At 38.9% G+C, this 142,853-nt stretch overlaps 1 protein-coding gene and 1 pseudogene across 1 annotated transcript; both read left to right on the plus strand.

Moving 5' to 3' along the window:
* Positions 1–56,456: 56,456 nt before the first annotated feature.
* On the plus strand, positions 56,457–121,666 carry LOC133050527 (anion exchange transporter-like). The gene is made up of 12 exons (XM_061134777.1): positions 56,457–56,597; positions 58,886–58,999; positions 66,702–66,779; positions 67,749–67,844; positions 76,151–76,257; positions 79,352–79,418; positions 84,991–85,128; positions 94,860–94,905; positions 104,296–104,396; positions 119,937–119,991; positions 120,075–120,178; positions 121,631–121,666. The coding sequence occupies exons 1-12, from the start codon at positions 56,475–56,477 to the stop codon at positions 121,664–121,666; spliced, it is 1,065 nt and encodes a 354-aa protein (XP_060990760.1). The 5' UTR covers positions 56,457–56,474.
* Positions 81,750–83,706, plus strand: LOC133050364 (serine/threonine-protein phosphatase alpha-2 isoform-like; annotated as a pseudogene).
* Positions 121,667–142,853: the final 21,187 nt, after the last annotated feature.

Here is a 142,853-nt window from a genome sequence, read left to right on the forward strand (position 1 = left end):
TCTGCAGTTATTTTGGAGCCCAACAAAATAAAGTCTGACACCGTTTCCATTGTTTCCCCACCTATTTCCCATGAAGTGATGGGACCAGATGCCATGATCTCAGTTTTCTGAATGTTGAGCTTTAAGCCAACTTTTTCACTCTCCTCTTTCACTTTCATAAAGAGGCTTTTTAGTTCCTCTTCACTTTCTACCTTAAGGGTGGTGTCATCTGCATATCTTAGATTATTGATATTTCTCCCGGCAATCTTGCCATGGCATGTAGTAGGTCTTTATTAGTTATCTATTATATATATATATATATATATATAGTATCAGTCCCAACATTCCAAAATGTCCCTCCTCCACTTATTCTCAGTAACTATAAATTTGTTTTCTACATCTGTAATTCTATTTCTATTTTGTAGGTAAGTACATTTATACCCTTTTTTTTCCCTAAAGATTCCACATATAAGTGATATTACATGATATTTGTCTGACTTACTTCACTTAGTATGATAAGCTCTAGGTCAATCCATATTGCTTCAAATGACATGATTTCATTTTTTTCATAGTTGAGTAATATTCCATTGCATATATGCACCACAGCTTCTTTATCTATCCCTCTTTTGATGGACATTTTTGTTGCTTCCATGTCCTGGCTATTGCAAATAGTGCTCCAATGAACAGTGGGGTGCATGTATCTTTTTGATTTGATTTATCTCACCCTCTTATAAAATACCCCCTATCCCTGTATACTCAGCTGTCCCATAGTTGAAGTGGTTTTAAAATGACATTTACCATTACCAAATAAGCTCCCCTGGAGGTTCAAACGGTAAAGCGTCTGCGTACAATGTGGGAGACCCGGGTTTGGTCCCTGGGTCAGGAAGATCCTCTGGAGAAGGAAATGGCAACCCACTCCAGTATTCTTGCCTGGAAAATCTCATGGACGGAGGATCGTGGTAGGCTACAGTCCATGGGGTCACAAAGAGTCAGACACGATTGAGCGATTTCACTTTTACTTTCATTACCAAATAAATCTAAATTACATTTAAAATTTTCTGCTTTCTGACATTTTAAGATGTCAGAAATGTCCCTTCCTCTGCCCTCAGAAAACTTGAGCACGTGAGTCTGGATCCCTGACACTCTCAGGACTCTTCTGATGCTTACTCTGTGCTTGTAATCCTCTATCCTCTCTTTCTGAATTACTTTTCAGTTCTCTTCACACCACTTTTTCAGCTTTTATATAGAATAAACAGGGCAATTTTTTAAAATGTTCAAATGTAACATAATTCCAGATACTTGATATTTCAGGTTTCCTGCTCACTGTATAACAAAGTATTCCTATAAAAATGTTCATTTTCACTTTAGTCATAATTTATTCTCTCCCTACTCCAAAATAGAATTTGCTTGAGTTTATCTGTCACAGTATACATATGGGCTAGGTTAAAGGCACTATGATAATTAGTGTACTTTGACTTCTGTGATTCAGTTATAAAGTCAAGAAAGAGGATGGGGTACAAGGAAACAAAATATTTTTGTTGAAACATTTAAATTGGAAAAATTATATTAAATAATAATATATGAGTTTCCTTCTGGTATAATCAAAAGAACATTCGTGTATTTTTATTTGTGAGCTTATCTAAATATTCTAACTTACTACTAAATATTATGAAGTATTTTATTTTTCAATATCTACCTTCAATTCATTTTAAGCTAAGATACACTTGGAATTTAAATTACAATGGCTTACATAATTAGAAGCGATACGTGCACTCCAATGTTCGTTGCAGCACTATTTATAATAGCCAAGACAAGGAAGCAATGAAAATGTCCATCAACAGAGGAATGGATAAAGAAGATGTGGTGCATATATAAAATGGAATATTACTCAGCCATAAAAAGGAATGACAGAATGTTGTTTGCAGCAACATTGAATGACCTAGAGATGATCACAGTAGGTGAACTAAGTCAGACAAAGACAAATATCATATGATATCACTCATATATGGAATCTAGTTTTCATAAAATGAAACAAATGAACTTACTTACAAAATGGAAACAGGCTTACAGATATTAAAAATACATTTGTGGTTATCAAATGGGAAACATGATGAAGAGTGATAAATCAGGAGTTTCAGAATGACATACATATACTATTATACATAAGATAACCAACAAGGACCTACTGTATAGCACAGAATATATATATATATATACACATATATATATCTGAATCACTTTGTTGTATACCTGTTTACAACATTGTAAATCATTGTAAATCAACTGTACTCCTATAAAACTATTTTTAAAAAATTACAGTGGTTTAGTTGGACATAGCCACTCCACCTAAACCCACTGTGACTTTGTGAAAAGAGCTGACAGTCAGCAACTTTTTTATTTCCTTTTATCTTCTCTTCATTATGTCAGATTTGAAGTATTTAACATTATTATTTTAACAGAATTGATGTTAAGGTAAATCTTATCCCCAGCCCTAACTTTCCACCCCTCCCCGTGTCCATGCTCTGAGCCATGTGACTTTGCAATTTTTCTCACTCAAATAGTGAAGTATATTGCCACACCCTTTGGGTTTAGCCATAGCATTTTGACCAGTGTGTTAGTTTTCAGTTTAGACTTCAAGAGACCTCACACATTTTCACTTTTTATCTTTTGTTCCGACCATTGCTATAAGACACATGTGCCTTAAAAAATGCTGCTGACTCCAGGAGGAGGATGAGAAGTTCATGGAGCTGACTCACCCAGACAGCTACCCCAGCCATGGACCTCCAAGCATAGCCACCCCCGGGCACAGGAGCTAAATAAGTGCATTTTGTGGTCATTGGCCCTGTACTGCTTTTGTAACAGCAGCTAACTAATATTTATGTATTTATTTGAGTGAAATGTTCTCATATCTGCACTTATCAGACATAATGGATGTAAGTGTATTTACCATAAACCAATCACATACCTGTCAAAATTGAGATTTCTCCATTACTTCTTAAATGTACCATCTTAAGCAAAATTAGGGTTCAAAACATAGGTACAACAGGTACAGATACAATTAAGCCAGTAATTAAATTCACACAATCATTACAAATAACAAATGGTCCTTATTATATATAGAATTTTATTTCCTTTATTAAAAGAAGCCTTAAAATCATATGAAAATGTGACTAAAACGTACTGTGGTTGCATTTTTTTAAAAATTGACCTGAATTCTGCCTTTGAAAGGAATAACAACTTATTTCAAGTGACTCATGACTAGCATTATCATTTATCAGTTAATTTTGAATGATTTCTTTGATTTGTCTTTTGTCACTACAGGTTTTTCTGTTTTAACTCACTTGGGTCAATTCCAAAATTTAACCAATATAATAGCAAGCTTAATTTTATTTTTGCATTCGACAGACCTTGATAACAGCAAACTAATTTCTGTAGCTGCATTTGATGAAAATATGCTGATGAAACTCATATTTCACATCATTGACCATAATGAGCTATTTTATCAAACTGTCCTTATGACAGCATTATAGAGAAAATGATAAATTTACTAATTTATTCACTTGAGATTCCATTTGAAAACTTTAAAAGAAAGGAAAAGATCAATGAAGTCAGGTAAATTAGGCTCTCAACAAATGATACATCTGGGTCTACACGAAACAATAGCACTAACCTCCCCTGCTCTTAATGAAATGCTAACACTAAATAAGGATTGATTAATTATTATTTTTAATCAAATACAACAAAACAAAAAAGTAGCTGTGAAATGCCCTGTTGTGAACACATAAACACGATGTTACTCATAATCAGTATAGTTACTGCCATGTTTTTATATAGAATTGGTGGGGGGCGGGGTTTACTTTGTTGATTTTTTAAAAAATTTTTACTAGGCTTTTAATTTAGAAATTATCAAAAGTAGCTGTATCAACTGATAAGAGTTACAATTACTTTGTGAGACATGGTATCCCTTTCTGAGATTCTGAAGTGCACCTGGCGTAGATGGCTAACTCTGGTGCAAAAACAATCACATGTAACAGATGACCAAGAAGTTCATGAAAAGATGCTCAACATCACTGATTATTAGAGAAATGCAAACCAAAACTACAATGAGACATCATTCAATATCATGTATTGAATGGCCATCATCACAAAATCTACAAACAATAATCCTGAAGAGGGTGTGAAGAAAAGGGAATCCTCCTTCACTACTGCTGGGAATGTAAATTGGTGCAGCTGCTATGGAATACAGTAAGGAGGCTCCTTAAGAAACTAAAAATATAGCTACCAGATGACACAGCAATCCCACTCCTGGGCATATACCTCAGAAAAAATCATAATTCAGAAAGATATCTGCATTCCAATGTTCATTGCAGAGCTATTTACAATAGCCAAGGCATAGAATAACCTAAATGTCCATTAACAGAGGAATGGATAAAGAAGAAGTGATACATATATACAATGGAATACTATTTGGCCATAAAAGGAAATGAAATTGGACCATTTGTAGAGACGTGGATGGATCTAGACTGTCATACAGAGTGAGGTAAGTCAGAAAGAGAAAAGCAAATGTAGTATAAGATTGCTTATCTGTGGAATCTAGAAAAAAATACAGATGAAATGATTTGCAAAGCAGAAATAGAGACACAGCAGTAAACAACAAACATGGATACCAAGAGGGTGAGAGGGGAAATCCAAAAAAGAGAGGGTATATGAATATGTTTAATTGATTCACTTTTCTGTACAGCAGAAACTAATACAACGTTGCAAAGCAACTATACTTCAGTAAAGTTTTATAAAGACTCTTCTAATGATAATAAATATAATTTTGTAAATTTTGTAAACAGACTCTAAAAATCAATTGCATGTACAATACACCAGAATGTCTTTTGTCAATCATTGTGCTCTATAGAATTTATACTATCTGAACTCCAGAATCAAGGCTAACCTAGAGCAGGTCAGGGGCGTCGTGGTCTGTGAAGAACTGACTCATTGGGAAAGACCCTGATGCTGGGAAAGATTGAAGTCAGGAGGAGAAGGGGACGACAGAGGATGAGATGGTTGGATGGCATCACCGACTCCATGGACATGAGTTTGAGCAAGCTCCAGGAGATGGTGAAGGACAGGGAAGACTGGAGTGCTGCAGTCCATGGGGTCACAGAGAGTCGGACACAACTGAGCGACATCAGTTGTTGGTTCACAGTGCTGGGTTGGCTTCAGGCGTACAGCAGATCAACCAGTTATGCATCTACGCATATCCACTCTTTTTAGATTAGCTCCCCTGTTTCCATTACAGAATGTTGAGCAGAGTTCCCTGTGTTGTGCAATAGGTTCTTGTTATCTATTTTAAATACAGTGGTGTGTATGTGCTCATTCCAGTCTCCCAATTTATCCCCCAACTTCTTATTCTCTGGTAACCATAAGCTTATTTTCTACATCAGTGGCTTTGCTTCTATTTCATAAATAAGTTAATACCTTTTTTTTTTCTGGATTTTATGTGTCACAGCAAGGTTAATGACAATCGTGTTCTTGATAAACGTTCATGGAAAAATGCTCTGATGCCATAACAGACACTGTTTCCTCCTTCTTTCATTGTTCCCTCTATTTCTGATGTTTCCAACCTGCTACCCTAAAACTGCCCACCTGTTCTTCAATGCAATTAGTAAATCCTAAAATGATGTTGAATTCCAAATGCAGCTGTAAAGATTAGGAGAACACAATATTCTTACTCAAAGTCGACACACAAACAGCAAAACTATAACTCCTGAAAAACTCCAAATGTTTATAAAATAAATACTGGAATCACAGTTTGAACTTCAGAATGTTAGTGCTGAATGCCAATATCTTCTGGGGCTGTCCTTTGAAAATAAGTTGTTTGAGTATAGGTTTATCTCTGTCATTCCATATAATCAACTGTTCTTTAACAGTAGAAAGAGGAGAGTTGACCTTATCGTTCCTCACTTGGCTGCATCTGAATGGTCTTCTATTTATATACTTCTTATACACTTCTTCTGTTTATAGCACTTGAAAACAGGGCTGCAGAAGTCAATGAGTCTATGCTTCATTATTAAAATACCTGATTATCATCATCATAACACTGAAAAATTATTGAGTTATCCTGATGTGCAGTTTTCAGTAACTTGCTTGTTCATCTTATGTATTTCTCAGCACAATTTTATAAGTTGTGTACTAATATTTCCCATTATAGAGATAATGAAGCTGAGGTTCTGGGAGATTCAATAATTCCCTAATACCACACAACTATTAAAAGTAGATGGTGTGGGACTTCCCTGGTGGTCCAGTGGTTAAGAATCTGCCTGTCAATGCAGGGAATCCAGGTTCAATCCTTGGTCCGGGAAGATCCCACTTGCCACGGAGCAACTAAGCCCACAGATCGTGAGCCCATCTGTAGAGCCAGTGCGCCAGACTGCTGAGGCCCGCTTGCGGAGAACCTGCGCAGCAAGAAGAGGTCACTGCAATGAGAGAGTAGCCCCTGCTCTCTGCAACTAGAGAGAACACAGTGCACAGGCAAAAATAAAAATAAATAAATCTTTTTTATAAAGCAGATGGTGTAGCTGAAGTCAGATCCATCCAAATTGAACATCTCCTAATGTTGAAACTGTATTCTAACTTCAAAAGTTTTCATTTGAGCTTCTATGCTATAATATATAAAGTGATAAATGAGGAATTATTTATTTTTGTGGCATAGAGAAATATAGCATATAATTATCCTTCCACAATGTCATAAATAAACTACTGAATTAGCGATCAAGTCCAATGTCTGAAAAAATTAAGTTTGGTGAATCTTGTATTTAGAAAGCTGACAAGTTTCGTAAAGTGACCATTTTTTAAAAATACACTTGTCTATGGGAAAGTGGTCTAACTCCTACATCTTAGAAAAATAAAAACTGCATCAATATAGTGACTGGGTCAACAGTTTTATTTCAGGATTACTTTATAGATAAAACACAGATAATGTAAAAACTGCATATGAAAAAATAGACTACTGTAACTATCAAAAATTTTAAATGATGCCTTAAAAGACATACACAACATCCCTTTAAATAGATGAATAAGTGGATAAATAAAAGATGAAAGGATGTATGGATGGATGATAATATTTAGGTGGATAATAATATTTGTTTTTGATTTAGGTAACTTTATTTTCAAACTGACCCCTACACAGGGAAGGTGGTGGTCATATGAAAATTTCCAACAACTTCAGTGTATTTTTCTGACGTTCAGACTCTGCCTCATTCCTATCTGTTGCTCCACACTCGAGCAGTGTCACCAGACCTCCCCTCTGGTAACTGATGAAACTGCCTGGCAGAACCTACTCAGCTCTTCTCCTGTCACCTGCTCAAAGGTTATTAGAAAAGCTACAAAAAGAGATGCAGAGACCTCATGAGATCCAACTGAAACATATTTGCCGTAATCCAGCAGCAGTGTGTCAGCCCTCAAGGAAATGATCTATTCTTTTCTCTTTCCACACAGCATTATGTAGTAAACCATATTTCTCTTTCATTTTGACCTCTAGGAAGGTCAGAAGCAGATTTACCACTTAATAACATGAGGCTGAATAGGGAGAGGTTTTTTCTTTCCTCTCTGGTATAATTTACTCTATTTTGGCTTTTCCTGCTGTTAATTTTATTTATATTTAACTAATTAAGCATCTCTCCAACTGGGTTTCCTAGAACACTAGTTTTTATATATGTTAATAGATGCTTTATTAGGAAAAAACAGGTTGCTTTTAAAATGTGTTTGGGAAATGTTGCACCATAATTATAGCTCCATGCCATCCACAAGGGTCACTTTGTACTGAATTTTAAGAAAACCCACTGAAGTTCATTAAACCAAAATTTTGAACAAAGTTGAGCATGAAGCAGTTTTGTCATGATATCTATCAACATATCAAAATATAGCTTGAGAAACACTATGCATCTTCATTACATATATTTCCTGACATCCACTTTATGCCTTTGAGGAAATAAGAATTATGAATCAATGGATGGATAAATGATAAAACAAACTGAACATCTATTCCAAACTTATACAGTACATTATTATAATTTCCCAGTTGTATTCTAAAATGCAATTGGATGTGTAAAATTTCCTATTCCCATTACAACAAACCTATTTACAGAAAGAATTTGAAACAGCTTAAAGAAATACTTTTTAGATAATTTCTGAATAAGAGTAAAAGATAGGAACTTCTGAAAAAAAGTATAAAGTGAGACAGAGAAAGAAGGTTAAATCTAGAAAAATAAAATCAATGAAAGAGAAGATACTGGCTTCCGGTTTAAGAAGGTGGAGCAGGACAGCATGTGTGCATCTCCTACCAGATTACCAAAATCACAACTAGCTGGTGAACAACCATCGACAGAAGAACACTGGAACCCACCAGAAGAAGATACCCCACATCCAAACACAAAGAAAAAGCTACAATGAGATAGCAGGAGGGTCACAGTCATGATAAAATCAAATCCCATACCCGCCGGGTGGGTGACCCACAATCTGGAGAACAATAATGACAGAGAAGCCCCCCCACCGTTGGGGAGGTTTGGAACACCACGTCAGTCTTCCCAGCCTGGGGATCTGACAAAGCGACTGGGAATCCCCAGGGAATCTCACCTTGAAGGCCAGCGAGATTTGATTACAAGATTTCCACAGGAGTGGGAAGCCAGGGGTAAACAGAAACTTGTCTTGGGGGGTACAAACAAAACCTTGCGGGCACCAAGACTCAGAGGAAAAAAGCAGTAGCCCCACAGAGTTTGAACCAAGCTACCTGCTAATGTTGGAGGGTCTCCTGTGGAGGTGTGGGTCAGCAGGGCCTCACCGTGGGGACGGCTCTGGCAGCAGCAGTCTGGGAAGGTCCCCCTTGGCATGAGCCCTCCTGGAGGTCACCACTAACCTGACCAGACAGCCCCCAGACCTGAGGGCTGCGTCACTTGAGGCCAGAAAGTCACCAGAGAGGGAGTGCACCCCTGTCCATCAGCAGGCACTGCACTGAGACTTCACTGGGCAAGGCCCTGATCACCAGAGCAAGACCCAGTTTTCACCACCAGTGTCTTCCATCAGGAAGCTTACACAAGCCTCTTAGCTTCTTCCATCAGAGGGCAGACAGAAAGAAGCAAGAAGAACCACAGCCCCACAGCAACTAAAACAAAAGCAACATTAAAGAAAGTTGAAGAAAGCGAAAGTGATAGTCGCTCAGTCATGTCCGACTCTTTGCAACCCCCATGGACTGTATAGTCTGTGGAATTCTCCAGCCCAGAATACTGGAGTGGGTAGCCATTCTCTTCTCCAGGGGATCTTCCCAACCAGGAAACAAACCCAGGTCTCCCACACTGCAAGCAGATGCTTTACCAGCTGAGCCACAAGGGGAGCTTAATCAGCATGAAAAAGCAGGAAGTTATATCCCATATAAAGGAAAGACACAACTCCAGAAAAACAACTAAATGAAGTGGAGATAAGCAACCTTTCAGAAAAAGAATTACAAATAATGATAGTGAAAATGATCCAGGATCTCAGAAAAACAATGGAGCAAAGATTGAGAAGATGCAAAAAGTGTTTGCCAAAGACCTAGAAGAACTAAAGAACAAACAAATAGAGATGAATAATACACTAGAAAGAATCCGTAGCAGAATAACTGAGGCTGAAGAATGGATAACTGACCTGGAGGACAGAACGGTGGAGATCACTGCCACATAACAGAATACAGAAAAAAGAATGAAAAGAAGTGAAGACAGCCTAAGAGACCACTGGGACAGCACTGCATGCACCAACATTCGCATTATAGCGGTCCCAGCAGAAGAGAGAGAAAGGACCTGAGAAAGGATCCAAAGAGATAATAGGTGAACACTTTCCTAATATGGGAAAAGAAATAGTCAATCAAGTTTAGGAAGCACAGAAAGTCCCAGGCAGGATAAACGCAAGGAGGAACACACCAAACCATATAGTAATCAAACTGACAAAATTAAAGACAGAGACAAAATATTAATAGCAACAAGGGGAAAATGACAAATAACATACAAGGGAACTCATACCAGGTTATCAGCTGAATTCTCAACAGAAACTCTATAAGCCAGAGGGGAATGGCATGATAGATTTAAAATGATGGAAGGGAAGAATCTACAACCAAGAACACTCTACCCAGCAAGACTCTGCTTCAGATTTGATGGAGAAATATAAAACTTTCCAGATAAGCAAAAGTTAAAAGAATTCGGCACCACCAAACCAGCTTTAGAACAAATGCTAAAGGAGCTTCTCTAGGCAGAAGGCAGAAGAAAAAGACCTACCTAAAGGAAATCAATCTAGAGCAATTAAGAAGATGGTAACAGGATCATACATATCAACAATTACCTTAAAGGTAAATGGAGTAAATGCACCAACCAAAAGACATAGACTGGCAGGGCAGATGAAAGTACATGCATGTATGCATTTCCACATCACTCTGCTCGTCCCCCAAAACGCATGTAATTGTTTTACATTGCTAGATTAATCATGTTCCCATTATGGCTTGCAACTACAATTATCTCTTTTTTATTTTTTAATCTGGCTATTGATTCTGAAAACTGATAAACATCTCTTACTATTGTGATTATGTAACTATTACTGAATGCATACCATTATATCATGATTAGTCAATAGAAAAATAATAGAATTCTATATCACCAAAAGTATCATTTAATAGAAAAACCTGCAATTACTTTTTAAAATTCAGAGACATATCAGAATTATCTTGGAATTTTTTGAAAAATACAAATGCCCAGGTACTACTTTTTTTCACCAGTGTTTCTAATGAGAAACCATCTTTAAAAACAACTGAACTATATGAAAATCTCTTACTGTTTTCCTGTTCATTTCACCTTTTCTGTTTCATATTTGGTGCCCCATTTCATTTAGTTTATGTTTTCCAATTTCTCCATTTCTTCATGTTTTTTTTTTTTTGATGTTCTTTCTTAAACCTCTATCAAGCATGGTAGAAAAGTTTTTATATACATTTATATAAATAATATGCATAATATATATATTTTAGAAAACTTGTGAATTTTTACCTAACTAAAATATTTATGACATTCTTGATTCCACTTGTTTGACTTAGTATGAATAGAATGCTAGATTTCTAATTAAAAAAATAGATATGCAAGAAGCAACAAAGGTTTACTGTATAGCACAGGGAACTATAGTCAATATCTTATAATAACCTATAATGGAAAATAATTTCAAAATAAATATATGTGTATAAGTTTAACTGAATCACAAATAAAATAGAATTCTACTTTTTGAAATTTAGTAATGTTTATCTTTTCGCCAGTTTTTCTAAATTTCCTGTGGATATCTAATTACAACATATGAGATAAAAAATTTAAATATATTTGTGTAGGATATGATTAATATAAATTAATATAAATCTATATATTTAAATTCAATGACATCATTCAAAATGTTCCCTATTTTTTTGCACTTGATAAATATTCTCAGAGAAATGTTAATATATCTCACTATGATCATATTTTTTTCTTTTCCCCTACATTTCTTATGATTTTCGCCCTATGTACCTTTGTTTCTTTGTTGTTAGGTGTCTAATTGTTTATGATGTCTATCTACTTTGGGAATTGTACCTTTTATTGTTAAAAATATTCATCTTTGTTTCACTTTAAAAAATAAATTATAAAAACAAAAAAGGAAAGATACTGCAGTGGATCACAAAATTTAGCTCTGAAATTCTTATATCCAAGATAAGAAAAAGAGAAAGAAAACAGTCAAGTGGCTTTAAAATTAGTGCTCTGTAATGAAAGAAAGCTTTCATTTCATGAATGGAATTAAAAGATGCTTGCTCTTTGGAAAAGTTATGACCAACCCAGACAGCATATTAAAAAGTAGATATTACTTTGCCAACAAAGGTCCATCTAGTCAAAACTATGGTTTTTCCAGTAGTCATGCTTGGATGTGAGAGTTGGACTATAAAAAATGCTGAGTGCCAAAGAATTGATGCTTTTGAACTGTGGTGTTGGAGAAGACTCTTGAGAGTCCCTTGGACAGCAAGGAGATCCAACCAGTTCATCCTAAAGGAAATCAGTCCTGAATATTCATTGGAAAGACTGCTGCTGAAGCTGAGACTCCAATACTTTGGTCACCTGATGTGAAGAACTAACTCATCTGAAAAGTCCCTGTTGCTGGGAAAGATTGAAGGCAGGAGGAGAAGGGGACAACAGAGGGTGAGATGGTTGGGTGGCATCACCGACTCAATGGACATGAGTTTGAGCAAGCTCCAGGAGGGAGCTGGTGATGGACAAGGAAGCCTGATGTGCTGCAATCCATCGGGTGCAGAGTAGGACACGACTGAGTGGCTGAACTGAATTGAATTGAATGAAAGAAAGCAGACCAGTATAAAAGGTTTTAAGAAAACTTAATAATTCTGAGTTACAAAGGTTTATCAAGTAGAAACATATTTAAGAGTCATTAGCAGTTTTATTACAAATACCATATGATATCAGTTACATGTGAAATCTAAAATACATCACAAATGAACCTGTCTATGAAACAGAAACAGAATCATACATAGAGAACAGACTGGGGGTTGCCAGGATGGAGGGGGAAGGACAGAGTGGGAGACTGGAGTGATTATGTATAGACTGGATAAACAACACAGTCCTACTGTATAGCACAGAGAACTATATTCAATATTTTATGATAAACTACAATTGAAAAAATCTACAATTGGAAAGAACATTAAAAAGAATATACGCATATATACATATGTATAACAATTACTTTGCTGTGTAGCAGAAACTAATGAAACACTGTAAATCAACTCTGCTTCAATTAAAATGCAAACAGATAATAATAGCCTTGTTATAGACATCACTACGCAATGCCATTTTAAATGTATTTAATTGTAGATGTGTTAGATATAGTTGGGGAGGTCCTTTTGCACATATAACACTATTGCTTTCAGATGTACAGCATAATGGTTCAATATTTGTATATATTATGAAATGACCAACACAATAAGCCTAGTTAACTTCTATCACTACACGTAGTTACAAAAGGGAGGTTTTTAATAAATATCTTATAAATTGTAGGTGTGATGCAGTCAGTAAATAAAGCTATAATAAGACTCAGTCAGTTTTGTAGGATACCAAAATGAATGAGCCAAACTTACCCTCATCTATAGACTTTATAAAAGAAGCAAGAAAGCCTGTTAGATAACTCATAGGTCCCCAAGGATGATCAAGGCTGTAAAAAGAGGCCCGATAGTAGATTTCGCAGAGATTGGTGAAGAGACCTGTCTCACGAGGGCCAACATGGGATGATTTGGGTCTTTCAATAGGGCTCCCTGGAGGACCCTCAGCATAGAGGCAGCACAGGCCTCCAGGCTGGCCCCCTGGCCTATGAGCCCAGGGAGGGCAGGAACCACACGCGCCGCGGTGACCGCTGGGCCTTCTGTGCCCTGAGCCGTGTACTGCATTACTTGTTACCTTAATTTTAGCTTGCCTCTTGCATCCAAGTATAGGATACTAGCCCCCAAAGTTGTCACTATGCTTTATAATTGTCTAAAGTCCTTCATTCAACATTCTGTGATAATCTATATGGGAAAAGAATCCAAAAAAGAGTGGAATGTTTATGTATAGCCGAATCACTTTACTGACACTAATTACCTGACACTAATACAACATTGTAAATAAACTATACCCCAATAAAATGAATAAAACACATACACAAGTCCTTCACTCCAGTCTCCTTCCACAAGATCTCATTCCATACAAAGGAGTTCCTGTTTCAAATTTCTTCTCTGCTTTTCCTCCCTAATGTCCAAATCTCCCTTCAAACTTCTCATTTAATCAAAAGAATAATTTAACTATTATAATTAAGAAAAATGTGCTTAAATTTCCATATTTCCTCATTCTGAGGTATGCTGCTGCTGCTAAGTCGCTTCAGTCATGCCTGACTCTGTGTGACCCCATACATGGCAGCCCACCAGGTTCCTCTGTCCCTGGGATTCTCCAGGCAAGAGTACTGGAGTGGGTTGCCATTTCCTTCTCCCCCTTATGAGGTATAGTTTGCATTTGAAATATGGACTTACCTGAAAATAGAGACAAATGTTTAACACAAAACCTTTTTTTTCCTCCCCTTAATTATTATTAAATAAATGATATGTATTGCAATCACTGGTGTCTTAGAATGGAAGAAACATAGTAATTAATGTTGATAAATAAATGACTGGTTAAAGTGAAAGTTGCTCAGTTGTGTCTGACTCTTTGCCACCCCATGGACTGTAGCCCAACAGACTCCTGGCCATGGAATTCTCCAGGCCAGAAGCTATTCCCTTCTCCAAGGGATCTTCCCAACCCAGGAATCAAAACCAGGTATCTGGCATTACAGGCGGATCCCTTATCATCTGAGCCACCAGGGAAACCCAAATGGGTGGTATTCCACGCTATTTTCTCTTTTAATAATAGCTCTTTCGGGAGCAAATGCCAGAAAGCAATTCAATCTAGCTAATACTGAAAATATTAGGTCATATAACTGAAAATCCAGGAGTTCAGACATGGCTTGATCCATGGATTAACTAATGTCTCTAAGACTCTGCCTCTGTCATTATATCTCCTCTAGTTTAGCCGTGTGTGTGTGTGCGTGTGTGTGTGTGTGTGTGTGTGTGTGTATTTTTTTCCTAGCAGGTTATCTCCAAGTAGCAGGTGAATGGACCATCCAAAGACTACTTGGTCTTAAGTGTTTTTACCTGAAGGGCAAGAGCATATCTTTCCTGCTACATCTGGCAGAAGTCCTAGATGGTGATGGAATGGGGACCAGGGAAGTACCTGAAAGGGGATTAGGATTCCCACTGCACCGTTTTAGGTGACCCTGTGACCTAAGAAGGTGTAGATTTCCCCCTGCTATTTAGATTTCACACTCTTATTAAGGGAGAGCTGGGCCTCAGCACAAGTAGCTTGTGCTTTGCAGAAGATTCAGGCTATCTGTACATCTCACAGTAAAAGAGGTTGTTCCTAGTTCATTATGGGTGACAAAAAAGTTACCATCTTCAAATGTCTCCAATCAACTCATCCAAAGACTTTTTAATAACATTCCTCTTAGTTTTGTTTTGTTTTCTCATGACTATTTTACTGCCCTGGGTGTTATAAATTTATCCTCTGTGATTTTGCTTAGTCTACATTTCTTCTGAAAGAACAAGAGATCATTAGGTCTGAAAGGAAATATCATTGTCATTTCACACTGCTCTTTGCCTCATAGTGTGAACTGTACTTGGACTGAGATTTAACCAAGGTCACAAAGAATAGACGTAACACCCAGAGTTCTTTCCACCATACATGTGTGTACACTTGAAAGTGTGGTCTGATTATAAAATTATTTAAAGTACATATCATAAATTTCCCGTAGTTTCAAAGACACATAACTTATCTCTCAGAGATGACAACAGTGCTCAAGAAACTGGAAGTTGCTGAGTTTTTTTAAATTTTTATGGAATTATAGTTGACTTACATTGTTCCTTTTAGACATATACCAAAGTGACATAGTTTTATACACACACACACACACACACATACACACATATGGGGGTATATATGTATGTATGTACCCAGGTTCTTTTCCCATATAGATTATTATAAGATACTGACAATAGTTACCTGTGCTATACTATAGGACCTTGTTGGTTATCTATTTTATATATAATAGTGATAATGGAAACAGTGACTGACTCTATTTTGGGTGGGCTCCAAAATCACTGCAGATGGCAACTGCAGCCATGAAATTAAAAGATACTTGCTCCTTGGAAGAAAAGTTATTACCCACCTAGATAGCATATTAAAAACCAGAGACATTACTTTGTCAACAAAGGTCCGTCTAGTCAAAGCTATGGTTTTTCCAGTAGTCATGTACGGGTGTAAGAGTTGTACTCTAGAGAAAGCTGAGCACCAAAGAATTGATGCTTTTGAACTGTGGTGTTGGAGAAGACTCTTAAGAGTCCCTTGGACTGCAAGGAGATCAAACCAGTCCATCCTAAAGGAAATCAGTCCTGAATATTCATTGGAAGGACTGATGCTGAAGCTGAAACTCCAATACTTTGGTCACCTGATGTGATGAGTTAACTCATTTGAAGAGACCCTGATGCTGGGAAAGATTGAACGTGGGAGGAGAAGGGGATGACAGATGATGAGATGACTGGATGGCATCACCGACTTGATGGACATGAGTTTGAGTAAGCTCCAAGAGTTGGTGATGGACAGGGAGGCCTGGCGTGCTGCAGTTCATGGTGTCACAAAGAGTCGGACACGACTGAGTGACTGAGCTGAACTGAACTGTGTGTGTGTTTGTTAATCCCAAACTAATTTATTGTTCCCCCTTTGCCCTTTTCCCATGTCTTCTTTATCCATTCCTCTGTTGATGGACATTTAAGTTGTACCATGTCTTGGCTATTGCAAACACTGCTGCAGTGAATGTTGTGGTGCATGTATCTTTGCAATTAGAGTTTTCTCCAGATATGTACCAAACAGTAGAATTTCTGGATCATCTGTTTTTAGTAACTGAGTTTTAACTCAGAAAATCTTCCAGGATGACCCACTGATGTATCTCACTTTAAATTGAAGTGTTTAAATTTGAGAAGCTGCTTCCATTTCATTTTTATTTTTTTAAAGAACAGCAAATTTTAAAGAGTGACTCTTGCAAAATATAAAAACAACTCCTCTAACACTTTTTGAGAGTTTTCAAGCTGCAAAGTCACTTACCTTATGCCCTGTAGACTTGACCTTAACATTCTAAAAGTGTTACTGCCTTCAGTTGGCTCCAGGGTACGAAAAGTGATTCCTCACATTTTATCAGCTTTTGACAATAGGCACTTACGGGCCTGAGTGATCTAAAATAGGTTAACAAGGGCCACCTCATGTGAAGAGTTGACTCAATGGAAAAGACCCTGATGCTGGGAGGGATTGGGGGCAGGAGGAGAAGGGGATGACAGAGGATGAGACGGCTGGATGGCATCACCAACTCAATGGACATGAGTCTGAGTAAACTCCAGAAGTTGGTGATGGACAAGGAGGCCTGGTGTGCTGCGATTGATGGGGTCGCAAAGAGTTGGACACGACTGAGCAACTGAACTGAACTGAAAGTACTTTAATGAATAATAGAGCACTTAAAAATTTATTATGTTTTTAATTCACTTAACTGCAATCCATTTAGCAGCCAAAACACTCCCTCCCGAACATATTAGAAGGAATAGTCTGTTGAAGTTTTATTAATTTATTATGTTTCAGTTCATTTACCATTTATTCATTTTATTAATTTATTCACTGAATTGAGTTTCACCTTATAAACATTGTGGAAATCAATAACTTTGTGGGGCTCTATGTGCAACAAAATAAATTTTCAGCAGGTTATCTAGGGAATTTGGAATCTATGAGAAAGAACACCATTGGTATAATGCAAAAGTACAGTTAGCATTTCAAAGAACATAAGATGTCAGGGATGCACTCAAGAATTTTGATTCCATCTCCCTTGGAAGGTAGTGTTTTTAAGACAATCAAAACTGGTTTGGGGGTATTTTATATTCTTCCCCTTTTGCTATCTTAGTTATCCATTAATAAAACTCCCTCTCCCTCTCATCAACATTCATTTTTTTAAAGCACTTACCCTCTCCTTACTGATCAAAATTACAAAGTTTTTAATGAACTGATTCATACCCACATCCCATATGTTCCCAGCTTGACTAACATGGAGTTGTAGTGGGGTTTTGAGCATTTACACCATCATAAAGAAATTTGTAAGTAACATTTGGCAGACAAGGTTGAGGAAGATCTTTCTTTTCCCATGGAATGACAAGGTATTGGCAATCATTTATGTGGATGTCTGCACTGACCCCTTAGAGGGACTTAAGTCTTTTTTAAAAATAATTTCCTTCTGAAACCCCCCTTCACCATTTGTGGATATGTAAATTGTTGCAGCCTCTATGGAAAATGGTATGGAAATTCCTCAAAACACTAAAAATAGAACTACAATATGACCCAGCAATTGAGTTCCTGGGTATATATCCAAAAAAATCCAAAAAACACTAATTTGAAAAGACATATGCATCCCAATGTTAATAGCAGCTTTATTTATAGTTTTCAAGGTGTGGAAAGAACCTAGGTGCCGTCAGCAGAGAAATGGATAAGGATGTGGTACATGTGTACAATGGGACACCACTCAGCCATCAAACAAGAATGAAATATTGCCATTTGCAGCAACATGGGTGGACTTGGAGGGTATAATGCTAAACAAAATAATTCAGAGAAAGACAAATACAGTATCATATCATTAATATATGGAATTAAAAATACAACAGCAATCTAGTGAATAAAACAAAGTAGACTCATAGAGAACAAACTAGTGGTTACTAGATGGGTATAAGAACTGGGAGGGACAACGTAGGATGGGAGATTTTGAAAAAGGGTTATTATGACTGTATGAAGTCATGTGTGTGAAACTGTAAAGTATCATACAATTTAAAGAATCTTTCATTAATAAAAAAATAAGGAAATGATAACAATAATTTCCTTCTTAGCAGGTTAAAACACTGTTTAATCTGAGATTTAAGCATAACGTGCTTCGTTGTTTGGGTCCGCAGAGCCAAGGGTCTTTAAGAAAGCTGTTTCCTTGGTCTACTCAGTAGACTCATCCACCTTAAACCACCATCCTCCAAAGCAATCGAAAAGAAATGACTCTCTACTGCCTTGCTTAGCACTATATCTCAGCAACTAAGGTGACAAGCATAAATCCAATGTAGGATGGCCCACATCAGACAGTGGATACCTCTAGATCATTTTTGCTGCTGAACCACTTCTATAAGCTTTACACTCTAGTTCTTCCATCTCTGGTTTGTAGTCTTACTGTCTCTGTTGCCTTACACAGTGCCTCACAGGTTTTTCAATAAATATTTGTCACACAAATGAATGAATAAAAGAATCCCAATTCCGAGGTTTCCCAAACTTATCTAGTATACCTGATTTATGCCCTAATCCCTTCAAAACTGGATTATTGCCCATGTCTGAGTTCCTGATATCTGAAGTGCCTTCTGGACCAGACCTATTACTTGGGGCTCAGAGGACTTCTATCCTGACCTGAACTGATAACACTCATCCTGGAATTGTATTAGTACTTAGATTTTACAGAATCCTTTTCATATTTTTCAAGCTTCCTCCTCCAAAATTCAAACTCACAATTGGGAATGTAACTTTGGGTCCATTTTTCATGAGCCCACTCCCTAGAATTAGTGATCTGAGCCATAATGTCAAGTTGAAACCTTTAGATTCTGATAACGGTCTCTTCACGTAATCCTTGCCTGTCCCCTCCCCATGTCCATTGTCATTGTCCAAAATTTGATTCAGAAAGGAAGTTTTATTCTCTCTCTCTTTTTTTCTTTGAGGGGGGGGGTGGTGGTGGCTATAGTTACCTTACAGTGCTGTGCTAGTTTCTGCTATACAAGAAAGTGGATCAGTTACACGTATACACACACCCCCTCACTCTTGGACCTCCGTTCCACCCCCCAGGTCAGCACAGAGCACCGGGCTAAGATGCCTGAGCCACACAGCGGCCTCCAACCAGCCGTCTCCTGGACCCGTGGTGGCGTGGGCACACCAGACCTCACCTCCCATCCGCCCTCCTACTCGCCCCGTGTCCACACGCCCCTCTCTATGTCTAGGTCTCTACTGTTGTCAGTCCCTCAGTCGTGTCCGACTCTTTGCAACCTCATGGACTGCAGCCCTCCAGGCTCCTCTGTCCATGGAATTCTCCAGGCAAGAATACTGGAGCGGGTTGCCATTTCCCTCTACTCCTACCCTTGAAATAGGTTGATCTGTACTGTTTTTCTAGATTCCACATGTGTGTGTTAACATACAATGTCTTTTTTTCTGGCTTACATCACTCTGTATGAGAGACTCTAGGTCCATCCACATCACTACAAATGACCCAGTTTTGTTTCTTTTATGGCTGAGTAATATTCCATTGTGTGTATGTACCAGAGGGATCAAACAGAGATTCCAAATGTATTGGTTTCTATACCCACATTTAGAAATATTAATACATTCTAGTGCACCCAATAATATAAAACACTAGATTTAACAAGGGAAAAAAATCTGGGTCATGCCAATATGCTTTGGTCTTATCTCCTATACCAGGATGTTGAGTATCTTCAGAGAAAATTACAAAACATTTTCTTGAAACTACTGTCTGCCAGATTCTCTGTAGATTTGTAAGATAAATTGGTGAATAAGACAGCAAGGTTCCAGCCCTCATAGTATGTTTAGTTGGCTCATTTTTTATAGATTTGTGTCACTACAAATTTATTTCCCAGGATAACTGCATTTTCAGCTCTATCCAACAATCCTGTGTGTTCCTAGACAGTTTCCGCCCGCCCCCCCCACGTTCCCCAGTATGATGCTTTCAAAACACTCCATTCACTGCAAGCTCCACCTCCCTCGTTAATCAAGATTAACTGTAACCCAACTTGGCTTTTTACCTCCTATCAAGCAGGAGAGGTATCTTTCTTTGCCTGAGATAAACCTGATACCACTCCTGGTCCTCAAATATCTCCATTCATCAATTGTCTTCACCCCTCTTTCTGACTTCCTCACCTGTTTCCAGTCTATAGTTTCTTTCCTCTTTAAACAGACTGAGGGAGCTCAGCCAACACAAAAACCCTTTGCTGACCTTCTCTGGTATTTCTTTCCTTTTCCTATCCTTTCAAATTCAAGCCTTTTGAAAAAAGGTTTCTCCATCCATGGCTTCCACGTGTGCCTCTCCCACCCAGTCCCCCCTCTGCCAGTCATCTCACCCAGTTTCTCTACCCATTGCCCCCTTTCTGACCCTAGACTCACAAAATAATAGAACCATTGTGTTGATGAACCCTGTACTTTTCTGTTCTTATGTTGCTGGATCTCACTGATGCATCTAACACCCCTTATTTCCCCATTAAAATGGAAACTTTCACTTTTCCTGAAATTCATGATCCTCAACCCTCTGGTTGTTTATTCCCTCAGTACTTTGAATACAATGTGCCCCTCCTTTCTGGCCCGGAGAGTTTCTACCAAAAAACTGACTGATGATTTTATTCCCTCAGATGTAACAAATTGTTTTTCTCTTGTTGCTTTTAATATTCTCTTCCTGTCTTTAACTTTTGACATTTTAATTATAACATGTTTTGGTGTGGGTATCTTTGAGTTCCAAAGATTTGTTCCCACTATATAAAAGGTTATTAGTTTTTAATATTTTTACAAAAAACCTTTACTACTTTTAGAATCAGAGGAAAAGTTATATTTAAAAAAAAATCTACCCTCAAAATAAAAAGGCCTGAATCTTCACTGAGTCATCTCAAAAGATAGTTACACACATGCATGCATACATGTAATTCTAAAATTATCTGATGGCTTCCCTGGTGTGTCAGTGGTAAGGAATCTGCCTGCCAATGCAGAAGACATGGGCTTGATCCCTGGGTCGGGAAGATCCCCTGAGGAAGGAAATGACAACTCACTCCAATAATCTTGTCTGGAGAATTCCATGGACAGAGGAGCCTAGAAGGCTACAGTCCATGGAGTGGTAAGAGTTGGACATCACTTGGCAACTAAACCACCAACAGCCCCACTGGTGACTCAGTGGTAAAGAATTCACCTGCCGACACAGGGAACACAGGTTCAATCCCTGATTGGGGAAGACATGCCATGCCAAGGAGCAAGCAAGCCCACGTGCCACAGCTATTGAGCTTGTGCTCTAGAAGCCTGGAACTGAGACTACTGAGCCCAGGAATCGCAAGCACAGAAGCCTGCACACCTAGAACCCATACTCAGCAACAAGGGAAGTCGCTGCAATGAGAAGCCCCCACACCTCAATAGAGAGGAGCCCTCAGTCACTGCAACTAGCGAAAAGCCCACACAGCAACAAAGACCCAGCACTTCCAAAAACAGGTTATTTTTAAAAATAAAAATAATTTAAGCAACACCAACGCAAATATGGAATCTTCCAAGATGATTTACCCTGATAATAAAATTTTGGTGTAAAACTCCGGAATTTCTTTGGGATGTATAGTGATGATTGACTTAATAAATATTGGGGAGGTTATTTACATAAAATCAGCCTAGATTTTGGAAATTTTCCACTAAAATCAGAGCCATTTAAGTCATGACAACATTTGAACAATCATAAAGCATTATACAGGTTTAGGAATAATCCAGCTTGAGGAAGCTCCAAATTCCCAGGTTTTGCCCTAGTCAAATTTTAACATAGAAAAAGAATGAGGGAATTTAATTTCCACTCATTTTAGGCGCTATTATAACAATGTCTAGTTTAAGAGACATTCTTATAACATTTATGCCTCATTCTAATGATTTCATAAATTGAAGAGAAAGGAATGAACAGAAAATAAAGGTATGCTAGGAAATGTATTTGACTCGGCAATATTTGGCAGTGTGATCGCCCAGGAACCTTCACAGCATTTTTGAATTCTTCCTGTAACTTCTCTGCTCACATGTTTGGAACTGCATGACAATAATTTATCTATTGTCATGTTTCTAGCATTTTATTTGTTTCTACTGCAGTGTCATATACTTGATTTATATTTTTCTTCTTCTGTTGAAGATAGTTGAATAAGACTTCAAATAAGCATATTATAAAACCCTTCGGAGAGGTTCTCTCATTTTCTCTTAGACCTTTCCAATCAGGTCATCATCTCAATCATGCCACCAAAATTTATTTCTGACCTCCACACTAATAAATCCAAAGATTCATTTTCTCTTATATTTTTATTTGAACTATAAGCTGCATTGCAAACTGTTTACCTCTCCTTTCCTTTAGAAACTCTTCCTTCATTTGGCTAAAAAATCACATCTTCTAGTTCTCCTCTTATATTTCAGGAGTGCAAGGGTAGTTCAATTAGGGTGTTATAAGCTCACCATTTTCTATTACTTATTATTTCTGTTAATTTCAAATATCTTGAAAATTCAATAGGCAAGTCAATAAAACATAATAAACAAATAACAGGCAAAAACACCTAAATGGAGTAAACAAAATTATTATAACAAATAGAGGATTATCGACCTAAAGTTTTAATTACCACTTTAACACCAAACATGTAGCTCCTAAAGGAAGGGAACTGCAGCTTCTAGTGAGAGGTGTGAAAGATGATGACAAATCAGAAGACAATTGCAGAAATTTAATCTAGGAAGTAAGTAGCTTATAGAAAGGTTGGAAATGTTTTCTGAAGTCATTAGTTACAGAACTAGATACTGTGGTCTTGGATTAGAAACTTGAGTATCATAGAGATGTCAGTCTTAACAAATCCATCTACATGTTTAAAAAAAATTCCATCGAAAATCTCAGTAAGACATTTTCTACAAAAAGTTAGCATAGTTCTCAAGTTTACCGAAAAGCTGTGACAAGCAAGAGAGGATCAGGGGAAGAACTGGGGAAATCCAAAGAAAGTCTGATGTTTACTTAACAATATTTAAGTGTTAATTTCTTAGTTCTAATAATTGTCCTGGGCACTCTGGTGGCTCAGTGGTGAAGAATCTGCCTGCCAATGCAGGAGACACAAGTTTGATCTCTGGGTCAGAAATATCCCCTGGGGAAGGAAATGGCATCCCACTCCAATATTCTTGATTGGGAAATCCTATGGACAGGAGAGCCTGGTGGGCTACAGTCTATGGGTTCTCAAAAAGAGTCAGACATGACTTAGCAACTAAACAACAACAATATTGTCCTATGGTTTTAAAAAATGTCAATATTGAGGGATGCTGAGTGAGGAACATCAGGGAACTCTGTATTTTCTTTGTAAATCTTCTGTAAATCTAAATTTAGTTCAAAATAAAAAGTGTAAATAAGTAAAGAGTAGGAAATTTTCCAAACAGATATCAAAATATATAGTAAAGCTATAGTCATCTAAATAGTAGGGATGAAACAGCACTAGATGAAACAATTAAACAGAATAAAATAAATTAATTCAGTATCACAATCAATGAAGAAGAATTATTCACCAAATAGTGTCAATCAGTAAGTTAATTATGAGGGTGTTGGTAAGTACAATTTAGATTCATACTGAAAGCAAGAAAGCAAAATAAATTCTAACTGGAGTACAGAATTCAATATTTAAAATAAAGTAATTCCCAAAATAGCTTCCCTCGTAGCTCAGACAGTAAAGAATCCGCCTGCAATGCAGGAGACCCGGGTTCAATCTCTGGGTCAGGAAGATCCCCTGGAGAAGGAAATGACAACCCACTCCAGTATTCTTGCCTGGGAAATCCCATGGACAGAGAAGCCTGGTGGGCTATAGTCCAATTTTGTATAAAAATAAATAAATAAAAATAAACCAATTCCCCAAATAATTTTTTAAATAAAATAAGCCATTAAAAAAATCAAGAATATAAGTAAATATTTCTTTGATCACAGGATAGAAGAGGAATTTCTAAACATAAAAACCATGGAACAAACTATGAAGAGAAATTTAAAAAAAAAAGTTTGGAGAAAATTTTGGAACTTCTGTATAAAATCTCCAAAATAATTAAAAGGGTAAAAGAAGTATCTGGAAAATTATTTGCCATAAGTATAAGTGAAAAGAGATTAAGGCCTTAATTTATTGATTTAATCAAGATACAAAAATTAATAAGAAAGTATTAATACTCTCACAAGAACCAGGGGAAAGGACATGAACAAACAATCCCAAGAGAAATAAAACTGGCTAACAAATACACTACTGAATTCAACCTTTCTCAAGGCCAAAAAGTTAAAAATTAATGACGTTTCCTGCTATCAAATTAGCAAATATTCAAACAGTTAATAATAACCAGTACTGACAAGAATCTACTGGAATACAATACACTGTTGGTATTATTGGTGACCATGTAAATTATGTAAGCTTCCTGGAAAGATATTTGGCAATGTAATAAACAATCCTTTAGAATGGTCATTTCCTTTTTCAAATGTACTGGTGAATATTTACATATATGGCTACCTGTCAAATTGTTGTTGGCAATAGTAAAATATAGAAATCATCTACATATATGTGCACACAAACATGAACTAGAAGGAAATACAGAAAACAATATTTTTTGCTCAGGGGTGACATTATGGGTAAATTTTTCTTTTCTGCCTTTTAGTTTTCTGAATTTCCTAATCTCTCTGGTAGTGTTTGCTATGCAATTTTGTGTGTGTTTTTCTCTATTCTCTAAAGTTTCTCTAATGTTTCTTATAGTTAGGTGAGAGATGCAAGTTTTCACATAGAGGGAACTATCCAATACATGGAGGAATATTTTTAAAAACTGTTTAAATACACCAAGAGTTTTAAACATTCAAAATATATAAGAAATATTGATGTTGACTGATATTTTGATATTACACAAAAGACAATAAAATAGAGTGTCATATTAAATCTGAGAGCACATTACAATGAGACTGTGCTTGGCACATGCTCATTTTAGGCGGAAAGCAACCAACTGTGCAGAGTTGCTGGGTGTTTAGTTTCCTGTTTCCCAGTTATAGACCCAAACCTCTGGTTTATAAATTCTGATCTTCCCTCTAGTTCTTCCATTATTTCCTGAAGCTGTAAGGATACACAGACCAGAGACTATTTCAGGTCTCCAGTGGCTGTGGCAGTTCCGGGATTACTGGAGATTCCAACTTTCTCCAGAGAATATCAGTTCAGTGTGATTTGATCCCCAAACACACAGTAGAGGCCTGCACCATCACCCTGGAATGTCCTCTATTGTTACTGGGCTTTCAGAAATAGGTGACATTTTCAGATTTTTTTTTTTTTTTTTGGTGGGGGAGGAAGAGGCAAAAGTTTCATAAAACAGTACTTAGCTTTACTTGTAAATACTCTGGTTGTTGCTATTCTAGTCTTTTCTGTTCTGTTCAGTTTAATTTTTATAATACATTAAACTGTTGCAGGTCAAGAAGCAATAGTTAGAACCAGACATGGAACAACAGACTCGTTTCAAATTGGAAAAGGAGTACATCAAGGCTGTATATTGTCACCCTACTTATTTAACTCATATGCAGAGTACATCATGTGAAATGCAAGGCTGGATGAAGAGCAAGCTGGAATCAAGATTGCCGGGAGAAATCTCAATAAGCTCAGATACGCAGATGACACCACCCTTATGGCAGAAGGCGAAGAAGAACTAAATAGCCTCTTGATGAAAGTGAAAGAGGAGAGTGAAAAAGTTGGCTTAAAACTCAACATTCAGAAAACTAAGATCATGGCCTCTGGTCCCATCACTTCATTGCAAATAGATGGGAAAACAATGGAAACAGTGAGAGATTTTATTTTTTGGAGGGGCTCTAAAACCAGTGCAGATGGTGACTGCAGCCATGAAATTAAAAGACACTTGCTTCTTGGAAGAAAAGCTATGACCAACCTAGACAGCATATTAAAAAGCAGAGACATCACTTTGGTGACAAAGGTCTGTCTAGTCAAAGCTATGGTTTTTCCAGTAGTCATGTATGTATGTGAAAATTGGACTATAAAAAAAAGCTGAGTGCCAAAGAATTGATGCTTTTGAACTGTGGTGTTGGAGAAGACTCTTGAGAGTCCCTTGGACTGCAAGGAGATCAAATCAGCCCATCCTAAAGGAAATCAGTCCTGAATATGCATTGGAAGGACTGAGGCTGAAGCTGAAACTCCAATACTTTGGCCACCTGAGTCAAAGAACTGACTCATTTGAAAAGACCCTGATGCTGGGGAAGATTGAAGGCAGGAGGAGAAGGGGACAATGGAGGATGAGATGGTTGGTTGGTGTCACCAACTCTATGGACATGAGTTTGGGTAAACTCTGGGAGCTGGTGATAGACAGGGAAGCCTGACGTGCTGCAGTCCGCGGGGTCACAAAGAGTCGGACATGACTGAGCTACTGAACTGAACTGAAACTGATTTCATGAGCCCATAGGTTCTGATCCTAGGGGTAAAGGACACTGGACAAGAAAACATGAAGGTTGCTAGCTGGTCCAAAAAAAAAAAAAAGGCAAACAAGTGGCAGAAATGCTCACAGTGACATGTTCAGAAATGGAGCGAAGGATAAACCTATGCAGAATGGGGTATTATTCAGTATTGACTCTTTTATGCAGAGCTCCAGGGAGTAGGTATTTTTTTTTAAGCAAAGATGGTTTTAGGAGCAATGCAGACTGTGCAATAAATGACACTGAATACTAGAGTGAGGCAGAAAATCCCCTTTCGGTTTTCCGTTCCTCTTTTGCTGTTGTGAGGGGCTTGGTTCCAGGAGCCCCCCACCCGCATGTACACCAAAATCCACGGATGCCCAAATGCCTTATATAAAATAGCAGCAGAGTACAATCAATACAGCCCTATGATGAATGCAGCCAGCTCTCAGTTTCTGAGGGTTTGGCATCCTGCACAGGACTAAATGTATTTCATTCCTTCTAATTATCACATGCAGAAAGCCACAGGTGGCAATTCTTGCTCGGGAAAGCTGTTTTTAAAAAGTATTTGTTTTAAGGGAAAGGAGAGGGAGCATAAATTTGGAATTTGGGATTTAACAGATACAGACGACACTATATAAACTAGAGAACCAATAAGGGCCTACTGTATAGCCCAAGGAACTGTACTCAATATCTTGTAATAAACTTGAATGGCAAAGAGTAGGAGAAAGAATATATATATGTATGTATAATGGAATCACATTGCTATACACCTAAAACAGTGTGAACCAACTATACTTTAATAAAAGATTAAATTTTTTAAGTAGTTGTTTTTTAATCAATCAAATAAGTACAGGGAACAATGATGAAAATAACTACAAGTGCTGTATAGCTTTGCTATATACTGGGCACTGTTCTAAACACTTTTCACATGTTTTATCTCACCTGCATCATAATTCTGTGAGGTGAATACAATCCATACCTCCATTCTACAGGTTAAAATATAAGACAGAGAGAAACTTGCTGCAGGTCATGCAGCTGGTAAGTGGCCAGCAAGGATGTGAACCCAGACAAGCCTGTGCTCTGAGCTGCCGCTTTATGACTGAGAGAGCGCCAGAAGGACACACAAGTCAGAACAAGGCGGCCTCTGCCCCACCCCAGCCGTGTCCCCACCCTCTGCCCACAAAGGTGCAATCACTAATTTGGCGATAGTGGTCAAGAACCTGTCTGCCAATGCAGGTAGATGTAAAAGATTGGGTTTGATTCCTGGGTCACTCCAGTATTCTTGCCTGGAAAATTCCATGGTCAGAGGGTCCTGGCAAGCTACAGTCCATGGGGCCACACAGAGTCAGACATGACTGAAGCGACAGTACACAGGTATGCAATTTTTTGTAAATCCTCCAAGAAATTTCCATACATGTAATAAACAAATATATAAAAATCCATGTGCACGGTTGTAAATTACCAACAACCATTTTACACATCAAATCTACCTAAAAATCTCCTGCAGAGTTTTAGTAGCTACATTATATGCTATGGTATGGATGCATTATAGCTTTTCACTAATCACTATCAATGAGAATTTATTTTATTCTAATCCTTTGCTATGTCAAACAAAGCTTCAGTAAGTAACCTAGAACACAGGTCTTTGGTTCAGTATAAACAAATCTCCAGTATTTATTCACAGAAGTATGTGCATTTGACAGGTAAAAGGATATAGCATTTTTTATGCTTATATTAGGGACCTTCCTTCCCAGGGGGCTCAAATGGTAAAGAATCCACCTGCCAACGCAGGAACCACAAGAGATAGCGATTTGATCCCTGAGCAGGCAAGATCCCCTGGAGGAGGAAATGGCAACCCACTCCAGTATTCTTGAGCCTGGTGGCCCCATCCGAGGAATCACAGACAGCTGGACGTGCACTTACACTGACAGAGCATTTGCCTCAGAATGAGAGCCTTCAACAAGCCACAGAATTTAGCTGGAATTTAATGATATTTCTTTTTAATTCCATTACCTTTTACTCTTTTAATATTTATTTATCTTATTTGGCTGCACTGGGTCCTAGCTGTGGCACGTGGGATCTGGGTCTCCAACCAAAGGTCAAGCCCAGGCCCCCAGGATTGGGAGCTCGGAGTCTGAGCCACTGGACAGCCGGGAACGTCACAGTTGTTTTTACTTTTAAGTAAAGTCACCAAATATTTATGACTAGTGACACTAGTTTTCCATTCATGAAAGTTGCATGAGCTTCCTTTAGTGGAAAAGTGAGTCAATTTTGAAAATGCTGATTATATAAATATTAAGGGTACGTGGAGTTGGTCCTTGGACCTCGTATAACATGATCAAAAAAGAGGCCATAGCATATGCTCGTTTTTAAGCACCTACAGATTAACTTCAATAGTTAATTTTTCAACATTTCCATGATAAAAAGAACAGTTCCTCCTGTCTGAAACAGTGTTAGCTGGCTCACAGTAAGTCAACTGGCTTGGCAACTCCAGTCTCACTGGAGCAGACAGCCCCTCAGACGACTTGGCCGGTGACCTAGCCCCCACCCACAGGTTACACTGGCCTCTTCTCCCCCCACAGGCTGACTCCTCTGTCCGCCTAAAGGGCACTCACTATGTGTTGACTACCCCACATTGTTTTTTCAGGTTTTCTGCAACTGGTTGCACGATTGAATTCTACGCATTTCATTTCTTAGATTTTTACACTTGTGGCCGGGTCTATCACTTGTCTGCCACTTTCAGTTTGCCAAAATGCTCTTGAGTTCAGCTGTGTTGCCATATCTAATCTATCTTCTGTGTGTTTAAGATGTCCTTAGGATCCAATATCGCTCCTTTCTCCCATAGCTATTCGGAATAATAAAACACATCACTGGGCAAAGCATGCCAACCACTCTTGATGTGGCCTTGCCCTCTGGATCCAGGAAAGTTCCTGATAAGACGTTTATTCCCAGGAAAATAAAAAGACATGTCAGTACAGTTGTTTCCCTTGATTCTGTCATAAAGTATGCTCTTTGGTGATTTCACAAATGTTCAGCGGTGAATCTCAAATTGCTTTGCACCTGGAATTTGTTTCCAAGTTATATTTCAGACTCTGTAGTCTGTCACTACATATTTCAATCATAAATTGTTAGCCAGATTCACTTATGGGAACTTCTGATCTTTGTCCCAGAGACTACTTTTTCAACCCCCAGGTTGAAAGCATTTAGTTAGTCAAGCCATACACTGTGAATTTATAACCACACTCCTACCAAGTCATCTCTGTTTCCTTTTTATGTTCCCGTAAAGACTAATGCTTAAAAGTTTGTAGGAGGCCATGATTGTTCATATTATTTTAAGTGATAAGTGCTACTGCTAATTGCTCATTTTAATCTGCAAGCTATTTTTAACAGCATCTCTTTCTTTGAAAGAGTTAGTTGCTCAGTCATGTCTGATTCTTTGTTACCCCCAAGGACTGCAGCTTGCCAGGCCCCTCTGTCCATGGGATTCTCCAGGCAAGAATACTGGAGTGGGTAGCCATTCCGCTCTCCAGGGGATCTTCCCAACTCAGGGATAGAACCTGGGTCTCCTGCATTGCAGGCAGATTCTTTACCATCTGAGGCATGAGGGAAGCCCAATAGCATCTCTATTCTTATTCACATTTTACATTGAAGATATTACATTTTTGCCACTAGACAAAAATAAAATACTGGTGGAATTATTAACCTCATGCTAACAGTTCCAACCTTCAGGGTCTACAACCCACCTGAGAGATATAAACTACAAATTCTCCAGAGAAAGATTCTGAAAATTATTGCATAATTTTATTTCAGTGTATCACATCAGGTTCCAGTTTTGCTCCATGTATCTCCTAATGCAATATAAGTGCATTTCAAATTGTTCTTTTCGATCACTGCAAATAGAAATAGAAGTGTCCTTTTAGTGATTCTTTGAATCCTCTTTAATATTATTTAAAATACTAGGGCACACATCCAGCTTTCTTTTCCTTGCTAAGTAATGCATGTACGCCTGATGTTCTGCTCTGTAAATCACTTCAGTGGTGTCTGACTCGTGTGTTCCAATAGTGTGTCAATTCTGTACCTTGCTTCTATTATTGCTTATTGAGGGAACCAATTAAGATCAGATTCCTCCCACTGTACTTAGAACAGGCCTGGACCGGTAGGGACACTCGCTTTGTGTTAGTGATTGCAGCCACCACTTAGCCTTTGCTGTGTGCCTCCTGCTGTTATATACATGGAAACGTAGACTCTTTTCTATAAACACGGCAAGGATGCCATGATATAAATAACGTTGTTGCCTCCACTTGTAGTTAGGGAAACGGAAGGCTGGAAAAGTGAAATACTTTCCCAACTTACCTAGTGTGAAGCAGAGCTGGATTCATGCCCAGAGCAGACAGGCAATCCTTTCAAGGCCATGCTTACTCACTGCCAAGCTCACCAAGGCCATGTTTAACCACTGCCAAGCTAACCAAGTTGCATCTTGTGCTTAATTTATATTTGATCTCACAGGAGGTGGGAGAAAATCTTTATTCCAAGGTCACATGTTGCAAAATTAATATTGTTCAATTTGTAAGTTGCAGGTAGACATTACTGATTTAAAAGGTGATCATTGCTTTTGCTAAACAATTTACCTCTTAACACTGGAAATTACTAAAAAGTATCTTGCTAAATTTTGGCCAGTATCTTCCACTTTCATCCTAAGTGAGTCTGTTCCTCATTTAATTCTACTGCTTGCTGATTCATTCTCAATTGTGTGCTTCACTCTGACCTCTATGTTCTTTTCTTCACACTCTTAAATCTGCATCAGGCATTCACAGTGCAGTAATGCAGAATTTCTTCAACGGAGATAGGTTTTCACATGTCTTACAAGAATTGATGCTTTTGAACTGTGGTGCTGGAGAAGACTCTTGAGAGTCCCTTGGACAGCAAGGAGATCCAACCAGTCAATCCTAAAGGAAATCAGTCCTGAATATTCATTAGAAGGACTGATGTTGAAGCTCAAATTCCAATACTTTGATGGGAAGAACTGACTCATTGGAAAAGACCCTGATGCTGGGGAAAGATTGAAGGCAGGAGGAGAAGAGGACTATTGAGGATGCGATGGTTGGATGGCATCACCGACTCAATGGACATGAGTTGAGCAAACTCTGGGAGCTGGTGATGGACAGGGAGGCCTGGTGTGCTGCAGTCCATGGGGTCACAAAGAGCTGGACATGACTGAGCAGCTGAACTGAACTGAACTGATGACTATTTCTGCCTTTCTGTGTAATGATCCATATTAACTATACACAAAATTATTTTTATGAAGCAAAATTTGTTTCATCCAGAACTAAATCCTCTACAATTTAAAAACTTTCAAGCACCATTTTATGTTTGCAAGTTGTCTTTATTGTTTGGAATGGCTTTTCAAAACCAGATCCTATAACACAGGCTGACTGTTTTTGCCAAGGGGCACCTGGAGTTAGAGGCAGCATTGGCACTAAAATTCTGTGCTGTGAAATCACAACTCCCCCATCTGTTCCTTAATCCACCCAGCAGCACAGACGCCCAAAGGTTTAAATAAACAGGACAGGCAGATCATTATTAATGGGGTAAATTTCTCACTTATCTTTCCTCTTTGAATATGGCACATTGTCACTGATGTGCTATACTGTACTGTTGTATAAAAACATATGCAGCTAAACTACAACTGCATTAATTTTAGAAAATAGCTGGAAATGAAATGCATAGTAGAATATGAGGCTGGAACAATATGCTAATTTGGCTAGTTGTTTGGCAGTGGAGAGACTGACAGTTATTTTTTTTCAAATTCCTTATATAGTTGTCAAAGAAGACTAGCAGGCATTGGTATCTTTGGTTTCTTAAATTTTTCTTTGAATTAATTGCTTACATTTAACTATCTGGGTTTTTATTAAAAAAACATTAAAAAACTGTCTGAATTTACAATGAAAAATAGATTTGGAAAAAATCTAAAAAGAATATACATATATATTTATTCTTTTTAGATTTTTTCCATATATATATATTCAGGTATATACCTGAAACTGGGGGCTTCCTCAGTCGCTCAACAGGTAAAGAATCTGCCTGTAATACAGGAGACTCGGGAAATGCACGTTTGATCTCTGAGTCAGGAAGATCCCGTGGAGGAGGGGATGGCAACTCACTCAATACTCTTGCCTGGAGAATCCCGTGGACAGAGGAGCCTGGCGGGCTACCGTCCATGGGGTCACAAAGAGTTGGACATGCCTGAAGCACCGGAGCACAGCACAGCATACCTGAAATAATACATTATACATCAATGATATTTCAATAAATTAAAAAAAAAATCAAAGTTACAGTCAAAATCTAACAAACATATTTTTAGCATCTTTTCAATCATCAGGTCTGCTTTCAGTGGGTACCACACCCTATACGGCTATCAGTTGTCCCCACTGAACAGAGGATGAACGTCTAGTTCACCACTGTGGCCCTCACCTGCTTCACTGATTTATATTACCTGACTGATTTGTGTCAAAGATGAAATGTATGGCTTTGGAAGAACTTAATGGACTCTGAAAGGTATCACAGGAAATTTGAATCAACACAATGAAATACAGTGAGTCTGATGACAGATGGACTCATTACAAAATCTCAATAAAATCCATTATGCAAAATGTTTAGCCTGAGCTCAGATGACTAGCTGGATATAAAAACATCATAATCTTGAAAGTCCTATGAGGTCTAGATTTGCCCAACTAAGATCACACATCACCCACATGTCATCCACATGCCACTCACATGCCATCCACACGTCACCCGCACGTCTTCTCTAAAACTATTAAAAACAAAATAAATTAAGAAACCATAGAGAACTTAGTCATTTAACATGTGAGTAAAATTTTTTTTTCCCAATGAGGCCTGAAAATCCTTGATGAAACTTTTTAGCCTACTACTGAGTAATTTTAATTATTTTAACTATTCTGAGTCATTTCGATTATTACCTAAGGAAACTGTGGCTCAGAAGAATCTGCCTGCAGTGCAGGAGACCTGGGTTCCATCCCTGCATCAGGAAGATTCCCTGGAAAAGGGAAGGGCAACCCACTCCAGTATCTCTGCCTGGAGAATCCCATGAACAGATGAGCCTGGAAGACCACAGTCCATGGGGTCACAAAGAATCAAACACGACTGGGTGATTAACACGCACACAAGGAAACTGCAAAATGCATCCTTTTTTTTGGCTGCACCATGTAGGGCATGTGGGATTTTAGTTCCACGACCTGTGATCAAGTTCAGGTCCCCACCTTGGGAGCGTGGAGTCTTAACCACTGGATTACCAGTGTAGTCCCATAATGCATCTATTAACAGAGTCCCCTGGATCAATGGTGATAGGGTAAATACAGATTCCACAGATGCTGTGACCAAGAAATAAACAAAAATTCCTACATTGAACTGCAAACCAGGTTATGCCCAAAGAGTTTCTGCAAGTAAATGATAGGAACAGTACAATAAAAAGAAATTTCCAAAAAAGAAAAATATTTGCATTTGTTTATTTTTATACCATTTGTGAAATAAGAAATATTTCTAAGAGAGAAACTTCTGGAGTCTTCTGTAGAAACAATCCTGTCTTAAACCTCAATGTGATGCAAAACAGTCAGGATGGAATCGAATTTGACCTAATTATAGGAGTGGCTTTTCATCATGTTGGCACTGATTAAGGGCTTAGTTTACATTTAGGGAGTGCCCGTCTTTAAACGGCACGTACATTAACCCATCCTACATTACTGACGGAAAAGCTCACTGTAATGCATTGTCAGGTATTTTTATCCCATGCAAGAGCCAGCTCTGTGAGCAGTAATAACGTAATTAAAGCCATTAATGTTTACTCCTCTGGGAAATACAGTTATTCATAGGTATCAGAATCTTTCACCTTCTTCTATCTACTATACAATTTATATTGTGTTTCTTGCTTATGAGACTCTTCAGGAGTTATTTTCCTGTCACCCTAAAATAGAAATGTATCCTCTGGCAATGTTTTTAATATAGCTATTTGCAGTTAAATTGAATAAAAATGAATAATGTGTTTATTAAGAGTATCAGGAGCAGAGATGGAACTTTTCTCATTATGTTATATTACTGTTTCTGCTGAGATACCATATATTAATAATTTTATAGCATAAATAGTAGATTAAGCTTTGAAAAGTCATAACATCCACTGAAACATACCTGGACCAGAAATTCTTTCATATAGTGGCAATATTTTTTGTAAATCAATGTGAAGTATAAATAGGTACAAACTTCTAGAATTTTATTTTCCTGGGAAGTGTTTTCATTTTTTTTAACTAAAATACATTTTTATGTTGATATTATAATATTGCTATAAATATTATATAAATGCACTCTTCAATATACCTACAGGGTCCTTAACCAAATAATACACATAATACAAAACTAGCAAAGATAAAGAAATCATTTTATACTATTTCCTTAACATTGCTCACACCACATACTCTATTTTGAAGGACAAATAAGCTTAAATATTAATGGACAGTAATGACTTACAAATTTTTTAGGGTTCCTATACCAGGCACTGGTTTAAAATCTTTGTATCACTGCATTAGATCTTCACACCTTATTCATATTAACTTCTTTTGACAGAAGGGGAAAGTTTAAGGGGAGCCCGGAAAGTTTAAGTAACTTGCTAGGAATAAACTGGCTAGTAAGTGTTGGGGCCAAGACATTAATACAAAGTTGCACGTTTTGACTCTAGTGCTGGACTTAGTAGTACTGGCTTTTCCTTGCTATTCTCTCTCTTAAATTTAGAGCTTCTCCATTTTCAAAGTTGTGGTCATTCAAGTGCTATCTACAAGTTTTTTGAACTCCCTGCTACCTCTTCATTGCTTCTGAAACAATATTGTAAAGTAGATTTTTTTTTTTTTGAAGTCTACATTTTCAGGGCTTCCCTGGTGGTTCAGTAGTAAAGAATCCACCTGCAAACTCAGGAGACATGGTTCCATCCCTGATTCCGGACAATCCCATGTGCCTCAGAGCAACTAAGCCATGTGCCACAATTGCTGAGCTTGTGATCTGGAGCCCAAAAATCACAACTACTGAGTCACATGCTGCAAATACTGAAGCCCAAGTGCCCTAGAGCCTGTGCAACAAAAGAAGCTGCCACAATGAGAAGCCTGCAAACCGCAAGGAGAGAGTAGCCCCTGCTGGATGCAACTAGAGACAGAGCCCACATAGCACCAAAGACCCAGCAGAGCCAGAAATAGAACAAACAAATAAATAAAAGTATTTTAAAAAGTAAAGTCTGTGTTCAGACACCAGGCTTGCCACTTGCACTGTACACATGTAGACTTGTCTTCTATACTCTCTAAACTTCAGTCTCCTCATCTGTAAAGTAGTAGCTATTTCAGAGATCCATCTAGATGATTAAGCATGAAACACATGTAAAGCAGTTAGTTAAGTGCCTGGCTCATCGCCAGCACTTGATAAGCATTGACTACTAAGATTATTATGGCTTTATTTAAACAAAAGGTGGACCTGTATAGTCATCTGCTAAGGAGGAAAGAGATGCTTTTCTTACAGCATCAAGCCAAACACAATTTTGTGTTTGATACAAAGCTGCGCTGGTTTTGGTCTGAGTTATTTTTATTGGATCACTTAAAGGGAGGGTCTTTCTACAATGTGGATGGATAAGCTTTGTAAAATAACTGATGATCTCACTATTGGAGTTGCAGATCTTTCTGACAGGTTAGGAATACAAACTAAATAATGGGAAAGTACCTGTGCCTTTCAAACAAAATTTTAAATGATACTTTCTAATAGTATATTGAACAAATGACAGTGAATCAGAAAGATAAGTAAGAACCAAAGTTCTGGAATGGATAAAGAAGATATGCAGATATACAATGGAACGTTACTCTGCTATAAAAAAGAATGAAATTGTGCCATTTGCAGAGGCATGGAAGGACCCTGAGTCTGTTATACAGAGTAAATTTTTTTCAGAAAGAGTAAAACAAATACAGTCTATTAATATATACAGTAGAATCTAGAAAAAATGGTATAGATGAACTCATTTGCAAAGCAGAAACAGAGACACAGAGTAGAGAACAAACATACAGATGCCAAGGAGGAAAGAGGGGGACAGGGATGGATCGGGAGGTTGGGATTGCTGTGTACACACTGCCTTGTACAGAATAGATGACTCACGAGAACTGACTGGGTGGTACGGGGAACTCTACTCAATACTCAGCGGTGACCTAAATGCTAAGGAAATGCAAGGAAGAGGGGATATGTGTTTACATGTGGCTGATTCACTTTACTGTACAGCAAAAAGCTGACATAGCAGTGTCAAGCGACTATATTACAATTAAAAAAAAAAAAAAAAAAAAGAAAGTCCTAGTGCCCTTATTGCCTTCAGCAGCCTTGATTAAAATGAATAAGCAATTATTACTATTATTATTTTTTATGTCTGGAAATTCTTTTCTTTTTTTCTTTTTTCTTTTTTTCTATTGGTCTTTATCTTTCTGGCTTACTTCACTCTATACAATGGGCTCCAGTTTCATCCATCTCATTAGAACTGATTCAAATGAATTCTTTTTAATGGCTGAGTAATATTCCATGGGGTATATGTACCACAGCTTCCTTATCCATTCGTCTGCTGTTGGACATCTAGGTTGCTTCCATGTCCTGGTTATTATAAACAGTGCTGCGATGAACATTGGGGTGCACGTGTCTCTTTCAGATCTGGTTTCCTCAGTGTGTATGCCCAGAAGTGGTATTGCTGGGTCATATGGCAGTTCTATTTCCAGTTTTTTAAGAGATCTCCACACTGTTCTCCATAGCAGCTGTACTAGTTTGCATTCCCACCAACAGTGTAAGAGGGTTCCGTTTCCTCCACACCCTCTCCAGCATTTGTTGCTTGTAGGCTTTTGGATAGCAGCCATCCTGACTGGCGTGTAATAGTACCTCATTGTGGTTTTGATTTGCATTTCTCTGATAATGAGTGATGTTGAGCATCTTTTCATGTGTTTGTTAGCCATCTGTATGTCTTCTTTGGAGAAATGTCTGTTTAGTTCTTTGGCCCATTTTTTGATTGCATCATTTATTTTTCTGGAATTGAGCTGCAGGAGTTGCTTGTATATTTTTGAGATTAATCCTTTGTCTGTTACTTCATTTGCTATTATTTTCTTCCAATCTGAGGGCTGTCTTTTCACCTTGTTTGTAGTTTCCTTTGTTGTGCAAAAGCTTTTGAGTTTCATTAGGTCCCATTTGTTTATTTTTGCTTTTATTTCCAATATTCTGGGAGGTGGGTCATAGAGGATCTTGCTGTGATTTATGTCGGAGAGTGTTTTGCCTATGTTCTCCTCTAGGAGTTTTATAGTTTCTGGCCTTACATTTGGATCTTTAATCCATTTTGAGTTTATTTTTGTGTATGGTGTTAGAAAGTGTTCTAGTTTCATTCTTTTACAAGTGGTTGACCAGTTTTCCCAGCACCACTTGTTAAAGAGGTTGTCTTTTTTTCCATTGTATATCCTTGCCTCCTTTGTCAAAGATAAGGTGTCCATAGGTTCGTGGATTTATCTCTGGGCTTTCTATTCTGTTCCATTGATCTATATTTCTGTCTTTGTGCCAGTACCATACTGTCTTGATGACTGTGGCTTTGTAGTATAGTCTGAAGTCAGGCAGGTTGATTCCTCCAATTCCATTCTTCTTTCTCAAGATTACTTTGGCTATTCGAAGTTTTTTGTTTTTCCATACAAATTGTGAAATTATTTGTTCTAGTTCTGTGAAAAATACCGTTGGTAGCTTGATAGGGATTGCATTGAATCTATAGATTGCTTTGGGTAGTATAGTCATTTTCACAATATTGATTCTTCCAATCCATGAACACGGTATATTTCTCCATCTGTCTGTGTCCTCTTTGAATTCTTTCATCAGTGTTTTATAGTTTTCTATGTATAGGTCTTTTGTTTCTTTAGGTAGATATACTCCTAATTATTTTATTCTTTTTGTTGCAATGGTGAATGGTATTGTTTCCTTAATTTCTCTTTCTGTTTTCTCATTGTTAGTGTATAGGAATGCAAGGGATTTCTGTGTGTTAATTTTATATCCTGCTACTTTACTATATTCATTGATTAGCTCTAGTAATTTTCTGGTAGAGTCTTAGGGTTTTCTATGTAGAGGATCATGTCATCTGCAAACAGTGAGAGTTTCACTTCTTCTTTTCCTATCTGGATTCCTTTTACTTTTACTGCTCTGATTGGTGTGGCCAAAACTTCCAAAACTATGTTGAATAGTAGTGGTGAGAGTGGGCACCCTTGTCTCATTCCTGATTTTAGAGGAAATGCTTTCAATTTTTCACCACTGAGGGTAATGTTTGCTGTGGGTTTGTCATATATAGCTTTTATTATGCTGAGGGATGTCCCTTCTCTTCCTGCTTTCTGGAGAGTTTTAATCATAAATGGATGTTGAATTTTGTCAAAGGCTTTTTCTGCATCTATTGAGATAATCATATGGTTTTTATCTTTCAATTTGTTAATGTGGTGTATTACATTGATTGATTTGTGGATATTAAAGAATCCTTGCATTCCAGGGATAAAGCCCACTTGGTCATGATGTATGATTTTTTAAATATGTTGTTGGATTCTGTTTGCTAGAATTTTGTTAAGGATTTTTGCATCTATGTTCATCAGTGATATTGGCCTGTAGTTTTCTTTTTTTGTGGCATCTTTGTCTAGTTTTGGAATTAGGGTGATGGTGGCATCATAGAATGAGTTTGGAAGTTTACCTTCTTCTGCAATTTTCCGGAAGAGTTTGAGTAAGATAGGTGTTAGCTCTTCTCTAAATTTTTGGTAGAATTCAGCTGTGAAGCCATCTGGTCCTGGGCTTTTGTTTGCTGGAACATTTCTGATTACAGTTTTTATTTCCTTGCTTGTGATGGGTCTGTTAAGATCTTCTATTTCTTTCTGGTTCAGTTTTGTAAAGTTATACTTTTCTAAGAATTTGTCCATTTCTTCCAAGTTGTCCATTTTATTGGCATAGAGCTGCTGGTAGTAGTCTCTTACGATCCTTTGTATTTCAGTATTGTCTGTTGTGATCTCTCCATTATCATTTCTAATTTTGTTAATTTGGTTCTTCTCCCTTTGTTTCTTAACGAGTCTTGCTAATGGTTTGTCAATTTTGTTTATTTTTTCAAAAAATCAGCTTTTCACTTTGTTGATTTTTGCTATGGTCTCTTTAGTTTCTTTTGCATTTATTTCTGCCCTACGTTTTAAGATTTCTTTTCTTCTACTAACCCTGGGGTTCTTCATTTCTTCCTTCTCTAGTTGCTTTAGGTGTCGAGTTAGGTTAGTTATTTGACTTTTTTCTTGTTTCTTGAGGTAAGCCTGTAGTGCTATGAACCTTCCCCTTAGCACTGCTTTTACAGTGTCCCATAGGTTTTGGGTTGTTGTGTTTTCATTTTCATTCATTTCTATGCATATTTTGATTTCTTTTTTGATTTCTCCTATGATTTGTTGAAAACCAACAAGCAATTCTTTAAAAACAGCATATTGAAGCCAACATCTCTATGTCCATGTTCTCATTTACACAGGATTTTTAAAAAATATTTTTACCCCAACTTCCTGTCCCTTGATTGTATCATTAGCGTTAGTGGTTTGCAGACTTTTAATCACCCTAAAGGCAATGACAGTTTTAACCACTTGAGGTACATTATGATGGGATAACTTACTAAAGCTAGAATTACTGTAGAGCTAATAAAGCTTACATTACAGGCTTCTCATTTGCCTCAGACCCTGCCAGAAAGCCTGGGATGTTGAGCTGAGATACATTTATTTTGAGTTTAGTGGAAGATGCATTTAGTTTGAGTTTAGTAGGGGCTATTTATGTGTCTTTTAGTCACTCCTCTGTGCAGTTATTATTGGATTGTATTATCCTGATGTACAAATGGATTCCAAATGCTCTGTCTGCCCACTGTAGTGAGTTATCCAGCATGATTTTGCTAAGATGAGAGACAGAAGTCATACAGGGATATGAACGTGGCTATGGTATCCAGGACTGAAGAGTAGAAAAGGAACAAACTTGCAAATATTTGGAATCAAAAGATAGTCTGCAGAAAATTATTACACAAGTTTCTTGGCAGTTAATTATCTAGAGAAATATTATTTCTCTAGATCTTGTGATGTTTTAGGGGTTTCTCCTCAGCTTTCCTACACTTTCAACTTGTTACTTTTTTTCTAATTTTAAATAAATGTGGACTTTCACACCTAATTCAGCATTTGTAATGGTGTGTCCTTTTATATAAAAAGAGTACTAAACTGTATAGGGCTTCAAGGTCAAGTCCCATAAAACCTAGACCTCTCCTGACAATAATAGAAGGCTAATTATCCTATTTCCATGCTTCTCCCAGAAAGGGTTACCTACAGAGTCAAATGAAATCTTCTTACTGCAAAAAACAAAAACAAACAAACAAAAATAACAAATCTTCTATGGAAAAAAGAAAAAAAAATACAGGTATGAGAGTATCATAACCAAGGAAAATTATGAAATCATTGAAACAACCCTTGCTTATTCTTTTTCACTTGTTATAGTCATCCACATGTACATAAATTTCATCATCCCATTCATAGACTCAAAATATGCAATGATTTTATCTTACCTAAGACATTACAAGTATGAAAGATATTGGTCTTACTTTAGAATCATTTCTTTTGGAATGTACCCACTGCCTGAGAGGAAAGGTTGGCAAAACATACCCTTGATAAAGGTATACAATTGACCTATGCATACATAAATACAAATATAAAAATCTGTCTTTGATTTTTCAATTCAGGGAAGATCAAAGTAAGAAAGGCTGTGATACAGAGTTTTCCAAAAGAGGTCAGTTTACTCCTGGGAAGGATTTCCCACATCTGCAGTACCTTTATTTAGTGGTCACCTGAAAATGCTACCTTCAAAGTGTTGGTCAATAAAATATCCAACCTGCCCAGAGAATCCCCAAGGTTGGTACCTATCAACAAACTCTTGTGTAACATCCATTGAGCATTTTGTTCTCAGCATCATAAGCTACTTAAAAGCCCATTTTGATCCTACAGTAACTGACACAGCAAAAATAAATAATCATGGACTTTTAGGTGCCATACAAAATGAGCTAAGGCATCATCCAGTCAGTAGATAATATACCCATTTATCAGAACCCTAGAGTGGAAGGAGTTGCAGTGTTGAATTCAGCTTGATAAAAAGACTGTACTGGGACTTCCCTGGTGGTCCAGTGGATAAGACTCATGCTTCCAATGCAGGGCACACAGGTTCAATCCCTGGTTGGGGAACTAAGTTCTCGTGATGGACAAAAGGAAAAAAAAATAAAGATAATGATAAATATAATTCCTGTGCTATATAGTAAGTCCCTGTTGTTTATGTATCCGAAAAACAATTTGCCTGTATGTATGTAAAACTGAGTCACTTTGCTGTATACCTGAAGTTAACTATACTTTACTTTTTTTAATGTTTATTGGGGGAAAAAGACTATAATGTAATAAGTGCAACAGACAAAAGACATTTGTGCCCAATAAATTTGACATTTACTTAAACTCTGGCACAATAGTAAAGAACCATAAAAACAGGTTTTCCCAGAGACTACATATTCCCATATTTGGCAACTGGGGGCATTAGTCTCAAATTTTGCCATTAAACCACTTTTTCCAAGAATTCAGCTGAAAGAGTATATTGGAATTTCATAGTATTCTAGCTCCACCAAGTGACAGCTTCACTGTGTTGCTGCTCATCTTCTAACCCCTGAAGAGGATACTAACAAAATAATACTTTCTACAGAAAGCATTCTCCTTTAGCTGTTCAAATTTGAGAGGATTTCCCTAGATTCATGGTTCAAAAACACTCTTGCATTTGAATTTCCAAAATTCTGTCCTTCACTCTGCCTTTCTGAAATATAACAGCTTGAAATAGGATTTCTAAAATTCATTATTTCACATTCCTTTCTGAGTTTATCATTACTTTGTTGCTGAAAAAAATGAATGCAAGGTTCTTATTCTCCCCAGATATTTGTGTTTTGGAAATTGAAGTTTATATAACAGAATAGTCACCTTATTCTTTCAAAAAAAAAAAAAATACCCCCATAAAAGAAAGCATTGTGGACACTTTTTAAAATATATATTTTACAACAAGAGTTTCTCTAGCTCAAAATTCCTTTTTCTCCAGCTACAAAAAGCTATAGAATAAGGGAGGAGGCCTTGTTTTTGTCAAATAGAAAGCTATATTGCATTTCTGTTAATGAAAGCCACATGTTCATTATTCAAAGGAAATTAATTTCCTACATGGAAATATATTTTTAAAAGAGAAAAATATATTAGGAATTGTTTATAATTCCTTTACCTCAAAGTAGCCAATACTGCATTCTTGGTTGATAATATCAGGCTATTTGCTTTACATACATTCACATATGTATCTAGGGTGTACAAGTTATTTTCTACTTTTCAATACAGTGCAAGTTATTTTCTACTTTTCATTTTTATTTATAAAGGTTATAGTATGTAGTATTATTTAATTTAATTGCATACTGTTTCAAATATGAAATATATTATCCTTTGTATATCAATGTTTTATTGGTAAGTATTTTTGTTGCTGCCAATTTTTCTCTATAACCAACAAATGTAAATATGCAATTTTGCTTAGTATATCTATATTGATAACAAAAATTATCTTTAAAGCATTAGAAAAAAATAATTACTATTTCATGACTAATAGCATTTTTTCACCAAAATGATATAGAGATTTTAAATTTGTACATAGCTAAAGCACAGCTGTAAAATAAAAGCAAAAATTGACATAAATGAAATATGCTGATGTTATATGTAGAATTTTTATATTAAGAATTTTGCATTATATATGAAACTTATACACTTTTAGCTATTGCTATCTTAGATTCTTAAATACTTACCAAAAAATAATAAGAATATAGAAAATTTGAACAATATAATTAACAAGCTCCATGACCCCGTTTGGATAGGGTCTATGAGTCCCATGTCAGCACTGAAGAAGTAACAAAAGATTGACCATCTGATCCCCTTTCACCCCAGTAAAGATTTCTTGGGGTTCACGTCTCTCAAGGAAAATTTGAAGTAGGAGAAACATGGGTCACTGTGCTGAACAGCAGGTGATCGTCAGAGCAAAGCTGAGGCTTTGTCCTCAGTCAGACGGGAACAAGAATGACACCTATTTCCCTTTCTCCATTGATATGGAAGAAATAAAATGATGTGGGAATTTGCTGGAGTGAAAAGGAGAAAAACAAAACAAAACAAAACGGAGTGAGTTTTTTTCTTTTCTCTCCTGAAAACAAAGAAGATAAAGAGCAGAGTGAGCAGGCCTGGGCATTTCTAGTTGTTTGTTTGCTCGTTTCTTTTTCATTTTGGCTGCTCCTAACTCTGCGTGTCTGTAACTTAGTTTGCTTTTCTGCCCCCTAACTCTGGAGGAGCTGCACTTCACGCCCTAGAGTCCTTTGCTTACCCTAACCACACCCTGCCCCTTGTAGTTACGTACCAGAAAGAAGACCACAGAGCCCCTGAACTGCCAGACTCCATTCCTGGGTTACTGACTCCAGCCTGTGACTGTTCTGGGGAAGATTCTAACATGCTTGCTCATCACCAGGCCCTCACTGCGAGCTCTGGCCTTATATGAGCCCCCAGACTTCTCCCGGAGGCGGGGGGAGGCTACTGTGTCCCCCTGCACTGGCTGGCTGAGAATTGAAGCCCCCTTTCTATTTCCTCCGAGCTCCGTCTCTGAAAGCCACGATTTTGGCCAACAATACTTGGATGCTATTTTTAAGTGACTCTCCACACATTCTCTTAAGTACCTTGCAAACAATAGTGCAGGAGGTGCCTTTCTCTCCACACCCTCTCTGGCATTTATTCTTTGAGATGCTTTGAGGTGGCCAATCTGATCAATGTGAGTGCTTAACTCATTGGACTTTGATTTACATTTCTCTAGTCATTAGTGATGCTGAGCATTTTTCATGTGCTTATCTGCGATCTGTAGACTTTCCTCAGAGAAATATCCATTTCAATCTTTGGCCCATTAGTGTTTTGTTTTTTTTTTTCTGTCTTGGTGTGTATATATTTTTGACATTGAGCTGCATGAGCTGTTTGCATGTTTTGGAGATGAACTCCTTGTGGTTCTCTTCCTTTGCAAATTATTTCTACCTACTCTGAGGGTTGTCCTTGTCTTTCCTTGAGGGTTTCCTTTTGATATGCAAAAGCTTTTAAGGTTAATTCGGTCCCATTTTCTGATTTGAGGTTTATGTTTCATTTTTCTAAGAGGTGGATCCACAAAGAACTTGCTGCATTCATGTCAAATTGTGTCCTGTTTATATTTTTCTCAATAATTTCACAGTATCCATCCTTACAATTAGATTTTTAATCTGTTTGGAGTTTAATTTTGTGTATGGTGTTAGGGAGTATTCTAACCTCATGTTCATTTTCATGGCTGAAGGAAGCTTTGCAATGTCCTCCATAGTGGCTGTTACCAATTTACATCCCAACATCAGTGGAGGAGGGTTCCCTTGTCTCCACACCCTCTCCAGCAGTTACTGTTTTTAGAGTGTTTGGCCATGGCCATTCTGACTGGTGTGATGTGATAATGATGCAGCCACGCATTCCGGGAAACAAACTCACTCAGAAGGACAATGCAGACACTGGAGTGCAGGTTATTACACCAGCGGGCCCAAGGCAGAGTGTCCTTGTAGCCAAGGACCCTGACCAGTTCTTGTGAAAACCTTGTATACCCTAAGTGTATGTGATCAAACCCATCTCCCCAAATTCCCTGAGACCAGTCTGAACAAAGGAAAAGAAAGATATAATCAAAGTTAACCTGTGATTCGTTTGCCTTAAACCCTTGACTCATATGCCTTAAGCCTAGGTAGTTAACAGTGGACAATTATCAATAGGCCTGTGGTCATACCCCAGTAAGCATAATATAATTTATGATTCTATTCAGTTACATAGATAATTAGGGTATTTTTTCTTTTTTCTTTCTTTTTTTTTTTTTTAGGTGGGGGAGAGTCTAGGTACGAGCCCTGGGGTCTTCCATTCAGGGGGTCTGATTTTCCAATTTGTATGTCGTTTCCACAGATACAGGGCATAGAGCTCAAAGTCCACAGTCCGGCCCAAGATGGAGTCTTGCTTTCAAGATGGAGCCTGTTCTGTTTCCTCCTTCAATATCTCACTGTGCTTTAGATTTGCATTTCTCAATAAATACTGATGTTGACATATTTTCTTGCGATTATTTTAAAGGGTATAAATTAAACTTCTTGAAATTGGCTTCATTAATACCTGCCTTGTTTTGAATTCTTTTTCCAATGACCACCCCTAGGCATTTCTCCATGCCTTAGGAGGGCAGGTGTTAATTTGTAAAATGAAAATATCTCCTTCCATATTAATAAACAAGACATGTCACAGCCATCAGTGACTTCTGGCCTCCAAATGTGATGAGGGCTCCCCAAGCTGAGGTCCAGCAGATGCTGCCTCCCCTACGGTGACTGCTGAGGGGCTGGGGGAATGCAAGAAGCAAGGTGGACAAGGAAACAGGGTTGACCCCAGACAGCTGAGGTGCATAAGGAACTAATGTAGTGAGCCCAGAGGCCTGCATCTTCCCATACAAAGAATGCCAAATTCCTTAACTTGATACCCGGTCTCTGATGCTCAGACTGCCTGCTCCATTTGTTGCAAACTTGTATAGCCTGACTCCCCCTCTTGCCTCCTTGGAGCAGTTTTCTCAGAGCTACTGAGATGTGGTCTCCCAGGCTTGGAGTTGTAAACATTCCCACCAAGTAAAATAGCTTTCTACTTTCAGGTTGTGACTGTATTTTTCAGCTGACAACTTACAGACCTTGAATCCTTGTGAATGTTAAATGCCCAGCAGCACAGCTCTTCTCTTTTGGTTTCTTTTTGACATATAGATGATCACAGTGTGTTCAATAAACTTCCCTATGCTATTCAGTAAGTATTTTTGATTATCTATTTGATATGTGTTATAGATGGGGAAACAATGGAAACAGTGAGAGACTTTATTCTTTGGGGCTCCAAAATCACTGCAGATGGTGACTGCAGCCATGAAATTCAAAGACTCTTGCTCCTTGGAAGAAAAGTTATGACCAACCTAGACGGCATATTAAAAAGCAGAGACATTACTTTGTCAACAAATATCCATCTAGTCAAAGCTATGATTTTTCCAGTAGTCATGTATGGATGTGAGAGTTGGACTATAATTTAAGCTGAGCACCAATGAATTGATGGTTTTGAACTGTGGTGTTGGAGAAGACTCTTGAGAGGCCCTTGGACTGCAAGGAGGTCAAACCAGTCCATCCTAAAGGAAATCAGTCCTGAATATTCATTGGAAGAACTGATGTTGAAGATAAAACTCAAATACTTTGGCCACCTAATGTGAAGAACTGACTCATTGGAAAAGACCCTGATGCTGAGAAAGATTGAAGGAGAAGGGGAGGACAGTGTATGAGATGGTTGGACCACATCACCGACTCAATGGACATGAGTTTGAGCAAGCTCCAGGAGTTGGTGATGGACAGGGAAGCCTGGTGTGCTGCAGTCCATGGGGTTGCAAAGAGTCGGATACAACGGAGCGACTGGACTGAACTGAACTGAATGTGTATATGTTAATTCCAATCCCTTAAATTATTCCGCCCGTGTTTGGAGGGCAACAGGCACTCCAGGTCCACTGTGGAGGCACACTGCCTGCCACATGCTCCCAGCTCCCTCCGCCCCAGGACACTCCAGCCTTGGGACCCAAGCTAATAAGGCTGCAGGGATGTGACACCAGCTCAGGTCACTGTGTCCTGCGGGAAAGAAAGTCAGCATTTATTTTTTGCTTTTGCTGTGCTTATCTCCTCATTTGAACTGGAGTATATAGATGAATTACAGTCTTATGGGTGGCTTTTTTTCCTTCTACCACAACTAGTTACACTTCTATTAATAAATACTGAGTTTTTTTTTTTTCCATATAGGTTATTACAGAATATGGAGTAAGCATCCTTGTGTTATACAGTGGGTCCTGGTCATTTATTTTATAAATAGTAGTATGCATATATTAGTCTGAAGGAACTCATTTCTCCATGTTCCACATCTTTATATCTTGGTGATTAAAAGTTTCTTTTTCTAAGTCTGTGAGCCTCTGTCTCTGGGCAAGGGGTTCAATTGTATCTATCTTTAGATTACCCCAGAGGTGATATCATATGATACTGATATGTGTCTCATCCTGTGTCCCTAACTTCACTCTGAATTATCTCTCTACTTTCTCTCCTGTGGCTTGCCTTGGAATTATTTCCTACTTCTTCATGGTTGAGAAATATTGCACTGTGCATATGTACCCCATAGTCAGTATCAATTCAGCTGTGCTGCTACAACCGGTCTGATTCCCAGTCTTGGCTATTGTACCTTACAGGGTCAAAACCACAAGGTTACCCATCATTTTTTTTTTAATATTTTGGCTGTATTCTCGATCCCACCCCAGTCCAAACATGAGACACAAGTCTGCTCAGGCTCCAGGGATGGGATAGCAGCCCAAATCAGGGAGGTCACAGGGAATAAATTAGGCATTGATTTTTTTCTTTTGGTTTTCTTAAATCTCATGCTGAATCTATGTCAGAGTACAGCCGATTTGCAGTTTTGTGCTTGCCGTTAGTGTACAACGGCCTGATTCAATTTTTACATATATATACAGTGTATCTGCTCCTTTTGAATTCTTTTACCATAGAGATTATTGCAGAAAGTCAAGCAAAGTTCCACTTGCTGAACACCAGGTCCTTCTTGAGCATCTATGCCACCTACAGATTTCTGTGTATATATGGAAGGAAGGAAAGAGAGAATCCTTTAGGATTACCTATCCCACCTACAGATTTCTGTGTATATGTAAGTCCCTACCTCTGAATTCATCCCTGCCCCCCCATTTTTTTCTTTTTCTTTTCTTTCTTTTTTTTACTGGAACCCTCTATGTTTGAATTCTCAGAGTCTCTTTTTGGGTTGTAAATTAGTTTCTTTGTATCTCTTTTCAAATTTTTCCCACAAGGGACATCAAAGGCTATTGTCTCCCTCAGTCTCTCTGATTTCACTTAGTGTATGATCCTTCAAGGTCCATCCTCCTAGCAACCAGTGGCATAATTTCATAATTTCAGTGGCTCTTTTTCATGTCTGAGTGATGGTCCATTGTCTATATGTAACACATCTTCTTTAACCTTTAATCAGTGGACATTTTGCAGGTTCTGTTTAGGCTGTTGCAGGTAGAGCTGCAGTGAAGGTTGGGGTGCACGTGCTTTTTTGAATGATGACTTTCTTGGGACACCAACCCAGGAATGGGGATGTCTGATCCTAGGATTGGCTCTCTTGAGAGAATTTTTTTTTTTTTGACATGAGGAGGTTGTGCTTTCTAGTGGCTCTTGTCAATGTACATTTCCACTGAACATGTAGTGGGGTTATCTCACCTGCTGGCTCTCTCCTGCATTTATTGTTTGTAGACTTATGAGGATGGCCAGTCTGACTGGTGGGATTTGAATTCTCATTGTTGTGTTGATCGGTATTCCTGCAGCAATTAGGGATGCTATGCACCTACTCCTGTGGTGGAGGTTTGAACTTCTTTCTTTTCTATTTTTTCTTTTTTTTGTTTCCTTTACATTAAAGGTTGTGAGGAAAATGTACTGTGGCAATTGGCTTCCGGAAACTCTGTTGTGTTTGCAATTTATTTCTGCATCCTGCACCCTGGGAGATTCCCTGAGGGAAGCTGTCATTATCAGAGACCCCAGACCTTGTGATTTAGAGGTGCTGGTCAGCCTTTTTGCTCAAGTTGTAGTTACAGGAAATGTTTACAGACGACTGCACTTTTTAAGGGCTTCCCTGGTGGCTCAGAGCGTAAAGTGTCCACCAAAGCACATCTCTGGTTCCTGGGAAAGTCAGCATCCTGAGCTGTGGATTAGAGTGAATTGTACCTGAGCAAACACCTAAGGGCTTGTGCTTCTTTTCTGTTTCCCCATAAAGCATATCACACACACACACACACACACACACACACACACACGTACACACACACACACAGACACACACAGACACGTACACACACACACAGACACACACACACGTACACACACACAGACACACACATGTACACACACAGACACACACACACACACACACTCACACAGGTATACACACACACGTACACACACAGACACACACGTACATACACACGTACACACACAGACAAACACACACATACACACACGTACACACACACATGTACACACGCACACACACATGTACACACACATGTACACACACAAACATCCAAACACACACACACGTACACAGACAGACACAGACACACAAACACGTACACACACACGTACACACACATGCGTACACACACACACACACAGACACACACACATGTACACACACCCAGACACACACAAACACGTACACACACACAGACACACACAAACACGTACACATACACGTACACACATATGTGTACACACACACACACACACACGTACACACACACACAGACACAGACACACACACATGTACACACACACATGTGCACACACGTACACACACATACATGCACACACACAGACACACACATGTACACACACACACGTACACACACAGAGACACACACACGTACACACACATGTACACACACGCACACACATGTACACACATGTAGACACACGTGCACACACACATACACACACAGACACACACACACACACACACCAGACTAATTACTACTGGGCCCACAGCACCCTGCCGAGTGTGCTTAGGTGTCTAGGAGGCTGCACTCCAGAAAGGAGGCTTGAGCTGGAATGCCCAGCACCAGGGCACCTGCAGGGCTCATAATATTTGCTCCCAAGTCCCTAGAGGCCCGTATCCCACTGGGGAGTCTGGTCCGAGCCAGAACCTAGCAGATAGTAGGTCTTTACAAAGGGTTCAATGAAGGGCACCTGCCAGACTGTGTCAGACTCACCCCAGTGCAGCAGTGGGACCCAAGGCTGCTTAGGCTCCAGGGATGGGGTCGCAGCCCCAGTCAGGGAAGTCGGGGGAATAAAGCAGGCACTGCTTCCCTTTCCTTCTCTTTAATAGCGTGTGATGTTATGCTGCAGTATGGTCGATCTGCAGTGTTCTGATCCTTGTATATGGCCACCTGATTCAGGTACTCACAGTGTATCTATGAGATATGTCTATTCTTTCTTGGATTTCCTGTCATAGGAGGTCAAGAGTGCTGAGCATCAAGTCCTGGTAGATTATATATCTCAGATACAGTTTTCTGTGTATACATAAAAGGAAGGTAAGAGATAATCTCTGTGGATTCTCTCCTAGGGATACAGATTTCCATGTATATGGAAAGGAAGGAAGGGAGAAAGGAAGAGTTGAAAATTGAAAGGAAGGGAGAAAGGAAGAGAAAGGCAGAGTTGCCAGACTGAAATGATAGGAACTTTTCCCTGTTTCAGCCTGGGAAGCTGGGGCAGAGTTGTCCTCCTGAAACAGAAACTTTTCAGTTTTGTCTACAACCTCCATGCTGGATTTACCACTAACCCTGTGAGCACGGACACTCACAGTCTTGTGTGAGACTTTTATACAGATGCATGAATTCTCAGTACACCGAATTCACCAAATCTGAACGGGCCATCTACCCTGAACAGGTGATGGGGTTTCCTCAGGGTCGTCTCAACAGATGGAGCAACAGCATTTGACAAAATGCCACCTCCACTCACAGTAAACTGTCTTTTCAAAATGGGTACAGAGAAGGAGTCCCCTGGGGGCCCAGTGAGAGGGACTCCCCGCTTTCTTTGCTGGGGCCTGGGTTTAGGGACTGAGATCTCAGGCTGTGCGGCACCCCAAAAAGATACTGAGGGAATATTTCACAACACAACCAAGGCGTGTTTGATAAACTAAAAGGTAATATCAGGCCCCTCAGTGTATGATACTAGCTTTGGAGATCCGCAGGGAAGCCGGACTCTGCAGCATGACTTGTGGGCAGACAGAACGGGTGCGGGCCGATTTCAGTGGGGGGCCAGGCATGCCTGCAGGACTGGGCCTCTGCCCTGGGCCTCTGCCCTGGGCCTCCGGAAGTATTTCATGCCCAGGAAAGTGTTTTAATGGAAGAGAAAGGATGAAAACACGAGTCAGAGTCCATTGTCAGCTGACAGGCAGCAAAGAAGACTGTGAGACATAACTTTAGAGCAAATAGAAAAGGGGCCCAGAAAGAAGATGGAGAAGGAGAGGAGAAGCAAACCAGTAAAAGCCGCGTGTGTGGGCACGATTCGGTGATGAGTAGAGGGGGAAAAGGACCTGTCTCTACAGGGCATAAAGTAAAAGGAGAAGGACCTGCCTCTACAGGGCATAAAGTAACAGTGTAGAGTCAGCTTTTGCAAGGCCAGGGGGCATTCTCACGAGAGCGCAGAAAGGCGGGCACTTACACTGAAGCCTGGGAGAGCAGAGGACGAAGGGGAAAGGGAAGCGTCAGTGCTGTAGCCACGGGTTCCGGGAAACAAACTCACTCAGAAGGACAACACAGATCGTGGAGTGCAGTTTATTACACCAGCGGGCCCAAGGCAGAGTCTCCTCTTAGCTGACCAGTTTTTGTGACAACCTCACACCCACCTCCCCATATTCCCTGAAACTAGTCTGAACAAAGGAAGAAGAAAGATGCAATCAAAGTTAACCCAGTGGTTCATATGCCTTAAGCCTATGTAGTTAACAGTGGACAATTATCAATAGGTTTGTGGTCATACCCCAATAAGCATAATAGAATGTATGATTCTATTCGGTTACACAGGTAATTAGGGTGTTCTTTTAGGTGATGGAGAGCCCTGGGGCTCTTCCTTTGGGGGGGGGGGGGCTGCTTTCCCAGTTGGTCTGTCATTTCCATAGGTGCTGTCCAGATAGCTCAAAGTCCACAGTCCAGCCCAAGATAGAATCCTGCTTTCCAGATAAAGCCTCTTCTGTTTCCTCCTTCATCAGTAGATTGCTGTGGCTCAGTTATCTTCTGTGCTCTGTGATCACCCTAAGGTGGAAGTGAAAGAGCATCTCGGTCTCTGGCTATCAGAGCAGAAACTAGGCCGCAGGTTAGATCCCCTGGGGACAAGCAGGCCCAGGTAGGATGGGGGGATCACGGAGTCCTGCCAGATGAGGCAAGGAGTAAACTTCCCGCCCAGGGAGTCCATCCCCCAAAACGCTTGGTTTAAATGGTGGGAGTATGTTCAAACCTTCAAGGGGAAATATTCAGTCTGGAGAACCAGGACAGTTTTCCCTCTGGTACTATACCTGGTACTATATTTTTCCCTCCCCTGACAACAAGTACAGAATTTTCACTAGAATGAAATATCTGTTGTCTCGCATTGGGCCCCAAGAGACAGTCCCTGGTGTATCCAGCTGGGGGGTGGGGTGGAGGGAGGAACGTCCTCCCATCCAGGGGAGCCCCCTCCAACAGGACTGGAGGGGATGCTACGGGGCTTCCAGGGTCGGGGTGGGTTCTGTCCTCCCCAGGGCGGCAGGGGACACAGTCTGGCAATCAGGGGAACACTGGGTGGAGGACTCTGAAGGGGTTCACGGTGCCCTGGAGAAAGGCTGGTTCCATTAGGTAAATGCTGGTCCCGCTGGGGAAATGCTGGTTCCGCTCTGGAAGTGCTGGTCTCCCGGGGGAAGTGCTGGTCCCACTGGGGAAATACTGGTCCCACTGGGAAAGTGCTGGTCCCATTTGGGGAAATGCTGGTCCCATGGGGAAGTGCTGGTCTGGCTGGGGAAGTGCTGGTCCCCGGGGGAAATGCTAGTCCCCCGGGGGAAGTGCAGGTCCCGCACCAGATCCGCCCCCAGAGGCCCTCCACCGCCCCGCCTAGGCCCCGCTGAGTTCACAAGAGGACCTGCCCCCGCCCCGCCCTGCGACTGTTCGCTAATACCACCAAGAGACCCGCTCCATGGCCCCTCTGATCCGCCCGCGTTCGCTTGGTAGGCAGCTGCCGCAGCGCACGTGCGGAGCTGGCGGCACTGGGACCCCGCTGCGATAGAGCCCTGCGGGCAGCGGGCTGGCTGCTGGCGCTCTGGGCGGCGCTGGCCCCAGTCCCCAGCTTGGCCGGCCGCCCCTCGTGGCGCTACAGCTCCCCGGAGGTGGTGATCCCACAGAGGGACTTGGTGATCCCGCAGAGGGACTTGGTGATACCCCAGAGGGAGCTGCGCCGAGGCAAGGGCGCCCGCGCGCCGGGCGGGCTCTGCTACCGCCTATGCTTCGCTGGCCAGAGGCACATGGTCCACCTGCGGCGCAAGAAACTCTTCTGGCCCGGACGCCTGCGGCTGATGACCCAGCATGACCAAGGAGCGCTCCAGACGGACTGTCCCTTTTTTTTTGCATAGCAAAGGAAACAATAAAGAAAATGAAAAGACAACACACATATTGGGAAAAAATATTTGCTAAGGATGTGACTGACAAGGGATTAGTTTCCAAAATTTACCCACAGTTCATGACACTTGATAGTATTAAAGCAAATAATATTGTTTAAAAACGGGCAGAAGACCTAAATAGACATTTCTCAAAAGAAGACATACCGATGACCAAGAAGCACATGAAAAGATGTTCAACATCAGTAATTACTAGACAAAAGCAATTCAAAACTTCAGTGAGATATCATCTCACACCAGCCAGAATTTGTTGTTGTTCAGTCACTCCGTCATGTCCGACTCTTTGTGACCCCATGGACTGCAGCATGCCAGGCTTCCCCTGACCATTTTCCAGCCTGAATGGTCATCATCAAACTGCAATGGTCATCCACAAACAGAAAGTGCTGGAGAGGCTGTGGGGAGAAGGGAACCCTCCCACACTGTTGGTGTGAATGTAAACTGGTACTGCCCCTATGTCGTATAGTATGGAGCTTCCTTAAAAATCTAAAAATAGAGCTACCATGTGACCCTGCAATCCCACTCCTGGGGATATATCTGGAGCAAAATATAATCCCAAAGGGTACATGCACCCTGTGTTCATTGCAGCACTGTATATACTAGCCAAGAAATGGAAGCGACCTAAATGTCTATCGACAATAATGGATAAACAGGAAGTGGTGCCCATATACAATGAAATATTACTCAGCCATTAAAAGGAATGAAATAACGTCATGTGCAGCAGCATGGACGGACCTAGAGATTGTCATAGTGAATACAGTCAGTCAAAGAAGGAGAACTATTGTATGATACTCCTTATATGTGGAATATAAAAAAAATTATACAAATACACTCACAAAACAGAAAGAGACTCACGAACTTAAAGAACAAACTTATGGTTGTTGGGGGGAAGGATTGGGGAAGGGACAGTTAGGGAGTTTGGGATGGATATGTACACACTGCTGTATTTAAAATGGGTAACCAACAAAGACCTTCCACATCACGTGGAACTCTCCTCAATGTGAGTGGCAGCCGGGATGGGAGGGGAGTTTGGGAAAGAATGGATACATATATTTGTGTGACTGAGTCCTTTTGCTTCCCACCTGAAATTATCACAAGGTTGGTAGTCTGCTACACTGCAATAAAAAAAAAAAAAAAAGTAAAACTGAGAAACAGTGTTAGCTCTTATGCGGTCCCATGTTTTGCAACAGAGGGTAGGTGGAGCCTATATAGATATTTTTCATAACATGTGGTACATAGAGTCACAAAACAAAATTCAACTAAGTACATTTAGAGGTCTACATTGAGCAGCAGCCTATCTACCAAATCAAAAGGAGCTCTGAAGAGCTAAACAAAATAAAGGCGTTACAGTCAGAAGGAGGACAGGAAAAGGGCGTTTTTAGCAAAGAGTGAATCCACGATTGTTTCAGGTAAGCTCACCTTCCATTGGGGTATGGAAAGGCACATTACCTCACTGGTGTTAACCAGGTAATTCTAGGCTGACTGACTCAGGTTGCATTCCTGGAATAAGGTGAAATTCACTTAAGTTAGGTATTAATTCTTGATTTGCTTACATGGGGCTTAGCACAAATAACTCCACTGTGGGTCTGTTGTCTCCTTTTTAACAATCATTAAGTGCACCATTAAAGGGTCAAGTTAAAAACATAATTAACTCAATGGCAAACTTAAGGATTAGCTGAAAGAATCATAGCTCACAGTAAACTAATGTTTGCATACAGTACTGTAGTATTCAAGGCAGGAGGCACAGTATCTAGTGCCAGCCACATAAGTGTTTCAAAAGATTCAGTGAAAGAACGTTCCTGATTTGCTTTTGTTCTGATGCAGGACATTTTTGTTGAGTCAAAGTTTCTGTGCTATTACTTAAATTTCCTGGGAGTAAATGCCAGTTAAATGTGTGGTGCTCTCCCTATGGTGTTCTTTGTGATTTTGCTTTTCTCCAAAAAATGTAGAAAATAAAAGGCTTCTAAGGGCAAGGCTACTTGGTTTTCTCAGGGGTATTTCATGTATTTAGTGTCAACTTCAGAGTCTTTACCATAGTTGAATTCACTACAAGTTGTTAAAGAAATTACCTGTGAGTTGATGAGTTCAATATGGTTTCTCTTTCACAGAATTCCTCCACCTCGAGCTCCCCCAATGAACATCCTCTCTGCAGTCATCACTGAAGCCTTTGGAGTGGCCCTTGTAGGCTATGTGGCCTCATTGGCTCTTGCACGAGGATCTGCCAAAAAATTCAGATATTCAGTTGATGATAATCAGGTGTAGTATGTCCCAGTCCCTCTCCACACCTCCCCATAGCTATTGTATCATTTTGATGTGTACTTCCAGATGCTGAAAATGTTGAATTTATGAAAAATACAGCTTTCCTAAGTGTATAACAAGAATAGGTAGAACAAACCAAAACAAAGGTCTGTAAATCACTGATAGAAAGGTGAAAATCTGAGCTTCTTGGGTTGGTTATAGTACACTTTTGTTTTGAAATAGAGGGATATCTTGTTCTCTTTGTTTTTAGGAGAAAATCTAAATATATTTAATGACTCATGCCAACTTTTTAAAAAATTCAGATTTCAAAATACAAAGAACACTATTATCCTTCTTAGTAAAAAACTAAAGGATGAATGGATTTCTTAGCATACCAAGGATGAAGATTTTACTGAGAATGTTTCTGAATCTACTTTTACTAGTGTTTTGTCTCAAGCCCCATGGCCCTGCATTCCTACACAGGTCTGCAGACATAGATGTGCAGCAGTGGTTAGAATCCCAAAGTACCTACGTCTAAAATCTCACTCTGAAATTGTTTCCATGCCCCAGTTTTGTCATTTGTAAAAAAGCAGGTTTATTAATTCAACAGATGGATATTGAACCCTATGTATAGCAGACACCAGTCTAGGAGCAAGGGATACAATGGTGCATAATACAGACCATGTCTTTCTTCATCTCAAAACCTCCCAGTGGCTTCCCGTAGTACTTATATTAAAAGCCTATTGCCAAGGCTTACAAGGCCCAACCTGACCTTGCTACCATCTCTTTTCCTCTATAATCCCATATTTTTTTGTAGCCTGTTCGAGCCTCACTTCTTGCCTTGGTTTTTTTTTTTTTTTTTTTTTTTGAGTTTACTAGCTATGTTGCTAGTTCAGGATGTCTGTACTTGCTGTTCCCTTTTCCAGGAATTCTATACCCTCAAGTAGCTGCATTCCTCCTTTATTTAAATATTTCCTTCTTAGGCCTTTCTTGGTAAGCTAAATCCTCATCTCCGAAACTTTCCACTCTCTGTTTTACTTTTTGTGTTCATCTTGTTTATTGGTAGCATCCCTCCACTAGAACACCAGTCTGTGAGGGCAGGGATTTTTGTCTGTGTTCCTGGCAACAGCAGAAGCAGAAAAGTGTTAGGAAGCTTCTGTAGGAATCCAGGTGACATCTGATGACTTGGATGCAGCAATGAAGGAGATGAGCAGTGGACGGATTATGAATTGGATGTGGGCACCATCTGGGCAAAGGGGAAGTCAAGACTCTCTCTAAAGCTTTTGGCCCAAATAGAGCTTGAGGTGGGGAAGGGTGTGGGAGGACCAGCATGGGAGTATGTAGAGCAATAGCTGATTAATTAAGCTTGGGATACCTGTTAACCATTCAAATGAAAATGCTGAGGAATAGGTTGCCTATATCAGTCTGAAGTTCAAAAGAGTAGTCTAGGCTTGGAGAGATAAATGTGGCGGCTGTCAGCATGTTTTTGGGTAGCTCAGAATAGAGAAAGGAGTGCTCCAATGTTTGTGATTGCTTATATGAGGAGGAACCGCAGAGGAGGCTGAGAAGCGGTGGCCAGGGAGGTCGGAGGAAACCAGGGGGGTGAGAGGTTCAAGAAGGACCAGGAAGGAGGCTTTCAGGTGGAGAATGTGGGTGACTGTGTCAAATGCCACTTTTACGGCCAGGGAGGTAGGAATTAACCATTGGATTTGGCACCCTGGAGGTCATTGGTGGAGTGGTGGGAACAAAACCCTTTATTGTAGTAACTTGAAACCCGAGTAATTGGCAACAGATACAGTAAATACCTTGTGCTTCCCTATAAAGTTATTATTGTTAGAAGGATCAAATGAATGAAGGGCTCAGAACAGTTTCTGGCTCATTGTAAGCACTCAGTAAATGTTAGCTATTTTTAGAATGATGGTTAAATTACAACCAGTGGAGAGAACAGAAGAATACAAAAGACGCTGCATTCCATGACAAGCTTTATCTGTGGTCTCTCAAATCTGGGCTTCCCAGGTGGCGCAGCAGTTAAGAACCCACTGTCAGTGCAGGAGATGCTAGAGAGGCAGGTTTGACCCCTGGGTCAGGAAGATCCCATGGAGTAGGAAATGGCAACCCACTCCAGTATTCTTGCCTGTATGAACAGACTCCTTCATGGACAGAGGAGTCCGGCAGGCTGTAGTCCATGGTGCCGCAAAGAATTGGGCATGACTGAGCACATCACACACACACACACTCAAACACACACACGCTAAAAGTGGATTGTGATTAGGAAATGATACATTGCCCTGTCATCATTCCTGCAGGAACTCCTGGCCCATGGCCTCAGCAATGTGATCGCTTCGTTCTTCTTCTGTATACCAAGTGCGGCTGCCATGGGAAGAACTGCTGGTCTCTATAGCACAGGAGCAAAGACACAGGTAACTTCATTCTTCAGCAGGCACAGAAGGACTGAGAGAGAGAGAGAGAGGAATGAGCGTCTCTCTAAGTTCCCGAGAATGTTATTTCTTTAGTCTCTTAAAACCAGCATCAAGGCAGTTTCTCTGTTCTCCTGCTTAGAAATGACCCTTGAGAAGCTGAAGGATTCAGTGAGCAGACAAAAAGAAAGTCCTGTACTAGCGGCAGGTTTCTTGTCACCAATCGTTGAGCAAAAGCTCCCTCTCGTGGTGCCTCTGATTTTACTTTTTGCTAATCTAACCCGTCAGTTTGAAATTTTAAAATCTTCGTTCATTTCCTTTAAATAGAATGAAAACAGTTGTATGCAACATCAGTCCTTGATACTGACATTCCTGTCTATAGAGATGTACAAGTATGTGCATGAACAATACAATGTCTATGCACATTTTGGCTTAAAGAAACAGTGGTGTGTTTTAGGAACTCAAATCAGTTTGACATTTTAGAGCCTGCTGTATAGTAGTGATTATGCTGGATACTAGTAAAATTATCAACGGTGGCAATTAAGATGATTCTGTGATGATAAGGATGGTGGTCGTGGTGGAAGCATATATTGAGTTATATGCCAGGCATTGCATGTCATAGTTTTTTTTTATAAATGAACTCATTTAATGTTTTAGGAAACTCTATGAAGGAGGCATAATTATTATTCTAGGTTTCCACATGAGAACATTGAGGAAAAGAGGGTTAAACTAACTTACCCAGGTCACGGAGCTAGGAAGTGGCAGAGCTGAGATTTGAACCCAGATAGATTTACTCCAAATCTTGCATTCTTAAGCACTGTTCTATACAAGGAAATTCATATGTGTGTTGATTTAATAAATTAACATGAACAGCTAACCATTGTTAAAACAATTCATGCACATTTTATTTTCTTTTTAGGCTTTTTTTTGTGTTATTAGTTGACTGTGACGTGTCTTGGTTGCTGCACGCTGGCTTTCTCTGGTTGCAGTTGGTGGGGGTGCCTTTGTGGCCCTGCGTGGGCTTTGCATGCAGCGCTCCTCTTGTTGCAGGGCCTGGGCTCTGGACATGGGCTTCAGTCATTGCAGCACGTGGGCTCAGGGGCTGGGGCACACGGCTCTGTTGCTCTGCAGCATGTAGCCTCTTCCTGGACCAGGGATCCAACTGTTGTCTCATGCATTGCAAGTGGAATCTTTACCTGCTGAGTAACCTGGGAAACCCATTTTTTAGTAGCCTACCTTATATTAAGTCCTTTTGGGGGTGTTGTAGAAGAGTAAATTTGAAAAATATATAGTTCTTGACCTTGGGGGAAAGTGGCAAGAGAAAGATGGGTAAATAAACATTAAAATATAGCATAAAACTAATAAAATTATTGATGAATGTATCATGGAGCAGATGGGAAGCAGTAACAAATTTTGATTCTATAATAATATGACATATTATTGCCACAACACATCAGCAAGGATGTGTAATTCTCATTCAATGTTGTTTTACATGACATTTGATTTTTAGGTGGTTCATGATTTAAAGCATAAGTTCATAATGTGCATTGGCACAACCATTTTTGCCAGCTCTCAAATATTTGTAATCTAAATTTGAATGTTTAATATATAGTGTACTCAAATATCATTCCTTACTCTGAAGACTTACATCGTAAAATTTGAGGATTCTATAGTGATTTCCACCTGGTTTCTTACAAGGATGAGTGTGTGAGATTTCCTTTCATCAGTTCTTCATGGTATTCTCTTCATTAGACTTGAGAAGAAATAAAAGGCACCTAACAAAATACTAATTCACAGAAGCAAAACTCAGCAGCACCTTATTTTTATGCTGTTTTGCTTGTTGAGATCATCCATAATCTGCTCAACTAGTCCCATTAAATTGCACAGGGAAGTAACCTGACTTAATGTGCATACCTCAATTGAGGATGTTTTCCCATGGTAGTCATTTTGGCGTTACAACTATTAAGTTTATGTGGGGATAAGAGACATGATTTGAAGAAGGCCCTGGGACAGCCAAGTCTTAAAAGTTTTGTTCTAAATAGGCTATTTGTGAAACCAACTTTCCATGTGACAAGACTTCACAAAGTAATCCCTTAAAATATCTCTCTTTCTCTCGTAGATACTAGACTTATACCCAGTAAGTTACTCTAGAAGAATGAAAATCTTTCAACTTTCAGGCTAATAATAGCCAATCGTTTCACCAATTGACTCTTATTCAGAAACACTATGAGTATTTCTGTAGAAAGATAGCTTTTAAAATGCAGATATAGCCTTGTTCCTTCCTCCCAGAGCCCATAAATGGTCTTAGCTTTCTTGCCTTTCAGCTACCCAAACTGTGTGCTTCCCCCTGCAGCCTCACCCTGGACTGTTCTCCGCCTCACTCTCAGCTCTCTAGTCCGGCGCCTCCTTCCTCGTGAGCTCTGGTGTCTTCCTTTTGTCCGTTTAGTCTCTGTGGCTGCCTCCTCTTCCCTTCTAAGTTAGCTCCTCCCATTTATCAGATTTCACTAAGACTTCTGGGCCAACTGTGTTCTTTTCTTCAGAGACCTTAGCTCTATTGGACTTTACATGTTTATCAGTGTGATTACACGATTGATGTCTGCCTTCTGCTCTTGACTGCAGCTCCTAGAAAGTCCCTGTCTGCTTTTGTTCTCCATATCATCAGCGTCCAGCCCAGGACTTAGCACATGGCTAAGCACTTAGCACTTAGCACTCAGCACAGTAAGTGTGGGAAGGGTGAATGAAAAATAAAAGCATTGGATGATTATAAAAAAGTCAATTTTGTTGGTTTAAGAAGGAACAGAATAAGTCAGGCAATAGCTTTTATTCTCACTTGATATAGTACATTTGAAATCAGGAAAATGCTTTCATTTGAAATCAGGCTTAGGATCAAGTTGCTCAGTCATGTCTGACTCTTTGCAACCCCATGGACTGCAGCACGCCAGGCCTCCCTGTCCCTCACCAACTCCCAGAGTTTACCCAAACTCATGTCCATTGAGTTGGTGATGCCATCCAACCATCTCATCCTCTGGTGTCCCCTTCTCCTCCTGCCCTCAATCTTTCCCAGGATCAGGGTCTTTTCCAATGAGTCAATTCTTTGCATCAGGTGGCCAAAGTATTGGCATTTCAGCTTCAACATCAGTCCTTCCAGTGAACAACCAGGACTGATCTCCTTTAGGATGGACTGGTTGGATCTCCTTATAGTCCAAGGGACTCTCAGTGTTTAGCCGAGCAAAGTCTTCCCGGTCTCTAAACTGAGGATAACCAACCAGTCAGTATCCAAACTAATTCTTCCCAGTGTCCTTTACACTGGGGATAACCCACTTAGTGCTTGACTTGAATAAAACCTTCCCAGTCCTTCAACTGAGGATGTCACTCAGTATCTAAACTGAGCAACCCAGGTACGTCTTCTTGAAACCAAGTTTCAAGGATAGCCTTGTCCCCCATCAACTAAAACTTAAAATCATCAATAATGGGAGATCCTAGAACCATGAAAAACTCACTCAAATTCATCTGGACTCCCTGAGGTGGTCGATGGGCACATGGAGCCTCTGCTGGTACCAAGGCTTAAGACCCTCATAGGATTCAGGCAGAGGAGAGGGATCCTTCTTTGTGGTTGCCATAACTGTCAACCTAAAAAAAATATTCAAAACCTAAAAGTTGAGAGTTATGCTTTAGTGAAAATCGCTCAGTTGTGTCCGACTCTTTGCAACTCCATTGACTATATCCAGTCCCTGGAATTCTCCAAGCCAGAATATTGGAATGGGTAGCCTTTCCCTTCTCCAGGGGATCTTCCCAACCCAGGGACTGAACCCAGGTCTCCCACGTTGCAGGTGGATTCTTTACCAGCTGAGCCACAAGGGAAGCCCAGTTATGCTTTATTCAGTGGGAATTTTTAGGACTTCAAGCCTGGAGGACAGCATCTCAAGGGACCCTGAGAAAACTGATCTGAGGAAGCCAGGGGAGGAGTAAAGTCATGGAGAAGTTTTGCAACAAAGAGCAAGTAGTGTGAAAATCAAAACATTATTATAAAAGGAAGCCAGATATATTCAGGTTAAGGAATTTGGTGCTTTTCTAGGTAGGGGAAGATATGAGAGTCTGGGCTCCCTGAAATCACTCCTTTCATACATATCTCCGCTATCTGGGACCAGTGTTCTGTGTTTTTCACACCCTGAGCTTCTCAGAGGTGCACCACAGGGAGTGGCTGCCGGATCACAGGGATTCTTCTTCCCGGGTGCCCTTAGGAGCCCAGGAGCTCACACTGGAGGGCTGCGATCCCTGATGGCGGTGACATCCTTGTTTACTGATACGGCAGGAAATACTCTATTTCTCAAGGTTCAGTTCAGTTCAGTTGCTCAGTCGTGTCCGACTCTTTGTGACCCCATGGACTGCAGCACGCCAAGGACTCCCTGTCCATCACCAACTCCCGGAGTTTACTCAAACTCATGTCCATTGAGTCAGTGATGCCATCCAACCATCTCATCCTCTATCATCCCTTTCTCCTCCCACCTTCAATCTTTCCCAGCATCAGGGTCTTTTCAAGAGTCAGTTCTTCGCATCAGGTGGCCAAAGTGTTGGAGCTTCAGCTTCAGCATCAGTCCTTCCAATGAATATTCAGGATGGTTTTCCCTTAGGAAAAGGTTAACACTGATGTTTGCATAGTCATCTTTGTAAGTAACCTGTAACACAGATAATATTTGTTTGAGAATGTAACAAGAAGAAAATATAGATTATTTCATTATCCTATACCAGAGTTAGCATAAACATGAATAGTTACAACTTTAGAATAAAAAGTTATCTGTGGATATATAATTACCATGAAATGAAATGAGTTAAAGAAAACTAAAATGCCTAGAAAAATGTTTGTCCTCTGGTTAATTAAATGTGTGAACAGTTTTTTCCTACTAGTTGCAGTCTAAGCTAAGCTGGAACTTATTAAGAAGGAGGCATTTAGCTTTGTTTGTTTTCTGAGTTTAATAAAGGAAACAAGTTTATCTCCCTTCTGGTTGTAATTTGCCTTTAAATTTTTTTCTAGGTAAGTCAGAGGTATATAAGAAAGTAGCACTTCATATACAAAGTTATGGATGTTCAGAATGTGGGTAATACTTGAAAACATAGTGTAACTGTGTTATTACAGAAGTCTAAAGTCAGAGAAGTCTGTTATAGCATTGCAAATATCTCATCTTAGTTTAACCTCAGTGTATAGTGACTGAGTTGGTTATCTACGGAACAGTGGCTTGGACTGAATGCTTTTTTTTTTTTTTTGATGCTTTTATTTTATTTTATTTTTTTCATTTATTTTTATTAGTTGGAGGCTAGTTACTTTACAATATTATAGTGGTTTTTGTCATACACTGACTTGAATTAGCCATGGATTTACATGTATTCCCCATCCCAATCCCCCCTCCCACCTCCCTCTCTACCCGCTCCCTCTGGGTCTTTCCAGTGGACTGAATGCTTTTAAAGGCGTTTTCCAAATTCAAACTTTAGTACCTGGGTCTCTTACTTATGGAGACAAAGAGTGTCAGTATTTTGAGTTTTGAGAGTGGAAACTATTATATTATTGATTTCTATGCCCGAGGAGTAGATACCCTGGGCATAATTGATAAGGATTTCTTATCTAATTAGATGCCCTTGTCTTTTGATCTAGGGCATCAACAAAGATGAAATGCATTAAAGAGCTGACATAAGCTATTTGATTACATAGTCTGTTTCATTGTATGACTTACTATCTAAGGTAAACAAATAGTTTTTTTCACCCGTTGTTTGTCATCCTTTGAAAGTAAGATCCATTTAACTCTTATTTTAACAATAAGACTGAAATTATAGTTCAGTGAGCACACTATTGTTAATGTATTTACAAAAAGCTGTGTAAATAAAAAATAAGTAATCTTTAGAGAAAATCTTGAAGGTAGTTGACGTTTACTGTTTTTAAAAAGAATTATTTAATTAGGTTGTAGCTTCTCTAACAGCTTTAGTGTATTTAAGGTATCTAGAAACTTGAAATATATTTGACTTTATGGATCTAATTCAGTTTATAATCCATATTCCTTCTAATTCTTAGCTCTGTGACCTTGGGAAAGTCACTTTGCCTTTATGTCCCTCAAATCCTTCAAAGGAGTTTAGAGTCTAGCTGTCTCAAGTTCATAGCTGCAAATAAGATTAAGGTACCTTTGTAAGTGTTTGATAAAGGTCTCACGGCGACACTGCATGCCATTGTCTTTTGACATGAAGTGCAGTTTAACAATTGGTGCCTTTTTCTTTCCACATGAACATGGATATACTGAACCACTTATGGGGATATCTGAATGAATTCTATAACTTGCCTTCTGACAGCAAGCTTTTTTCAGTCTAGTGGAATGACAGGCATAATATTTTGTCATTTAAAAACTCATGTAAAATCACCAATTACTCCTAAATGATCAGTTTAGCGGCAGTTTAGTGTATTAGAACTTCCCTAACAACCTCTAGTTTCCTAATGACTTATTTCCCACAGAAGGATTTTTCCCTTTTATATGCTATATAATGCTGTAGAGGAGTTCCACTAAATATGGAAGGAACTTGTATCAGTTTCTTTCTCTTAGTTTTATGATTTTGAGTTTAATCCATGCTGTTACATGTGTGAATAGTCTTTTTATTATTGAGTAGTATTCTACTATAAGGATGTACCAAAATTTATCTATTCACCAGTTGGTAAACAATTTAATTATTTACAGTTTTAGTGTTTATGAATACAGCTGCTATAAATATTTACATGTATGTTGATAAGCATAAGTTTTCATTTCTTTTAGGTGGTTTTAGGTCAGACATTACTTCATGAGAAACTGCCAAACTTTTTTCGGAAGTGGCTGCACCATATCTTAAGTCCCACTAGCAGTGTCTGAGAACTCAAGTTGCTCTGAGACCTTACTATTGATTATTTGTCTATATATTTATTTTTAACCACTCCAGTTTCCTTTGATTCCTCCATTATAATATTTTAGGTATTTTTTTGGTCCTGGGAAAGCCTCTTTTCTCTTGGTAGACTGACAGTTTGGCTAAATGTTTCTATTAAGATGTGAACGTTTGTTTATGTGAAACTGATTCTCCATCAAGTGGAGCTTAGTTAGAAGTGAGCTGTTTTGAATTGCCTTTTGTCAACATATTGAGTTGGTTAAAACACAATATTAATGATTTTTTAGGATTAATAAAGTTGTTTGCTTCACTGCAGAGACTACTTCCATAATCCCATATAACTGTTTCATACTAACGAAGGACTCCTAAGAAGAGAGCAAAGGCTTCCGTGGAAATTTGTCATCAGCCCAGAAAATCCCTAAAGCTGTGTGTATTCAGTTATTACCCACATAACTAAGAAATGAGAAGGGAGGTCAGGTGAACAACAGTAGGCTTAAGTACAATTGAAATGTCATTTTCACCATTAAACAACGGAAAATTGTGATGTGCGATAATAGTTGACGGTGTCCTGTTTCTTTGTGTAAAATGGCTTTTCTCTCAGTGCTGACTGAATTTCATCGCACTAGTTTGCCACCTGTCACGTTTGGGTTGCTTCAACTACACAATATAGATAACGACAGTCTGTATAATTTAACAATCCCGTGCCAACATTTTGTTTCTTCTTATCAAGAAGAACTAAGATTATCTTTCCCCCCTATAACTTTGGAATAACAAAAAATTGAAGGATTTCTCTTTTTGCTGTCTTGTTTTGCAGGTGGCTTGTCTAATATCTTGCATTTTTGTCCTGGTAGTCATCTATGCGATAGGGCCCCTGCTTTACTGGCTGCCCATGGTAAGCAGTACTTTTTATTATTTAATTTTAAACTTTAACATTAAAGAGAATCATTCCATTTTAAGCATTTCTTTGAAGAACAACCTCAGTGATCCTAACTCTGAGAAGTTATGTGGCATAAGTAATGGTTGTATGGAGGAGAGATAGAAAGAGCCCACATCTGATGGGTAAGGTACGGGAGGGTACCACGGCTGTTTTCATTTAATTAGATTTATTCTGTGTTCAGTTGGAAGGTAGAATTAAGCAATCTCTGTTATGAGAAATAGACTTTGGAAGAAGTTTATAAAATTTAGACTCTTAGAAAATGCATGCTGGGCAAGAGAGTAGGGAACAAAATATTTCTTGCCACCCTTGATACATCTTTATACAAAGTGACTCAGAACATTAGTGTGGGTATCTGCCTTGCTTTTCGCAGGCCTGGGACACTATAGCAAGATGCTCGTCTTCAGGGATCCAGAGACAGTTCTTGTTCTAATTCTTCATTCATGTAATAAGAATAAATCATTTTCATGAGAGGATCTTCCAATAATCAAGTTTATTTCTCAAGAGACTTATAAATATATTCTGATGCAACCAGATAATTTATATTCAAGATGATTAAAGAAATACATGATACACTGAATTTTGCAATAAGTTGCAAACAAATGGCAATGAATAATTATTATAAAGTTAACAGGACATTCAGTCTTATCACATTCACCCTTATAATTCACTACTTTTCTTTTTATTTCCTCCTTTTTTTAAGAATGGAATAACATTTACGCTGTGACTTTTCTAGAACTGATATTATGTTCTTAAAGTACAATAATAGGTTAGTTCTAAACAAAATGAATATTACTTTAGTCTTCTAAATGGTAACTATTCTCTAGTAAGTATTTAGAAAACAAAGACATAAAATACCTTGATTCTTTTAAATTTAGATTAAAGTCTTTATCTTGCATCTTTATCAGCTTATTTTTTTATTTGTAGTGTGTTCTTGCAAGTATTATTGTTGTGGGACTGAAGGGAATGCTAATACAGTTTCGAGATTTAAAAAAATACTGGAATGTGGATAAAATTGACTGGGTAAGTAGAAGTTTAATCTAAAATTGCTCTCTTGGCTTAAACACATGTTACAAAATAAGCTTTAATAGTTCCATTTGCAGAAGATAGTTTTAGCCATTTAAGTCTTACATTTTATGAACAGTTTTTACTTATTTACAAACTATAATTTTTTTCAAAGTCTTAAAACATTTTTTATAAGAACAGAAATGGAATTGTATCAAGTTTTGACTGATGTGCTGTTTAAGACCTTTTTAAAAAATGTTATCACTTGAATGGTTTGTGAATTCCCAGTTTCCATTATGAATTGATTATAGAAGTTAAGATCATCAAGAAACAGCTAGTAGAAATATGACTATATATAACATATATGAAAAGCCAGCATTGATTTCTAAGAAACATGTGCTTCATTGACATAGGATAAGCATACCAATAGTGACCATGTTCTCAGTCGCTCAGTCATGTCCAAGTCTTTACAGTCCCATGGACCGTAGCTCCCTAGGCTCTTCTGTTCATGGGATTTCCCAGGCAAGAATACTAGAGTGGGTTGCCATTTCCTTCTCCAAATGGTGACCATATTCATTCTAAATGCAGAGTCTCATGAATTGCTTTTTTAAATGAGTTACATTGAGAAGAATATTATGTTAATAGTATATCACTAGGAACACATTCCTCTGGTGGCTCAGCTGGTAAAGAATCTGCCTGCAGTGCGAGAGACCAGAGTTCGACCCCTGGATTGGGAAGACCCCCTGGAGAAGGGGATGGCAACCCACTCCAGTAGTCTGACCTGGAGAATTCCATGGACAAAGGAGCCTGGTGGGCTACAGTCCATGGAGCTGCAAAGAGTCAGACACGACTGAGTGGCTAACAACATAACACAAAGGAACAGATTAAATTATACTATAAAATATGGATTCCACTAACATCAGTTTTTAGTATGCTTGTTCTAGAGAAATGTGTCTATGTGAGAACATTCAGTATTCTCTCCCTCCCATAGATGGGTGAGCTATTTCATGAGTAGACTCCGCTTAGCTCTATTATGGCATTTACCATATTGAAATGCAATTATCTATGTACTCCTCTTTCAAATTCTTTACTCTGAGAGACTTTGGAGGATTATTTATGCTGGAGCCTAATTTAATAATACTCCTCATATCTCAATATTACTGAGCTCCTACCAAGGTACAGTACTAGGTGTTATGTGAAAATGCAGAGATGAATAAAGAAGTACTTATCGTCTTCAGACACTGATATCTGTGCAGCGTGCAGACATAGACACATTAACTGTTACGTGAGGCATGATACAACATAACAGAAGCAAAAGTAAGAACTTGGCAGTGGAGAAAAGTAGAAGCTGAAACATTTAGTTTGGACTGGGTTAATACAGTAGAGTTACAGCAGAGCTGAAATGTGGACTGAGACTTGAAGGAACAGTGTTTTTTGGGCAGTCCAAGAGGCCAAAATTAACCAGGCTGATGAAGGAACAAGACTTTTTTAAGGTGATATATATGACGTGGCACATGGAAATAGAAAAACTGAGAAGATGCAAAGTTATTTAACAAGCTATTGATAATCCCATGATAAAGGTATTGATAAGAAACTCATTAATCACATAAGGGGGAGGACATTATCATAATGGAAGGGGAGAGATCTCTAGGAAGTGTCAGAGGATGAGATGGCATCACTAACTCAAACTAACATTAGTTTGAGTAAACTCAGGGAGATAGTGAAGGACAGGGAAGCTTGGCATGCTGTCATCCAAGGGGTCGCAGAGTTGGACATGACTTAGCAAATGAAAAACTATATATATGTATACATATATATGTATATATTTATGCAATGAAATATCATTCAGCTATAAGAAGGAACAAAAATGGGTCATCTGTAGAGATATGGATTGACCAAGAGACTGCCATAAGGAGTGAAATATGCAGAAAGAGAAAAGCAAATATCATAGAATAATGTATGTATGTAGAATGTAGAAAAATGGTGCAGATCAACCTATCTTCAGGGCAGGAACAGCGATGCAGATGCAGAGGCTGGACATGTGGACGATGGTGCAGGCGGTGGGGTAAGATGGATTGTGAGGCTGACATGTATACCCTACTGTGTGTGAGGCCAGTGGGAACCGCTGCGTAGTGCAGGGTGCTCAGCTCAGGGCACTGTGGTGATCTAGACGCGTGGGATGGAGATCCAAGAGGGTGGGGATACATGTAAAAGTTCAGTTCAGCTCAGTTCAGTCTCTCAGTCCTGTCCGACTCTCTGCGACCCCATGGACTGCAGCACGTCAGGCCTCCCTGTCCATCATCAACTTCCAGAGCTTACTCAAGCTTATATCTATTGAGTCAGTGATGCCATCCAACCATCTCATCCTCAGTCGCCCCCTTCTCCTTTCACCTACAATCTTTCCCAGCATCAGGGTCTTTTCCAGTGAGTCAGTTCTTCGCATCAGGTGGCCAAAGTATTGGAGTTTCAGCTTCAGCATCAGTCCTTCCAAATGAGTATTCAGGACTGATCTCCTTTAGGATGGACTGGTTGGATCTCCTTGTTGTCCAAGGGACTCTCAAGAGTCTTGTCCAACACCACAGTTCAAAAGCATCAATGCTTCGTGCTCAGCTTTCTTTATAGGCCAACTCTCACATCCATACATGACCACTGGAAAAACCATAGCCTTGACCAGACGGACCTTTGTTGGCAAAGTGATGTATACTCACAGGCTGATTCATTTTGTGGTGCAGCAGAAACACACACCATTGTAAACCAACTGTACCCTAATAAGTAAACTAGAGAGCCTTATGCATCATTAGTAGTAAGCTACCTTAGTTCTTTTAATAGCAGTCCTAGAAAAGAGAAAGCTATTGAAAATGACCAAAACTATTCACAGTTTTATTTGCAATATTATTACATTAAATGAGAAAATAGTGGAAAATTATGGCATGCTTTTGAACCAAACACATAAACCAACAATTTACAGATTTTAAGTAAAGTCTTTGTGAGGACTGAATTAGCGGTTGGCAACATCTCTATATAAAAGACTGAACTTTGTCACTTTGCCTTTCCATTAACCTCTGCCACAGGGAGTCTGATGGAGTGTGGATTTGTTTCTGTTTTTCTGGACTTTGTGTGTGTGTTTGTGTGAACATATATTTTTATTTCTCTCAGGTAATTACCCAGTAGTGAAACAGGTTGGTTATGTGGTATGTGTATGTGTGTATATATATATATATATATATATATATATATATATATATGCCTCCCTGTAGCTCAAATAGTAAAGAATCTGCCTACGATGCAGGAGACCAGCGTTTGATCCCTGGGTCTGGAAGATCCCCTGGAGAAGGCAGTGGCAAGCCACTCCAGCATTCTTGCCTGGAGAATCCCATGGACATAGAAGCCTGGCAGGCTATAGTCCATGGAGTCCCAAAGAGTTGGACACAACTGAGTGACTAACACACACACACATATATATAATTTAATTTATAAAAATATATATAATTTATTTTTAATTGGAGGATAATTGCTTTAGAATGCTGTGTTGCTTTCTGCCATACAACAATGTGAATCAGCTATAAGGATACATATGTCCCCTCTTTATTGAATCTTCTTCCCACTCTCCAACCCATCCCACTGCCCCTGGTTGTCAGAGGGCACAAGTTTGAACTTCCTGTGTTATCCGGAAACTTCCCACTAGATACCTACCTTGCATATATTAATGTATATCTGGGTCTTGTAGTGTTTTTATTCCTAGTTTGTAAAGAAATCTTCATAATGTCTCCATAGGGGCCCTATCAATTTACTTTCCCACTAACAGTGAAAGAAGTTTGCCTTTTTTCCACATCCTCTCCAACATTTATTTTTTGTAGATTTTTTTATGATGGCATTTCTGACTAGTGTAAGGTAATACCTCATTATACTTTTGATTTGCATTTCTCTAATAATGAGTGATATTGAGCATTTTTTTCCCTGTGTTTTCTGGCCAGCTGTATGTCTTTTTCAGAGAAATGTCTGTTTAGGTCTTCTGCCCATTTTTAGATTGGATTGTTTGTTTTTCTGATATTGAGCTTGCTGCATGAGCTGCTTATATGTTTTGGAGATTAATCCTTTGTCAGCTATTTCATCTCCAACTATTTTCTCCCATTCTGAGGATTGTCTTTTCATCTTGTTTATGATTTCCTTTGCTGTGCAAAGGCTTTTAAGTTAAATTAGTCCCATTTGTTTATGCTTATTTTTGTTTTCATTACTTTAGGAAGTGGCTCGAAGAGGATCTTGCTATGATTTATGTCGAAGAGTGTTCTGCCTGTTTTCCTCTGAGTTGTATAGACTTTTGGTCTTACATTTAGGTCTTTAATGCATTTTGAATTTATTTTTGTGTACGGTATTAGGAAGTGTTCCAATTTCATTTTTTTACATGTACATACACTTGTCCAGCATTCCCAGCATGGCTTCTGGAAGAGGCTGTCGTTTCTCCATCAGCCTGTGTTTCTGTTTTTGTGTCAGGATCATGCTCTTTTGTTTATTCATTCTTTCTGACAATGCAAGGGACTTTATTAGGAAGGGATGCCTGAGTGGAGAGCAGTAGGGTAAAGGAATCCAGGGGAACTGCTCGGCCACGTGGCTCACAGTCTTAGGTCTTATGGTGACAGTATTACTTTCCAGGATCTCTTTGGTCAATTACTCTGACTCCTTCCTGGTGTTTCCTGGTGGCACGCGCATTGCTCAGCCAAGATGTATGCCAGAAAGAAGGATCCTGAGAGGTAGTCGGACATGTGAGTACCATATTGTCTTGATCACTGTAGCTGTAGAGTGCAGTCTAATGTCAGGAAAATTGATTCCTCCAGCTCCATTGTTCTTCCTCAGGATTGCTCTGGCTATTTGGAGTCTTTTATGTTTCCATAGACATTGCAAATTTTATTGTTCTAGTGCTGTGAGAAATGTCAATGTTAATTTGATAGAGTTTGCACTGAATCTGAATTACTTTGGTTAGTATAGTCATTTTCACAATATTTATTCTCCCAGTCTAAGAACATGGTATCTCTCTCCATCTGTTTGTGTCATCTCTGATTTTTTTCACCAGTGTCTTAATTTTCTGCATACAGATCTTTTGTCTCCTTGGTATATTCCTTGGTCTTTTATTTCATTTTATGTGTTGCAATAGTGAATGGAATTAATTCCTTAATTTTTCTTTCTGATTTATCATTGTTCGTATATAAGAATGCAAGGTATTTCTGTGTATTGATTTTGTATCCTGTGACTTTATTAAATTCATTGATAACCTCTAGTAATTTTCTGGTAGTGCCTTTAGGATTTACTATGTATAGTACCATATCGTCTGTAAACAGTGAGAATTTTACTTCTTTTTTCATCTAGATTCCTTTTATTTCTTTTTCTTCTCTGATTGCCATGGCTAGGACTTCCAAAGCTATATTGAAAAATAATGGTGACAGTGGGCATTCTCGACTTGTTCCTGATCTTAGAGAAAATGCTTTCAGCTTTTCACCATTGAGAATAATATTTTCTGTGGGTTTCTCACATATGGCCTTTATTAGGTTGACATAGGTTCTGTCTATGCCTATTTTCTGAAGAATTGTTATCACAAATGGGTGCTGAATATTGTAAAAAGCTTCTTCTGCATCTATCGAGAATATCATATGATTTTTATCTTTCAATTTGTTAATATGATATGTAACATTGGTTGATTTGCATATATTGAAGTATTTGTAGGATTAAACTCTAATTAATCGTGGTGCGTGATGTTTTTAATGTGTTGTTGGATTCTGTTTGCTGGAATTTTGTTCAGAAATTTTTCATCTATGTTTACCTTTGATATTGACCTGTAATTTTCCTTTTTTGTGATGTCTTTTCCAGTTTTGGCATCAGGGTAATGGTGGCCTTCTAGAATGAGTTCATTAGTGTCCCTTCCTCAGCAATTTTTTGGGAAGAATTTAAGGAGCAACAGCATTAACTCTTCTCTAAACATTTGATAGAATTCACCTGTGAAGCCATGTAGCCCTGGGTTTTGTTTTTGGGAGATTTCTTTTTTTATCACAATTTCGATTTACATGCTTGAGAATGATCTGTTTGTATTTCTGTTTATTCCTTGTTCAGTCTTAGAGGTTGTAATTTTCTAAGAATTTGTCCATTTTTTCCTAGGTTGTACATTTTATTGGCATATAGTTGCTCGTGGTAGTCTCTTATGATCCTTTGTATTTCTGCACTGTCTGTTGCAATCTCTCATTTTTCATTTCTAATTTTGTTCATTTGAGTCTTCCTTCTTTTTATCTTGATGAGTCTGTCTAATGGTTTATGAATTTTGTTTTTCTTCTCAAAGAACGAGTTTTTAGTTTTATTGATCTTTGGCATTTTTCTTTCATTTCTTTTTTATTTATTTCTTTTCTCATCTTATGATTTATTTACTCCTACTTACTTGCTGTGTTTTTTGTTTGTTTTTTGTTCTTTTCCCAGTTGCATTATGTTGTCTATTTGATATTTTTTCCTATTTCTTGAGATAGGATTGCATTGCTATATTCTTCCCTCTTAGAACTTCCCAATAGGTTTTTGGGTCATCGTGTTTTCAGTGTCATTTGTCTAAAGGTATTTAAGAAATCTTTTTAGTAACCTATTGGCTATTAAGAAGTATATTGTTTAAATCTCCATGTGTTTGTGCTTTTTTACAGTTTCTTTCCTATTATTAATATCAACTGTTATAGCATTGTGGTCAGAGAAGATACCTGGTACAATTTCAATTTTCTTAGATTTAGTAAAGCTTGATTTGTGACCCAAGATGTGACCTATCCTGAGAATGTTCCATGTGCACTTGAAGAGAAAGTGTATTCCAGTGCATTGGCTGGAATGCTCTGAAGATATCCATTAGGTTCATCTGATCTAATGTGTAATTTGAAGCTTGTGTTTCCTTATTAATTTTCTGCCCAGAAGACCTTTCAATTGGTGGAAAAGTCCCCTACTATTATTGTGTTGCTCTTGATTTCCCTTTTATGTCTGTTAATGTTTGCCTTATGTGTTGAGGTGCTCCTATGTTGGGTGCATGACTATTTGCAATGTTCTGTTTTCTTCTTGGATTGATAGCTTGATTATTATGTATCATCCTTCTTTACCTCTTGTAATGTTTTTTATTTTAAGGTCTAGTTGTCTGATATGTGAATTGCTTATAAGGTCTATTTGTCTGATATGCAAATTGCTACCCTGGGTTTCTTTTGATTTCCATTTGCCTGAAATACAATTTTCTATCCTCTCACTTTCAATCTGTATGTGCCCCTAGGTCTGAAGTGGGTCTCTTTTAGAGAGCATATATAAGGGTCTTATTTCTGTATCCATTCAGCTAGTCTGTGTCTTTTGGTTGAAGCATTTAACCCATTTACACTTAAAGTACTTACTGGTGTATATGTTTCTTTGGGCATTTCCTTAATTGTCCTGAGTTTATTTTTGTAGGTCTTTTCCTTCTCTTGGGTTTCCTGCCATTAGAAGTCCCTTTAGCATTTGTTGTATAGCTGATTTGGTGGTGCTGAATTGACTTTTGCTTGTCTGTAAAGCTTTAGGTTTCTGCCTCAAATCTGAATGTGATCCTTGCTGGGTAGAGTAATCTTGATTGTAAGTTTTCTCCTTTCATAACTTTAGGTATATCTTGCCACTCCCTTTGGGCCTGCAGAGTTTCTGCTGAGAGATCAGCTATTAACCTTATATAGTTTCTCTTTATTTTACCTGTTGCTTTTCCCCTTCTTGCTTTTACTATTGTTTTCTTTGGGTGTAATTTTTGTTAGCTTGATTAATAAGTATCTCGATGTGTTTCTCCTTGAGTTTGTCTTATATGAAACTCTCTGTGCTTCTTAAACTTGTTTGGCCATTTCCTTTCCCATGTTAGAGAAGTTTTCAACTATAATTGCTACAGAATTTTTTCTCAGGCCCTTTCTCTCTTCTTCCTCTTTTGTTGTTCAGTCACTAAATTGTATCCAACTCTTTGTGATCCCATGGACTTCTGCATGCCAGGATTCCCTGTCCTCCTGTTTTGTGTGGATCTGTATATTCCTTCCCAGTGGTCAGGGACACCTGCCAGTCCTCAGCTGGCGCTCTGTGGGATCCCCACCTGCAGATGTATTCCTGATGCATTGTGGAGAGAGATGTACTCCACATCCACCTAGTCCTCTGCCATCTTGTCACCTTCCCTGGGCTTTTGTCTACTACTCCTTAAATGATGTATTCTTGCTGAGAGATTTCATCACAGGGATGTTGTAGAGCAAGACTGTGAGGACTTAGCAATCAGGAGGAAGATGAGCATACGAAAGGACCCATACACTCTGTCTCCTGTTCTCTTCCAGGGCATATGGGTCAGTACATACTTATTCACAGTATGTTTTGCTGCCAACGTTGGGCTGCTGTTTGGTGTTGTGTGTACCGTAGCTATCGTGATCGGTCGCTTCCCAAGGTAAGATATTATTTAAATGCTGTTTATTCTGACACAGCAGCAAAATAAATGGTGTTGGCAGTTACTTTTATTTCTGTGGAATAGATGGTATTATAATCTCATGCTTTTAGATTTAAAGCTAGAAACAAAAGTTTTTATCTACATGTGATATATAACAATGTTAGTCTTAATGGAGAAGAAATGGCCTTAATGGAGGAGAAATATTTTGTTATAGCTATAAAATAGAATATATAAAAACTATTAAAGTGAATTAATTAGCCTCATAGCCATATACTGCATTATAGAGTTACTTTTTTTTTAATTAAGGGAATAGATATAGTCTCTAATGAGACCCAAACAATATAGCAGTGTAATCATTTGAAAAGTTAAATAGCCTCAATACAGTTAATTTTTCTGAAGTTGTATTAATTTAGCTACTTTTTCCAGATAACTTATTAAAAAGTGCATTGTTTTTGTTTTTTACTAAACATCTGTAAAGCATTCCATATTTTGACTATTTTTTTGTTTGCTCAGTGTTCACCATCTGATAAAGCTTCTACTCATACCTTATCCTTCTTTTGAAATTCTTTGTGAAATAATGTAGTCTTAAAAATTAAGTTTTATCTCTATAGATTCAATTGTTATAGAGTCTATCAGTGCAGTTCAGTTGCTGAGTGATGTCTCATTCTTTGCGGCCCCATGGACTGCAGCACGCCAGGCCTCCCTGTCCATCACCATCTCCCGGAGCTTGCTCAAACTCATGTCCACTGAGTCAGTGATGACATCCAATCATCTCATCCTCTATCATCCCCTTCTTCTCTTCCTTCAGTCTTTCCCAGCATCAGGGTCTTTTCCAATGAGTCAGTTCTTTGCATCAGGTGGCCAAAGTATTGGAGTTTCAGCTTCAGCATCAGTCCTTCCAATGAATATTCAGTGTTGATTTCGTTTAGGATGAACTGGCTGGATCTCCTTGCAGTCCAAGGGACTCTCAAGAGTTTTTTCCAACATCACAGTTCAAAAGCATCAATTCTTCAGCGCTCAGCTTTCTTTATGGTCCAACTCTCACATCTACACATGACTACTGAAAAACCATAGCTTTGACTAGATGGACCTTTGTTAGCAAAGTAATGTCTCTGCTTTTTAATATGCTGTCTAGGTTGGTCATAGCTTTTCTTCCAAGGAGTAAGCATCTTTTAATTTCATGGCTGCAGTCACCATCTGCAGTGATTTTGGAGCCCATGAAAAGAAAGTCTGTCATGGTTTCCATTGTTTTCCCATCTATTTGCCATGGAGTGATGGGACCATGATCTTAGTTTTTTGAATGTTGAGGTTTTTTTTTTGAATATTGAGTTTTAAGCCAATTTTTTCACCCTCCTCTTTCACTTTCATCAAGAGGCTCTTTAGTTTTTCTTCACTTTCTGTTATAAGGGTGGTGTCATCTGCATATCCGAGGTTATTGATATTTCTTCCAGCAATCTTGATTCCAGCTTTTGCTTCATCCAGCCCAGCATTTCGCATGACGTAGTCTGCATATAAGTTCAAAAGGCAGGGTGACAATATGCAGCCTTGGTGTACTTCTTTCCCAGTTTGGAGCCAGTCCGTTTTTCCATGTCCAGTTCTGACTGTTGCCTCTTCACCTGCATACAAGACGGTCGGGTCATGGTGGAGAGTTCTGACAGAATGTGGTCCACTGGAGAAGAGAATGGCAAACCACTTCCATATTCTGGCCTTGAGAACCCCATGAACAGTATGAAAAGGCAAAAAGATATGACAGTGAAAGATGAACTCCCCAGGTCAGTAGGTGCCTAATATGCTACTGGAGAAGAGTGGGGAAATAACGCCAAAAAGAATGAAGAGATGAAGCCAGAGTGAAAACAATGCCCAGTTGTGGATGTGACTGGTGATGGAAGCAAAGTCTGATGCTGTAAAGAGCAACATCGCATAGGTACCTGGAATGTTAGATCCATGAATCAAGGTAAAATGAAAGTGGTCAAACAGGAGATGGCAAGAGTGAACATTGAGATTTTAGGAATCAGTGAACTATAATGGACTGAAATGGGTGAATTTAATTCAGATGACCATTATATCCACTACTGTGGGCAAGAATCCCTTAGAAAAAATGGAGTAGCCCTCATAGTCAACAAAAAAGTCTGAAATGCAGTTCTTGGGTGCAGTCTCAAAAATTACAGAATGTTCTCTGTTTCCAAGGCAAACCATTCAATATCATAGTAATCCAAGTCTATGCCCCAACCAGCAATGCCAAAGAAGCTGAAGTTGAACAGTTCTGTGAAGACATACAAGACCTAACACCAAAAAAAGATGTCCTTTCATCATAGGGGACTAGAATGCAAAAGTAGGAAGTCAAGAGATACCTGGAGTAACAGGCAGGTTTGGCTTTGGAGTATGAAATGAAGCAGGGCAAAGGCTAACAGTTTTGCCAAGAGAACTCATTGGTCATAGCAAATACCCTCTTCTAACAACACAAGAGATGATTCTACACATGGATATCAATCGATGAGCAATGCCAAAATCAGATTGATTATTTTCTTTGCAGCCGAAGATGGAGAAGCTCTATACAGTCAGCAAAAACAAGAGTGGGAGCTGACTGTGGCTCAGATCATGAACTCCTTATAGAGTCTCTCTCTCTCTCTCTCTCTCTCTCTCTCTCTATATATATATATATATATATATATATATATATGTATGTATGTATATATTCATTGTTATCTGATCCTATCTTGCTATTGATTTCCTCTTTACTTCCTGTATTTTACACAAGATTTCTGACAAACCATATACTTTCTAGCCTTTTCACTTATTGCTCACTCTTTTTTGTCAATTCACCTCCTACACCTTGAAGATAGGATAGCTGGGAGTTCAGGTGAGATAAATTACATTTTAAAAATCTCAGTTTAGATGTCTGTGCTGTTACTTTATTTCTGAGGGTCCCAGAGAGATACACATTTACCAGTGTCTTATAAACAGTTGGGATGTAGTGTGGAAACCACTCTAGATACTTTCTAATTGTTATAATGAAGTGACTCATCCTTTTTACTTCTTCATGGTTAATGTAGTAACTTGCAAATTATATATTTTATATATGATTTCATTCTAGAGCAAAGACTCTGAGTACAAAAAATATGAAAGAAATGGAATTTAAAATGAAGACAGAAATGGATGATGTAAGTTTAGTTTCCTTTTCCTTTGTGTAATTAATAATTTTTGTAGGAGATAATAATTTTTGTCAGATAGTTTCAAGATATAAGAAGCAGATAAATTACTAATTTTAAAATGATAATTCTATTTTTGATTAGTTTGAACTTTTAATAGTATATGTGACCACTATATATATGGCAATCAACATGCAACAAATCAATAGAACAACAACAGAAATTTTGTATCAGCATTCAAATAATAGAATAACATGGCACATAAAAATACAGTTCACAGTAGAATCATGGTCCAGATTAGTTTAAGTATTTGGAAACCTCTTTTCCATCTGACATGTCTGTTAGTTTGTGTGTGTGTCACTTAGTTGTGTCTGACTCTTTGCGACCTCATGAGCTGTAGCCCACCAGACTCTTCTGTCCATGGAATTCTCCGAGGATACTGGAGTGGTTTGAAATTTCCTTCTCCAGGTGATTTTCCTGACCCAGGGGTCTCCTGCATTGCAGGCAGATTCTTTACCATCTGAGCTATTAGTTTATATTGACATATAGCAGTCAAACTAAACTAATAGTCTATTCCAAATTAAATGATGGAGGAAGATAGGGAAAAGGGAAGGGAAAAAAGAAAAGTAGGATCATGGTATTTGTTAACACAGTCAATGAATCTTATCAGCAGGGCCTAATTAACGACTCTAGGCTTGGTTTCTTGCACAGTGGACACCTTTTTAAGGAAGTAACTTATTAAATTATCTCACCCCCAGGTGGCGCTAGTGGTAAAGAACTCGCCGGCCCAGGCAGGAGACGTAAGAGATGCAGGTTCGATCCCTGGGTCTGAGATTCCCTGGAGGCGGGCATGGTAACCCACTCCAGTATTCTTCCCTGAGGAATCCCATGGACAGAGGAGCCTGGCCGGCTACAGTCCATAGGGTTTCATAGAGTCAGACACGACTGAAGAAGCTTAGCAGGCACACACCGCAATCCATGTTTAGGCAGGCCAATTGTGTTTGATTTCTAGCTTCTTGTTCTGAAGGACGATACAAGTTTAAGGTGAAGAAAGAAAATGTTGACTGAAATTCTTGTCAATTAAAAAAATTGGCCTTGCTTTGAAACTGCTTTGTGATGCTTGACTAACCTTTTTTATCTTTATTTTTCATTTTTACTTGTTTTAATACCTAATGATTGTCCTCAGAACAGAGAGAACTTACCTCCTACCAGAAGGATCAGTGTCAGGGTATTTCTGAGTAGACTGGAAGTAAAAAGTAAGCAACAGGAGCCCTTCTCTGATACCCAGGGAAATGGCTTGTGTTTTTAATAAGTATGGAAAGATTTGCTTCACAGAAAGCTATCAGAGTTCAAAGACTTTGAAGGTGTCCCAGACTCAAGTTTTCCACCAATGTTACCTTTCTTTCCTTCCTGTCCCTTTCTTTTCTTCCTTTAAATTTTTCAGGTGCCAAATCCCAGACTCAGGCCTCTGTGTATCCACCCCACACATGCAGCTGTGTGCCATAGTCTTGACGTTCTTAGCTTTGAAGCAGAATTCAAATTTAACTATTTTTCAGTTTAAAGATCACTCATTATAAACTGTACCTAATCCATACCTTCTCCTCAGGCTAAATGTGTGAGAAAATGAATAAGGGGCTTTGCAGGAAGATGAAAGTGCCACAGTCTCTCCATGTCTTGCCCTTGATTTGTTCCAGTCTAGTTACCTACCCGAATAATAACTGTACCACAGGAAATCTTAATTTTATTAGAATATTGCACCTCACTGGTTATTTAATGTATTATATCAAAACTAAGAGGGAAAACACTAAGAGAAAGATTTGAATATGAACTGTTCGGTAGAGTTTTAAGCTAATGTCAAGTGTAGCGGTGATCTGTCCCTTCTCTCTCCCTCTCCGTCTTCATATGAAATAGTTTGGAAGGTCTCTTTCTACTCAGGGACTTCAACTCTATTGAGAATCTCTTTTCTGGCCCAACTCCATTCCTTAATAAATGCCTATCTTTAAAAAGCACACTAACTTAAAACATACTGGCCCAATGATACAGTGAGATTAATGAGACAATCTAAGATGTGGGGGATTTGTCATAACTAAACACAACAGGCCAAATGTTTTATTTTGTCTTTTAAGAGATTTCCTCTTTATTAAAAGTTCCTTTGGTAACATAAAGGTTTTTATTTTCTTGAATTGTTTAGTTGTGGCAAATGTTCTCACTTTCTAGAGCTTGAACAGTTGTGTAGCTATAGAAACTTTCTGAGATTATCCGGTTTTAAAAGGTCCCTGCTTTAGCTCTCACGATTCCAGTAGGGGAAGGAGGAGGAGGCAACGAGCAGAGTCGCTGGGGGTGATGGGGGCGGCTGTGGTTTCTGCGGCTGCTGCAGCGCCGTCTCTGTGCTGCTGGGATGGGGAAGGACGTGAGGATCCCAGGCGGGGCCAGCGGCCATGGGAAGGCGATGACAGCATCATCCGATGGCTGCTGCAAGTGAGAGGGTCCAAGTCTGGCAAGAATGTTCAGCTACAGGGACAGGAAATCGGAGGACTGTGGTTATTACAGTCCTGAGAGAGCTTTCTCAGTCAGCCTATCCTACTAGGACTGGAAGCACCATTCAAAATACACGGTGATATCCATGGGCAATCCTATAGGATTTGCCGTGACTTTCTGAGTACAGTGGTTTCCCTCCAGAAGCAATTACCTGTTTCCTGGGGACTATGTGAACAAGGGAAAGCAGTCAATGGACACTGTGCCTCTTACTGGCTTATAAAATCAAATATCTCTTGATTGTTTTGTTCTCAGAGGAAACCACGAATGTGACAGTATCAGTAGAATTTAGGGATTTTATCATGAATCAAAAGAAGATATATCATTAAAGTATGGAAAACTTTCGCAGACTACTTTAACTGTTTATGGATAGCAGTCATCCTGGATGAGAAAATATTCTGCTGTCATGGAGGATTGTCACCACATCTCCAGTCTGTGGAGTGGATTTGGTGAATTATGCAGCCAATCGGTGACCCAGATCAAGATTGTCTTTGTGACCTTTTGTGGTCTGACCCTGATAAGGATGTTTTTGGCTGGAGTTTGAAAATGACAGATGGTCATGCTTTGCACTTGGTGCAGAAGTGGTTGCAGAGTTCTCCATAAGCATGATTTGGATCTTATATGTAGAGCCCATCGGGTGGCTGAAGATGGATAGACGTTTTTGCAGAGAGACAGTTGGTCACTCTGTTTTCTGCATCCAGTTATTGTGGAGAGCTTGACAAAGCAGGTGCCCTGATGACTGTGGATGAGACACTAATGTGTTGTCTTCAGATTTTACAGCCTGCAGAGAAAAGGAAGTGCTATGAGACCTGAAGTACCTCCAAGGGCTATGATCACAAAGCAAGCAAGGAAATAGATGTCATTTTGACACTGCCCAGTTGGGACTTGTAACATATATAGCTTTTATTTTTAAAGCTGTAATGTGTATTGGCCAGCTTACTTAATGTTTGTGGGCCCCCATTACATTTTTTACTTTATCAATAGTATTTTTGATTTTAACAGCAAATAAAAGATTCCCCACTCTCAAGGAAAGATGTTTTATTTTGTTTAGTTCTCTGTTCCTTTTGCAAACAATTTTAATGATAGTGTAAAGCTGTATACCCCAGGACAGTTTATCCTGACTAAGGGGTGAGTGTACAATTGATCTTTCTTTACATTTGTTACAGCTCATGAATAATGTAAATACCAAATTTTCTAGGATATAAAGAGAGATCTAGGGTGCTCAGTGTGTACATGTTATTGTCATAAAAGGCATACTGTTGGATACAAAACACCATGAACTTTTTGTTTGCTTGCTTCAAAGAAATTGCTCTTTTTCTTGTCTTGTCATGTACAAACTAGTTTTTAGAGTTATCAAAATTAGGAATAGCTTTCAACCTTGCCAGCCTCTCTTGTATGTATATTTAATTAAAGTACACTTTCCCCTATGATACACTTAAAATGACAATTAAAACCATTATTTTAAGTGTTTGTGATTCTTTCCTAAAACCAAAGTTTCTATTGAAATATAAATGGACACTCTCCTAAGTACAAGGTGACATGATTGTGTATGCCTGCTGCTTTCTTGGGGATTCAAAAATAGGTTTTTAAGTTTGAATAACAATTAATAACATAAGGCTGTTTACACTACTAATGATTAAAGTTAATAACATTTGTACTATTTTCAGTCTATTCATTAAATAATCTTTTTATAGTTAGATCAGGACTGAACCTGTCCATTCAGAAAGCTTCAAATTATAAAAACAATACTGTTCTGTATGTGTGACTGATTATGCCTTCTTTGGCCTATGTTCTTTATTCTGTGATGAAGCTGAAGCTTATAAGTCAAAACAAAGGAACTTAACTTACAGAACTCACAGTATCTATGACTTTTTAAAACTAATATCTGTTTTAAAAAAAAGAAAGCAGTTTCAACAGATGACCAGGTACAATACTATGTGGGAAAAATGAATACAGACTTATTTAATGATGAACTTGTTAAAAAAATTACCTACTTTAAAAAACAAGGAAGCTAAGAGAGGTTAAATGAATTATCCAAATTCACAGTATCTATTATTTTCCAATCTTTCTATCTCCGTCTGTATGTGTCTGAAGGAGCACTGCTTTATTTAGTTGGTGAGGAATTAACATTTCATAGAGCTTCCATTTCTCTCAGCTTCTAAGATAGACCCCTGCTCCAAAGGTCATGGTGCTGTGCTGCGCTTAGTCACTCATCACATCCGACTCTTTGTGACCCCATGGGCTGTAGCCTGCCAGGTTCCTCTGTCCATGGCGATTCTCCAGGCTAGAATACTGGAGTGGTTTGCCATGCCCGCCTTCAAAGGATCTTCCCAACCCAGGGATTGAACCCAGGTCACCCGCATTGCAAGTGGATTCTTTACCATCTGAGAAGAGGGTATTGCCAGGAAGACCTGGGCAAATGGCTGCAGCAGACAAATTCTGTATTGAAATTTCTCCTCCATTTCTTCATGTCTTGCCTACATCCTGGCAATCCAATATAATCTAGGCCTGCCCAAAGTGAAAGTACCTTCCTGATAATACCTCTTGGTTTCTTTCTCCCAATTAGAACTATCAGTCACTTGTAAGGTGACTTCCAGGCAAAGGAAGGCTACATCATTATCAGATAAATGATTGACAGTTGACCTTTCAGGCCATATTTTCATTTTAAAAAGTACGGGATGGCTAGGCAAAGGAATTTTAAATTTCTGGATTGAGTGGAAGAGGTACTTGCAGGAGGATAAGTCTTTCTGATACTCTTTGGATAGTCTTTTGCCTCCCCAAAACTCAGTAGGAATAAGGGGTATTTTCTGAAAGGCTACAGACTTATTTAATGATTGCTAAAGTTTCTTAGTAAAGAAGAAGTGCATATTTTCCTTGAGAAGTATGGTAGTATAGTAAGTCCTCCAACAATTTTTAATAATGAAAACATCAGCAAAGAAATTGTCAATCATGACTGAGTGACAGTTGGACTTACAGGTTTCAATTCATTGTAGGATTTATTTCCTTCAGAACTCTGAATCTGTTCTTTTTTTTTCTCTCTCTCTAAAAGGAAACCCTGCAGCAGGTGAAAATTATCTCAATAAACAACCCGCTTGTTTTTCTGAATGCAAAGAAGTTTCATACTGATATAATGAACATAATCCAAAAAGAAAATACTGGAAACCAACCACTTGATGAAATCAGAAAGGTAAGGTCAACTCTTTTGATTATATTATGCTACAGGTAATCCTATATCTTGATACCCCAAAAAGGAATCATGTAAATATAATACATTGTAAAAATGTTTAGAGGCCTCTTCCCTCAGTAAAAGCTTATATTATGTTGTAGTTTTTATCTGGTTTGTAGTTAGCTTTTAGGTAATCGCTCTTTTTCATTTGTTTGTTCATTCACTCATTAATTCATCATGTATCTAAAGGACATGCGCCTTGTGCTGTTCTGTGCTTAGTCACTTAGTTGTGTCCAACTCTTTGTGACCCCAGGCTCCTCTGTCCCTGGAATTCTCTAGGCAAGAATACTGGTGTGGGTTGCCATGCCCTCCTCCAGGGGATCTTCCCAACCCAGGGATCGAACCCACATCTCCCACATTTCAGGCAGATTCTTTACCAGCTGAGCTATCAGGGAAGCCTGTGTTCTAGGTGCTATAACCCTGGGAGGAATAAATAAGATAATTTACTTAAAGCATATTTTTACCCAGTGAAAGAAGAGTTAGGTCTACCTCTAAAAGAGAATATAGTAGATGACTCAAAGAGGTATAAACTGTCCACCTCATTGTGATAACATTGTCTTAAATTGCCATCATTTTTTATCTCCACAAATTATCTCAGTTAACAGAGATAGCAAATAAAATGTGCATGAGAAAGAGTTTATGCATAATCATTTGAATCCTTAAGCCCTCTGCAATGTTAAGAGCATAGACTTTGGAGCTAAGCTGCCTGGGTAAGCCACTTAGAAGCTACTAGACCTTCAGTTCAGTTCAGTTCAGTTGCTCAGTTGTGTCCGACTCTTTGCGACCCCATGGACTGCAGCACACCAGGCTTCCCTGTCCATCACCAACTCCCAGAGTTTATTCAAACTCATCCATTGAGTCGGTGATGCCATCCCACCATCTCATCTTCTGTCATCCCCTTCTCCTCCTGCCTTCAATCTTTCCCAGCATCAGGGTCTTTTCAAATGAGTCAGCTCTTCGCATCAGGTCGCCAAAGTATCAGACCTTAACCAAATTATTTAACCTTTTCTATTTAAGTTTTCTAATCAGTACTATCAACAATTAAATATGTTAATATATGCAAAGAAATTAGATAGTGCCTGGCCTACTTAATAGTCTAAAATCTTAGCTAGTCTTACTGGTTTGATTGAGTGCAAATAATATCCTCTGAATGAAGAGTTTCTTGACGATTGTAGACCACAAAGTTCTCTTCTTTCTCTTATATCCTTGAGCATATACTATCTCTCTGTCAGTCAGATGCATAGGAGACCATGGTCCTCTCATTTCTGGTATCTCAGGAACTAATTCCACATTCCTGTCTCTGAAGCTTGACGTGTCTACCCCAGGCCTCATGCTGATCCACACTACAGAGACCCTAGGTATAAGATCAGATATGAAATTTGCTGGGCACAGTTCAAAATGAAAGTGTGAAGCTCTTTGTTCAACAACTGTTAGGAATTTCAAAATGGTGACAACACAGCATTAATCCAAATGAGAGACCCTTCTAAGCTTGAGGTCTTATGTGACTGCGCAGGACTCTAGCCCACAAAACTGGCTCTGCCTGTCTATCTCCAGACCTTCTTTACCACTCATTGAGCTCTTTTAGATGTCACTTTCATTGGAATATTAGGAGCCACCGCCTGTGATTTTGGTTGAAAAGAACTTGCTCTTATTCTAAAGGGGGAGATATATACCTACTTATTCAAGTTGTACTACTATATTAGGCCTGTTTTTAATCACAAAGCCATTCTATACCTGTATGTGAAACAGGTATGTTCTTGTAGCTGACTTTAAGCTCATAACCACCATGTATAACAGCATTATGGGAAAATCTGTCTAGAGCTTCATGTAATCTAATTAACCTACAAGAAGTTTGTGGTCTTATTTTTCCAAAATGTAAGCTTACTTCTTGAAATAATATACTAAATTGTGGGCTTTATCATTTCTAGTAGAGTACCTGACATGGGAATTCTTACAACTAATTATTTATCAATAGTTGATAGTGTTTTCCTTATTTTCCTGCAAGATTAAGATTGCTCCAACTTGTTTTCAGAAATTACAAAATGACATGTGTTTACCTTTAGTATATCTTAGAAACAAATCTCATTAACACAGTCTTCTGTGAGAAGTTTCCACATATATGATTTTACCTACTTGGGATTTCAGAAAATTGAGTCTAAAAATCAAACAGGCAACTAAACAGAAAATTAACAAGGAAACACAAACCTTATATGACACAATGGACCAGCTAGACCTAATTGATATCTATAGGACATTTCACCCCAAAACAATCAACTTCACCTTTTTCTCAAGTGCACACGGAACCTTCTACAGAATAGATCACATCCTGGGCCGTAAATCTGGTCTTGGAAAATTCAAAAAAATTGAAATCATTCCAGTCATCTTTTCTGACCACAGTGCAGTAAGATTAGATCTCAATTACAGGGAAAAAATTGTTAAAAATTCAAACATATGGAGGCTAAATAAGACACTTCTGAATAACCAACAAATCATAGAAGAAATCAAAAAAGAAATCAAAATATGTATAGAAATGAATGAAAATGAAAACACAACAACCCAAAACCTATGGGACACTGTAAAAGCAGTGCTAAGGGGAAGGTTCATAGCATTACAGGCTTACATCAAGAAACAAGAAAAAAGCCAAATAAATAGCCTAACTCTACACCTAAAGCAATTAGAGAAGGAAGAAATGAAGAACCCCAGGGTTAGCAGAAGGAAAGAAATCTTAAAAATTAGGGCAGAAATAAATGCAAAAGAAACTAAAGAGACCATAGCAAAAATCAACAAAGCTAAAAGCTGGTTTTTTTGAAAAAATAAACAAAATTGACAAACCATTAGCAAGACTCATTAAGAAACAAAGGGAGAAGAACCAAATTAACAAAATTAGAAATGAAAATGGAGAGATCACAACAGACAACATTGAACTACAAAGGATCATAAGAGGCTACTACCAGCAGCTCTATGCCAATAAAATGGACAACTTGGATGAAATGGACAAATTCTTAGAAAAGTATAACTTTCCAAAACTGAACCAGGAAGAAATAAAAGATCTTAACAGACCCATCACAAGCAAGGAAATCAAAACTATAATCAAAAATCTTCCAGCAAACAAAAGCCCAGGACCAGATGGCTTCACAGCTGAATTCTACCAAAAATTTAGAGAAGAGCTAACACCTATCTTACTCAAACTCTTCCAGAAAATTGCAGATGAAGGTAAACTTCCAAACTCATTTTATGAGGCCACCATCACCCTAATTCCAAAACTAGACAAAGATGCCACAAAAAAAGAAAACTACAGGCCAATATCACTGATGAACATAGATGCAAAAATCCTTAACAAAATTCTAGCAAACAGAATCCAACAACATATTAAAAAAATCATACATCATGACCAAGTGGGCTTTATCCCAGGAATGCAAGGATTCTTTAATATCTGCAAATCAATCAATGTAATACACCACATTAACAAATTGAAAGATAAAAACCATATGATTATCTCAACAGATGCAGAGAAAGCCTTTGACAAAATTCAATGCTCATTTGTGATTAAAACTCTCCAGAAAGCAGGAATAGAAGGAACATACCTCAACATAATAAAAGCTATATATGACAAACCCACAGCAAGCATCATCCTCAATGGTGAAAAATTGAAAGCATTTCCCCTGAAATCAGGAACAAGACAAGGGTGCCCACTCTCACCACTACTATTCAACATAGTGTTGGAAGTTTTGGCCACACCAATCAGAGCAGAAAAAGAAGTAAAAGGAATCCAGATAGGAAAAGAAGAAGTGAAACTCTCGCTGTTTGCAGATGACGTGATCCTCTACATAGAAAACCCTAAAGACTCTTCCAGAAAATTACTAGAGCTAATCAATGAATATAGTAAAGTTGCAGAAACACACAGAAATCCCTTGCATTCCTATATGCTAACAATGAAAAAACAGAAAGAGAAATTAAGGAAACAATACCATTCACCACTGCAACAAAAAGAATAAAATAATTAGGAGTATATCTACCTAAAGAAACAAAAGACCTATACATAGAAAACTATAAAACGCTGATGAAAGAAATCAAAGAGGACACAAACAGATGGAGAGACATACCGTGTTCATGGATTGGAAGAATCAATATTGTCAAAATGGCTATTCTACCCAAAGCAATCTATAGATGCAATGCAATCCCTATCAAGCTACCAACGGTATTTTTCACAGAACTAGAACAAATAATTTCACAATTTGTATGGAAATACAAAAAACCTCGAATAGCCAAAGTAATCTTGAGAAAGAAGAATGGAACTGGAGGAATCAACCTGCCTGACTTCAGACTCTACTACAAAGCCACAGTCATCAAGACAGTATGGTACTGGCACAAAGACAGAAATATAGATCAATGGAACAGAATAGAAAGCCCAGAGATAAATCCACGAACCTATGGACACCTTATCTTTGACAAAGGAGGCAAGGATATACAATGGAAAAAAAGACAACCTCTTTAACAAGTGGTGCTGGGAAAACTGGTCAACCACTTGTAAAAGAATGAAACTAGAACACTTTCTAACACCATACACAAAAATAAACTCAAAATGGATTAAAGATCCAAATGTAAGGCCAGAAACTATAAAACTCCTAGAGGAGAACATAGGCAAAACACTCTCCGACATAAATCACAGCAAGATCCTCTATGACCCACCTCCCAGAATATTGGAAATAAAAGCAAAAATAAACAAATGGGACCTAATCAAACTTAAAAGCTTTTGCACTGCAAAGGAAACTATAAGTAAGGTGAAAAGACAGCCCTCAGATTGGAAGAAAATAATAGCAAATGAAGAAACAGACAAAGGATTAATCTCAAAAATATACAAGCAACTCCTGCAGCTCAATTCCAGAAAAATAAATGATGCAATCAAAAAATGGGCCAAAGAACTAAACAGACATTTCTCCAAAGAAGACATACAGATGGCTAACAAACACATGAAAAGATGCTCAACATCACTCATTATCAGAGAAATGCAAATCAAAACCACAATGAGGTACTATTACACGCCAGTCAGGATGGCTGCTATCCAAAAGTCTACAAGCAATAAATGCTGGAGAGGATGTGGAGAAAAGGGCACACTCTTACACTGTTGGTGGGAATGCAAACTAGTACAGCCACTATGGAAAACAGTGTGGAGATTTCTTAAAAAACTGGAAATAGAACTGCCATATGACCCAGCAATCCCACTCCTGGGCATACACACTGAGGAAACCAGATCTGAAAGAGACACGTGCACCCCAATGTTCATCGCAGCACTGTTTATAATAGCCAGGACATGGAAGCAACCTAGATGCCCATCAGCAGATGAATGGATAAGGAAGCTGTGGTACATATACACCATGGAATATTACTCAGCCATTAAAAAGAATTCATTTGAATCAGTTCTAATGAGATGGATGAAACTGGAGCCCATTATACAGAGTGAAGTAAGCCAGAAAGATAAAGAACATTACAGCATACTAACACATATATATGAAATTTAGAAAGATGGTAACGATAACCCTATATGCAAAACAGAAAAAGAGACACAGAAATACAGAACAGACTTTTGAACTCCGTGGGAGAAGGTGAGGGTGGGATGTTTCGAGAGAACAGCATGTATATTATCTATGGTGAAACAGATCACCAGCCCAGGTGGGATGCATGAGACAAGTGCTCGGGCCTGGTGCACTAGGAAGACCCAGAGGAATCGGGTGGAGAGGGAGGTGGGATCGGGATGGGGAATACGTGTAACTCTATGGCTGATTCATATCAATGTATGACAAAACCTCCCAAAAAAATAAAAAAAATAAAAATCAAACAGGGTTCATTGAATTTAGGTTATTAGTAGATGAAGTCACTCAAAAGGATTCTTCAACTCAACTTTATGATGGTGAGGAAGAATTTGTTGAAACTGAGTTCCACTATAATGATAATGATGCAAATATTGTATGTATATTTGTATGCTGTGAATTTTAAAGGAACTCCAAGGATTCAGATGGCAATTTGGAAGCCCTGCTCTCAGAGGAACCTGGGATAAACCTTTATTTGGAATGATTAAAAGGATAGTCTTGAGCTTGAGTGCTCTTTGGGGCATTTCGTATTATTCTTGTCAGACACTGTCAAGGATATCTACCTGTCTTAAGGACTGCGCACTTATTCCAAGTTCAGTTTTAGAGTAAGACGTCTGCATCAGTTAATCTCTACTGCAGCGTTGCCTCCCTTTATCAACCTGCACAAAATAGTTCACAGTTGTGCCTTGAACCAGAGTGCTCTGCTGGGGCCTCGATTTTCTCTTCTCTGACAGCTGGTGGTGATGGAAGGACATTGAAAACACTCCAGAGCAGGAAGATTCACATCCCATTCAAAACAAGAATTGAAAAAGTATCCTCTGTTAGGTTATATAATGATATACTTCTATGTTGCTATACTTCCTGTATGCTCAGTCGTGTCCAACTCTTTGAGACCCCATGGACTGTAGCCTGCCAGTCTCCTCTGTCCACAGGATTTCCCAGGCAAGAATACTGGAGCAGGATGCCATTTCTTACTCCAGGGGTTCTTTCCGACCCAGGATTGAACCCGCGTGTCTTGTGGCTCCTGTATTGGTGGGTGGATTCTTTACCACTGAGCCTGTATATCGCCATTAAATATCTCCCTGAATGCAGAAGCTTAGAAGGATCTCAGGCTGCTAGTGTTTGATGGATTTGTGCTCGCTATTATATAGAGCTACAGATATTCACTATTCATTACCATTTGTGCTCTCACTTTGCAAGAGAAGTTTCAATCTACCATTTATCTAAAATTTTCTTTTGCTCAGACAAGATGTTTTTCAAAACTAGACTTTGTTTTTGAAACAGTTTTTTAGATTTACAGAAAAATTGAAAAAAGTTAGTATAGAGAGTTCCTGTATTAGAGAAAATTCCTATATATACCCCACATGACATGGTTTCCTCTATTATTAACATCTTGCATTAGTGTGATATATCTATTATAATCAATCAACCAATATGGATACATTATCATTAAGTAAAGTCCATGCTTTGTCTGGGCTTCTCAGGTGGTGCTAGTGATAAAGAACCCACCTGCCAATGCAGGAGACTTAAGAGATGTGGGATCGGTCTTTGGGTCAGGAAGATCCCCTGGAGGAGGGCATGACAGTCCATTCCAGTGTTCTGGCCTGGAGAATCTCACGGACAGAGGAGCCTGGTGAGCTATAGTGCCTAGGGTGGCATAGAGTTGGACAGGACTGAAGCGATTTAGCACACATGCTTTATTTAGATTTACTTAGTTCTACCTGATATCCTTTCTCTGCTCTAGAATTCCATCCAGTATATCATGTTACATTTAGTTGTCCTATCTTCTTAGTTTCCTTTTGACTGTGACAATTTCTTAGGCTTTCCCTTTATTTAATTGTCTTGACAATTTTGAGTAGTACCGGTCAGATATTTTGTAGAATGCCCCTCTGTTGAAATTATCTCTTATTTTTCTTGTGATAGCACTGGGGATATGGGTTTTTTAAGGAGGAAAACTATAGAGGTGAAGTGCCATTTTCATCACATTGTATCAAGGGTACATAATACCAACATTATTTCTCGCTGTAGATATTAATCTTGATCTTCTGGATGAGGTAGTATTTATCAGGTTTCTCCCCTATAAAATTACTTTCTTTCCCCTTTTGCATGCTGTAATCTTTGAAAGCGAGTCACTGTGTGCAGCTTGTATTTAGGGAAAGTGGAGTCATGCTCCACCTTCTTGAGGGTGGAGTATTTATATAAATAATTTGAAGTTCTTCTGCAGAAGAGACTTCTGACAAGGTATTTTTAAGAGGAGGGAAAGGAAACTCACATTCCTTGACTGTCTTTCAGGGGCTCATCTCTTTACCTGGGCTATCTAACATACTTATCGTCAGCCCCATGATGTAACTGACTTTACCTGAATGTTACGAAGAAAAAAAAAAAGATTGAGACTTAGAAATGTAAAATAACCTGGGGGAAATTATTTGATAACTGTCAGAATCAGACTTAAAGTACATAATCTGGGCCAGTGGGTGCAGTACCAGTGGCTTCCCAGGTAGCGCTGGTAGTAAACAACACGCCCGCCGGTGCAGGGGACTTAAGAGTCGTGGGTTCGATCCCTGGATGGGGTTTGATCCCTGGGTTGGGACGATCCCTTGGAGATGGGCATGGCAACCCACTCAAGTATTGTTGCCAGGAGAATCCCATGGACAGAGGAATCTGGTGGGCTACAGTCCATAGGGTCACAGAGTTGGACGTGACTGAGCGGCTAACACACACACAGTGGGTATTAAGAAGGGAAATTGATATTCTGTGATCACCCTCCAAGATGAAAACTGATTTCATGGAAAAGTAGTATAATGTAGCAGTTTGGAGCAAGAGGTACAGAGTTGAAAGACATGAACTTAGATTTTAACTTAACTCTTGCTAGCTTTGTGACTTTGGTCAAATTATTTAACCATTTCAATCATTAGAAGTCTTCCAAATTTAAAAATTTTCCAACTTTCAAATGGAAAATGATATCAGTAACTTCATAGGATTATTCTGATAATTAAATGATTAATGTAAAGTTCTTAGGATACAGTAAGCAGGAAGTACTCAAGAAATAACAATTGCTATCATCATGAGCAGTAACAACAAGACATTTTTGAGAAGTATATAGCCTGTTATAATTTTAGGGGCATCAATTATTTTTAATTTCAAAAAGTTTAATTGTAGGATATAAAGTCATTTTCATTCTCTAGCGTTTCCATAAATCAGGAATCATTTTTTCTTAGACATTTTCATGAAGCTTCAGATGAACAGCTAATTTTTAAAAAAATTATTTTTATTGAAGTTTAATTGATTTACATTTTGTTAGTTTCAAGTGTATAGCATAGTGATTCAGTTACACATACATGTATTTTTTAATGATTCTGTTCCCTTATAGGTTAGTACAAAATATTGAGTATAGTTTCCTGTGCTATACAGTATGTCCTTGTTGTTTATCTATTTTATATGCAGTAGTGTGTGTATGTTAATCCCAAACTCCTAATTTATCCCTCCCCCACCCTTTTCCTATTGGTAACTGTAAACTTGTTTTCTATGTCTGTGAGTCTGTTTTTGTTTTGTATGTAAGTTCCTTTGTATCTTTTTTTTTTTTTATTGGCTTCCCTGTGTACGTTATGTTATGTGATGTTTATCTTTCTTTGTCTGGCTTACTTCATATTACTCAGCCATAAAAAATACAATACTGCCATTTATAGCAACATGCATGGACCTTATACTAAATGAATAGCTGACTTTTGTATAACATGAAATGCATGTTTGGTGGCTCTCTCTTTGAGAGTGCTGTGTTAATGAGGTTAATTTCTGATTGGATACATATATGAAAAACACATGTAAATGTTCACTTCCTGATATAAAAATCAAAACAATCTTGCAGAAAATGTTCTAAAAAGGAGAGTCTGACTTGATAAATTATCAGCTGAGCTAACATAAACTTAGGACTAACTTACTATTTCAGTTTGTTGTATTTATCATTCTGAAAAAAGGACTAGGGAAAATAATTATTGGAGACCATTTTCTGCTGTTGTTATTATGGAGAAAAGAATGATGTTCTTTTTTAGGGGCAGAAATGAATTTTTATAATGTTGTTCATCTTTTTATGTGTTTTTATTTCAGTATGAACAAAGCACATTGCTCACTTCTCTGAGTGGCATTTGCAACGGTGAGTTAGCGTAAAGGGAATGTAAGTGTTCTGACGTGACTGTAGAGCAGAAGATGAAGCCTTTGCCCTCTTGCGGCTTCCTGCTTCTGTTTCCCTTCCTCTCTCCTCCTGTCTGCCTCTGCCCTCCACTTTCCTCCCTTCCTGCTCTTCCTCTCCTCATTCTACTCTCTCCCCCCCATTCCTCCTTCTCTTCTTTGTCTTCCTCCTCACACTCCCAGTTTATTTTAGAGATTAATTTCAGATTTATCAGCCTACAAAGAATGAAGGTATAAAAATTTAGTATGAGACATTATGAATACCTGAAACACTTAAATTAATGGTATTTTTTTAAATGGAAGGAAATACAACGTCCATCAATCAGAATACACAATGTTGAAAAGATGTCAATTCTCAAATTTTGTTATAGATATAAATTGAATCACAAATAAAATTCTGATAGGACATTTTAATGGCAGTTGATAAACTCATTCTAAATTTTGTACAAAACTCAAATGGCCAAGAATAGGCATGACTATTGAATTATATGAACAAGAGAGAGAGCTTGCTTTCTTATGTATGTATAAATGTATTATAAAGTTCTAATAATCAGTGTAGTGTGCCACCAGTTCAGAGACAAATGAACAGGTCAATGGACAGAGCAGAGAGCACAAAAGTGAGGAAAAACTCACATATATTGTGACAAATGTGGCACTGCAGAGCAGTGAGCAAAAGACTGTCATTAATATACAATGATGAGACAATCACACACCCATAATGAATGGAATTAGACCTTCATCCCATCCCATCCCATCGCATCCCATCCCATCCCCCAAATCAGTACCAGCTCAACGTCCTAAGAGTGGTAGGCAAATTATAAATTTAAAAGAAAATATAGGAGCATATGTACAAGAAATGTTAAAGGTTATCATTAAACTTCACTAGATTATAACGAGTTTTGTTTACCAAATGACATCATATGAAGCCTGAAGAGATAAGCTAGGGTGAAAGAAGACAGACGTAATTTATAAAATGGAGAAAGAATTGTACTCCCCAACATATGAAGGAGTAAAAATGGCAGATGACCCATTAGAAAAATGCTCAAGAGACATGAACAGGCATTCCACAAAAAGAGACATTTTAAAATTTACTAATAAGCATATGCGGATATGCTTACTTAGATTCACTGATGCTATTCATAATACTTGGGGAAATCTAGATTAACTTCACAATAAATAACACAATATATACGATTGATAGTTTTTGAAGTCTGACAATACCAAGTATTGATGAGAATGCAGAGCAACAAAAAGTCTCTTGCAATGCTAGTGGGAGTGTAAATGGTAACAACTACCTTGGAAAACAGTTTGGTAATATCATATAAAGCTGAAGATACACAAGATACACAAATCAGCAATTCCACATCCAGTTTACATTCTAACAAGTTACATAAACAAGAATGCTCGAACAGTATTGTTTTTAACTATCCAAACCTGGAAACAGTTCGTATTTCAAAAAAAAAAAAAATAGCTGGTATGTATAAGTATGGAATATTTATACATTTGAATTTTTAGTTGATATATTTATTATATGGTACATATATACAATAATGAAAACTACATGAGTCTTATAAATGTAATTGGACCAAAGTGAAACGGCAAAGGAAAACATAAATTCTATTATATAAACTTAAAAAAAAAAAGCAGGAAAAGCTGACATACTGATTTTAGCTCTTCTAAAGACAATAAAAAAGGGAGCCTCTTAATATCTGCACCTGGAAACATATACAAGATTGTTTATAGTAACTCTGTTTATAATCCTCCTTAATGAAGAAAAACTAACACTTTTTAGCAGTACAGTGGATAAAAGAACATGTGGAATGTTTATATATAAATATATATTATAATATCTATCATATTACTTTAAGGTACCCTACATAAATATATAAAATATAGAATAGAATAAAATAAATATCATATAAATATATAAATTAATTACACGGCCCACATCAGCAGGGTAGCAGTTCAGATGTTAGCTTCTCTAGTCTTTTCTAATTTCTCCTGACAAATTTGTGGGCTTCCCTGGTGGATTAGATGGTAAAGCGTCTGCCTGCAATGTGGGAGACCTGGGTTTGATCCCTGGGTCAGGAAGAGCCCCTGGAGACGGAAATGGCAACCCACTCCAATATTCTTGCCTGGAAAATTCCGTGGACTGAGGAGCCTGTTGGGCTACAGCCCACTGGGCACAAAGAGTTGGACACAACGGAGCAACTTCGCTTTCTTTCACTTTCAGTTTCTTTTCATGACAAATTTGCTTTCTTCTACTTTGTGCTCTGAAAGGATGCTTATATAATACTGGCATTGTACTTATTTAATGGTTGTTTCTTTCAAGTCTTTCTCTTCTGCTAGTCTGGCAAGTTTACAAGGGCATTGTCACCTCTGCATCCCTAGATCAGGCCCACTTTGCAGAGAGCAGTAGCTGATCAACATGGTCACCCTTGCTATGTCCCTGGGAAACCTTTGGTACCCAGTTACCCTTATATATAGTTAGGATTGGTTGCCCAGAATGTTTTCCTGGTATCCTCCTCTCTTCTCCTGGCACTCCAGAGTATCCTGAGTCCCCCTCCCTCTCTCTCATTCAGAAACAGCATCCAGCTGTCACTTCCCTGTGCTTTAAATGCTTAGGTTTCTTTTACTGCTCACATTTTTGACTTCCTCTCAAAGTTTAAATAGTAAAACCTGTAACTCTAGGTTTTGTTGTGTTTACATTTTCACTTCTGTTACTCTGATTCTGTCCTTAACCATATTCAGTTAATGAATGATGACTGAAAGATGAATCAGTTTGACTTTCCTATTTTTTTTTCTGCTATGAGACAGTCTTGGTCTTACTCTGTGAATAGAGAACACCCAGTTTCCTGTGATTATAGAAGGTAAAATTAATCGATCAAGGCACTTCCTCCTGTGAGCCAAAGTAACCTGAGACTCTTCTGAACAGGGAGCTCTAATAAGCTGTTACAAATGGCTAGTGTTGACCAGGAGTCGGTGATGGACAGGGAAGCCTGGCATGCTGCAGTCTATGGGGTCACAAAGAGCCTGATGTGGCTGAGCAACTGAACTGAACTGAACTGAACTGACACACAAACTGAGATGCAGTTGCCATCCTAGCTTTATTCTATGATGACAGTTAATCTTAAATAATCTTTAAAAAAACAGCCAAAGACTTCTTATGCATTAGAGATCCCTTCAGAAGATCAAATGCCCAGTCCTCAGCTTGACACCTAAAACCCTTCCGCATCTTCTCAAACTGATTTCCCTTTTACTACACATTGCACAGGTTCTCTATACCAGTCAGATGAATCAGTTTTCATGGCTCCTACATCTAATTTAATCATTCCTGGATCTAATTCTTTTTAAAAAATTTTATTTATTTTAATTGGAGGCTAATTACTTTACAGTATTGTAGTGGCTTTTGCCATACACTGACATGAATCAGCCACAGGTGTACACGTGTCCACCATCCAGAAGCCCCTCCCACCTCCCTCCCCATCCCATCCCTCTGGACTGTCCGGTGTACCTGGATCTAATTCTTTATTCATATTCTCCCTTCTAGAACCATCTACTTTATGCCAATCCAAATATTATACTTTCTTCAAGGTTTAATAAGAGAAGAAAAGTAAGTCAAAGGGACATATTCTTTGGCAAACTCATTAGGTAGAAAAAGAAGTCAACCAGATCCATAGAGGCAAAAACACAACAATGAAGTGCCACTTAGAATTCAGTTCCTTCAGCTGTAAAATGGAAATTGTAGTAACTTGGAGAGATTACCACATGCCTCACTCAATCACATATCACTTTATATAGTTACAAAGTTGTTTTATTCATGCACATTTTCCTCCTAATTAGATTTTTAAGGGAAGAGATGCATTTTAATGTTGATTGCATTATCCTTCATTGTCCAATGAATACTTGGTCAGTGAATGAAAATTAACACTGCTAATATTTGTATAGCACTTCCAAGGTTTCAAAGGATATTCTTCTAAATAGATGAAATAGATAACTGGTAATTATCATTTTCAAATAGGTAATAGGATAGGATACTCTTGGTTTTATTGATGAAGTTGAGGCCCACTTTTGTCTTCTGAGGTGGTCTGTATGCTGCCTATTGAATGTGTATCTCTCTAAATAAACTTACTTTCACTTAAAAAACATTGAGGCCTTAAATAACTAACTTGCTTAGGATCATGCAGTTGGTTAGGGACAGAGGAGGACCTCAAGGCCCCTTAGAAGGCCAATGTGTAGAGCAAAGGGTGCTTAAAGCTGGGATTCGAGAGTTTGGAGCCAGATACAGTCTGCAGAAACACAACCAAGAAGGGTGGGTTTGTGCTAATCCAGAGAAAAGGAGGTGACAGAGAGTGGCACTCTTCTCTGCTTTGGTTGTAAGCTTGTGAAAATGGAGATGAATATGGACTTAAAAGAAATTTCAGTATGTAATTAACATAACCAGCACTGTTTGGGCATTGAGGGAAGGAGGAGGGCAATACAAATGATGATTCAAAACTCTGAAACTCTCAAACTGGGATAATATGAAATCCAGGAGGGTAGCTAAAAGGAAAGGGAAGTTTATTTCAGAAGGTGGTTAATTTATGATACTGGGAAACCTTCCAGGAGATATCCTTGGGTTTGGGGGACCATTGAATAGATCTGGAAGTAACTAAAGCAAAGGGAAATGTTAGCTGGGTGAGGGAGTAGGAAAGAAGAAAGAGAATAAGTAATACCCACTCCTGTAAACAGTCTTTAGAGAAGAGAAAGAATTGATTGAATAAACTAAATAAACTTACAAACCATGTAAATAATAAGATTAAAGTCATCATATTTTTCTGAATGAAAACAAAAATCACTCAAATGCGAAGAAATTTCCCATTACCATGTTCGGTGAATTGTGTTCCAAAGCACTTCAGTCACATTGTGCCGTTACCAAGAGGCGCTCTGTCAACATCTTTCTCAGCATCGTGATTTTTCAGGTTTACCGCCACCACCTTCTTACCTGCTTCCCTTCAAATTATGCTCCAAGTCTCAGCTTCCTTGTCCCATTCTTCCTTTCACTCCTGTGTCAATTAATAAATGTCCTTGTTCACTTAGCAAACCTTTCTTGTATTTAGTGAGCATTTACTAAGTCCTAGGCACAGTGGTGGGTGCTATATGTTCAAGGAGGAGAAAGCAGGTGTGACTTCTGTCATCACAGGTCCTGAAGCCTAAATTGGTTCCCCTGCCACAGCTGCCCCCATCCTCATCCAGTTCCCTAGACGAGCTGTACTTTGGAGGCTACAGGGGAGAATCCTCTTACTTCCTTACCCTTTTCAGCTTCTAGAGGCCATCCACATTCCTCAGGTCATATCCTTTCCTCTGTCTTCAAACCAGCAGTGTTGACATCTTCAAACCTCTCTCTGACCTCTTCTTGCATCACCACTTCTCCTTCCTTGCCTCTTACCCTCCTGCTTTCCTGTGATAAGAACCCGAGTAACATTTGGACTTCCCCCCCACCCAGGATAATTCAGGATAATCTCATTCAAGATTCTTAATTTAATCAAGTCTGCAACATTCCTTTGACCATGTAAGGCAACATATCCCACAGGTTCTAGGGATTAAGCTATGGACATCGCTGGGGGTCATTTTTCTGTCTACAATACCAGGTCTATCCTGTACCTCCTGAGTGCTTTCTGCGTAACTTTCAGCCTTGGTAACACTTTAGATTACTAGTTCAACTGACTGGTTTCTCAGCTTACTTGTGAGTCTACTGAGAGTAAAGACCATTATCTCGCTTGTCCATCATTCTACTTGTATTTCTTAGGACGGTGCTTAGAGTAAGCACACACCACATCTATATTAACCAATTGTTTGAATGAATGAATAAAACAGATAATTTACACAATCATGTGCATACATGTTTTCCAAAGATAGTGTTTTGGTTTGTCCTAAATATTTCTGATTCCTTATTTTCTTGAGATATTAGAGATATAAATCTGTTTCTCAATAATTACTTGATATCAACAGAAAATGCCTTCTTTTAAAAAATTATGAGTGATTCACAAACTGCCAGAAACCTTTTGAAGTATAAAAAAAAGCATCCCTAAATTATGCATCTATGAATACTTTTTAATTAAACAAGTTAATGAATATTCCACAGGAGAGAACTGACTTGCAGAGTCTGGAGTTAATCACCCACCAACACCTGATGGTTAATTTCTTTCTTTAGTTTTCTTTGATTTTTGTAGATAAAGCCCATCATTTACCACATCTCCCATGAGTATATATTAGTTATCTCCTTTGCACATGCTCCAAGCTTACCTCATTTTGTTTAAGGCATATTAGCTGTTCATTCAGTTTTCTATAACAATATGAATTTTATTGCATGATTGATTTACTTAGAAGCTTAGAACACAAGTATATATTAATAGTCATAAAATCAGCACAATGACAGAACTGAGAGGCTACTATATAAAAGAAAACTTCACTTATTTTTGGAAAAATTTCAGAAATGCCCATTGTATTTAAATTTTCATTTGAGGGAATTGGTAACTTTGCCATTAACAATGTCTTTTTTATTTACAAAAAAAAAAAAAAAAGAACTGCTTCGCTTAATTTTTTTTAAGCTTTTTTTAGCTTACTTAAATTATTATCCACAACTACATGGCACAATTCTTTTATTTCTTTTGGACAGTCTGAAAATGTGCCTACATTTTGATTAAAGGAACACAAAAGAGGAACCTCAGATGTAAAAATGAAGGACAAAGCAAGCACATTCTGAAACAAAAGAAAAATTTTTGTCTCACTATTGATTAAACCCAAACATTTTTAGTTAGCAATCTGTCATCACTTAAATTATGAAATAATTACAAGAAAATATAAAGAATGGCAAGTATAATTTATAAGTGAAATTAAATAGGATAGAAAAGAAAAAAAACACCTTCTTTCTTAAATAATTTTCTGTATCCTTTTACCACCATTTCCTAGTCATTTAGATTAGTGATCAATCTCTCTAAATAATATGCATAGTTTTTTCACTGGATTATTAAGTTCAGATTGACAAGTAAAATTGCTTATGAACTAGTAGTGACTTTCTGAAACACTGAATTGATAGAAATTCTAGGGTCTTCTTTGAACTGACTGGGAAAAAAGTACCATGATTGATTAGCCATGTTTGGCTTGTTAAAGAATACGGGATGATAGAATGCATGTCATAAATTTAGTTGCAGATAATAATTTATGTACCTCCTTCATGAAAAGCAATTATAAATAAAATAGTTGTTAATATTTTCTGGATTATATTGAGTATATATGTTGAATTATATTCAGTTTTACCATTGACAGTTATGTTTTCTAATAAATGAAGAATAAGGCTTAAAGATCTCAAAGAATTCATAATTTAATTTGGGTGGATTAGATGTTAATGATAACTTTTTCTACATAAATTTTTGGACTAAGAATTTTAGATTTAGCTTTTTTGTATGTACTTACTATAAAAGACTATAAGGAGATGGAAAAAAATACTTCATTAATTTTGTTATCAAATTGTATCATCACTGTCATTTTAAGATCAATTGCTAAATATGTCAGAGGTTTAAGTCATTTATTTAATCCAAGCTATTGAATTTTTTAAAAAATTACTGATTATTTTCCTTGTGTTTAGTAAGAGTAACCAGATTTACCTAATGATATGTTGATAAATCCAAAAAACTTTTGGAGTGGAGAATATGGCCTGGGGTGGTGGAGAAGTGTGATTTGTTGCACTTGCCAATTTCCATGGTGTAACTATTTTCAAGCTACCACCATGCTGTCATTAAATGTGGAGCTTGAAAAGATTTGTACACAGTTGACATGCTAAAAAGATGTCAAAATAGCTGGACTGAGTTGTCTTCTAAAAAATCATATACGTTTTATTTTCTAAAAATAATAGTCAGAAGTATTGCATAGAAACCCTTCAAATTTTTAACTCCATGGTACATTAGCAAATGATCAGGCCATGTGGATTATTGAACTTTTGTAGGAGAGCTTATCGGATATTCAATTGTTAAAGATTCTTATACTCTGAAAATTCAACAAGATGTTTCCAAATTTGATAAAACATGTTTATGAATCATAAAAAACTTGCAAGGAAGTACATATCACAAACAGATAATGAGTCAAATGTCTCAGCAAATCTTTTAATATTTCTCTAGTAATTCTTCTTCTATAACTCTAAATAAAATGGAATAAAAGTATCTCTAAACTAATTAGTATAGTGCCAACCTGTGTATGTGTGTTTGTGTGCGTCTGTTTGTGAGACTAGGAGATAAAAGGAATAAATACCAATCAACAGTCCGCTGTTTGTCCTTGCCTAGGATTCATATTTTTATTTTTCCTGTGATCTTAAACCCACTCTCCAATTTCTGATAATAGCAATGACATATTATATCTGAGGCTAAAAATAAGAGCCCGTCTGTAGTGGGGCTGGGTTCTATCTTTAGGCAAATAGTGAATGATGATGATTACTACTGAGTGGTCAGTGGATGAGCTAAGTTGTGGTCACTTTTCATTTTGCTTGAAGTTCTAATTTACCATGTCGAGCCAATGGTAGCATTGCCTGAATCTGTACTTGCCCTCAGAGCTCCCTCTTGGGAGGAAAAGGGAAACAGAAGGCACTGCTAGAGTAGCTGGCATGTGGGAGGTCCCCAGTAAATTCTTAAAAATATATTTTTTAATTTATTTGGCTGCACTGGGTCTTAGTTGCAGCACATGGGATCTTAGATCTTTGTTGCAGCACGTGGGATCTTTAGTTGTGGCATGTGAACTTTAGGTTGCAGCCTGTGAACCCTTAGTTGCGGCATGTGGGACTAGCTCCCTGGCCAGAGATCAAACCTGGGCCCCTGCATTGGAAGCATGGTTTCCTAGCCACTGCACCACCGGCATAGTCCCCCCAGTAAATATTGGTTGAGTGGGACAGGAAAATTTTGAGATCTCAAACTGTCATCAGTGTTTCATTAAAGTTGTTCACATGATTGGAAGGCTAACAACTCTGTATTGCTTCTACTTTTAGAATTAAATATGTCTTCAAGGCTACTTTTGCATGAAGCCTTCCCTGGTTGCTCCAGAGGGACATCTTATTGTAAATTTCCATTTCCTTTCATTTTTAATCATATGCTATTTACCAATATTATCCTTGGCACTCAAGTTATGTAATAATTACCTGAGATAATATTAGAATAATAAAAAATCAGAGTTCAAAAATAATTAGTAGCCAACTGAAAATGTAAAGTTAAAAGTGTTTGTAATTGGTTTCGTTAAACATTAGGCCACTGTTGATCTTCCCAATGTTCAACAAAACCAGTGGTGAAAATCTCTAAGAATTTTCTCTGATTCAACTCTGTTCTTCTTACAGAAGAAGCTACCCAGCCCTGCCTGAATCCAAAGTGTTCTTTAATCCTGGATTGCAGTGGATTGACCTTTTCTGACTATTCTGGAGTCTCCATGCTTGTTGAGGTCTTTAAGCTTGTGTTTGGACTGATCCTTTCCCTTCTCTTTAGGAACAGTGTTTTCACGGACTCTTTCTCAGCTGTGAGGTCGTGACCCTGCTTGTCTCAATACTCATCTTGCCCATTCTCCCCAAAGGACATAGACTTTATGCCTCCCACTACAGTAGATTTCTTTTCAGGAGATTTCATGAAGTTTCTAGCTTTGCATGTATCGGGAGGGTGTAAGCGGAGTAGAGTAGGTATTCACATGGGACATGACTTTTTACATTTTCAGTTAACTGCTAATTATTTTTGAACTCTGACTTTTGATTATCCCAATATTATCTCAGAATATGTATTTGAGATGTAGTGGGTGTAGTCCATGCTGGGCAGTCAACTCCCAGGCTTCTAGAAAGAAGGAGAAAAGCCCCCTCCATGAGCAAGTGCCCTGAAGTTGGCAGGATATGGGCTTTCATATCATGGATGGGTACAGTCTGACCTGAAACCATTCCTGGCCTGAATTATTGGGAAACTACCTCCCAGACAGGGACAGGTCGAGCTTTGGAAGCTCAGAGGAGAGCACAGCGACAGGTGTGTGCGAAGCAAAGCAGAGAGGGTTCAGCACAGAAATCGGCACCGACCAGCATTTCCCAACCTGAGCCGCTCGACGGCCCGGCCGCCCACCGTGGCGGGGGGCTGGGTGCTGAGGTGCAGGCTTCAAGGGTCTGACCCCAGGAGAGGACTGGGGCTGACTGCCATGGAGACACTCTGAGGGGACGCGTACGACACAGCTGAGGGGAAAGCCTGGGACTGCCAGAGGGGCGACAGGCCATTGCCTACACCTTGGCATGCTTACAGATGCTAGGACACCGCCTTGGTGAGCGCCCGCGGTGGGGCTGGCCGCAGCTGCGGTCTGCAACCCCAGAGGGATTTGGGCTGGCTGCTACGAAGGCTCACGTGAGTGCCCGAGCCAGGACTGGTCACGGCTCTGGCCTGCAGCCTCAGAGGTGGACACACTGGCCCGCCACGGAAAGGCTGGCGTGAGTGCCCGAGCCAGGACTGGTCACGGCTCTGGCCTGCAGCCTCAGAGGTGGACACACTGGCCCGCCACGGAAAGGCTGGCGTGAGTGCCCGAGCCAGGACTGGTCACGGCCCTGGCCTGCAGCCTCAGAGGTGGACACACTGGCCCGCCACGGAAAGGCTGGCGTGAGTGCCCGAGCCAGGACTGGTCACGGCCCTGGCCTGCAGCCTCAGAGGTGGACACACTGGCCCGCCACGGAAAGGCTGGCCTGAGTGTCCGAGCCAGGACTGGTCACGGCCCTGGCCTGCAGCCTCAGAGGTGGACACACTGGCCCGCCACGGAAAGGCTGGCGTGAGTGCCCGAGCCAGGACTGGTCACGGCCCTGGCCTGCAGCCTCAGAGGTGGACACACTGGCCCGCCACGGAAAGGCTGGCGTGAGTGCCCGAGCCAGGACTGGTCACGGCCCTGGCCTGCAGCCTCAGAGGTGGACACACTGGCCCGCCACGGAAAGGCTGGCGTGAGTGCCCGAGCCAGGACTGGTCACGGCCCTGGCCTGCAGCCTCAGAGGTGGACACACTGGCCCGCCACGGAAAGGCTGGCGTGAGTGCCCGAGCCAGGACTGGTCACGGCCCTGGCCTGCAGCCTCAGAGGTGGACACACTGGCCCGCCACGGAAAGGCTGGCGTGAGTGCCCGAGCCAGGACTGGTCACGGCTCTGGCCTGCAGCCTCAGAGGTGGACACACTGGCCCGCCACGGAAAGGCTGGCGTGAGTGCCCGAGCCAGGACTGGTCACGGCTCTGGCCTGCAGCCTCAGAGGCCAGCCGCCGCCCGGGCCGGTGGGGGTGCCGGAGGCAGGGATGAGTAGCGCCGCAGGCCCAGCCCCGGGGGTCGCAGGTGCAGGAAGCTGCGAGCAGGCACAAGTCACAGCCCACAGCTTCCTGGAGCTTCTACACCTTGGCGTTGCCGAGGTTCCCACGACCCGGGGCCAGTTCCCCTGGGAGAGTGATGGCCTGCCTCAGGCTGCAGCGGCATTCCGAAGGCCTTTACCGCCCCCAGGCCCTCCCCATACATTCCACTTGTGCCTGCCATATCCCTCCCTCTTCCCAGCCCAGCTGAGTAAGCGAGGTCCCATACCCTCTGCTTCTGCCCCACCTTGTCTGGGTGGGAAACAGACACCAGAGCGTAGCCTGCAGAGGCAGGGCAGAACTAACGTGAGCCGCAGAGGCTGTGTGACCAAAGGGGACGTGAACTGCCTCCTGCAGCCACGGGAGCAGCGGATTAAATCCCTGCAGTTGGCTTGAGGGTGTGGAATTTGGGGGCCGTTGTGGACTTTGGAAGCAAGTACAAGTTGGAGTGTGGACAGGTTTGAGTCTGAGCTGACCCCATAGTGCCTACAGCAGGTCTGGAGACCTTCCTAGAAATATTGGAGGTCTTTCTGATGAGGCACATTAGCTGGAACTCACTGTGTGGTGGGAAAACTGAGAACTGAGGCCACAGGAAAATAGTCTTCTTACCACCTCTCTCTCTCTCTTTTCTCATTTTGTTCTGTTGTTCTTTTTTATTATTATTACTTTAATACTTATTTTTTACTTAATTTTTCCTTTTTTAAAGCTTTTATTTTTAAGTAAGTTTATTTTTTCCTATTTCTACAATAGTATTTTGTTCTGTTGTACTTTTTTCATGTTTTTGGTTCTGAATTTTTTCCAGACTAGTTTATTCTGTGTGTTTTCATTTATGAGTTTGCTTATTGGTTTGGTTGCTCTCTTCCTTTGTGGTTCCACTTTTTAAAATTTTATTTTAGTTTTTTGTCTTATTTTCTTTTTTTGAGTATGAGTGTGTGAGTCTCAATGTATGTTCTTATCTGTTCAGTGTTACTTTTATCATTTGTCTTGGGGATATGTCCGTTCATTTTTTGTTTGCATGTTTGTTTGTTTGTTTGTTTTCTATTTATTTCCTTTTCTCTTCTGTGCTGTGTGGCTTGTGGAGTCTTGTTGCTCCAGCCAGGGGTGGATTCTGAACCTCCAAGGTAGAAGGTCCAAGTTCAGGATGTTGGATCACCAGAGATCTCCTGACTCTGAAATATTAATTGGCAAGGGCTCTCCCAAAGGCCTCCATCTCAGTGCTAACACCTGGCCCCACCTAAAGGCAGGCAAACTCCAGTACTGGATGCCTCGTACCAAGCAATTAGCAAAATAGTAACACAAACCTACCCATTAGTAGGCAGGCTGCCCAAAGCCATACCAAGCTCATAAACACCCAAACACACCATTGGATGTGACAGTGCCTTTCAGAGGAATAAGATCCAGCTCCACTCACAAGAACACAGACGTCTGTCCTCTTACCAGGAGACCCTCAGAAGGGGCTGGTCAAAACCCACCCACTGGGGGCAGACTTCAAAACTAAGAGGAACTGTGGCCTTACAGCCATCAGGAGAGAGGCCCCAAACACAATAAATGAAATGGAAAAGAAGCAAAACAAAACAGCGAAACATGCATCAGATGAAGGAACATGGTAAAAACCCACAATACCAAACAAATGAAGATGAAATAGAGTGTCTATTAGAAAAAGAATTCAGAGGAATGATAGTAAAGATGAACCAAAATCTTGGCAATAAAATGGAGGCATAGATAAATAGAGTGGAGGCATGGATTGAGAAGATACATGAACTGTTTAACAAGGACATGGAAGAAATAAAGAACAGACTGTCAGCAATGAACAATGCAATAAGAGAAATAAAAAATACACTAAAGGGAACCAATAGCATAATAACTGAGGCAGAAGAATGTTCAAATGAACTGGAAGATAGCATGGTAGACACAGAGCAGAGCAAATAACTGAAGCAGAGCAGCATAAAGGAAAAAAATGAAAAGAGAAGAGCCCAGTCTCAGAGATATTTGGGACAATATTAAGCACATCAGCATTCAAATTATAAGGATTCCAGAAAAACAAGAGAAAAAGAAAGTGTATGAGAAAATCCTGAAGGAGAGTATAGTCAAAACTTTCTCTAACATTAGAAAGGAAATAGTCACCCAAGTCCAGGAAGCACAGAGAGCCCTACATAGGATAAACACAAAGAGAAACATGCCAAGACACATATTAACCAAACTAGCAAAAATTAAACACAGAGAAGAAATATTACAAGAAGCAAAAGGGAAAAGTGACAAATAGCATACATGGGAATCCCCATAAGATTAACAGCTGAGCTTTCAGCAGTAACTCTGCAGGCTGGACGGGAGTGGCGGAATATACATACAGTGATAAAAGTGAAAATGTGAGACCAAGATTACTCTACACAGCAACAATCTCATTCATATTCAACAGAGAAATAAAAGGCTTTACAGACAAGCAAAAGGTAAGAGAACTCAGCAACACCAAACCAGCTTTATTTACAACAAATGCTAAAGGAACTTCTCTAGACAGGAAACACAAAAGAAAAGGCCTACAAAAACAAACCCGAAACAAAAAATAAATGGCAATAGGATCATACATGTCAATAATTACCTTAAATGTAAATGGATTAAGTGCTCAAATCAAAAGACACAAACTAGCTGAATGGATACAAAAGCAAGACCCCCTACCTATGTTGTCTATAAGTGACCCACTTCCCACATAGGGACACAAACAGAATGAAAGTGAGAGGCTGGAAAAAGATTTTCGATGCAGATGGAAATTTAAAAAAAAATAAAGACTTTAACAACAGATGGATCTTGGATTGATCAAGGGATAAATCCAAGAAGATGATATAATAATTATAAATATATATGCACCCAACATAGGAGCACTCCAATGCATAAGGCAAATGCTAACAGACATAAAAGGGGAAGTCAACAGTAACACAAAAATAGTGGGGGACTTTAACACATCACTAATGCCAATGGACAGATCACCCAGACAGAATATTGAATAAGGAAACACAAGCCTTACATGACACTTTGGACCAGAAGGGCCTAATTGATATCTAAAGGACATTCCATGCAAAAGTAGTAGAATTCACTTTTTTTCTCAAGTGCACAGGAAACATTCTCCAGGATAGATCAAATCTTGTGTCACAAATCAACCCTTCATAAATTTAAGAAAACTTAAATTGCATCAAGCATTTTTTTTTCTTACCACAATGATATAAGATTAGATACCAATTACAGGAAAAGACTGAAAAACAAAAACCACTTGGAGGCTAAGCAATATGTTTCTAAATAACCAAGAGGTCACTGAAGAAATCCAAGAGGAAATCCAAAACAAACAACACAATCACAACAACTCAAACATATGGGAGGCAGTATGAGCAGTGTTAACAGGGAAATTTATGGAATACAAGCTTAAATCAGGAAATGAGAAAAATATCAAGTAAACAACCTAACCTTACACCTAAGGCAACTAGAAAAAGAAAGAAGAAGGAAAAGAAAACCAGAGGTAGTAGAAGGAAAGAAGTTATGAAGATCTGTGTACCGTGTTTTAATCACTCAGTCATGTGAGTGATGTTTGTGAGTCAGTGTCTGACTCTTTGTGATGCCATGGACTATACCTCTCCAGGCTCCTCTGTCCATGAAATTCTCCAGGCAAGAATATCAAAGTGGGTTGCCATTCCCTTCTCTGGGGTATTTTCCCAAACCAGGGATTGAACCTGGGACTCCTGCACTGCAGGCAGATTCTTTACCATCTTTTTATTTACTTCTGCTCAGATGAAGATCAGAGCAGAAGTAAATTTAAAAAATGAAGGAAACAATGCTGAATACTAATAAAAATAGAAGCTGCTGCTTTGAGAAGATAAACAAACTTGACAAACCATTAGCCAGACTCATCAAGAAAAAAAGGGGAGAAAATTCAAAACAAGAAAATTAGAAATGAAGAAGTTAGACAACACAAAATAGAAAGGATCAAAATAGAGTATTATGAGCAATTATATGTCAATAAAATGGACAACCTGGAAAAAATGGGCAAATTCTTAGAAAAGTACAACCTTCCAAGACTGAAACAGGAAGAAAAAGAAAATAGAAACAGACCAGTCACAAGCACTGAAATTGAAACTGTGGTAAAAAATCTTCCAACAAACAACAGCCTAGGGCCAAATGGCTTAAAAGGCAAAAAGTAGCAAACTTCTAGAGAAGAGCTAACACTTATCCTGCTCACTCTTCCAGAAAATTGCAGAGGGAGGAAACTCCCAAACTCATTCTGTGAGGCCACCATCACCCTGATACCAAAACCAGACAGATATCACACACAAAATAATTACAGGTGAATATCACTGATGAAAATATATGCAAAAATCCTCACAGTAATATTAGCAACAACACATGAAAATGATCATAAAGCGTGCTTAAGTGGGGTTTATCCCAAGGATGCAAAGATTCTTCAATTTATGTAAATAAATCAATGTGATACACCATAGTAACAAATTGAAAGATAAAAACCATATGACATCTCAGATACAAAGAAAGCTTTCAACAATATTCAATACCCATTTATAATAAAAGTTCTTCAGAAAACTGGCATAGAAGGAACCTATCTCAACATAATAAAGGCCATATACAACAAACACACAGCAAACATTATTCTCAATTGTGAAAAAATGAGGGCATTTCCTTTATGATCAGAAAAAAGACAAGGGTGCCCACTCTTGCCATTATTATTTTATATAGTTTTGGAAGTGCTAGCCTTGGCACTCAAAGAAGGAAAAGAAATAAAAAGAATCCAGATTGGAAAACAAGTAAAACTCTTACTGATTGCACGTGACATGATGCTGTACATAGAAAACGCTAAAGATGCTACCCTAAAATTACCAGAGCTAATCAATGGATTTAGTAATTTCCTAGGATAAAAAATTAAAACACAGAAATCTTTTGCATTCTTATACAATAATAATCAAAAATCTGAAAGAGAAATTAAGGAATCAATCCCACTCACCATTGCAACAAAAAGAGTAAAATACCTAGGAATAAATGTACCTAAGGAGACAAAAGACCTGTATTCAGAAAACTACAAGATACTCATGAAATAAATCAAAGATGATAAAAACATGGAGAGATACACCATGTTCTAGGATTGGAAGAATCAATATTGTGAAAATTCCTATACTACCCAAGGGAATCTACAGATTCAATGCAATCCCCATCACATTACCAAAGGCATGTTTCACAAAACTAGAGCAAATAATTTTACAGTTTGTATGGAAACATAAAGACCCCAAATAGCCAGAGCAATCTTGAGAAAGAAAAACGGAGTTGGAGGAATCAGTCTTCCTGATGTTTGACTATACTGCAAAGTTACAAAGCTATGATAATCAAGACAGTATGGTACTGGCAAAAAAGCAAAAATATGGATCAAAGGAACAAGATAGAAAGTCCTGACATAAACCTACATACCTATGGACACCTTCTGTTTGACAAGGAGGCAAAAATGTACAATGGATAAATGATAGTCTTGCCAGTAAATGGTGCTGGGAAAACTGGACAGTTACATGCAAAAGAATGGAACTTGAACACTTTCTAACACCATACATGAAAATAAACTCAAAATGGATTAAAGACCTAAATATAAGGCTAGAAACTATAAAACTCTTAGAGGAAAACTTAGATAGAACACTCTGACATAAATTGCAGCAAGATCCTCCCACCTCGTAGAGTAATGGAAATAAAAATAAAAGTAGGAGAAGGAAATGGCAACCCACTCCAGTGTTCTTGCCTGGAGAATCCCAGGGATGGAGGCGCCTGGTGGGCTGCAGTCCATGGGGTCGCACAGAGTCAGACACGACTGAGGCGACTTAGCAAAAAAATAAAAGTAAACAGTTGGACCTAATTAAACCTATAAGTTTTTGCACAGCAAAGAAAACTATAAATAAGATGAAAAGATAACCCTCAGAATTGGGAAAAAATAATAGCAAATGAAGCAACTGATCCCAGTCAACCAAGCAACTGATCCCAAGCAACCTAATCAAAAACAAAAACAAACAAACAAACAAACAAAAATGGGCAGAAGACCTAGAGAGACCTCTCTCCAAGGAAGACATACAGATTGCCAACAAACACAGGAAGAGATATCATTTATTATTAAAGAAATGCAAATCAAAACTACATCGAGATATCACCTCACACTGGTCAGAATGACCATCATCAAAAAAATCTACAAACAATAAATGCTGGTGAGGATGTGGAGAAAAGGCAACACTCTTGCACTGTTGATGGAAATGTAAATTGATAGAACCACTCTAGAGAAGAGTATGGAGATTCCTTTAAAAAAAAACAAAAAAACCCTAGAAATAAAACTACCGTATGACCCAGCAATCCTACTACTGAGCATATACCCTGAGAAAATCATAATTCAGAAAATACATGTTTACCCCAATGTTCATTTCAGCACTATTTACAATAGCCAGGACATGGAAGCAACCTAGATGTCCTTCAACAGATGAATGCATAAAGAAGTTGTGGTACACATATTCCATGGAATATTACTCAGCCACAAAAAGGAACCGGCTTCCCTTGTGGCTCTGCTGGTAAGAATCTGTCTGCCATGTGGGAGACGTGTGTTCAATCCGTGTTGGGAAGATCCCCTGGAGGAGGGCACAGCAATCCACTCTAGTATTCTTGCCTGGAGAATCCCATGGGCAGAGGGGCCTGACGGGCTACCGTCCATGAAGTCGCAAAGAGTCAAACGCGGCTGAGCGACAAAGGACATACACACACAGACACTTCCGTAATTGTTCCCTCCCCTTTTTTTTTTAATTCAAAGTCAACAAGGAATGCACTCCCTTTCTTATTTCTATGTATTCTTTCCCCCAGTACCCCAAACATGCGGGAGGATCTTGAGGATTAGGCCGTGTCTGTTTCAAAATGGCCCTCAGTCCCCCATTAGCTTCTGCTGTGTGAAATCAGCTCTCCTCACCTTGGCTGTCTCCTCCCCAGTGGGTCTCTTACTCTGGCCTCAAACAGTCTCCTGCTGAGTGAGACTTTCTGTTCTGTCAAAAACTTAATCATAGCCCTTAATAATTTCTGGGGCTCTTTTCTGACATATTTCCCTCCTTTCCATTGTTCTTGCTCATAAATCTACCCACTTGATCCTTCATGAATGCCAATTCAGTATTCTCAGCTCCATAAGTGGCTGCATTTTGCATGGGTCCCCCTATCGTGTATTGGCCCACAAACTGCTTTGCAGTAGAAATCTGAGATGATCTGAGGGCTGGTCTCATTCGTTTTCTTTCTCTCAGAGAACTCAATCCTTTGCTGCCTGTTCCCATTGCTGGAAAGCACTTTGTATATTTTGTCCAGTTGTTTACTTACTTATGGAGGATAGGATAGCCTTTATATTAGTTTCTCAGCATGACCAGAAGTCAGAATTGAACATTGACTTTTTAAGAATTAAGACCAGGGCAGTCTTTAGAAGAACTTTTGTAGATTTTGATTATTTCCTCATGGTGTTGCATAACTGTGTCTCCATTCATATTTTAAATTTGAAATGTCCAGACTTTGAAACTCAAAATAGTACAAAGGTCAGCTTTAATCTGGTTTTCCTGTGAAGATAGACTGGGGTTATGTGAAGGGAAGCACCTTAAATATATGACAGTCAGAATATATTCTAAGATCTGGCACACTGGGAGGTGTTAAGGAAATTGTCTAACTTGTCTGGATCTCAGTTTATTCATTTCATAAAAATGAGGGAGTGACTTTGTTTCAGAACTAGTTAGATATTAAAAAAAGCAAATTATGCAAAAGAACTGGGTTTAAGTTTCCTAGGCCTTAAATCCAGTGGCTATTTTTTGGTAAGTTGTCCTTTTTCTCATGTAAAGATGGGCACAATAAAGGACAGAAATGGTATGGATGTAACAGAAGCAGAAGATATTAAGAAAAGGTGGCAAGAATACACAGAACAGAAGAAGAACTATACAAAAAAGATCTTCATGACCCAGATAATCACGATGGTGGGATCAGTTGTCTAGAGCCAGATATCCTGGAATATGAAGTCAAGTGGACCTTAGGAAGCATCACTATGAACAAAGCTAGTGGAGGTGATGGAATTCCAGTTGAGCTGTTTCAAATCCTAAAAGATGATGCTATGAAAGTGCTGCACTTAATATGCAGCAAATTTGGAAAACTTGTCAATGGACAGAGGACTGGAAAAGGTCAGTTTTCATTCCAATCCCAAAGAAAGGCAATGCCAAAGAATGCTCAAAATTCTCCAAGCCAGACTTTAGCAATATGTGAACCGAGAACTTCCAGATGTTCAAGCTGGTTTTAGAAAAGGCAGAGGAACCAGAGATCAAATTGCCAATATCCGCTGGATCATCGAAAAAGCAAGAGAGTTCCAGAAAAATATCTATTTCTGCTTTTTTGACTATGACAAAGCCATTGACTGTGTGGATCACAATAAACTGTTGAAAATTCTGAAAGAGATGGGAATACCAGACCACCTGACCTGCCTCTTGAGAAACCTATATGCAGATCAGGAAGCAACAGTTAGAACTGCACATGGAACAACAGACTGGTTCCAAATAGGAAAAGGAGTATGTCAAAGCTATATATTGTCACCCTGCTTATTTAACTTATATGCAGAGTACATCATGAGAAACACTGGGCTGGAAGAAGCGCAAGCTGGAATGAAGATTGCCGGAAGAAATATCAATAACCTCAGATATGCAGATGACACCACCCTTATGGAAAAAAGTGAAGAAGAACTAAAGAGCCTCTCGAAAGTGAAAGAGGAGAGTGAAAAGTTTTGCTTAAAGCTCAACATTCAGAAAACTAAGATCGTGGCATCCAGTCCCATCACTTCATGGCAAATAGATGGGGAAACAGTGGAAACAGTGGCTGACTTAATTTTTTGGGGCTCCAAAATCACTGCAGATTGTGATTGCAGCCATGAAATTAAAAGATGCTTCCTCCTTGGAAGAAAAGTTATGGTCAACCTAGACAGCATATTGAAAAGCAGAGACATTACTTTGCCAACAAAGGTCCATCTAGTCAAGCTATGTTTTTCCAGTGGTCATGTATGGATGTGAGAGTTGGACTATAAGGAAAGCTGAGCACTGAAGAATTGATGCTTTTGAACTATGGTGTTGGAGAAGACTCTTGAGAGTCCCTTGGACTGCAAGGAGATCCAACCAGTCCATCCTAAAGGAAATCAGTCCTGAATATTCATTGGAAAGACTGATGCTGAAGCTGAAATTCCAATATTTTGGCCACCTGATAGGAAGAACTGACTCATTTGAAAAGACCCTGATGCTGGGAAAGATTGAAGGCAGGAGGAGAGGGGGACAACAGAGGATGACATGGTTGGATGGCATCACCAACTCAATGGACATTGGTTTGAGTAAACTCTGGGAGTTGGCTATGGACAGAGAGGCCTGGCTTGCTGCGGTTCATGGGGTCACAAAGAGTTGGACATAACTGAGCGACTGAACTCACTGACTGACTGATGCTTTCGTATTCTTGTTGTTCACCACAAAAACTTCTCATAACTTGGCATAGAGTTCAACCTCAGTTCTTTTCTTGCATCTGAATCTAGACTGGAAACAGATAGTCCCTCATCACTGGAGGGCTTCTGTGTTCCACACTTTTACTTACTGTGCTGCCAAGGTCTGGAAGAGCACTGTTAAACCACTTTTTAGAAGGATCACGTTGGGAGCTTATTTAAGATGTAATCTTCTGATGGTAACCTATAGTGATCATTTTGAAAAGTATTTGTTGTTATTTTCCAGTTGCTCAGTCATATCCAACTCCTTGCAACCCCATGGACTGCAGTAGACCAGGCTCCTCTGCCTTCCTCTATCGCCCAAAGTTTGCTCAAATTCATGTCATTGAGTTGGTGATACTATGAAACCATCCCATCCTCTGCCACCCCCTTCTCCTCTTGCCTTTAATCTTTTCCAGCATCAGAGTCTTTTCCAATGAGTCAGCTCTTCACATCAGGTGGCTAAAGTATGCTTCAGCAACAGTCTTTCCAATGACTATTCAATGTTGATTTCCTGTAGGATTGACTGGTTTGATCACCTTGCTGTCCAAGGGACTCCCAAGAGTCTTCCACAGCATCACAATTCAAAACCATCAATTCTTTGGCTCTCAGCCTTCTTTATGTCCAACTCTCAAATCTGTACTTGACTACTGGAAAAACCATACCTTTGACTATACGGACCTTTGCTGGCAGTGATGTCTTTGCTTTGAATACCTTATCTAAGTTTGTCATAACTTTCCTTCCAAGGAGCTAGCATCTTTTAATTTCATGGCTACAATTACCATCTGCAGTGATTTTGAAATCCAAGAAAATAAAATGTCATTGCTTCTACTTTTTCCCCTTCTATTTTCAATAAAGTGATCAGACCAGATGACATGATCTTAGTTTTTTAAATGCTGAATTTCAAGCTATGTATACCTGTACATGACTACTGGAAAGACCATAGCTTTGACTATATGGACCTCTAGTCTTTCCCATTCTATTGTTTTTCTCTCTTTTCATTGTTCATTGAGAAAAGCCTTCTTATCTCTCCTTGCTATTCTCTGGAATTGCATACAGTTGGTTATATCTTTCCCTTTCTCCCTTGCTTTTCACTTCTCTTCTTTCCTCAGCTATTTGTAAAGCCTCCTCAGACACCCACTTTGCCTTCTTGCATTTCTTTTTCTTTGGGATGGTTTTGGTCAATTACATCCTGTACAGTGTTATGGACCTCTGTCCATACTTCTTCAGGCACTCTATCAGATCTAATCCCTTGAATGTATTCATCACCTCCACTGTATAACTGTAAGGGATTTTATTTAGGTCATTCCTGAATGGCCTATAGGTTTTCTTCACTTTCTTTAGTTTAAGCCTGAATTTTGCTATAAGGAGCTGATGACCTGAGCCACAGTCTTGTTTTTTCTGACTCTATAGTTTCTCCATCTTTGGCTTCAAAGAATGTAATTGATCTGATTTTAGTATTGACCATTTGGTGATGTCCATGTGTAGAGTTATCTCTTGTGTTGTTGGAAAAGGATGTTTGCTATGACCAATGTGTTCTGTTGGCAAAACTCTGTTAGCCTTTGCCCTGCTTCAATTTGTACTCCAAGGCCAAACTTGCCAATTAGTCCAGGTATCTCTTGACACCATACTTTTGCATTCCAGTCCCCTATGATGAAAAGGGCATCTTTTTTGTGTTAGTTCTAGAAGATCTTTTAGGTCTTCATAGAACCAGTCAACTTCAACTTCTTCGGCATTGGTGGTTGGGGTATAGGCTTGATTTATTGTGATATTGAGTGGTTTGCTTTGGAAACAAACTGAGATCTTTCTGTCATTTTTGAGATAGCACCCAAATACTGCATTTTGAACTCTTTTATTATGAGGGCTACTTCACTTCTTCTATGGGAATCTTGCCAAAAGTAGTAGATATATTGATCATCTGAATTAAATTCACCCGTTCCCGTCCATTTTAGTTCACTGATTCCTAAAAGGTCGATGTTCACTTTTGCCATTTCCTGCTTGACGATATCCAATTTACCTTGATCCATGGACCTAACATTCCAGTTTCCTATACAGTATTGTTCTTTATAGCATCTGGTTTTGCTTTCACTACCAGACACATACACAGCTGAGTGTTTCTGCTTATGTCCTTCTTGCATTCACTTTTCTTTGGGATCGTTTTGGTCATGCCTCCTGTACAATGTAATGAACTTCTATCCATAGTTCTTGAGGCATTCCATCTACCAGATCTTATCCCTTGAATACACTAGTCACCTTCTCTATATAACAATAAGGAATTTGATTTAGGTCATTCCTGAATGGCCTAGTGATTTTCCCTACTTTCTTCAATTTAAGCCTGAATTTTGCAATAAGGAGCTCAGGATCTGAGCCACAGTCACTTCAACTGCAAGTCTTGTTTTTGCCTACTATACAGAGCTTCTCCAACTTTGACTGCAAAGAACATAATCAATCTTATTTCAGTATTGACCATCTGGTGATGTCCATATGTAGAGTCTTTTCTTCAGTTTTTGGAAAAGGGTGTTTGCTGTGACCAGAGTGTTCTCCTAATAAAACTCTGTTATTCTTTGCCCTGCTTCATTTTGTACTCCAAGGCCAAACTTGCCTGTTATTCTGAGTATATCTTGACTTCCTACTTTGCATTCCAATTCCAATTGGAATTCTCTTAAGAGAATAAATCCTGAGAGTTCTCATGACAAAGAAAAAATATCTTTTTTCTATTTGTTTAATTTTGTATCTATATGAAATGACCAATATTCACTAAACTTATCGTGGTCATCATTTCAGGTTGTATGCAAGTCAAATCCTTATGCTGTACACCTTAAACTTATACAGTGCCTTATGCCAATTATAACTCAATAAAAATGGAAGGACAAAAAATACAGATTTCTGAATCCTAGTCCTGGCCCAGGAATCTTCATTTTAAACAGCATAGGTTGTTTATGGATGATAAACGACATAGGTTGTTTATTGTCCAAGGTTCGTGTTTTGAGAAACACTAGACTAGGATTGTACATTTACTGGGAAAAGCCATTATGTATATTTGTTATCCAATTGTATTTAAACTTTGTTTTTGAATATACTCCAGCATTTATTAGCTACTTCCTCTAGATACTGCAAATCAAGACTTAGAGTTAGTAAATATGAGGAAGTGGTTAACTATTCCCATTGAGTTTAAGATCTAAGGTTGAAAGTTCAGAGGAATTCAAATAACCTAAATACTGGGAATGCTAAGAAAGAAAATTTTAAAAATCTTGTCTTGTTTAAAAATGCTACACAATAGAATGAAGGAATAAATCAACTGATGCATAAATTTGAAGAAAATGAGATTTGTGCTTCTGTATACATACAACCAGCCGTTTTGTATTAGTTTGCCACTTTTAGTTTCCTTATCACTGTTTATTTCATTATGGTTACAGTAAATTATGATATGTGTTAAGAACATAGACTTTAAAGATAGACAAATTCTGGGTCCACATCTTAGCTGGATAACTAGTTCTAGGATCTGGATTTTAAGTATTTGTTTGCTTAAGTTGCTACTACTTGAGAATTTCTAGGACTTAAAGAAGGCAGGACCCTGCAATATGCCAAGAAAATTAGTTAGGATCTCTCATCTTAATGCACCATAAAAATGGAAGGTGGGGATCAAACTTGACTTTGATTGTAGTGAGGTTTTCAATTTACCATCCATGGATGGAGTTTAGAGACACCGTGAATATATAAATAAATAGCAAAACATTAAAGTAAGCAGATTTCATCATTTTCACAAATGGGTCCTTGACTTCCAATGAGGCAGTTGAAAACAGTTTTATATTATTCTTACAAGGAGGGAAAGGTGGTGTGTTTATTTTTATTAAATAAAGTGGAGAATGTAAGCAGCAAAACTGAGTTACATGAAAGGTGAATGCCTTGTTGGCATTTAGCTTCCTTCGCTAAGACCATCTCTTTTAGAAGTGAGTCAGAGTATGCCTGATTGTGTTACGGTGCCACCCCCTGGTGATACAACATCATTTTTTTTTTTTAAACTAGAAATTCTCCCTTCTGAGCTTCTTATTTTTTCCTGTCAGCTATCCTGAATTAATTATGAGTGTATTATTTTAATTCTTTCAGGTTTACATGGACTGTAAGAACAAGAGTGTGGATGTGTCTTTGGTCCATTGCACAGGTTAAGGGAGTACCCTTGACTAACACTGGACCTGATCCTTCTGCTGCTCCATGAATCCTTATATCGCTTGTGTTTTCTTATAGCTTCCTTGATAAAAGCAATGAAATACTGTGGAAACCTAGATTCAGAGAAACCAATTTTTTTTGAATCAGTGTCTGCTGCAATAAGTAACATGCATCTAAATAAGGTGAGTTGAACAAGTTGGTGTGCCAGAATTATAAGAAAATTGGAATGTAGAATCAAGGGTTTTGTGATTTTTATATTAGACTACTGTCCCATTTGCACCTTAAAACCTATTAAAATGTGTCCGCTCCTCAGAGTCCTCTGCTACAAGCAAATAAATTTTTTCATTCCTTTTTTGGACAATGCATGAACATTGTTTAAGAATTTGGAGTTTCCAGCAATATCACTCTTTAAAGGATCTGGTGATCACCTGTGCATTGCAAACTGCTTGATTATAAAATAAATGCATCTTCCAGGATCCACTATCCTGGAAGTTGGAATCTACCTCTGTCAAATACAAAAACTCTAAATGTAACCAAATAGCTTTTAACTGCTCTGATACCCTTTAGTCTAAGCTCATATTGCCATTTTTGGAAATACTATTTACAGAACCCAGCACTCACATGGTCTGAAGTGTCAAAGTCATCTTATAATACTGGGCTGTATGGTTAATTTTAGAACTATTCCTAGAAATTTGATTTCCCACAATTTTTCTTTTTTTTATCTTGAATTGTTTTGCCTTTCCTTATTCCTGGAAGAGCATTTATTGTCTTCCTGGGTCATCCTCATTACATGCCACCAGAACAGTATGCATTTACAAAGTAATAAAAATTGAAAAGTTAAAGTAGAAATAATTATTACTTCTACTCCTACTACTACTAAGGATGATGCCCTACGAGCACCCATCGAGCGCTTGTGTCCCCAGACTGCGCCGAGAGCTTCACCCGCGTTTCTTCACTGAACTAACCACCGGCTTGTGAAGCAGGCACTATTATTTAACCTGTTGTTAGAAATGAGGAAACTGAGGTTCGGGGGAGTCGTGCCATTTGTAAGTGGCACAGCCAGTGTCAAAGTCAACCGTCTGACCTGGCACTTGGAGCTATAAACTCCAATACTCTGATGCCTCGGAGAACACCCATTTTCTTCGTCTGACTAGACAGCCAGCTTCAGTTTCTAATGTTCCTTTACCTGCGGTTATCAACTTAAATTTAAGTAGCAAGTGGGGCTTCCCAGGTGGCTCGGTGGTGAAGAATCCGCCTACCAATGCAAGAGCCGCAGGAGACGCAGGTTCAATCCCTGGGTCGGGGGGAGCCCCTGGAGGAGCAAGTGACAACCGACTCCAGCATTCTTGCCTAAAAAATTCTATGGACAGAGGAGCCTGGCAGGTTACAATCTGTGCCGTCGCAAAGAGTCAGACATGACAGAGTGCCTGAGTGCGTGCACACACACACACACACACACACACACTCACACACACACTCACACACACCAAACCCAGTATTCCTGCCTGGACAATTCCATAGACAGACGAGCCTGGCCAGCTGCAGTCCATGGGGTCATGAAAGAGTCGGACCGCACTTAGCGACTAAACAAGAAAACAAGTAGCAAGTGCTAATTTCTTCCTCTTCTATTTCAGAATTTGAGCATACTCAGTGACCCCAGTGAAGTCTGAGACTCCTTTGCTGCAATACCTGTCTTTTCTTTAGCAACTTCCCTGGAAAGGTCATAGTCAAGCATTTTGCACAAACTTTTTCATTGTGTGGAACCTACAAATGACCTTTCCGACATGTGTGTGACTTTGTAACTGCATAACCCCTGCTCAAGGTTTGCCAACAATTTTATCTAATCTTTGTCAGTAAGTAAATTCACTTTGTAGGTTATTGTATACTTATTTTATAAAAATCAATATGTGTTTAGTTTTAGTGTACTGAAAGATAAACATGAATTTATTTCCTTTTTTTATACCACAATATTTTGTGTTAATTTAGTTTTGTTATAGGTTGATTTGTAAAAGTGAGAAGTATTTTGTCCTGTCGTAGAAGATTTAGAACATTTGCAAGTCGTTTGTAAAAATGCAGGATCATATGTATAATACAAAGAAACAACTTATCAAGTGTGCCATTTTCCACTACCAAAAAAGCCATTAAATGTCAATAAGCCATGAAATATTCATATAATATGATACGAAATTCATAGAAAGCAAGTCAAACAAAACAAATGACAAATTGGAAATCATTCTTCTTCGTATCTTTCCATGCCTGGAAGTCTTCAGGAATGTTTTTACATCACTAGTATCCCAGTGAAATCAAGTTCTTGACTTTGGTTTTGTTGTGATTATTAAAAATGTTTAGGATCTTCAGGCCTTAGCCCTAGTTTGCACATCCCCACCCCATAAAAGTCTCTATTTTCAGCTTAAGTTTTGTTGGAACTAGAAAATGTGGAAGTTGCACATTTTATGTTTTTTTTTTTTTACAAATATGATTTATAGATGAGAAAGTATCAATAGCAGAATAACTTTGTGCTAGTCCAGTGTAGGATTAGCTACAGTAGTTTGAGACTTTCCTATTTCAGAGAGATAGTCAATATAATATAATATAATACATTTATCTGTCTAAGATAGATAGATCTCCAGAGAATGCTTTATTTTTTTCTTTTGTTAGAGAAGACTTAGATAAATGCTTATCTGTAAACCCACTAAATCAACAGAGTAATTGACAAGTAAAACCACAGGCTAGGCTGACTTACATAAGTTACTATTTTCATGTTTCTACATATATTTCAAATCACATAGTTTCTTATGTTTATCTAGCAACTTGATTTACCTACAAAAATATCACTTTGAAAAATAGGTATAGATACATGCTTTAATCTTAAGGCATTTTAGCTGTTCTAGAAAGTACCAGTTAACGAAAAGCCAAGTACTTTGAAGTGAGTTTGAGAAAGAGTTTGCAAACAAAATGAAAAGGGTTTAATTTTAGGTCATTTAGGTGTTTTTCTGGACATCTGTAAGAGAAAATTCTAATATCTGCCAAGTGATGTAATGGTCCCTAGCAAATGTATAACAAACATTCGTATGGTGCTTGTTTTTACCATTAAACTCTAAGCAGACAATGTAAAAGAGGAATAATAAACATTTCAAAATTTTATAACTTATTTAGCTATGTTAATTTTGATTGACATGAAATACAAAGATAGTTTTTGTCCCATAGGAAGCCTCAATGCCTTCATCACTAATTTGGAATGAAATGAGTGAAGCCAATTTTCCTTCCCATCAAATACTGTTCCAAGAAAAGGTGGAAGTAATAGTTGAAAGTAAACTTTCCTTAAAAAGAGGAATTTCACTCTGCTTTGCCTGGTTAAATTATTCCAGTTGTGGATGGTGGCAACAGTCACCGTCTCTAATCCATTGGTCACGGGCACACAAATTGATGTATTTCTATGCAACTTTGGCCTATTATTAAATTTATGCACTGTAGACATTTTCTAATTTGTTGGAGATTATGGACTATAGATGGAATAAAAATCATTACAGTTAATCAATGGATAGTTTCTTCTATTTTTTATTGAAGCTAGCATACAATTGCTTGAAAAGATGTACTTGAATGCACTTCAGTATTTATAGTATATATTTAATGGATAAAACTTAAAAGTCATATCTTTTATCAAATATTATTGTTCTCAAAGTAAAAGAATATCAAAACAAGGTACCATAAACCCTTTGTTCTAAGGCTTATTCTGCATGCTAGGTCACAGTGACTGTAGACCTAGAGGAACGCCCTGGAATTAAGTTTTGAAAGCCCAGTAACTCAGTATGAGTTTCACACACACAAGATCCTCCTAAAGTATATATGTTTATTTCAAAACAGATATTGATAATAGAAAAACTACAATAAGGTCCTGATGCTAGAATGTTTCTAATCATGTTGAACTGTTTTTATGAGATTATTTATTTTTGTATATGATAAACTACTTATATATTACTTATTATGGTAAAATAAAATAGGGAAAAATTAAAACTGACCTATAAGAGTGTTAAGGACTTAACAGAGGGACATACAATATACAAATTAACCATAAAGCAAGTAACCAGGAAAAGACTGTTAATATTACATTTATACAGATTAAATGTCCTTAATTTACCATTTGTCTTTCATTTTAAAGATTATTTGCTCCCAATTGTATGATTCTAGTGTTAAAAGTCTAACTTGAATTACTTCGCAGTAATTTATTTGACAGATCCCTACTGTGTAAATGCGTAATATAATGAGAAAAGAGATCTCTCTTTTTTAATGAAAATGTTAATGTATTAATACCCTGTATGGATGATGTTTGACATTTAGTGTTTACCCAAATATGTTAATATGTTTTTGAATATACATATGACTGGAGATGCATGTTCTACATTCTGTGGGATGATCATCTACTTCAACATAGACTATCCTTTTTATGGTGATTTTGTTGCCAATTTTTCAATAGGGAGTTTAGTGAGGCTTGCACAATATAGAGATTTTTAGTTACAAATCATATCATCTAGTATGTCACACTTACATTTTTATGTTTCAATACCTTTAATTACTTTTTAAATAATCCTTTGCAATGACTCAGCATATAGCAATCGATTTACATGGAAAATAAACTGAAATATTACTGTGCTTAATAAACATGATAAATAATTGTGAACTGTCTGGCTAAAGTATTTTAATGCTAGAGACTGTAGATGAGCATAGATATTACCAGCCATATCTGGCTACTGAGATGAGAGTCTGGCTATGAAACATAGTGAAGTGTTCAGGAATGGGTTTGCAATATACCAATGGCTATTCGAAAGCTGAGACATTATATTCTGGTGATGGTTTCTAAGGATTAGCCATCCTGTTATAAAGATAGAATTGAATTAGTTAGCTTTCCTTTAACTATCATATTGTTTTAAAGAAAATAACAGCGGAGATGTGCTTAATTCTACCAGCAGTCACAGAGACAGACGCAGAACAGAGTCCTGATGCCAACTGCAGTGAGAGCTTTCCACATTTTTGTTTGTTTTTTGTTTACTAAGAAGAAAAGAATAGTAGGTTACTGCACGAATGAGCTAAGTGCTGTGAAATGATGGCTTTCAGGGTGCTCATTATGTAAAAACCCTCACTCATTTTCTACTGATTCCACGCTAGAAAGGTCATTTTGGTCAAGCTTATTTCCTTTCTGTCCTTAATAATAAAGACCATTCTCTCCACTAAGTATAGAAAGCTTTTTAGTACTTTTTCCCCAATTTGGTACCATGTGTTTTTATGGCCACATTTAGAAATTGGCTAATAAATAAGTCTAGTGAGAATTTATACTTAACAAGAACAATTGTTGCATTAAAAAATAAAATGATTCAATTAAAAAAATCTGGAATTGTGTCTTTATCTCCTTTGCTACTAGAGCTGCCTTTTTCCCCTTCTTGGTTTTGAAGCAGTTTATGGCCTTGTGAGGGCAGAAAAGTGAGGAGAGGCAGATTATTTTAGACTAGAGTATGTTTTCCTCAACTTCCATATTTAACACCCCTATTTCCACACTTCCTTTCACCTTGATTTATATCCTACAGAGTTCTCAAGCTTACCTGCTCCCTGTTTTCTTAAATTTGTGTTAATAGTAAGAGATCTATTGCTTAAATAAAGGTGCCTTTCCTCAGGCTAATGAAGCCTGAGCCAGTGTGGGGAAGGGAGGGCAGTGAATGCACTGCCTGGCCACTGGAAGGCTTTGGGGGAGGAGGAAAAACTGAGGGTAAAGGCAGGTAGTGAGTAGATGAGGAGAAAGTTGGCTAGCATGACTAACCCTATGATTTTAGGAATTTCTAGCTGTCTTCTGAGTCCAAACATATACTCCATTATTCTTTTTTTTAATTAGTTAATTTATTTTAGTTGGAGGCTAATTATTTTGCAATATTATTCTTTTAAGAGGCCTGAGATTCTCAGCGTTAACCACTTTGCTGCTGTTCAGTCGCTCAGTCATGTCTGACTCTCTGCGGCCCCATGGTCTGCAGCACTTATTTAGGGTGGAGTAAATATGATGAGAAAGGAAGGATGCATGTAAGCCCTGCAATGCATTGTGTTAGTCTTGGAAAGAGCTAATTCATTCGATAAGCTTATGACACTGTTGGGCTTCTCTGGTGGCTCAGACGGGAAAGAATCTGTCTGCAGTGCAGGAGACCTGTGTTCAATCCCTGGGTCCGGAAGATCTCCCGGAGAAGGGAATGGCAGCTCACTCCAGTGTTCTTGCCTGGAGAATCCCATGGACAGAGGAGACTGGCAGGCTATGGTCCATAGGGTCGCAGAGGGTCGGACAGGACTGAGCGGCTAACACACATACATGATATCGTCATCAAGGGCCAGAGAAAACAAAGCACAGAATAAACTTTGGTGAAGATTGGTTGCTTCATGGTGTCTGACTCTGTGCGACACTACGGACTGTGGCCTGCCAGGATTCTCTGTCCATGGGAATCTCCAGGCAAGAATACCAGAGTGGATTGACATGCCTTCCTCCAGGGGATATTCCCAACCCAGGGATGGAACCTGTGTCTCTTACATCTCCTGCACTGGCAGGCAGGTTCTTGACCACTAGCACCACCTGGAAGATTGGTTAGAACTCTCTTTTGGAGTTCCCCCCCTGCTGAGGGCAGGGATGAGAATGGTGATGTGATTTGGGGATACAGGCTGAGCAATATGCCTTAAGCATGCGTGGATGTCCAGGGCCCTCTCCTCATCACCCCACTCTAAAGACACAGACATGGTGGAACTAACTGGTGTTCATGAAGTCAAACACAATTCTTCCCATATATCATCTTTTCTTGGAGCTTGGACCCGGGCCTTTCACTTTTGCTCTGGAATTAAAATTTAACAGTAGCAGTGTAACTGCCAAAAACAGAATTGACATACAATTTTTATCTTGTATGAACCTAGTTCTTCAATTGCTCTTTCCACTCTGCCAATGAAAAAATTGAAGTAGTGTGAGTCTCACCAGAGTAGAGGCTTATTCAATTAAAACCAAGAAAATGATGATGCCAGGTCTCTCCTCAACCTTGGTTGAAATGTGATCCTTATAATGTCTGCACAAGAATCACTATGGGTATTTTCTGCATACGTAGATTTAAGCACTCTACCCCAAACCTAGAGGATCAGAATTTCTTTGGGGTTAACTTAGAATAAGAGTTTTTAAACAGTCATTCACTTTCATTTTATATACTACAGTTTGGAATCACAGTCACAAAGGCTTTCTTTAGTCTAGTATTTGAAAAAAGCCCTGTACTCTAAGACTTGGCACATATGTGTTCATTTGCTTTATTTGGGCTTGTGCAACGGTCAGAGTGTTGTGGGTGTATACTGGATCTACAGTGCTATTCTTCAGCAACCAGGACTGAGTGTAACACGGCAAAGCGCCATGTCAAATTCACCATAACTCTGGATCAGTATGGGTTTGTCTGAGTCAGAAAGGATCTGAAACATATTATCCCTATTCAGTTCCTCCTGGGTGAATTTCCTAAGACTGGAAATTTGAATTTAGTCTCTTTCATCATGGAAAATTTCAGTCTCCTCCTTCTTTCACAAATTTATACTGTTTCTGAAAGATACTCATGTGGTCATAGAAGAAAACAGTCTCATACTCCAAGTTGCTCCTCACACATTTCCTTTAGAAACACTTCATAAAGAGAGATTTCTCTTCTAGCCTAAGGCTCCTTGGGTAACTATTTTCTTTCAGCCCCTTCATTGAAATTTCCTGTGAAATGCTACCAGAGTGAACTGTAGTTAAAATCTCTCATTCTTCACGTACGGAGCTGTAATAAAGTGATGGTGGCAGTAATTATATTACTCAGCTATTTTTAGTTTGGGAATGGGGCTGATATAAACCATCATAACTACAGAGAAAATGATATTCAGTTATGAATCACTACCAGATGTGTGAATTTATATCTTCAGGTTTAATTTTTCTATAATATTCCTAATGCAGTGTATTCCTTATCCACTTTTTAAACTGATTTTCTTTCTATGGGTAATGGATTTAATTGCATTAAATGTTCAGAAGATCCCAAAATTAATAAAATATGTATTTGTACTCACAAATTTCACAATCCTTTTTTAATTTCTTTTTTTTTAAAAAGAAATCATTCATGTGTTCATGTGTTCAAAGAGTATTTGAACATGTATTGCATTCCATGTACCATGCTGGTTGATATGGATACAAGAATGAGTAATATCTTACCTTTAAGATATTAGAAGGGCTTGCCAGGTGGCGCTAAGTAAGTAAGTGAAGTCGCTCAGTCATGTCCGACCCTTTGTGACCCCATGGACTGTAGCCTACCAGACTCCTCCGTCCATGGAATTTCCCAGGCAAGAGTACTGGAATGGGTTGCCATTTCCTTCTCCAGGGGATCTTCCCAACCCAGGGATCGAACCCGGGTCTCCCGCGTTGCAGGCAAACGCTTTACCATCTGAGCCACCTAACACAGAACAAATTGATAGGATGCAGGTCAAACAGCACTGAGCTCCACTCAGCTCAAATCAGACGAGTCTACTGCCTCCAAAGCTGCTTTCCTAATGTGGGGGTTTCAGCAGCATGAGATAAGATTTGCTGAGCACCAGAGTAATCTTTCAAGACACTGATCAAAAACATGGTCCTATATTTTAAAAGCCCCAGAAGTGGTTTTAAAATGGCAGAAGCACCTCAGCCACTAAAATAAGCAAGATTCTAGTAAAATTACCCACACAACAAATCTTTTAACAGTTCAGCAACCAGTAAATGGAAAATGTTCCTTAAAATCTGCTATTTCCAATTATTCCAAAGAATCCTTCAACTGTAGTTAAGCTCTATGAAAAATAATTAGTTGTCATAGAGCTTCTGACCACGTTGTGTGTTTCTTAGGAAAGAACACTGGTCTGAGCCAAGCATGGTGACCTTGGACCAGGCACACAGTAGGTGCTTCCAGTTCTGAGGCGGTGGGCTCCTCCTGAGTAGTGTCTGACAATTGGGCAAGTGTCACAAGACTGTACAGCCTGACATAAAAGCTATGCCAACACTCAGCTCTCCTAAAATCAATCCAAGAAAGAGATGACTAGTGTTAAAGGCGTACTACAAATACACAGGCCTGAAGCTTCAATAAATTAAAACAGCCCTTGTTAACATATACTGAACACATCAGCAAATACTGTTATATTGAAGTGCATATAGTCAGACAAATATTATATGTTACCACCTTTAATATATTAGAAGGTCTTGCCAGGTGGCACTAGTGGTAAAGAACCCGCCTGCCAATGCAGGAGACATAAGAGACATGGGTTTGATCCTGGGTCAAGAAGATCCCCTGGAGAAGGGCATGGTAACCCACTTCAGTATTCTTGCCTGGAGAATCCCATGGACAGAAGAGCCTGGTGGGTTACAGTCCGTGGGATCATGAAGAGTCTGACATGACTGAAGTGACATTGTGTGCACGCGCGCACACACACACACACACACACACACGAATTAGATATCTCTGGGTAAGACATAAACAGGTTAAAAAAAAAAGAATTATAATCCCACATGCTAAGTACACACAGTTTAAAATGCCATTCAAATATCATCCAGGCTACCTTTTATGATCATCTGTTTGTGGTGACAAGATAGCTACACTTACTCAAAACTTGGTTTGAGACTGATGGTGGGACATAGGCACCAATACGTTTTGAAAATGTTTGTTGGTTACATAATCAGCTTTCTGTGGGTAGCAGGGCAAGCCTCCTACCCTGGTAAAAAAAATGATTTGAGAGATCAAGGGAAGGAGGTGAGTTTGAGATTTTTATGGGATTTAAGGGGTATGGTTAGGGTGGCGCTATTGGTAAAGAACTCGCCTGCCAATGCAGGAGACAGAAGTGATGCAGGTTCCATCCCTGGGTTGGGAATATCCCCTGGAGAAGGAAATAGCAACCCAATCCAGTATTCTTGTCTGGAGAACTCCATGGACAGAAGAGCCTGGTGGGCTACAGTCCATGGGGTCGCAAAGAGTCAGACACGACTGAGCAACTTTCACTTTCACTTTTTCAGGGAAAATGTTCTTGAACTATCCATAACAAAGGAGGAAACACTCAAGTCTGCTTAGAAGTTTGCCCAGATGTGGGGCAGAAGGGGAAATGAGAGGTGTTTGGCTTAAAAACTGTCAGCAGTAGTCACATAATGGAGTCTTAAGTCTTTTTTACAATTCACCCAGTTTACATTAGATAACTACCCATTCCTTCCTCTAAGGTTTTTATTTATTCCTTCCTCTAAGTATTTTATTATAATTGTTCATGTATATGCTTTTAAGGTAAAGCATCAGCTATATAGTAATCATTGTGTTCCTGGTTCAGTGACTGTTATGTTTAATATGTGTTTGTTGAAGGAATGAAGGAAGTGATAAGTCAATCAAAATTAACACTATTTAAAGATATTAAAAACCTAGGAATCAACTAAGAAAAAGAAGTCCCTTCAAGGGACTCAAAAATCCCATGTGTTTAGGAAAGAATAAAAATGTCAGTGATTTGAAGTAATTCTGGGGAGATAAATAGAAATTTCTTCATGAAAAGGTTACTTTCTCTATTGAAAAATGTAAGCATGCCAGTTTCTAGTGACAATTACACTGCAGGGTTCTAACCTTGACTCCAGAGAACTAATCTCTAGTTTCAGGTGGAGTAAGCAGGTATCTGTAAGATGCCGTCTGAGGGGGAATCAGAAGTTTCAATTCTTCAAATACTTTGCCAATTTGTGACAGTTCTCAAAATTTTTACCAATAAAACTCTTCTTTTCCAGTAAAGCATTAATTCCATATGTCATCAATAAAAATACTATAATATGAAAAGCAAAAATTAAGATATTAACTTACTATTACAATATACTATATTTTATTGCCTACCAAAACCTGGGACTGGGGTAAGTGGAACTTACAGGTGGGACATATTGGATCAATAGAAATATCTTTTTGGCAGTCAGTTGTAGTATGTTAAATTATCCATTTCTTCCTAACAAACTAACTCCAAAACATAGTGATTTATCATTTCTGGTAGTTCTGTCTGTCGGCTGGATCTGCTGGGCTCCCCTGGGCTCACTCGTGTTGCTGTGTTCCGTTGCTGAGTTAGCTGAGGGCTGGGCTTCTTCACAAACCTGGAAGTCGTACCATCCAAGACAAGGAAGGCAGCAGTCTCAAGGTCTCTTAAGGCTCATGATCGGGAACTTAAAAATGTCACTTCCACCACCTTTTTTCCACCACAAGTCCAGCTCAGTTTTAAGAGACTGGAGAATGGAGAAACAGACTCCATCTCTGTGTGGGAGGAGCAGCAGAGCCACTTTGCAAAGGAATGTGCACAATGTTCATCGCAGCTCTGTTTATAATAGCCAGGACATGGAAGCAACCTGGATGCCCATCAGCAGATGAATGGATAAGGAAGCTGTGGTACATATACACTGTGGAATATTACTCAGCCATTAAAAAGAATGCATTTGAATCAGTTCTAATGAGATGGATGAAACTGGAGCCTATTACACAGAGTGAAGTAAGTCAGAAAGAAAAATACCAATACAGTACACTAACACATATATATGGAATTTAGAAAGATGGTAATGATGACCCTATATGCGAGACAGCAAAAGAGACACTGATGTAAAGAACAGTCTTTTGGACTCTGTGGGAGAAGGCGAGTATGGCATGATTTGAGAGGGTAGCGTTGAAATGTGTATATTATCATATGTGAAGCAGATCGACGGTCCAGGTTCGATGCATGAGACAGGGTGCTCAGGGCTGGTGCGCTGGGATGACCCTGAGGGATGAGAGGCGGAAGGAGGTGGGAGGCGGGTTCTGGATGGGGAACACAAGTGCACCCGTGGCTGACTCATGTCTATGTTTGGCGAAAACCACTACAATATTGTAAAGTAATTAGCCTCCTATGAAGATTAATTAATGAAAAAACATAAATGTGGGCAGGACTGGGTTGATGAGGGTCCGTAGGCACTTGCAGCTGCACTCTGTGCTGAAAGGGGTACAGGAGGATTTGAAGGGGTCAAAGCTAAAAGTAGAGTCTGACCATTAGGGAGAAACACATCTGTACCCGCCAGGGGTCTCAGGCCACTAACTGTATCAGCAAAAGGCATTCTTCCAGTTTTCATATCAGATGAAGGCAGAGTAAAGGTTGCAGGAAACAGATCTCAGACACATTTCTTACTGGAAGGCTAAGGCTCGGTCATCTAGAAAGGGGTGGGTCCTAAGATGGAGCTGACAAAATGGAGACAGGTTAAGCCATATAAAAGAGTGTCTAAAATGTTTATGAGGTAAAATATAAATGATCAGTTTTGGTTTACCTCCTTCAAAATATTATAGTAATTTAAAGCCTAAAGCAACTCTGTGATATAGAAGGTTTTCCTCAAAGTTGTTCTTCTTAAACTCTGGTTAAGATAACCAAGGATTTGAACATTCTTTTTTGAAAATTCTAGGAATATCCACGTTTTCTTCTCTGTATTTATCTTTATGTGTATCTATTTATTCTAAGGGAAAATAGCTGAATTTATACACAATTTTGCTTTATTTTGTGCTTTCCCCCCTTCAGTGTAGTTAGTTTATGCTTGGGGGGTACTTTCTTAAAGTTAAGAAGTTACAGAGCTTAAAAGCATTAGTTTTCAACTACCACAGAGACATTCTGAGATAAAAGTTTTAGACTATCATAGAAGATATGATATATTTAAGAATCTCTTCTCCTTTTTCATATAGATATAAAATAAAGATGAGATTGTAAGAAAAATATGACATAATATTACAAAGCTTCCCTCGTAGATCAGTTGGTAAAGAATCTGCCTGCAGTGCAGGAGACCAGGGTTTGATTCCTGGATCGGGAAGATCTCCTGGAGAACGGAATGACAACCCACTCCAGAATTCTTGCCTGGAGAATCCCATGGACAGAGGAGCCTGGCAGGCTACAGTCCATGGGATCACAAGAGTCAGACAAGACTTAGCGACTAAACCACCAACCACCAAAGGTTTTGTGAAAACTTTTTATATAATTTTTCCCTATCATATAAAATGCTCAGATCCAATAATATGGGAAATGCTATGTCACCAAATATGTAGATGCCAATATGCAAGTGGTCCCTATTTTATTAAATTTCCCCAACATCCCAAAGGTCAATGACTATTCAAGATCACTGCAGATGGTGACTGCAGCCATAAAATTAAAAGATTTTTGCTCATTGGAAGAAAAGCTATGACAAACCTAGACAGCATATTAAAAAGCAGAGACATTACTTTGCCAACAAAGGTCCATATAGTCAAAGCTATGGTTTTTCCAGTAGCCATGTGAGTAGTAGATGTGAGAGATGGACCATAAAGAAAGCTGAGCACTGAAGAATTGATGCTCTTGAACTGTGGTGTTGGTGAAGACTCTTGAGAGTGCCTTGGACTGCAGGGAAATCAAACCAGTCAATCCTAAAGGAAACCAGTTCTGAATATTCATTAGAAGGACTGATGCTGAAGCTCCAATACTTTGGCCACCTGATGTGAAGAACTGACTCATTGGAAAAGGCCCTGATGCTGGGAAAGATTGAAGGCAAGAGGAGAAGGGGATGGCAGAGGATGAGATGGTTGAATGGCATCACTGAATCAATGGACATGAGTTTGAGCAAGTTCCAGGAGTTGGTGATGGACAGGGAAGCCTGCTGTCCATGGGTTCATAAAGAATTGGACACGACTGAATGACTGAACTGAACTGAATGACTATGGGAAGACAGCAACATAAAGACATGACCTAAAATCATAAAGAGATGACATATGAGAAGCAATAGTAGTATTCACACTATATAGGGTTTTGCTTTTGGCAGAGGAAACTGTCCCAGTCAGCTTGGGCTACTATAAACAAAATGCCACAGTAGGGGTAGCTTAAACAATAGGAATTTGTTTCTCAGAGTTGTGGAGACTGGAAGTTTGAAGTCAAAGTGACAGAGGATCAGTGTCTGGTGAGAGCTCTCTCCTTGGATGTGTTAAAAAAAAAGAAAAAAAAAAAGGCTCAATGTGAGAGTTGTGAGTAGTTTTATTTGGGGCAAAATCAGGGCTGTAACCTGGGAAACAGCAACTCAAATAGCTCTGAAAGGCTGCTCCAAGGAGGTGAAGAGAGGAGCTAGAACACATAGGAATTTTGTAACAAAGGGGAGCTAGTCAGGAATGCCATAAGATTATTGTTACTTAAAGAAAACCAGATATCTCAAGTTAAGCAATTTAGTGCTTTTCTATGTATGGGAAGATGCAAGAGTCTGGGCCCACTGAAATCATTTTTTAATATTCATCTCACCTATCTGGGGCCAATATCTTTATTATCACATCCTGAGTTTCCCCAGGATTCACAGCTGGGGGCAGCATCAGATATTCTTTTTCACCCTGCCTTTCTGCAGAGTTCACCAGCTCATGTAGGAGGGCTGCAAACTTTGATGACTGTGGCATCCTTTGTTTACTGTTATGGCAGGAAATGTTCCATTTTTCAGGTTTTTGGTGTATGCCTTCTTCCTGTGTCCTCACATGGCCTTTCCTTGGTGCCTTCCATTGGAGAGAGAGAGGAAGCAAGCCCTGTGATGTCTCTTTTTATAAAGGCACAAATTCCATCATGAGGGCTCCACTCTAATGAGGGCTGCACATCTAAACTTAGTTTGAGGGCAGGAGGAGAAGGGGGAGACATAGGATGAGATGGTTGGAAGGCATCATCAACTCAATGGACATGAGTTTGAGCAAACTCCAGAAGATAGTGAAGGATAGAGAAGCCTGGTGTGCTGCAGTCCGTAGGGTTGCAAAGAGTCAAACACAACTGAGGGACTGAACAATAACAACAACAAAACTTAATTAACTCCTAAACGCCTTATGGTTAAATATCTTCACATCGGAAGTTAGAGCTTCAATATATGAATCAAAGGGTGGGGGGGTGGGGTGGAGCCCAATTCAATCCATAAAAGAAACTTCATCGCTTTCTCTTTTAAAAACAACCCATATATCCTGTACATCTGTGTCTCTTTTTCTTTTTGCATATAGGGTTATCGTTACCATCTTTTTAAATTCCATATATATGCATTAGCATACTGTATTGGTCTTTATCTTTCTGGCTTACTTCACTCTGTAAAATGGGCTCCAGTTTCATCCATCTCATTAGAACTGATTCAAATGAATTCTTTTTAATAGCTGAGTAATATTCTATAGTGTATATGTACCACAGCTTCCTTATCCATTCGTCTGCTGATGGGCATCTAGGTTGCTTCCATGTCCTGGCTATTATAAACAGTGGGAGAAGGCGAGGGTGGTATGTTCTGAGAGAACAGCATTGAAACAAGTATACTATCAAGGGTGAAACAGATCACCAGCCCAGGCTGGATGCATGAGATGGGTGCTCAGGGCTGGTGCACTGGGCAGACCCAGAGTGATGGGGTGGGGAGGGATGCGGGAGGGGGGATCGGAAGGGGGAACAAATGTAAATCCATGGCTGATTCATGTCAAAGTATGGCAAAAACCACTACAATATTGTAAAGTAATTAGCCTCCAACTAATAAAAATAAATGGAAAAAAAAAATTAAAAACAACCCATATGTCCTTACTAGCTTAAGTTAGAAGCCTCAGTAAAATACAGCAAAGATTCCTTTCAAATTCTAACCAAAGCTCCATCTAACAAACTGCTAAGGTTCATGCAGCTCTAACTCATACTGAGGTGTTAAAAGAGAGCGAGAGTTTTATTCCCAGGGCTTGTATATAGCAGGAGCTATATATACGGGGGAGCATGTGTCTTGCCTTTTTTCCTTTCTTGATCTACTTTACTCCAAGTTGCCGAAGAGCTACTAAGCTGAATATAGATGATGAACACTTGGGAGAAGTGGCGCTAAAGAGACATTGAACAGGATTTTGTATTGGTCAAAATTTTGAAAGAGCCTTTTAAAAAACACAAACAATTCTAAATATCTATGCCAAACTGATGCTATGAATCTGTGAGTTTGTCAAATGGGCACATAATGGAGAAGGTCCAGGTCTGAAGGCCTACAGAATTGGCTGGCTTTGGATTTTACCATAGGCATTTATTCGCTGTGTGACCAACAGCACGTTGTCCTCAGTCAGCTCACAGGAAGACCATTCATTAAACGGGAGAATTAATGCAAGGCATTCAGAACATTTTTTCATCTAATGAATGGTTATTAAGCACACCAGTCATGGGCCAGGTTCCTTGTTATGTGTTGTGTATTGATTGGGGACTGAGAAGGAGCTGGAACCTGACTTTTACTTTATTATAGTAAAGAAGAGACAAAAATAAATAAACTGGAAAGTGCCTTGAGGAACTAAACAAGTTACCACCATGGTAGAGAAGAACACAGCTTGGAAGGAGGAGGAGAGAGGAGCAATTGACTGAGACAGTTGCGAACCTAACACTTCTCAGAGGAGATGATTTTAAGTGAATATTTATGGAGAAGCGGGAGACACCCCCCCAACCAAAAAAAAAAATAAGTCTAGGGTGGGTGAAGCTGACACAAGATGACTCTAAAACAGGAAAACTCAGCGGCAAGAAAGAGCACAAGTGTTAAATGCTGAAAGGACAATAGCATGGCTTGAGGGTGATGGTGTGGGGGTGAGAACAGAACCTGGCATGAAGGAAGTACCTACAAATGCTTTTAGCTTTTATTCTTGACATTTTTATGAGAAAGAAACAAGATAATGCATGAAAACTATCTGGTATAATGCTTGAAACATAATGGGTGCTCAATCAACAGAATTAATTGTAGCTGTTATTTTTAGCAGTCCTAGTAGCTTTGCTATTTTCTGAAAACAGTTTTTCTTGATTTGGGTCATATGCAACAGTAAGCAGTGGCTAGAAGTAGGATCTTAGTTCCCAGACTGGAGGTCCTAACCACTGGCCCACAGAGACCAGCTATGAGGGCCTGAGTCCCTCATTTATGCCTGCTTTGTCAAGAAAGAATTCAGGTGAGGAGGTAGAAGGTAAAGAGAAAAGTAAAATTTATTGGAAAAGAAAAGTGCATGTGGAGAGATGCACGGAACTCAGAGAGAAAGGCACCTTTGGGGAGTTTAAATCCTTTAAAAGTGTTGGGTAGTTAGAACAGGAGAAAGGAGTCCAGAATGGCGGTGGCTAAAAGACAAGGAAGGGAAAAACCCTCGAAAATAGAGCAAAGGAAGGTCTGAGGACTGGAGTGAGGACCTCAGGTAAAACAAACAGTACTCCTGGCTAGCCCAGTTTACATAGGGCAGACCCAGGGCGAGAAGAAAAAACATGTAAAAAGAGGAGCCAGAATTGGGCTAGGGACCTTTCTTCTCTTTGTGTCTTTTGGGTGAGCATGCCCTCATGCCTCGAGGGTGTATTTTCCTTTACTTTCTAAATAAAACTGAGCTCTAACACGGAGCTGTAACACTGGTCTGGCCGTCACTTCAAATTTTTGCTACGATGAGACAGAACCGAGGAAACTACACACTCCCCCAACAAAAGGAGCAGCCTTCCGGATCTTTGTCTTCTTTCTGACCAATCATTCTGTTTTGACCCCTGTGGCTAATTTGCCTCTGGACCCTCCCCAGGGTGTGCTGCACCCCTCAGTTAAGATGAATCCCACTGTGGAGACTTACGGCAGGGGATAGCAAAACGTGTATGTCTGGCATCCCCTGCCTTTTTGACCCCATGAAGGATTTTGTGCATGCATAGTGTCCCCTTTGTGCTAAAGATGGGGAGTGTGTGACTTCTTGACCTTTCAACAGGGTTTAGTCCCACTCTGTCCTTGCCATTAAAATGCCCAATGTCTGGTCACTTACCCCATTAGTATTGATGGTTTTTATATCAGAGTGGGCTTGCTTGGAGAATCTCCATGGACAGAGGAGCCTGGCGGGCTACAGTCCATGAGGTCTCAAAAGAACTGGACATGACTGAGCGACTAAGCACAGCACAGATCTCAAAACATAGGCAGGAGTTCAGTCCTAAACACGACGTCCTGGAGTCCTTTGTCTTTTGCCTCAGGAAATGTAAACGGAGGGCTGGTAATAAATGTCCTGCCTGGAGCTCATCTTCTCACCCCAGGAGAGGTGACCAGGAGGCCAGTTGTTAAGTACCTAGCCTGGAGCCCATCTCTCTTCTGCCTCAATCTCACTTTGAATGTCTCCTTTTGATAATCCTCTTATCTGTCTGTCTGTCTGTCAGTCTCCATGACTCTCCCTCTTGCTTTTCGTGCTTACCTTCAGAGTATCTATCTTAAGCTATCATACCCTCTAGATATTCTACACATAGTTGGTAGACTCTTTGGAATATTTGTTTCTCAAAAACATTTACACTTTTACTTTTTTATTTATTTATTAAAACCTATTTTTAAAGAGAAAAGACTAAATAAAAATTTTAAAATCAAGTTAGTTTGATCAGATACCCTATATTTGGTACTGAGAGGAATGATCATAACTCTGATCATCTGACAAAAATTAGGAGCCTTGGTCTTGTGAGTGGGATTTGGGAACGCCCCCAAATTTGTCACTTTTCAAGCATAGGGATGCCTGCTCCTCTCTGCAAACTGTCGTGAATGATTGATTTGAGATTCTGGATTCTTCAGAGCTTCTTCCAAATGAACAAAAGACAGTCATGCTTGGAGTCTTGATGGCATTTAGTCAGCCCTTTAATGTGATTCTAATGTTTTGTGTGTGTGTGTGTGAAAATTAACAGTAAATTCATTATGAAAACCTATTTACCACAGGGTTGACACCAGCAAAAGCCTGAGGCAGCTCAGCGAATTCTGGGACATGCCATCTGTTTCACTGAGCACAAGTCAGATCATCCACATACAAGCTCACTCACTGGGGCTTAATAACTTCTTGCATAGCTCCTTCTCTCCTTGGGACATGCACATTCAGACACAGAAAACCATAAAGGCCAACTGTCTTCTTTAACCCTCCAAGGCTTAGTTAGATAAAGGGGAACTATCAAGAGCCATAGCAACTAGCTATGTGAAAATAAAACAATAAGAAAAGGAAGAAAGAAAGAAATCAATTTGATGATTTAATTCAAGATCCTATATTTCCCTGTATTGATGCTTTTGCATCAAATTTTTATGTATATTTAAAATAGAAGATATAATTTGATTATACCTACTTGTTATTTTTTACTGTTAATAAGTTTGTTGAAGTGTAAATGGCCTCATATACTAATTGGGTGTTCTTCCTGTGACATATGCAAACTGACTTAGAAACTAACATATGCTGTTATTACTCATAATACATCAGCTTTGTCTGAAATATTTGTGCCCAAAATTACCATTTGGCATGTCTCCAAATTCAAATCCACCTTCTGCCCTGAGATGAAATTCAAGGATTTGTTTTCTGTTTTATATATTTTGGAGAGGCTGCTTTCACTGCTATAACAAGGCGTGTTCAGTGTTTACATTATAATGACTATTTATGGAGGTTTAGTATGTTGCTTATTGCAAATCACATCCGACGGAAGCTTGGCAAAGCAGCGCAGAGATGTGGGACCACATTCAGCTATATTTAACATCATATCATGCAGTTGATCTTTTGAAAATCTATTTGCATTCCCACCAGCAGTACAGAGGGTTCCCTTTTCTCCACATCCTCTCCAGCATTTGTTTGTAGACTTTTTGGCGATGGTCATTCTCACTGGGGAGAAGGCAATGGCAACCCACTCCAGTACTCTTGCCTGGAAAATCCCATGGATGGAGGAGCCTGGTGGGCTGCAGTCCATCGGGTCGCTAAGAGTCGGACACGGCTGAGTGACTTCACTTTCACTTTTCACTTTCATGCATTGGAGAAGGAAATGGCAACCCACTCCAGTGTTCTTGCCTGGAGAATCCCAGGGACGGGGGAGCCTGGTGGGCTGCCGTCTATGGGGTCACACAGAGTCGGACGCGACTGAAGCAACTTAGCAGCAGCAGCGTTCTCACTGGTGTGAGGTAGTACCTCATTGTAGTTTTTATTTGTATTTCTCTAATAATTAGTGATGTTGAGCATCTTTTCATGTGTTTGTTGGTCACCTGTGTGTCTTATTTGGAGAGATGTCTTGGGTCTTCTGCCCTTTTTTCTTTGATTGGGTTGTTTGTTTATATGATGCTGAGCTATATGAGTTGCTTATTTATTTTGGAGATTAACCCTTTGTCCGTTGCCTCATTTGCAATTATTTTCTCCCATTCTGAGGGTTCTCCTTTCATCTGGTTTATAGTTTTCTTTGCTGTGCAAAAGCTTTAAAATTTAATTAGGTCTCATTTGTGTACTTTTGTTTTTATTTTCATTACTCTAGGAGGTGGGTCAGAAAAGATTTTGCTGTGGTTTATATCAAAGAATGACCTTCCTATGTTTTTCTTTAAGAGTTTTACCGTGTCATCTTACATATAGATCTTTAATACATTTTGAGTCTATTTTATGTATGATGTTAGGAAGTGTCCTGATTTCATTCTTTCACAGACACCTGTACAGTTTTCCCAGCACCACTTATGAAGGGGCTCTATTTTCTCCTTTGTGTGTCTTTGCCTGCTTTGTCATAGATGCCCACAGGTGCCCGGGCTTATCTCTGGACTTTCTATCTTGTTCCATTGGTCTATATTTCTGTTTTTGTGCCAGTGCCATGCAGTCTTAATTACTGTAGTTTGTAGTACTCTCTGAAGTCAGAGAGCCTGATTGCTCCAGCCCCGTATTTCTTTCTCAAGATTGCATCAGCTATTCGGGGCTGTTGTATTTTCATACAAATTGTAAGATTTTCTTGTTCTAATTCTGTGAAAAATGCCATTGGTAATTTGATAGCAATTGCATTGAATCTGTAGGTTGATTTGGGTAGTACAGTCATTTTCACAATATTGAATCTTCCAATCCGAGAGTATGATATATCTCTCCATCTGTTTGGTCATATTTGATTTCTTTCATCACTGTCTTATAGTTTAATGAGAACAGATCTTTTGCTTCCTTAGGTAGGTTTATCCTAGGTATTTTATTCATTTCATTGCAATGGTAAATGTGATTATTTCCTTAATTTCTCTATCTGATCTTTCCTTATTACTGTATAAGAATATGAGAGAATTTTGTGCATTAATTTTGTTTTATTCAGCTTTACCAGACTTCCCTGGTGGCTCAGATGGTAAAGAATCCTCCTGCAATGCAGGAGACATGGGTTTAATTCCTGGGTGAGGAAGATTCCCTGGATGAGGGCATGGCAACCCACTCCAGTATTCTTGCCTAGAGAATCCCCATGGACAGAGGAGCCTGGCAGGCTACAGTCCATAGGGTTGCAAAGAGACACGACTGAGTGACTAACACTTTCACTTCCTTTAATTTTCAACTTTACCAAATCCATTGATTAGCTATAGAAGTTTTCTGGTGGCATCTTTAGGATTTTCTATGTATGTCACCTGCAAAAAGTTTTGCTTCTTTTTTCCAATTTGGATTCCTTATTTTTTTTTAATTAATTTATTTCTTTTAATTAGAGGATGATTGCTTTATAATATTGTGATGGGTTTTTGCCATGTATGAACATGAATCGACCGTAGGTATACATGTGTCTCCCCCATCTTGAACCCCCCTCCCATCTCCCTCTCTGCCTTATACCTCTGGGTGGTCCCAGAGCACCGGCTTTGGGTGCCCTGCTTCATGCGTCAAACTTGCACTGGTCATCTATTCTACATATGGTAATGTACATGTTTCAATGCTATTTTTTCAAATCATCCCATCCTCGCCTTTTCCTACTGAGTCCAGAAGCCTGTTCTTTATATCTGTGTCTCCTTTGCTGCCCTTAATGTAGGAATTTGGCACTGTCTTTCTAGATTCCATATATATGCATTAGTATACAGTGTTTGTCTTTCTCTTTCTGAGTTACTTCACTCTGTATTATAGGCTTCAGCTTTGTTCACCTCATTAGAACTGACTCATGTGTTCCGTTTTAAAATGGAGTAATATTTTATCGTGTATATGTACCACAACTTCCTTACCTATTCATCTGCCAATGGACGTCTAGGTTGCTTCCATGTCCTATTTATTGTAAGCAGTGCTGAAATGAACTTTGGGGTACATCTGTCTCTCATTTCTGATTTCCTCGGGGTGTATGCCCAGCAGTGTGATTGCTGGGTCATAAACAGTTCTACTTCCAGAGTTTTAAGGATCTCCACACTGTTCTCCATAGTGGCTGTACCAGTTTTCATTCCCACCAACAGATGTAAGAGGGCTCCCTTTTCTCCACACCCTCTCCAGCATTTATTGTTTGTAGACTTTTTGATGATGGCCATTCTGATCAGAGTGAGATGATACCTCATTGTGGTTTGATTTGCATTTCTCTAGTAATGAGTGATGTTGAGCATTTTTTCATGTGTTTATTAGCCATCTGTATGTCTTTGGAGAAATGTCTGTTTAGGTCTTTTGCCCACTTTTTGACTGGGTTGTTCATTTTTCTGGTATTGAGCACATGAGATGCTTATATATTTTGGAGATTGTCAGTTGTTTCATTTGCTGTTATTTTCTCTCATTCAGAAGGCTGTCTTTTTCACCTTGCTTATAGTTTCCTTAGTTGTGCAAAATATTTTAAGTTTAATTAGGTCATATTTGTTTATTTTTGTTTTTATTTCCACTTCTCTGGGAGGTGGGCCATATAGGATCTTCCTGTGAGGATGTCAGAGAGTGTTTTGCATATGTTTTCCCCTAAGAGTTTTATAGTTTATGTCCTTAGATTTAGGTCTTTAATCCATTTTGAATTTATTTTTGTGTATGTGAAAGGCAAAGGAGAAAAGGAAAGATATACCTACTTGAAGGCAGAGTTCCAAAGAATATCAAGGAAAGATAAGAAAGTATTCTTAAGTAAATAGTGCAAAGAAATAGAGGAAAACAATAGAATGGGAAAGAC

Source organism: Dama dama, chromosome 32, assembly GCF_033118175.1.
Source record: "Dama dama isolate Ldn47 chromosome 32, ASM3311817v1, whole genome shotgun sequence".
NCBI classification, from domain to species: domain Eukaryota; kingdom Metazoa; phylum Chordata; class Mammalia; order Artiodactyla; family Cervidae; genus Dama; species Dama dama.

Excerpts from the sequence above, each read along its gene's own strand:
- LOC133050527 (XM_061134777.1), top strand. The coding sequence starts at position 56,475 with ATGAACATCCTCTCTGCAGTCATCACTGAAGCCTTTGGAGTGGCCCTT. Across the intron at positions 66,780-67,748 it reads TGCTTTACTGGCTGCCCATG|TGTGTTCTTGCAAGTATTAT; the intron begins GTAAGCAGTACT and ends TTTTATTTGTAG. Across the intron at positions 79,419-84,990 it reads TGAAGACAGAAATGGATGAT|GAAACCCTGCAGCAGGTGAA; the intron begins GTAAGTTTAGTT and ends TCTCTCTAAAAG.